The sequence below is a fragment of the Hordeum vulgare genome, chromosome 2H (genome assembly GCF_904849725.1).
Source record: "Hordeum vulgare subsp. vulgare chromosome 2H, MorexV3_pseudomolecules_assembly, whole genome shotgun sequence".
NCBI lineage: Eukaryota > Viridiplantae > Streptophyta > Magnoliopsida > Poales > Poaceae > Hordeum > Hordeum vulgare.
Window position 1 is genome coordinate 272,776,405 of NC_058519.1, and position 144,179 is coordinate 272,920,583.

Genomic DNA, 144,179 nt, shown 5'->3' on the forward strand with positions numbered 1-144,179 from the left:
TATACTTTAGACTCTTGTGGTTGATGTATATTTCACATCGCTTCCCCAGAAGGTAATGTCGTCATGTCTTCAGGGCATGCACTACGGCTGCCAACTCGAGATCATGTGCTGCGTAGTTTTCCTCATGCGGGCGCAGTTGCCGTGATAGGTAAGCCACGACCCTACCGTCTTGCATTAGGACTCCATCGAGCCCGGTTCTTGAGGTATCATAATATATCACAAACTCCTTGCTGATATCGGGTGTAGCCAATACTGGGGCGGTAGTCAATCTCTTCTTCAACTCCTAGAAGCTTTCTTCGAATTCCGGTGTCCATTCAAACTTCTTGCCTTTCTTGAAGAGCTGAGTCATTAGTCGAGCGATGTGGGAGAATCCTTCTACGAACTTGCGGTAGTATCCCGCGAGTCCGAGGAAGCTTCTAACTTCCTTCACATCGATTAGCGATTCCCAGTTGGTTACGGTGGTAATCTTGGAGGGATCGATCGCCAATCCAACTTCGTGCAGCCAGAATTTGCATTTGCTAAACTTGGCATAAAGCTAGTGCTCTCTAAGCTTTTCCAACACTAACCTCAAGTGTTGCTCATGCTCTTCTTCGGACTAGCTTTTCCAACTTAGTGATCAGCTAGTCTTCGACCGCTAGCATAGACCACCACATCAATAACTTGTTCTTCGTAATATAGCCACCATGAATGCTTAGGATGCTGCAACCTAAACAGTGAACCTTCCTCACCCAATAACTTGACTAGTTTCAGTACCGAGGTCATAGATTGCTGAGTCCATGTGGCTCACAGATTACTTCAACACCCCAACAGGTACAGGTATGCCCAACACAGGAGATCCAAATGGCATGCAGCTGGCGTGGCAGTACGATGAGGAGAACGACCGCCTGTACGTGAACTATCCAGAAGACTGAGGCTTGGTCGTGATCGTGGGCAAGCATGCGGGATAGCATAGCCTTTTCTTATGTTATGTAGTCTGTAGCGGAACTACCTTTTCTGAATAAATGTGTGGATGTAAACTCTGATATTATCTATGTGAGATGGCAAACGATTCCCTATTTGTCATTCTGTATTTATGAATGTGTTGTCTTTATCTTGCTTGCGAAACACATAGATGCACTTCTTTCCATTTTGGGGCATCGCCCCCTAAATCAGAAAGGACCGCATCTTAGTTGTTACACTACCCTAATCTCTCCTCGAATTCTATGCCCCTCCTAACCCTAGGCGCCACTACCCTCTCTCTCTCCAGCCCTAGCCACCAGGGCCTGCCCGAGCCCATCACGGGCCAGCCTGAGCCCGGATCCCGTTCGTCGCTACAGATCCAAGCAGGAGACCCTCCCATGACGCCCGAGGGGACCGAGCCCGTGTGCCGCTCCGTCTTGCGCGTCGCCCACGCTGCTCTCTGGCGCCGTCGCGCCTTCCCACGTCAATCACCGGAGCTTGCCCCCACCCTCGCTGCAGGGTCACTGGAGGCCGCCGCTGCCAGGTCCTCATCGCAGCCTCTAGAGCAGCCGTCGGCCCCGATCTGCGTCGCCGCCCTCCACCTCTTGCTGTCGTCGCCGTCCCGGTGCGCAAGCCTCCAGATCCGGTCGATCCGTGTCCGTTCCCAAGCGACCCCGCACTGGATCTTTGCTGCGCCCTCCCCATGGCGGCCAGCCTTGGCGTTGACCGCGCCATGGCTGTGGTTCGTTCGTCTCCACGAGGAGAACGAACCCTTCATTGGGCCAGCTCGCTAGCGCCTCGCCTAGGCCATGCCAGTCGGTCTCCAGCGCGCCCTGCGCAAGACAGGCCCAGCGCTGCACCGGCCCGTGCCGCCAGCCGGCCTCCTCCTCTTCCCCCATGGGCCGTGCCTCCCTATGGGCCCAGATCCCGAGTCGGCATGCCTCTCCAGCCGACCGAGCCGGCCCAAGGTGAGCCAACACCCGATCCCTCTATATTGCGTAGATGCGTTGCTATATTATCCTTCGCCCGTGCACTATTTAGGCCCGTTGCATTTCGGCCCATAGTATTTTAGGAATTTTTCTACGAATTAGTATTTTCACGATTATGCTATATTTTAAAACGCCCGTAGATATTAAAGCGTGTGTCGGATCGCGATGTATTATATATATAACTTGAGTAGTTTTTCGCGTAGAATCATATTTTGCAACTTGCATGGATTTTGACCTGCCATTTTCCTAAATTTGCGTGTTGTCCTAATATGTTAGATATCCCGCATTTATTTTTTGCGTGTGTCCGGTTTGTTCAAAGACCATAGATAAAATGTTCATGTTGTTCGGGACCCTTTGCCATGTATTTTAGAGTAGTTGTTTGCATTTGTGCATGTAGGTTCCGTCGCTTGTTTGTTATGTCGTGTTTAGGACATATTCTCGCATATATGTGTGGCGTTAGTTTTATTTTGCAACCCCACATATTATATATGTTTTTGGGATAGAAAAATCCATTGAATTTAACTGTGCATTTAGTTTTGCCGTCCGAGTAAGTTAGCGTGCATGATATTTCTGCCATGTTGCCCTCTTGTCTATTTTGTGGGATTTATTCCGTGCATGATATGAATTAGTTGTGAACTAGAGATATGCTCTTGGATATGTATGCTAGCCCCTGGTAATTCTGGTTGCACTAGAAACCTTGTTTAGGTGTGGTTTGCTTCTTGTCAACATGCTAGAAAATAGTGCTGATTTGGAGATGCCAAGTTTGAAATCTGTTATATTTTGTTGTTGTCTTGCAATGAGTTTTGCTAGTGATCTATAGCTCTTTTGACGTTCGTGCAATGGAGTTATTTGTAGTCCTTAAGATTATCTAGCATGTTGTGAACTTTCTAGTCATTTGGTGCCTTGTAGCATATAGTTTTTCTGCTGTCAATATGCCTTCGGATCGAAAACTGCACTGTCAAAAACTGATATTTTCACCAAGTGTGAAACTGTGTGTGAGATGCCATTTTGTGAGTTCTTTTCCTAGTGATCCATGATTCCGCTGCAGTTGTATTTAGTAGGGTGTTGTAGTGCATCTTGACTACTACTGCCTCATGCCTTGTTTGAGCATTTTGGATTTATGTAGCTTTTTGTTTTGGGGTGTAGAAAATGTCATGTTGCTGTTTTTGGCAGATTACGACTATTTATTGTGTAGCTTGTATTTGTTGAACCATTGCTCCATTTTGATTGTGTCATATATGAAACTTGCTTAGAATCTCATGTAGTTTCATATTATCTTGCAAATTGTGTGGTTTGGATGCGTGTGGTTGTGATTGCATACATATTACATTCATGCCATCATATCTTGCGGTGTTCATATATTTTGAACCGTAGCTCTGTTCGAGATTTTCTCTATGTGTAAATTGATTGGAATGACGCATAGAATCACGTGAACCTATTTACATTTCTTTTTAACAAATATTAAAAATGTGTTAGTTCATATCTGGACAGAATTATAAATTAACGTATGAGGTCAGTTCGGAGATGCCATAAGTCGTTTCTGGCCTCATTTAAAATGCCTAGGTAGGTAGATTAATTACGCTTCACCTCTTGCCATGTTTAACCACAATTAATATTGCTGTGTACCTAATCAGGATAGAACTAAATAATTCATATGTGGAGTTTCATCAATATGCAACTCGTTGCATATTGAACTTCACTTAATGTGTAGTTTTGATTGTTGTGAATTGACATGCCATGTCTTGCATATATTCAACTGATCATGCATCTTGTCGTGCATGTGCCGTGGTGAATATCTGTGTTGATGCTTGTTCCCAGTTTGCTTCGTCTCGATAGAGTTCCGCAAGCGTGTCGGAAAGTGAGGACCCGTTCGACTACATTGGTTCGTCTGCTTCACGGAGTCGTTCTTCTTCCAAGAGGGATCTCAGGCAAGATGATCATTTACCTAGATACCATTACTATCATTGCCATACCTCATTTATTTTGCTATGTCTCGTTGCCTACCACCTATTAAATATCAACCCTCTCAACGTTGCCATGAAAACCTTCAACATGTTCACAACCTAGCAAACCACTGATTGGCTATGTTACCGCTTGCTTAACCATGTGATACCATTGCTAGTTGCAGGTGCAGTTGCTTCCCCGTGATAACATGGGTTCCTTGTTATATCACCATATTAATGTTATTTAATTTAATGAACCTATATATTTGGTAAAAGGTGGAAGGCTTGGCCTTTCTATCCTGTTGTTTTGTTCCACCTTTGCCCCCTTAGTTTCGGCTACCACTGTTATATTCCATAATTAAGCACTCCTAACACGATCGGGGTTGTTATGGGGACCCCCTTGATAATTCGTCTTAGATTAAAATTGGTCTGGCAAGGCCCAACTTTGGTACTACATTTTCCTAATAACCTAATAAAAATCCATAGGGACCCGCCGGCACCCGCGGAGTAATTAATCAACCCCGGGGCCAGTGCTCCGCATGAGTGTTGGTCCAACCTGTCAACCGCCGGTCGCTACCAGGGGCAACTCTGTGTTTGGCCTACCGGAAGTTTGGACAATCCATCGTGTCCAGAGAACGAGATACGCGGCTCCTATCGGGATCGTCGACACATCGGGCGGCCTTGGTGGATTAGTTTTACCTTTGACGAATGTCTTGTGCATCGGGATTATGGTGATGCTTTGGGTAATCTCATAGTTGAGGTTTTCTACTAAGGAGTCTGACGAGATCACGAGTTTCGTGATCGAGGATCTCTATGCGGCTTGTGGTAATTTGTGATGGACTAGTTGGAGCACCCCTGTAGGGTTAAAGCTTTCGGAAAGTCGTGCCCGCGGTTATGTGGCAACGTGGAAACTTTGTTTAACATCCGGTTCTAGAAAACTTGAAGTTAACTTAATTAAAATATGCCAACTGAGTGTGTAACCGTGACGTTCTCTTTCGTGAGCTCCTTCTCCCATCGAGGACACAGTGGGGGTTATGTCTGACGTAAGTAGGTGTTCAGGATCATTCATTTGATCATTAATAGTTCACATCCGCTATGCGCAGACCTTCCCCCCCCCCTCCTCTTATTCTTGTACTCTTATGTTAGCCACCTCATATAAATGCTTAGTCGCGTGCTGCAGCCTCACGACTTCACGATACCTCACGTATTAAGCTTTGCTAGCCTTGATACCTTTGAAAATGAGATTGCTGAGTCCCTGTGGCTCACAGATTACTAGAACACCAGTTGCAGGTACAGGTAAAGTGAAATTATGACGTGAGCGCGATGATTGTGCTTTGGAGTTTCTTCTTCTTCATCATCATCGATCTAGGATGGGTTCCAGGGCGACAGCCTGTGATAGCAAGGATGGAACTCGTTCTTTTCTCGTTGTTTTCGTCCTTAGTGGGACCCTGCTCTTCTTCATGATATTTATGTATTGCACCGATGTAACTCTGATGTAGCTTGTGGCGAGTGTAAGCCAATTCCATATACTTTTCTCTTCAGTACATGTACTTGTAACGATATCCATTCTTGCGAAACGACAAGATGCGCTTCTATCCCTGTCGAGGCCCCCGCGCCAAAATAAGGATAGGGTCGCATCTTGGGCGTTACAAGTTGTTATCAGAGCAGTACCGACCTAGGAGCCCCCTTCATTGATCGAACTTGGCCGAGTCGAGTCTAGTGAAAAACTGCTTTGAGTCTAGTTATATATCAAAGAGTAGGATTCTTTTTTCTCCTCTTCTATGCTCTGGTGAGGAATCTTGACGTAATAATTTTAATTCTACTCCTCTTCTCACTAAAAAAAAATTTAGGATCACGCGGATATTTTTGGAATCTATATGATGCCGATGTGATGGAGTTCTGTCTTGGTGCCTCCTGTCTGACTTGATTTCTTCCGGGGAGTTGAGATCTAGGGGATTCTTGAGCACATCACTATCATTCAGATTTCTTAGTATCTCAGGACGAAGTATGTTCAAAATTGCTTCAATACTAGTAGAGGCGAGAGGAGTCCGGCTTCCCAGTACTGGTGCAAAGAGTTCCGGATGTATCGCCATACTTAGTATCGTTGTGATTACGAGGATATGACATAGATGAGTTTCCGAGATCTCTCGTTATGTGTTAACGGATGCGATACACTAGACGGGTTAGTATAGGAGTTGAGTGATATATTACTCCTTGTATTCGTGGACCATATTGCATGCCAGAAATTGAAGGAGTTCTTAGGTGGGAATTCAAGTAGTTACTGATAGAACAATCTTCCAACAAATGCATGATGTTAGGTTGGGGTTCGACATCTAGTAGATTCGTTTGTTCATGGTTGTTTTACAGTGGTTCTCGTTGTGTTGTAAAAAGAGCCTTGTAGCTTGCTACTACTCAAGGGCGCTTCGTATGTCGTGTGCACTGCCTTGCACATGATGGCTACTGTAGGATAGAGCCCGTGCGAGCCTCATCCACGAAAATATCGAGCGGAATCTCTCTCATGAGTTTGTTCTGGCTTGTTTTTTAAGCCGCATCCTTAGTTTTGTTAGAATATGGTAATTCGAGTTGCTTCAATGTCAAGCGGTGATTTCAGATTTTTCCTAAGGACTGTTCTCATATTCACATGAGAGTGCTAATCCTTTTGCTTAATAAATTCTCTTGTCAATTCTTGTCAACCGGAGTTGTCATGTCAATTCTTTTCAACCAGTGCGCTTCTCTGCAAGTAAATTCAATCCTCTCCAATTTTGCAAGTTCAATCTCTCATTTCTTTCCGGAGTTCATCTCATCTGTCCCAAGTTGTCTTTGTTTTTCCCCGCCCTCCCACCCTTTTTTCTCCAATGATTTAATTATCACCCAAGTGCCTTTCTTTCCATCAATGCTTCCGCTCTCTTATCTTTCGTATCGTATCCGCTGATTCATTGTGAAGATTCTCAGGAGCTTCGTGTTCATCTTTATTCTTTCTTGTTTTGTTTTCCGGTGAATTCAATTCAGTTATCCGTGTTCATCATATCCTTTTTATCCTTTAAATTCTTTCCCATGTTGGAAATTCTTATTCAAGCTTCTCTTGTTATTGTTCCATCTCTGTTCTATCCGGAGTGTTGAAGTTATCTCAGAAGTTTGTTGTTTTCAATTCTTTAATTATTTCGAGGTTCTCAACCTCATCTAGTTTTCATTTGTACCGGTACAGTCTCTCTCTATCTGAGCAATCTTTTCAATGGTATGTTCTTTTGAGTGGGCCCATAACCCACAGGTTTTTCCCAGGATCTTATGTGGCTCTTGTAATCTTTTCCGGAGATCTCTAATTCTTTTCAAATATGACATAAGAATGATTTCCATTAGTCATATCCCTTCTCCAAGATTTATTTGAATGTATTCTCATTCTTAATTATTCTAGAGTGTCTCAGTAATTCTTGGTGGTGTTCTCCTCATCATTTTCAACTTGGAAGACCGAAGGAGTGTTTCTCTCAAATCTTGGTCCATTCTCTTGAAGATTCATCATTTAAGCTTTGTGCCATCATCTTGAATTGTTCCCAATCATGAGAATCCCTTTCTTGCTATCCGGTGCATTTCTGAGTTGTTTTCATTCTTGATCCTCCGAAGGCCATCATTTCAGAAGATTTCTTCGTTCTCAGCTTTCAGCTTTCATTCTCAAATTCTTCTCAATTGTTGTCTGTTCGTTTGTCTCTCAATTATTCCGGTGCCTTGTTCAGTTTTCTGTTAGGCAGCTCAAGATCTGTTCATTTTCAAGGTGTTCTTCAAGATTCTTGTGGTAGTACTTCTCGTTTTCTTCTTCGTTCTTTTCTTGCCAAGATCTAGTTTCTATTCTTTCTAAGGGAGGCTTTGCGATGTTGCTCTCTCCAATATATCATTTTGTCTTTTCAAGATCTTATTGTTCCCTTGCTCAATTTAGTTTGTTTGTTGTGAATATTTTCAAGATCTTTCCATTGTATAAAATGTTGTCCCCTTTTCCTACCGAAGTGCTACCGAAATTTTGTGTGAATTCTTGCTTGTTTCTCTTATCATTCTTCACCTCTTTGCAACCTTCAAGGATTGTTGGTCTCACTCATTTGTCAAAGAAGCAACTAAGTTTTAGCTCTTGTTTTTCTCTTCCTCTTCCCCTTCCATTCTTGGATCTCGGGTTGAGATCCTCTTGTAGTGTAGGAGAGTTGTGATAGCCCGAAACCGACGCTCCAGAAGATTCCCCTTTTATTCCGTTGCTGGCGTGTGGTTATTTTTTTTACCGCATCGTCATCGCATCATGCGCATCATCCGCATTGCATCGGCACTCCGTTGGCGCCAGTTTTCAAACTTGCATCCGTTAGTAGTTGCCGGTTCTCTCCGTGTTCGTCGTTGACCGTTTTGAGCCCGACCACACACGCACGCGCCCGCGGCATCGGTTAAATCTTGCTTTCAAAAGTGTGTTTAAAATATTCTCGGATTGGGTTGAAACTTGGTGTGCGGTCTTATTTAGATGTAGGTAGGCCGCATGCCCATTTTCGTCGCAATCGGAGTTCGTTTGGTACCCGAACGGTCGACCGTAGCGGCACCGTCTTCGGTTACTTGTCGGCCATTTTTTCGGTGTTTGTACATCACGTTGCCGGGTGCCCGTTTTCCCTCTCGTCTCCATCTAGCCACTCTACACAGCCCCACCTAGCCATTCCCGCGTCCGTGGCTGTCCGACCGCGATCCCGTGGTCGAAAACGGAGCCGGATTCGGATAACCCTAGCCCCTATGTCTATAAATAGGCAGCTTCCCTAATCTCTCCTTGAATTCCGCACCCCTCCTAACCCTAGCCGCCACTGCCCTCTCTCTCTCCAGCCCTAGCCGCCAAGGCCCGCCCGAGCCCATCACCGGCTCGCCTGAGCCCGGATCCCGTTCGTCGCTGCAGCTCCAAGCAGGAGATCCTCCCATGACACCCGAGGGGACCGAGCCCGTGTGCCTCTCCGTCCTGTGCGTCGCCCGTGCTGCTATCTAGCGCCGTCGCGCCTTCCCACATCGGTCGCCGGAGCTTGCCCCCACCCTCGCTGCTGGGTCACTGAAGGCCGCCGCTGCCAGGTCCTCAACGCAGCCTCTGGAGCAGCCGCCGGCCCCGATCTGCGTCGCCGCCCTCCACCTCTTGCTGTCGTCGCCATCTCTGTGCGCCAGCCTCCAGATCAGGCCGATCCGGGTCCATTCCCAAACATCCCCATGCTGGATCTTTGATGCGCCCTCCACATGACGGACAACCTTGGCGTTGACCGCATCATGGTTGTGGTTCGTGCACGTGAAAGAGGAGGACGAACCCTTCATCGGTCCAGCTCGCTAGCGCCTCGCGTGGGCCACGCCAGTCGGCCTCCACCGCGTCCCAGCGCACCCCGAGCGAGACCGGCCCAGCACTGCACCGGCCCGTGCCGCCAGCCGGCCTCCTCCTCTTCCCTTATGGACCGCGCCTCCCTATGGCCCAGATCCCAAGTCGGCCTGCCTCTCCACATGACCGGGTCGGCACAAGGTGAGCCCACACCCGACCCCTCTATATTGCGTAGATGCGTGGTTATATTATCATGCGCTCGTGCACTATTTAGGCCCGTTGCATTTCGGCCCGTAGTATTTTAGGAATTTTTCTGCAAATTAGTATTTTTAGGATTATGCTAGATTTTAAAACGCACGTAGCTATTAAACCGTGTGTCGGATCGCGACGTATTATATATGTAACTTGAGTAGTTTTTCGCGTAGAATCATATTTTGCAACTTGCATGCATGTTTGGAGTGGTTTGACCTGCCATTTGCCTAGATTTGCGTGTTGTCCTAATATGTTAGATATCCCGCATTTATTTTTTGCGCGTGTTCGGTTTGTTCAAAGACCATAGATAAAATGTTCATGTTGTTCGAGACCCTTTGCCATGTATTTTAGAGTAGTTATTTTCATTTGTGCATGTAGGTTCCGTCGCTTGTTTGATATGTCGTGTTTAGGACATATTCTCGCATATTTGTGTGGCGTTATCTTTATTTTGCAACCACACATATTATATATGTTTTCGGGGTAGAAAAATCCATAGAATATAATTGTGCATTTAGTTTTGCCGTCCAAGTAAGTTAGCGTGCATGAAATTTCGGCCATGTTGCCCTCTTGTCTATTTTGTGGGATTTATTCCGTGCATGATATGAATTAGTTGGGAACTAGACATATTCTCTTGGATATGCATGCTAGCCCCTGGTAATTTTGGTTGCAATAGAAATCCATGTTTAGGTGTTGTTTTCTTGTTATCAACATGCTAGAAAATAGTGCTGGTTTGGAGATGCTGAAATATTTCCAAGTCTGAAATCTGTTATATTTTGTTGTTGTCTTGCCATGAGTTTCGCTAGTGATCTATAGCTTTTTTGAGGTTCGTGAAATGGAGTTATTTGTAGTCCTTAAGATTCTCGAGAATGCTGTGAGTTTTCAAGTCATTTGGTGTCTTGTAGCATATAGTTTTGCTGCTATCAATATGCCTTCAGATCGAAAACTGCACTGTCAAAAACTATTTTCACCAAGTCGGAAACTGTGTGTGAGATGCCATTTTGTGAGTTCTTTTCCTAGTGATCCATGCTTCCGTTGCGGTTGTATTTAGTAGGGTGTTGTAGTGCATCTTGACTACTACTACCTCATGCCTTGTTTGAGCATTTTGGATTTATGTAGCTTGTTGGTTTGGGGTGTAGAAAATGCCATGTTGTTTTTGGCAGATTACGACTATTTCTTGCATAGCTTGTATTTGTTGAACCATTGCTCCATTTTGATCGTGTGATATATGAAACTTGCTTAGAATCTCGTGTAGTTTCATATTATCTTGCTACTTGTGTGGTTTGGATGCGTGTGGTTGTCATTGCAGACATATTACATTCATGCCATCATATCTTGCGGTGATAATATCTTTTGAACCGTAGCTCCGTTGGACATGTTCTCTATGTGTAAATTGATTGGAACGACCCGTAGAATCACCTGAACCTATTTATTTTGCTGTTTAACAAAGATTAAAAAATGTCAGCTCAGATCTGGACAGAATTATAAATTAACGTACGAGGTCAGTTCGGAGATGCTATAAGTCGTTTCCACACTCATTTCAAATGCCTAGATAGGTAGATTAATTATGCTTCACCTCTTGCCATGTTTAACCACAATTAATATTGTCGTGTTCCTAATCGGTATAGAACTAAATAATTCGTATGTGGAGTTTCGTCAATATGCAACTCGTTGCATATTGAACTTCACATAATGTGTAGTGTTTGATTGTTGTGAATTGACATGCCATGTCTTGAATATATTCAACTGATCATGCATCTTTTCATGCATGTGCCGTGGTGAATATCTGTGTTGATGCTTGTTCCCGGTTTTCTTCGTCTCGATAGAGTTCCGCAAGCGTGTCAGAAAGTGAGGACTCGTTCGACTACATCGGTTCGTCTGCTTCACGGAGTCGTTCTTCGTCCAAGAGGGATCTCAGGCAAGATGACCATTTCCCTAGATACCATTACTATCATTGCCATGCTAGTTTTATCGTTTCTTTCGCTATGTCTCGTTGCCTACCACCTGTTAAATATCAACCTCTCAACATTGCCATGAAAACCTTCAACCTGTTCACAACCTAGCAAACCACTGATTGGCTATGTTACCGCTTGCTTAACCATGTGATAGCGTTGCTAGTTGCAGGTGCAGTTGCTTCCGTATGATAACATGGGTTCCTTGTTATATCACCCTAATAATGCTATTTAATTTAATGCACCTATATACTTGGTAAAAGGTGGAAGGCTCGACCTTTCTAGCCTGGTGTTTTGTTCCACCTTTGCCCCCTTAGTTTCGGCTACCGGTGTTATATTCCATAATTGAGCGCTTCGAACATGATCGGGGTTGTTGTGGGGACCCCCTTGATAATTCGTCTTAGATTAAAACTGGTCTGGCAAGGCCCAACTTTGGTACTACATTTTCCTAATAAGCTAATAAAAATACATAGGGCCCCGCCGGCACCCGCGAAGTAACTAATCAACCCCTGGGCCAGTGCTCCGCATGAGTGTTGGTCGAACCTGTCAACCGCCGGTGGCTACCAGGGGCAACTCTATGCTTGGCCTACCGGAAGTTTGGACAATACGTCGTGTCCTGAGAACGAGATACGCAGCTCCTATTGGGATCGTCGACACGTCGGGCGGCCTTGCTAGATTAGTTTTACCTTTAACGAATATCTTGTGCATCGGGAGTCCTTGATTCTTTGGGTAATCTCAGAGTTGAGGTTTTCCACAAAGGAGTCCGAGGAGATCGCGAGTTTCATGATCGACGATTTCTATGCGGCTTGTGGTAATTTGTGATGGACTAGTTGGAGCACCCCTGCAGGGTTAAATCTTTCGGAAAGCCTTACCCGTGGCAACGTGGAAACTTTGTTTAACATCCGGTTCTAGAAAACTTGAAGTTAACTTAATTAAAATATGCCAACTGAGTGCGTAACCGTAACTGTCTCTTTCGTGAGCTCCTTCTGTGATCGAGGATACGATGGGGGTTATGTCTGACGTAAGTAGGTGTTCAGGATCATTCTTTTTATCATTAGTAGTTCACGTGCGCTATGCGTAGACCTTCCCCCCCCCCCTCTTATTCTTGTACTCGTATGTTAGCCACCTCATATAAATGCTTAGTCGCGTGTTGTAGCCTCACCACTTCACTATACCTCACCTATTAAGCTTTGCTAGTCTTGATACCTTTCGAAATGAGATTGCTGAGTCCCCTTTGGTCACAGATTACTAAAACACCAGCTGCAGGTACAGGTAAAGTGATATTATGACGTGAGCGCGATGATTGTGCTTTGGAGTTTCTTCTTCTTCTTCTTCTTCGATCTAGGATGGGTTCAAGGCTGGTGGCATGGGATAGCAAGGATGGACGTCGTTCTTTTCTCGTTTGTTTTCGTTCATAGTCGGACCCTGCTCTTTTTCGTGATATTTATGTATTGCACCGATGTGACTCTGATGTAGCTCGTGGCCAGTGTAAGCCAATTCCATATACTATTCTCTTCCATACATGTACTTGTAACGATATCCATTCTTGCGAAACGACGAGATGTGATTCTATCCCTGTCGACGCTCTCGCGCCAAAATAAGGATAGGGTCACATCTTGGGTGTTACACAAACCCTTTGATATGCTACACTCTATCACACATAAGCCACCCTATATATTCCTCAAAACAGCCACCATACCTACCTATCATGTCATGTCCATAGCCATTCTGAGATATATCGTCATGCAACTTCCACCGTTTTCTCTCATGACTTGTGTCACTAGTTCAGAAAAGCCTAGCTATGGCGTGGCAAAAATGGCCTTGCTAGCGTAGACACCCGACGCCACCAATATGGCGACAACGTTAGAATTTTGTGGTGGCATTGGAGACGACACCAATACTATTTTGAATACCTATGGCATTGGATAGGATTGCACGATGGCACTGTCATATTTAGCTAATAAGAAAATACGCCAACTTCACAAACTAAACATGTCAGTAATTCAAAAAAGATGTTACGAGCTTCACAAACTAAACATGTCAGCAATTCACAAAAGATAGTGCCGACTTCACAAACTGAACATAGTATACCAAATTCATAAAAGAGAAGTAGCAACTTCACATGTATCGATCTGCCTCTCTCGACAACCACCTAGTTTTGTCTAAGGACTAACTTAAGCTCACACAGCTTATTCCTATTCATCTGCCCCTCCATGGGGTAATGGGATTTCTCCGTCTTCAGTTGAGTATTCATAGTCTTCAAGACTTGTATTTCCTTCTTGATCTCACTTATATCGAGCTTCAGCAACTTGACCCGACTTTTGAAATAAAAAATCTTATGGTAGACAATTGCATTGCCATCGATAATCTTATCCTTCTCCTTCTTCAAGGAGTCATTCAACTCCTCCCGGGCCTTGATGGTAGACTGTTGTGATGCGATCATCTCATGATTGAGAACGTCCATGTCACGTGTCTGCTACACAAGTGGTGCTAGAGAAGGCGAACCTAGTACGTTTGCCTCGCAAGGATTTCAAATCATCAATAATTAATTAATGGTTAGATATATGGATGTTTGCAATGCTCATGCATGTTTTTCATAATCGTAGTTACCTGGTTGGTGTTCATATCACCTTGATCTTTGGCATACCCCGACTAGTGCTGAGAGGAGCCTATCTAGATGCTAGAGTCCGCCATGCTGTAGCATCAAACAGAAAACAAGCAATTTGGTTTAATTAAGTTACTACAAAAAGAACTAAGTTACTACAAAAAAGAACTATGTTAGTACAAAAAAGAACTTAGTTTGTGTAGCTATTACTTGTAAAGCTATTGGGGTACAATTACATATTACTTGTAAAACTATAGTTGGAAACATCTTAGAAAGTCACACTTGCCAAATAAGATAGTCCAAAGCCAAACTAGAGCCACTCATTACATACACACCTAAGGTTACGCAAATTTGACTACTTAGATGGGTGTTTGGTTCAAGCCACACATTTGGCAAGCCATACTAGGGCCACACATTACATACGGACAAAAAGTGTGGCAACATTCCCTTAGGCATGCCAAGTTGTGGCTCTCATTTTGTTGAACTACCTTAAGCAAAGTAGCAAAAAAGTTGTGGATAACACGGGCTGTTTGGTTCTACTATGGCAAATGCTCCTTGGTTTTATTGTTCCCCTTCATTTCAAGCATCATCCTTGATTATACATGTGTGCAAGTTGTACGTGCTTTGTGCTTCTTTGTACCTACCATGGTTCTAATTAACATGGTCATTTTTAACAATAAGGATGAATATTTTTGTTTAGAAAACACGATTTTGAAACACATAGTTTTGTTTCTCTCATGGTAGTTAGAGTTTCACTATCTTATGCTCAAGACAGCACGTCACTTGGAGTTAGCATCATATTTTTTTAAGAAAACACAGTTTCTCCCTTAAGGACTTCTTCTAGCTCTGTTCATGTACTGTGTTATTGGTATGAATCTTGTCCGGACTCCGATGAAACTTAACTATTACTAGAATTCATATCTGAGTTTCATTCTCCTAATTTTGAAACAAAATGAGTAGCTGTAAAAGGCAAATATCTATTTGTAGGTACTCCCATACAATTTTATTTTGAAGCAAATGAGATGCATGGATTTCCATACCTCTTTGGATATGACATGGTGTCGGCCGGGCGGCGTTGGGTGGAGACCAGATGCGTGAGTTAGTGGCGGCAGCGGGTATCGAGAGGAGCAATGGCCGATGGAGTTCGGGATCGAGAGTAACGAAAGATAACTTGTTTTTACTATGTCGGCCTGTTAAAACCGACTAGTGATAGCGTGGGGAACTAATGGGCCTAATGTGCAACGTTGGGCCTAATTTGCAATGCAAGCACGAAGAAAATAATTATGGCATTCGAATATGTCCAACACCATCTCTATTTGAAAAATTAGTGTTGGCGTCACGTCAAATTTGCGCGCCACAAACTTAAGTTGTGGCTAGCCATTTCACCACTAGTGTGTGTTCATCGTTATATTGCATTGCATGATCATCTAGCTGACATAGTATTTGTGGCCAAGCCACCATTGATCATTACCTACATGTTACCACTACTAGTGAAAACACTACCAGTAGCATTGGGTTCTGAGCTACCAATAGCGCTGGTAGGCACGCTCCTACTATGATGCTACAACTAATTTTTAGCAGTAGCACACTTCTAAACCGATGCTACTAGTAAAATCACATATCAGTAGCGCTCCTTGGACAAGCGCTACTGCTAATTATCTGCAGTGTGTGTATAAGAACAACAATATTGTTAAACACGAGCTGCTGGTAATCCTCGGCCCCGTGCCACTACTAATGTTTTTTTTGTTTCTTTGTTATTTCACTGTATTTAAACAGATACAACTTATATACAATAACAACATGCATGTTCATTGAAAAAGATGTGAGACAAAAATGTCTAATCATCGGAATGGATGAACAAAAGTAAGTCTCTCATCTCATATCATCATCATCACCCATGGTCGAACACATGTCTCAAAGTAGTAATAAAGGTTATTACAAGTCTCGAATACATGCACCTACATGACACACTCATGTTTCATCATCCATGTAAAATAATATATGATCGCATAGAAGAGAAGGGAAATCACGATGAGCAAAAGCGATATTATGTACTCCCTCCTTCCTGAATTACTTGTCACACAAATGAATAAAAGTGGACGTATCTAGAATTAAAATACATCTAGATACATCCATTCATATGACAAGTATTTCCGGACAGAGGGAGTAGTAGTTCTTGAGGCGCCCATTCATCTAGATACATCCATTCATATGACAAGTATTTCCGGACAGAGGGAGTAATAGTTCTTGAGGCGCCCGTTCAAATTCATCTCTCGCGTCAGAGTGAACCTCAAGTAACTAGCTTTCGTCTCGATTCTTCTAGAAATCCCTTTCTCACCGCCGCTCCGGAAGCGATACAGTTGGGCCTAACACTATGGCCACCCCCCGTACACTCCGAGAACCCTCCCTATGTATATGGAAAACCACGTCCTCACCATTGATGATCTATATACCTGTCATAGATGCATATATCATCAAGTGAATTCAACGATAATATGGAATATAATATACATTGTCCTACGGAGAGGAAGAGTTAGCAAATAGAAGCAACATATATCAAACACAATTAACTAACTAACTAACAAGAGCACGATATTGAAAGCACATATGCTCCCTCGAATGTTTTTATAATTCATGACAGCATACATTATCTCTTGGACTAATAGTTCTACCTAGTTTATTTCAGATTGAGTCCAAAGATTGCAGTGGCTAGGAATTGTGAGGAGGATCCCCAAAAAGGAAAGGAATAGGATTGGCAAAGCTTCAAGCTTCAAGACTCTACATTTTATATTTATGTGAGAAATCACATTTGAGTCCTTAGGAAAGCCGATACTATTAAAAAGGTATGAGGTATTTATGATGACCTGGTTACTCCTAGTGCTTAGAGACAAGCCACCAAAATCCTCAACATTTCTCCCACAAAATATTATGTCCAAAGCCCTAAAGTCAAAATCGGTACCACCAACTTTCCACAACCGAGTTTTCCTTAGACGGAACCGAGAGCCAATCCCTAGCAAATTGGTGCAACCAAGATTCACTTCGGTACAGCCGAAAAGCAGTAACCACCTTGATGGTATCCATTTGACAAAAATTGAAATTTGTGAGTTTTTCATATCAGTGCCACAGAGTCAATGGAACTACCTAGGTCAACCAAGTCGGTCTCACCGAGATGCTGTATATTGGTCTCATCGAAAAGACAAAAGTTGGGACATTTTGCACTAGTAGGTGCAACCGAGTTTGTACTTTAGTTCTACCGAGTTGGGCAATAATGTTGTAATGATTGGATTTTTGGAGATGGCTATATATACCCCTCGGCCTCCCTCCCATTCATAGAGAGAGCACTCAGAACAAGAAAAACTTTCCACCATTCATTTTCAGAGAGAGAACCACCTACTCATGTGTTGAGATCAAGATCTTCCACTCCAACAATATGAATCTTATTTCTATCCTCTCCAGGTTGCATTCCACCAAATTGACTCGTTGCTAATTTGCGTTGGTTTCCCTCCAAGCTTAAAGGGTGATGTAGCAGAGCGACGTCAAGTATTTCCCTTAGTTATGAAACCAAGGTATCAATCCAGTAGGAAGATCCACAAGACTGTGTAAGTAGTACCTGCACACAAATAACAAATCCTTTCAACCCAACGCGTTTAAGGGTTGTCAATTCCTCGTGGGTAAAGTAAAAGATAGATTGATGGATGCAAATAAAGTGATGGGTCGGGGGCCGTAGGTTTCACTAGTGGCTTCCCTCGAGAATATAGCAAATAGTGGGTACACAAATTACTGTTGGATAATTGATAGAACAACGAATAATTGTTATGATATTCAAGACAGTGGTCATGTATATAGGCATCACGCCCAAGATAAGTAGACCGACTTATGCCTGCAAGTACTTCTATTACTCCACACATTGAACGCTAGCCAGCATGCATCTAGTGTATTGAGTTCATGGAGAAACATAGTAATGCCTTAAGAACGATGACATGATGTAGACAAGATCTATTCATGTAGGAATAGATCCCATCGTTTTATCCTTGATAGCAATGATACATGCGTGCCATGCCTCTTTCTCTCACTAATGTTGAGCACCGCAAAATAAAACCCATCAGAAAGCACCTATTCCCATTGGAAGATAAAAAGATCAAGCTCGCCAGACAAAAACAAAATATGAGAGAAGAAATATGAGGCTATAATAATCAAGCATGAATATAATTTCATAGATCTGATCATAAACTCATAGTTCATTGAATCCCAACAAACAAACCGCAAAAGAAAGAGTTACATCAAATAGATCTCCAAGAGAACATTATATTGAGAAGCAAAACGAGAGAGAGGGCCATCTAGCTACTGCCTACAGACCCATAAGTCTGATATGAACTACTCACACATCACCCGAGGAGCATCAATCAGGACGATGAACCCCGATCGTGTTGCTCTCCGGAACGGGCTCTAGATTGGATTTCATGGCTTCTGGAACCTAGAGCGGCTGAAACAATTTTTTGTCAAATCCTCTAGGGCTTGTGTAATATTGTGGTATTTATAGAGCTCAGAGTCAGTGGAGGAGGCGCGCGAGGCCCCAACTAGACACCAGGCCGCGCCAGGGGCCATGGGCGCGCCCTGGTACTTAGTGGGCTGCCTGGGCCTCCTCTGGTGATCATACTTGGCTCCCAAGTTTCCTTCTTATCCAAAAAATCTCCGTAAAGTTTTGTGGCATTTGGACTTCATCTGATATTGACTTTTGGTGAAGGCAAAAACAGCAAAAAATAGCAAGTGGCATTAAGCACTATGTCAATAGGTTAGTCCCAAAAAATGATATAAAGTTGCTATAAAATGATCATAAAACATCCAAGAATGATAATATAACAACATGGAACAATCAAAAATTATAGATACGTTGGATACATATTAGCATCCCCAAGCTTAATTCCTGCTTGTGCTCGAGTAGGTAAATGATAAAAACAGAATTTTTGATGTGGAATGCTGCCTAACATGTTGATCATATTCTTTTTCTTTTTAGCATGGACATATAGACTTGTAGATAATTAAAAACAACAGTCTATAGCTTTACATGAAAATTTCAATACTCAAGCATATCAACAAGCAAACAAGTCTTTCAACATATCGACGCTAAAGAACGTTATTGCTAGTCCATCATGATCCATCATTTATCCATTCATGCAATACACCCAAATATTAACTACATCCAATGCTCAAGTATGATAATGGTGTTCCTTAGTTGGTGCTTGATAAGAGAAGATGGAGAGTCAATTTCAAAATAAAAATTGCATAAAGTGGATAGATAGGCCCTTCGCAGAGGGAAGCAGGGATTTGTAGAGGTGCCAGAGCTCCAAGTGAACAATTTAGAGCTAAATTTATTTGGGTGGTATGTTTTTCCTGTCAACGAAAACGACTAAGAGTTTCCAATATCTCCCATGCTAAACAAATTATATGTGGTTCCCAAACTAAAAATAAAGTTTATTCCTTTTTCCACCATTCTTTCAGATTCCATGGCTATCCATATCCACGGGTATCGTCCATACCAACACTTTCCTAGGAATTTATTATTTGACAACATAAAATAAGTTTATTTGCATTTTGGGACTCGGAATCCCTATTACCGCCATACTTTCGTGTAATGACAAGTGAATAAACTTTCATCTTGAGAATAACCTATTTAACATGGAAGACACTGGCCACCCCTCGCAGCTTCATGAGCAGCACGGGCACACAAAACATAAATTTATTTTGAACATTAGAGTTGGCACTTTCAAATTTAATTAGAACGGCATTGAAATACGACATATAGGTAGGTATGGTAGAACTTTGGGTTTAGGATTTGGATGCACACGCAATATTCCTGCTTTGTACAAGTGAAGGCTCGCAAATAGATTGAGAAGCGCCCATCCAAGGAACAAAAATTATCATAAATGAAAATTAAGGATGACTAACACCGAATAATGCAACACAAGTAGGATCTAATCTAATAGCATAATTATTTACTTCATGTACATGCATATGGAATCACAAACCTTAACACCAATATTCTTACTAAGTCATAATTGCTCATCAACATACTCACGTATCGCTATCTTCATAACACAAAACTATTGCAAAGAATCAAGTTTAATATCCAATGATTTTCACGAATTTTTCATTATATCCTTCCTGGATATCTATCATTTTGGGACTAATTTCATTTAAAGCAAATTGCCATTGCAAATAACAAGCTCTCAAACAAATATAAGTGAAGACCAGGAGCACAAGTTTCTGTAAAATTTTGAACTCTCAAAATAATATAAGTGAAGCAAGAGAGGATTTCTCAAAATTTCTAATAATCTCAGAATATTCCAAGTGAAGCATGATAGCAATTTTCTTCAAAATAAGAGCACCACCGTGATCAAAAAGATATAAGTGAAGCACTTGAGAAATTCCATGGCTCAAAAAATTTAAGTGAAGCATAAAGAGCGATTTTAGAATAATTTAGCTCTCTCAAAGAGGTGTTTCCAGCAAGGTTCATTATGAAAAATTAACCAGCAAGGCAAGCAAAGACACAAATGATACAAGATTCTCCAAGAAATACTCATGATACGTAACGAATGAAAATATAGCTCCAAGTAAAATTACCGATGTTTGTTAGAAGAAAGAGGGGATGCGTTCCGGGGCATCCCCAAGCTTAGTTGCTTGGTACTCCTCGGATATTACTTTGGGATGCCATGGGGCATCCCCAAGATTAGGCTTTTATCACTACGTATTCCTTAATCCATCGTGATCTCAATCAAAACTTGAAAACTTCAATCACACAAAACTCAAAAAAAAATATCCATTAGTATAAGAAATCCAAACTTTAGTTTAGGTACTATTGAAAACCTTTTCCAATTTTGTTTTTGCATTATACTAGTGTATTTTAACTTTACCATGGCTTATACCCCCCGATACGAACCATGTAATCATCGAAACAAGCACATAACACAAAGAAAACAGAATCTATCAAAAACATAACAACATGTAAAGTCTCGAATTTTACTCATACTTATGTTACCCCAAAAATTATCAATGTAAAGTCTCGAATTTTACTCATACTTATGTTATCCCAAAAATTATTAATAATTACGACCACATAGGAAATTTGTATATCAATCTTATGTAAAAATTGAAGACACTTCTCACAGTTACGTGATTTTTAGTATTGTTTCTACTGGACGCAAAAGTTCCTATTTTTCAACAAGATAAAAGCAACTAACACCCCACATGATCCCAAAGGCTTTACTTGGCACAAACACTAAATAAAACATAAAAACACAATCTTAACGGTAGCATAATCGTGCAAACACTCAAGAACAGAAAGGAAAATTAAAAAATAAATTTTATTCATTAGGTTGCTTTCCAACAAGCGCTATCGTTTTACGCCCCTAGCTAGGCATATAGCATAGATTCAAGCATTATCATCTTTAGTGATTGATCCATATGTTTCGCTTATGATTGATTAATATGGTAAATTAATCTTAGTTATTGGGAAGTGTTCCATGCCTTTTCTTAGTGGAAACTGAAATTTAATATTCCCTTCTTTCATATCAATCACGACCCTATAGTACGCAGGAACAGTCTACCAAGAATTATTGGACAAGACGGATTGCAATCAATATCAAAACAATAAAATCTATGGGCACATAATTCCTATTTGCAAGAATAAGAACATTCATTAATTCTTTCCATAGGCTTTTTGATAGTGGAATCCACCAAGTACAAAGTGAAAGAACATTCTTCAATACTGGTAAGACCAAGCACATCACAAAAAGATTTAGTGTAACACCCAACATGTGATCGTATCCTTATTTTTGGCACAAGGACCTCGACAAGGGTAGAAGCGCATCTCGTTGTTTCGTAAAAATTTATATCGTTACAAGTACATATACAGAAGACATGAGTATATGGAATTGACTTACACTCGCAACAAGCTACAACAATATCACATCAATACAACAACATAATCAATCACCATCTACAAGAGCAGGGTCCGACTACGGACAAAAAAAAATGATAAAAGAACGACGTACATCCTTGTTATCCCAGGCTGCCGGTCTGAAACCCATCCTAAATTGACAAAGAAGAAGAAACTCCAAATAGAACAATCACCTCCCTCGCGTCAAAGTAACTCTTTACGTGTACCTCCAACTATTGTTGTAGTAATATGTGAGCCACACGGACTCATATCTCATTTCAAAGGGTATCAAGACTAGCAATGCTTAATGCGTTAGGTATGGTTAAGTGGTGAGGTTGCAGCAAGCAACTAAGCATTAGTTTAAGTGGCTAACTTACGAGTACAAAAATAAAAGGGGGGTGAACTATGCATAACGGACATGAACTAATGATGACCAAATGAATGATCCTAAACACCTACTTACGTCAAACATAACCCCACTGTGTCCTGAGTCAGAGAAGGAGCTCACGAGAGAGACTGTCACGATTACGCACACATTTGGCAAGTTTTTTAATTAAGTTACTTCAAGTTATCTAGAACCGAATGTTAATCAAAGTTTTCAACTAATCCATCAAAAATTACCACGAGCCAGATAGAAAGCTTCGATCACGAAACTCGTGATCCCCTCGGATTCCCTAGTGGAAAACCTCAACTCTAGGATAGCCCAAAGCATCATCGGAATCCCGATGCACAAGATATTTCGTAAAAGGTAAAACTAATCTAGCAAGGCCGCCCGACGTGTCGACAATCCCAATAGGATCCATGTATCTCGTTCTCAGGACACGACAGATAAGCGAAGTGTACGATGGCCTGATAGACATCTCCAGAGTTGTCCTAGGTTGTCCCCGCACAGTGCTCTGGTTTGGACCAACACTCATCTGGAGCACTGGCCCGGGTTGTTGATCAAGTTTCCTCGAGTTAATTACTCCCTATGCGGTTCATTAGTTATTAGACAAATGGTTACCAAAGTTGGCCCTTTCGAGACTTTTAAAGTAAAACAAATTATCAAGCGGGTCCCCATATCAACACTGAGCGTGTTAGGATTGCTCAATTATGAAATATAACACCGTTTACGAAGTATATAGGTGCATTAAATTAAATAGCAATTATATGGTGATATGACAAGAAACACATGTTTTCACATGGAAGCAACTGCACGTGCAACTAGCAATGATATAAAAAGACGGAGCAAGCGGTAACATAGCCATACAAGGTTTGCTGGGTAGTGAAAAGGTCAAGAGGTTTTCATCGCAATGTTGGGAGACTGACATTTAACACGTAGTAGGCAGAAGGACATAGCGAAAGAAACGAGACAACTAGCATGACAATGATAGTAATGGTATCTAAGAAAATGATCATCTTGTCTGAGATCCTGCTTGGAAGAAGAACAAATCTGTGAAGCAGACGAATCCGACGTAGTCAAACGGATCCACACATTCTGACACGCTTGCGGGACTCTATCGAGAAGAAGTAAAGCGGAAAAAGAATCTACACACGATATTCACAACGATACATGCACGATATGATGCACAACCAAATATAATAATTGATCGGTTTAATTATGCAAGGGATGGCATGTCAATTCAGAACATTCAAAAAACTACACATTAAGTGAAGTTCAATAAGCAATGAGTTGCATATTGATGAAACTCCACATATAAATTATTTAGTTCACTCCCGTTTAGATACACGATAATATTAAATGTTGTTTAAACATGGCAAAGGATGAAGCATGTGATTCTACACACCATTCTAGTCGGTTTACACAAATAGAACTTTTGAACGAAGCTACGGTTAAAAGATACGTGCAACACAAGATATTATGTCATGAATGCAACATGCATGCAATTGATGGCCACAACAACATTCTGGTTCCTATAACTCGACGAGATACTGGTGCCAATGAATCGGGAGAGTGTGCGTGTCATGTCAAAGAATGATGGGGTGATCCCGGTTATCTGGTTCCCATGCGCCGAAGGCATGAATATGCGGTATGTACAACTAACAAAATTACTACGAGGTGCAAAAGAATAATAAAAAATAAAAACAAAGACAAAATAATTCAGTCTCTATGGGATTTCACCCCAGGACCTCTCGCATGGAACTTGTGGCGCGAGCCATCAAGCTAGGAAAATAGCTTGTGACCAAATGGCCTCGTCCATTTATAACACAACAAGAGTTGATCCTCCGGCTGAGGCGAAAAAGTGCAAAATAATACCAGATGCTGGGATTCAAACCGCAGACGTCATGGTGGAAACGAATGTAGTGACCAGCTGAGCCACGAGTACACATTGATTCACAATGGGCTTTGCTCAATACGAATCAGATTAACCAACCATTCTGAACCAAAGCAAAAGAAAACAGGGGCGCCTGGGAGTCGAACCCCAGACAATAAGAGCTGATCCTCCGGGTGAGGCGAAAAAGTGCAAAATAATACGCAGATTCAAACCGCAGACATCATGGTGGAAACGAATCCAGTGACCAGCTGAGCCACGAGTAGACAGTGATTCACAATGGGGTTTACTCAATACGAATCAGATTAACCAACCATTCTGAACCAAAAGCAAAAGAAAACAAGGGCGCCTTGGAGTCGAACCCCAGACCCATTGCTTGCAAGTTCACTGCGCTAGCGAACTCGGCCACTCATGTGCTGTGAATAAAATTAGAGCCAGAGCTAATTAAGCTCAACGTGTCAGAACGGATCTAGGTGAGAAATATAAACTTTCAGCTACAAGGCTCATAGCGGGGAAACGGAGACACGCGCTCAGGATTGCAGCCCTGCGACGGGAATCTACACGGTCGGGATCGGGGACGGGCGCCAGGGCCGGGTCTGGGCGGCAGGGACTGATTCCCGGAGTCAGACGACCGCCTTGGATCTTAGGCGGCGACCCGCGAGCTCAAGCGGCATGCGTCCATGGTAGGGGAGTTCGTGCATAACCACCAGAGAGGGAAAGAGAGACAGCATGACAGGGAGAGCAGGTGACAGATGGAAGAGAAGGAGGCAACGGGCCTTGCGGCGCTAGGATGGCCGGCGATGGCCACTCGAGAAGGTCGGGCGGAGAAGCTCGGGAGTCTTGTCACCGGGCACCTGGCTGCGAGCGTGTGGGTGTTGCGGGGCGCGAGGCTCCTGGGCCCTGGTTGGTGTTGCTGGCGGTGCGCGACGGCTTATGGGTGAGCGGCGGCGGGTGGCGACGGCGTGCACTACGCGGGGAGCAGGCGGCTGCTGGCGAGCGGTGCTGGCTCGGGCTCTACAGTGATGTTGCTGCTACAAGACAGAGAGAGAGAGAGGAGACGAGGGAGACGAGGGAGAGAAGGAGCAGGGGCATGGTGCTCGAGGCTCTCGCGACCTGGTGGTAGTGCTCGATAGCCCTGCTCCGACCCATCCTAGATCAAGGCCGGAGAAGAGGGGAACGAGAGGCTCGCCTTGCTAGGCTGTTGCTTGGGGGCGGCGGCACTGCTGGATGGATGGATGGAAGGTGGCTGAGGATTGGGCAATCGTTGGCTCGATGTAGAAATCGAGGGGAAGGTGGATGCTTCGGGTTAGGCAATGGGGATCTGGGAGGATCCCGATGGAGCGAGAATAGTGGTGGTGGCGGCTGGGAGGAATTTTTGGATCGGTAAAGGGTTTGTCTAAAATGGACTAGGGGTAGACTATATGTAAAAAACGGATTTGCTTTAGGGCATCTCGACCCTCCGATTAAATCGGATGGCTAAGCATAACTAATTAAGAGAGTTCAAATGACAAACCGATAATGGTATGGGGTACAACGGTGTTGACCCGGATGCAACGGTCATGACCGCTAGGTTCGGGTCCAAGGGAAGTTTCCGCACAAGGTTGAGGGCAGGTTGGTGCATGCTACGTCGACAGAAACCTTCTGTCGTCTCTTGAGCTTGCGTTGGTTTTCCCTTAAAAAGGAAAGGGTGATGCAGCACAGGAGCAATAAGTATTTCCCTCAGTTTGGGAACCAAGTTATCAATCCAGTAGGAGAATCTCGTCAAGTCCAGATTACCTGCACAAACACAAAGAGCTTGCAGCTAACGCTATAAAGGGGTTGTCAATCCCTTCAAGATTGATTGCAAAGTGAGATCTGAAGGAGGAAAGTGCAACGAAGAAAAAATGTAAGGCTGAAAATATGGTGTGGAGTAGATCCGGAGGCCATAGTGTTCACTAGAGGCTTCTCTCAAAATAGCAAATATTACGGTGGGTGAACAAATTACTGTCGAGCAATTGATAGAACCGCGCAAAGTCATGACGATATCTTAGGCAATGGTCATACATATAGGCATCACGTTCGAGACAAGTAGACCGATACTTTCTGCATCTACTACTATTACTCCACACATCGACCGTTATCCAGCATGCATCTAGTGTATTGAGTTCATGGCGAACAGAGTAACGCCTTAAGCAAGATGACATGATGTAGAGGGCTAATCTCAAACCAATGATGAAAACCCCATCTTTTTACCCTTGATGGCAACAACACGATGCGTGCCTCGCTACCCCTTCTGTCACTGGGTGAGGTCATCGCACGGTATGAACCCAAAACCAAGCAATTCTCCCATTGCAAGAGAATTACAAGGATCTAGTTGGCCAAACAAAACCCACAACTCGAAGAGAATTACAAGGATATGAAATCATGCATAAGAGAGATCAGAAGAAACTCAAATAAGATTTATAGATAATCTGATCATAAATCCATAATTCATCGGATCTCGACAAACACACCGCAAAACAAGATTACATCAGATAGATCTCCATGAAGATCATGGAGAACTTTGTATTGAGGATCCAAGAGAGAGAAGAAGTCATCTAGCTACTAGCTATAGACCTGTAGGTTTATGGTGAACTACTCACGCATCATCGGAGAGGTCATGGTGTTGATGAAGAAGCCCTCCGTATCTGAATCCCCCCTCCGGCAGGGCACCAGAACGTGTCCCAGATGGGATCTTGCGGAGACAGAAACTTGCGACGGTGGAAAAGTACTTTCGATGATCTCCTTATTTTTTCTGGGATTTTAGGGAATTTATAGGCGAAAGTCCTAGGGCAGAGGTGGCCCAGGGAGCCCACAAGCCTGGGAGGCGCAGGCCCCCTGGCCGCGGCTAGGGGGCTTGTGGGGTCCCTGCAGGCCCCCTGCCCTGATTCTTAGGCTTCCCGATATTTTCTGTTTCGGAAAAAATCTTTTTGGCAGTTTCGTTTCGTTTAGACTCCGTTTAAAATCCTCCTCTGAAAGGGGTTGAAAAGGACGTGGATGTGCCTAGAGGGGGGGGGGTGAATAGGCGCTTTAAAATAGTTAAGGTTTAGGCTAGAACAAATGCGGAATAAAACTAACGTTTAATATGTCAAGCACAAAACCTACGAACAACTAGGCTCACCTATGTGCACCAACAACTTATGCTAAGCAAGATAAACAACTAAGTGATAGCAAGATATATTACAATAAACAATATGTCTATCACAAAGTAAAGTGCATAAGTAAAGGGTTCGGGTAAGAGATAACCGAGGCACGGGGAGACGATGATGTATTCCGAACTTCACACCCTTGCGGATGCTAATCTCCGTTAGAGCGGTGTGGAGGCACAATGCTCCCCAAGATGCCACTAAGGCCACCGTAATCTCCTCACGCCCTCGAACAATGCAAGATGCCGTGATTCCACTAAGGGACCCTTGAGGGCGGTCACCGAACCCGTACAAATGGCAACCCTTGGGGGCGGTCACCGAACCCGTACACGTGGCAACCCTTGGGGGCGGTTACCGGTACCCGTACAAATTGCTCGGGGCAATCTCCACAACCTAATTGGAGACCCCGACGCTTCCCGGAGCTTCACACCACAATGATTGAGCTCCGAGACACCACCAAGCTTCTAGGACGCCAAAGCATCCACGAAGAACAATATCAAGGGTACTAAGTACCAAAGTTAGTAAGCTTCTCAACTTCTCACTTCCACGTATCACCGTGGAGAACTCAAACCGATGCAACTAATGCAATGGCAAGAACACACGAAGTGGTCACGTCCCTCACACTCAAATCCCTCCACAACAACAAAAGCTATGGAGAAATATGAGAGGAAGAACAAGGAGCTCACAAAGAACTCCAAGATCAAGATCCAAGGGGTTCCCCTCACATAGAGGAGAAAGTGATTGGTGGACATGTGGATCTAGATCTCCTCTCTCTTTTCCCTCAAGAACAAGCAAGAATCATTGGAGGGATTGAGAGTAAGCAAGCTCTAAGAATGTCAACAATGGAGGTAGAACAAGAGCTCAACAGATGGATAAGACCAAGGGGGAAGAAGACCCCCTTTATATAGTGGGGGAAGGAATCAGACCGTTACCCCCACTTTCTGCCCGAGCTCCAGCGGTACTACCGCTGGCTGTAGCGGTACTACCGCTGGTACTCTAGCGGTACTACCGCCAGCTAGCGGTACTACCGCTGGCTGCAGCGGTACTACCGCTGGCACTCCAGCGGTACTACCGCTAGCCCCAGCGGTACTACCGCTGGGCCCCTGGTAGTGCAACGGCACTACCACCGCCAAGAAAGTCTTCGCAAAAAGGTCCGTCCACGAACAACCGCTAGGCAGGCGGTACTAAGCTCCTGGAGCGGTACTACCGCTGACCAGGGGCGGTACTACCGCCAGCCAGCGGTACTACCGCTTGGGCCAGCGGTACTACCGCCAACTCTAGCGGTACTACCGCTAGGTCCAGCGGTACTACCGCTCGCCACTGAAACAGCCATAACTTTCGCATACGAGCTCCGAATCGAGCAAACCCAAGCTTGTTGGAAATCTTAAGACCATGCGGTTATGGAAATGCCATTGATATAAAGATGTGAGTCCTCTAAGAATGAAGAACCGGCAAAAACTCCAACATCGAAAACATCATAGTAGTTGCATATGGACTCCGTTTTCGATGAACTCGAGCTTGTCATGAAGATGACCATAAGCTCTAGAACTCACAAAGAGAAACACCAAATAAGAACCAAGAAGTATGATGCAAGGATGCAAATGGTTTGAGCTCTCAACGAACGATACGATCAAGCTACTCACTTGAGAGCCCCCCTTGATAGAACAACAATCTATCCTAACCAGAAAACCTATCAAGGGCAAACCTATACCTTGCACCTCATCCTCTTGAGCTAGATGATGATGATCTTGGCTTCCTCAAGATGGACCACCTTTCTTGATTGTGTTGGCTTGATGAAGACTAGTTGATTGCTCCCCCATACTCACTATGGGTGAGCCACTCTTCAGCATATCTTCACAAGTCCATTGCCACCATAATGGACGGCAAGCTTCAAGCATGCTATCTTCGTGCTGATCCACTTGAACTTGCACACCGCAATCTTGATGACGATCACAACTTGACGTCATACTCCATGGGTTGTATGAGATCTTCCCTTTGACGCAAGCCCATGGAAACACACCTAACCCCCACATAGAACTCTCACGAAGACCATGGGTTAGTACACAAACACGTAATGGACAATGCTTACCATACCATGGGATCACTTGATCCCTCTCGGTACATCTTGTACGCTTTGTGTGTTGATCATCTTGATTTACTCTTTGTCTGAGATCTTGATCAACCATGTGTCTCTATGACCATTCTTTGGATAATACCTTGAATACCATCTTGGTCATCATATAAACTCCTTGAACCCAACTGGTGGACTTCAAGAAGTGCCTATGGACAAATCCATACCATGGGATCACTTGATCCCTCTCGGTACATCTTGTACGCTTTGTGTGTTGATCATCTTGATTTACTCTTTGTCTGAGATCTTGATCAACCATGTGTCTCTATGACCATTCTTTGGATAATACCTTGAATACCATCTTGGTCATCATATAAACTCCTTGAACCCAACAGATGGACTTCAAGAAGTGCCTATGGACAAATCCTATAAATGTAACTTAAGGCAACCATTAGTCCATAGGAATTGTCATCAAGTACCAAAACCACATATGAAGATATATGCTCCAACAAGTGTTACTTGATACTTTCTGCAAAACAAGTAGACCGATACTTTCTGCATCTACTACTATTACTCCACACGTCGACCGCTATCCAGCATGCATCTAGTGTATTAAGTCCAAAAGAACAGAGTAACGCCTTAAGCAAGATGACTTGATGTAGAGGTTTAATCTCAAACCAATGATGAAAACCCCATCTTTTCTACCCTTGATGGCAACTACTTAATGTATGCCTTGCTACCCCTACTGTCACTGGGAAAGGTCACCACATGGTAGAACCCAAAACCAAGCACTTCTCCCATTGCAAGAATCATAGATCTAGTTGGCCAAACAAAACCCAAGACTCGGAGAGACTTACAAGGATATCAAATCATGCATATAAGAAATCAGCAAAGACTCAAATATATATCATAGATAATCTGATCACAAATCCACAATTCATCGGATCTCGACAAACACACCGCCAAAGTAGATTACATCGGATATACGAGAGGTATACGAAATATACAAATTGCTACAGACTGGTCTGCTGTTAACAAATTCTTTGGCGGAAGACCTAAGGCAATTTTGAGGAAGCCTATCATTGGAATATACAAGCCAAGTTGTATAATGAAAATTTCCCACTAGCTATATGGTGGTGACAAAATGAGAGACTCTCAATCATGAAGATCATGGGACTTAATATGCACAAGTGTGGAAAAGTGGTAGCATTGTCCCTTCTCTCTTTTTCTCTCATTTTTTTTATTGGTAGGCTCTTTGGCCTCTTTTTTTTGGTGGGCTTCTTTGGCCTCTTTTATTTCCTCACATGGGACAATGCTCCATTAATGATGATCATCACACTTTCAACTCAAAACTTAGAGCAACACTGACTCTATATGGAATGCCTTCGGTACTGTACCGTGGCAATGGTCTAGCATGGCATAGACATCAATGGAAACATCATGCTAGCTATCTTACGATCATGCAATGGCAATGTAGACGTGGTGGCACATGTCATGGTGGTAGTTGCATGGCAATATATCTCGGAATGACTTTGAAAAAGTCATAGCATGTAGGTATTGTGGCTGTTTTGAGGGAGGCTAATGGTGGGTTTTGTGCACCGGCGAAAGTTGCACGACACTAAGAAGATAGTGATGGTGGAAGGTGAAAGTGCATCTAAACCATTAGTCATGAAGAATTCATATACTTGTTGCAAAAGTTTTATTAGTAATCGAAACAAAGCATTCAACGCATACTCCTAAGGGAAGGGTTGGTAGGTATAAACCATCGCGCGATCCCGACTGCCACGCAAAGGATGACAATCAATATACTAATCATGCTCAGATTTCATCACACAGTGGTTCACCATATGTGCAGGCTACAGGAATCACTAAGTTCAACACTAGTATTTCTAGCTCCACAACACCTTACTAGCATGACTTCAAAATTACCATAACCACAACTCAAAACTAATTGAGATGAATCAAACTTCTCTAACTATTCAATGCACATGAAGGTGTAAGTTTTCGTTTCCCTTTGGATAACTACCCCTTTTGAGACTACTTTCAAATCATAGATCAACTACCAAGCCACACACCGTTGTGCTCTAAAAGATATAAGTGAAGCGCATAGAGAAAAAGTATCTAGCTCAAAAGATATAAGTGAAAGACATGTGAGCTGATTTGTCTACCTAAAGATATAAGTGAAGCTTGACAAAATCATGGTGAGTGCATGTCTCTCTCTCTAGGTGTGCAGCAAGGATGATTGTGACACAACAAAAATAAAAGACTCCTACGATACAAGACGCTCCAAACACATAACATGTGGTGAATAAAAATATAGCCCCAAGTAACATTACCGATGGATTGAAGACGAGAGAGGGGATGCCTTCCCGAGGCATCCCCAAGCTTAGGCTTTTACGGCATCCTTGAATCTCTTGGGGTGCCTTGGCCACCCCCAAGCTTGAGCTCTTGCCACTCTTTATCTCTTTGTCCATAAGAACTTCACCCAAAACTTGAAAACTTCACAACACGAAACTTAAACAGAAACTCGTGATAACATTAGTACAAGAAAGCAAACCACCACTTCCTTAGGTACTGTAGCAACCTTAAATTCTACTTGTGCTGATGTTGGGTTACTATACTTTAAATCTTCCATGGATAATACCCCCCGATACTATCCATAGTTTCATCAAAATAAGCAACCAACACAACAAAAACAGAATCTGTTAGCAGCAGACCAGTCTGTAGCAATCTTTATATTTTGCATACCTCTGGTATATCCGATGTAATCTTCTTTGGCGGTGTGTTTGTCGAGATCCGATGAATTATAAATTTGTGATCAGATTATCTATGATATATATTTGAGTCTTTGCTGATTTCTTATGTGCATTATTTGATATCCTTGTAAGTCTCTCCGAGTCTTGGGTTTTGTTTGGCCAACTAGATCTATGATTCTTGCAATGGGAGAAGTGCTTGGTTTTGGGTTCTCCCATGTGGTGACCTTTCCTAGTGACAGTAGGGGCAGCAAGGCACACATCAAGTAGTTGCCATCAAGGGTAAAAAGATGGGGTTTTTATCATTGGTTTGAGATTATCCCTCTACATCATGTCATCTTGCTTAAGACGTTACTCTCTTCTTATGGACTTAATACACTAGATGCATGCTGGATAGCGGTCGACGTGTGGAGTAATAGTAGTAGATGCAGAAAGTATCGGTCTACTTGTTTTGGACGTGATGCCTATAGATATAATCATTGACCTAGATATCGTCAGGACTTTGCGCGGTTCTATCAATTGCTCGACAATAATTTGTTCACCCACCGTCTACTTGCTTTCATGAGAGAAGCCACTAGTAAATACTATGGCCCCCGGGTCTATTCACATCCATCGTTTACACCTCCGCTTTCACTTTGCTTTGTTAATTTTTTGCTTTCAGTTCTCACTTGGCAAACAATCTATAAGGGATTGACAACCCCTTCATAGCGTTGGGAGCAAGCTTTTGTGTTTGTGCAGGATCTTGTGATACTTCTCCACTGGATCGATACCTTGGTACTCAAACTGAGGGAAATACTTACCACCGCTGTGCTACATCACCCTTTCCGCTTCGAGGGAACACCAACGCAAGGCTCCAAGGCCACGGGGGAAATCCTTTGCATACTTGCCTAGGAAGTCCTCTAAGGCGTAGCCGTAGCTGAAGGATTCTTGGTGCCGTCAACACGACTATTCTTCGCGCCATTGCAAGGGAAGCACAGCTGACATCACATCTCCTTGAAGATCATGGAGAACTTTGTATTGAAGATCCAAGAGAGAGAAGAAGCCATCTAGGTACTAACTACGGACCCGTAGGTCTGAAGTGAACTACTCATGAGTCATTGGAGGGGCGATGATGATGATGAAGAAGCCCTCCAACTCCAAAGTCCCCTCCGGCAGGGCGCCGGGAAGGGTCTCCAGATGAGATCTTGCGGAAACGGAAGCTTGCGGCGGTGGAAAAGTATTTTCGAGGCTCCCATGATTTTCTGCTAAATTTTTGGGAATATATAGGCCAAGGATCTAGGTCAGGGGCGGCCAGGGAGGCCACAAGCCCTGCCACCCCCGCCTCCCCTGGTGATGGAGTGGGAGCTTGTGGGCTCCCTGGAGCCCACCTGGCTTGGCCAGAGGCCACCTGATCTTCTTCCGTTCGGGAAAAAATCATTTCGGGGTTTTTATTCCGTTTGGACTCCGTTCCAAAATCAGATCTGAAAAGAGCCAAAAACACAGAAAAAATAGGAACTGGCACTTGGCACTGAATTAATAAGTTAGTCCCAAAAAAGATATAAAAGGTACATAAAACATCCAAAGATGACAAGATAACAGGATGAAACCATCAAAAATTATAGATACGTTTGAGACGTATCGGGCACCGATTGGGAGGTAACTCACACTACTCTAAACACCTTATGCTTATGGTGTAGCCATATATAACAAATTTTGCACAAGGAGATCACATATCTAGATTCACATGCATTTGTTACCACACGCATAATAGGAAACCTTGGTATGTATGATGGAGACCTTGGAACATAAGGTGGATAAATACAGTAGGGTATGGACATATGGCAATCAGTTCATCACATTGATTTCTCTCAATGGATTCATTTTAAGGCCCGGGTTTATCTGAATGCCCAACATATTATGTGGCTGCAACTGTACGTCAGGGAGTTACAGTTATCTCAAAGCTAATGGAAGGCCAACTTTTTTTGAGTGTTTGCATCTCAAAGGATGAATACATTTGTCATGACCTCCAGATTATGAGTAAGCATGGTTCTACCGTGAGCGAGTTCTACGACTGGTTTTACGTGTACGGTGTACCTGACATTGCTTGGACAGCCGCAAGATCTCATATTGATGCAACTTGATGGTTTGCTTCTGTATGAACTAGCAATATTCTGTTTCTTACATGTACAAACTTGTATCTCAGAAATTTGATGAAATTTGTCATTTGGTCGACTTATACATGGATTTCCATTGGAGTGTGGACGTACTGAACCCATGGGCATATGAACCCATTTTCTAAAAATGCATTTTAAACGTGTTTTGAAATGTAAAAAAATTGAAACAAAATTCCACAGATACATCTTCACAACCTGTGTGCGTGGCACAAAGTTTTATGGAAGAATGTTTTTTTATTGTGCCTTCGTAAAAAAGACAAATTTCAAGGATGCTAAATATCGTTTCATTACATATTTTTTCTTTTTTGCACAGGCCAAAAAAAAGTTGTTTTCCCACAAAATTTCATGTGCACGCATAAAATGTGAAGATGTATGCATGAAACATTTTTCAGAATTTTTAGGCAATTAAAAATGAATTTTCCAAAATGGGTTCATATGCCCATGGATTCATGCATGACTTTTCCTTTCCATGGCCTCTATACACACACACTTGCATATCTTTCTTTCCCGGTGCTTATTGGCAATGGCCATTCGTAGGTTCCAACTAGAAGAAAATAAGATTAAAGATATATTTAGTTCAGTGTGGATACAATGATGACTAAGTTCTGAATAATAGGTGAAGTACGTAAGTTATATTATTTAAGAGGTCATTTCTGCGATATACGACAAATACTTATGTCTGCGATACAGGACAAAGACCTATATTTTACTAAATTTTTTAACATAAATACAATCAAAATCGCTCATATACACGTATATACACACATTCCTATGAACGCACGCACACACACCTTATTCGTATGAGCATCTTCGAGAGACTGAGCCGGCAAGGTGTTGCGATGGTGTTGGTTGACGAGATACACAATCCAGGGGATTTTTAGTGGATTGATATTCTATCAGTTAGTTAATTATCTTTGTTAGTTTCTTAGCAATGGGCGTGGTCATGTTGATTTATAAAGCACAATATTTTTAGTCATTTGTATGACTTTCGAATTAAGAATCAGATGTTGTTTGTATGAGATTTAAGTTTTTCAAGTAGATTTATGTTATATAAGAGTCATCACCATTATATTGTAGAAGAGTATCTTGGTTTAGTATGATAGAACATATTTCAGTTGAGACATGTGAGTTGCACGTGCATGCTTACTAGTTTTAGACAAACCCTAGACCTAATCCTAAAAATCCTCCGAGCTGCCGCCACCACCATTCTCGCTCCATCACGATGCTCCCAGATCCCCATCACCCAACCCAAAGCATCCACCTTTCCTTGATTCCTACATCGAGCAAACCATCGACCAATCCTCAGCCTCCTTCCATCCATCCATCCAGCAGCGCCGCCGTCCCCAAGAAACAGCCCTGCAAGGCGAGGCTCTCGTTCCCCTCTTCTCCGGCCTCGATATTGGATGGGCGGAGCAGTGCCGATGAGCACCACCACCAGGAAGCAACAACCTTGAGCACCATGCCCCTGCTCCTTCTCTCCCTCATCTCCCTCGTCTCATCTCTCTCTGTGTCTTGCAGCAGCAGCATCCCGAGAGAGCCCGAGCGAGCGTGCTCGCCAGCAGTCGCCTCCTCCCTGCATAGCGCACGCTGTCGCCGTGCGCCGCCACTTGCCCGCAAGCCGTCGCGTGCAGCCAGTAGCAGCAGCCGGGGCCCGGGAGCCTCGTGCCTTGCATCACCCACATGCTGATAGCTAATAATCTAGCGTGATAGATCGCCGGGGCTGTTAGTATCTGAATGTTACTACAGCTGCAGGTGTAGTGTTTAGGTTCATCAGTTTCGTTAGTTAGAGTTTTCTCGCGTTTCTGTTAGACAGCGCCTGAGGATGCGGCATGTGCGATCCCGAGGCCTTAGTTCGCGGCACGAGCACGCCCATGATCGTGGGATGGCACGATCCGGTAGTGGGGGTTGTTCTTGATCCATTTTTCCCGTTCAACAAGTGAATAAGAAGTAAGAAGCAGAAAAGTAGCAGGCATTCCGTTGCACAAAAATACCCATCGTCCACCTCGAGCTTCTGTCGCCATAGCCGGTAGTTCTTCGGCTCGAGGAGGCATAAGTGCTAACAATTGGCATCAGAGCGAGGCTTAAATCTTGGGAATGGCAGGCCCAGACGATTCAGGTAGCATTTCGCCGGCCACTCCGCGGGCACGGGTCTCCGACGATAACGAGCTTGGTGTGGCAGAGAGGTCTACGGCGCGGATGGCTTGGGACACCGGCAGTGCGGCGTGGCCGCAGCTGACCCGGACCAACTACACCGACTGGGCCGTCCTCATGCAAGTCATGATGGAGGGGCGACACCTATGGGACGCTGTGCAAACAGGCATGGCAGAGCGGAGCGATGATTGGCTCGTGCTCGAGGCGATCCTGCGCGGGGTGCCACTAGAGATGGCACCCACTCTCGCCGGCAAGGACACGGCAAAGGAGGCGTGGGATGCACTGAAGACGATGCGTCTAGGAGTGGCGCGCGTCCGCGAGGCGAAGCTCACGAGCATCACCAAGCAGTACAACGACATTCGTTTCGCCGATTTTGCCATGCGGATCACAAACATGGTGGCTCAGATGGCGCAGCTCGGGGAAACCGTTTAGGAGAAACGCATCATTCGGAAGTTCCTCTCCGTCGTCACGAAGAGGTACTCAGAAATCGCAATGTCAATCGAAACCCTTGTTGATCTGGACATGCTGTCCGTGGAAGAGCTCACTGGGCAGCTGAGGGCTGCCAAGGAGAGGTACGACATCGACCAGGTGGAGACAGGTGTTGGGCGTCTCCTACTCACGGCGGAGGAGTGGAACACACGCCAGCACCAAAACGAGAACGACGGATCCGGGGGGAGCGGCTCCGGGTCAGGGCGCGGCGGTGGACGCCGTGGGCGAGGCTGCGAACGAGGTGGCGGTCACGGCTCCAACAGCCGCGCAAAGCCCACAAACCAGTGCCGTCACTGCAAGAAGTACGGGCACTGGGCACGCGAGTGCAGGACGCGCATTCGCGATGAGCGCGCGCAGGCGAACCTCCTCGAACAAGGTGGGCACACCGCAGGCGGGCACGACAACGACCTGACGCTTCCGATGGCGTTGATCGCCGCGCCCCCGACAAAGATCACGGGGGAGCGTGTCATGCTCACTGACGAGCGTGCAGAGGCGAACCTGGGCGCCGAGGAGGCACCGTGCGATGGTCGCTGGTTCTTGGACACCGGCGCGTCCAACCACATGACCGGCAATCGATCGGCGTTCATGGGGCTGGACGAGGGCGTCATGGGCAGCGTCAAGTTCGAGGACGGCTCCAGCGTGGCTATTCGGGGCCGTGGCACGGTCACGTTAACCGTGCGCAGCGGTGACCACTGTGCCCTCACCGACGTCTACTACATCCCGCGTCTCAAGACAAGCATGATCAGTATCGGACAACTAGACGAGCATGGGTGCACCACCAAGATCCACAACGGCGTCCTGACGCTCTACGATCACCGTCAGAACGAGTTGGCTCAGGTATGCCGAAATGGCAGACGCCTGTACGTTGTGCGCCTGGACATTGCGCACCCTGTTTGTCTGGCAGCACACGGCGGCAACGAGGCGTGGAAGTGGCATGCCAGGTTTGGTCACCTCCATTTCGACGCGCTCCAGCGCATGAGGTGTGCTGACATGGTGCACGGGATGCCGCTGGTGGAGCATGCTGAGCAGATCTACGATGCGTGCTTGGTGGGGAAGCAACGGCGTGCTCCATTCCCCTCTCAGGCACGATACCGGGCGACTAGGCCACTCGAGTTGGTTCACGCTTATCTCTGCGGGCCCATCGCTACGGCCACTCCCGGCGGCAAGCACTATTTCATGCTCATAGTTGACAACCACAGCCGCTACATGTGGGCTAGGATGCTGCCGGCAAAGGACGGTGCCGCGGCTAGCATCAAACACTTCGTCGCCGCGGCTGAGGCAGAGCAGGGGGCAGGACTGCGCGTGTTCCGAATGGATCGGGGGAGTGAGTTCACATCCAGTGCGCTGGGAGAGTACTTCGCAAACCAAGGCACGAAGAGGCATCTAACGGCGCCCTACTTGCCGCAGCAAAACGACGTGGTCGAACGGTGCAACCAGACCGTCATCGGCATGGCGAGGAGCATGCTCAAGGCGAAGAACATGTCGAGCTGCTTCTGAGGGGAGGCCGTGGCGACTTCGGTGTTCATCCTAAACAGATCTTACACCCGCACCGTCGATGGCAAAACCCCGTACGAGGCTTGGTACGGCAAGAAACCCGCCGTCCACTTCCTGCGTGTACTCAGCTGCATCGCCTACGCCAAGAACACGCGGCCTGGGCTGAAAGAGCTCGACGACCGCAGCACGAAGATGGTCTTCATCAGCTATGAGGCGGGCTCAAAGGCGTACAGGGTGTACGACCCGCTCACCAAGCGCGTGTACGCCTCACGAGACGTGGTGTTCGACGAGGGCGCGAGCTGGGACTGGAGCACCACTGGAGAGCACATGGTGGAGCCGCTCGTCGTCCACCACGAGCTCCCGCCCACTTCTGGAGGGCGGAGCGTGCACACCGCAGCAGACAAGCCGAGCAGGGACCAAGGAGGTGATCATGACACCGCGTTGGATTCACTAGCCACGCCCAATAGCGGGACCGTGGCTGCTTCTCCCGCCACGCCCCAGAGCGTGGCTACATCCAGCTCTCTAGCAACACAGCGGACCAGCGTGTCTACGGACCGGCCGGGCGAAAGGACGCCTCGGAGGAGGCTCCAGAGGTTGTGGAGTTTGTCACACCACCCGTGATGCAACATGATTCATACGACGCCGCTGACGATCCGTTCGCGGGGTATCGCTTCCACTGCCTTGCGGACGTGTACGACGGCCCAGCCAAGTCGACTGTGCCGACAGAGCGTCTCCTACTGGGTGAAGAGGAGCCGGCAACCTTTGGCAAAGCTGTGTCCCAGGAGAGCTGGCGGAGCGCAATGCTGGAGGAGCTGGCATCCATCAAAGAGAATGGCACCTGGACCCTCACCGATCTGCCTACAGGTCATACCGTCATCGGAATCAAATGGGTATTTAAGCTGCAGAAGGACGCCTCTTGCGCCATGGTCAAGCACAAAGCAAGTCTTGTGGCAAGGGGATTCGTACAAAAGGAAGGCGTGGACTACGACGACGCGTTCGGGCCCGTGGAGAGACTTGATTCAGTGCGCGTCATGGTGGGCACGGCAGCAGAACGCGGCTGGCAGCTGCACCACCTCGACGTCAAGTCGGCGTTCCTCAACAACAATCTCAAGGAAGAAGTCTACGTCACCCAGCCACCAGGCTTCGCGCAGAGAGGCGAGGAGCACAAGGTGTTCCGCCTTCACAAGCTTGACTGTACCATGCAACAACTTGGGTCCGCAAGCTTCTCCGTCAGAGCATGCCATGTATGCGCGAGGAAAGGGGCAAGCACGGCTCCTGGTTGGTGTCTACATCGACGATCTCGTCGTCACCGGAGCCGACGCCAAGGAGATCCGAAACTTCAAGAAGGAGATGATGGCCAGGTTTCGCATGAGTGACCTCGGTCTACTTAGCTTTTACCTGGGCCTAGAAGGGAAGCAGGGAGCTGGAGACATCACTTTGTCACACGGGGCGTACGCTGGAGAGCTGTTGGAACGAGCGGGCATGGCGGACTGCAACCCGACGAGCGTGCCCATGGAGCCACGTCTCAAACTAATCAAGGAGGGGCCAGAACCATGTGTGGATGCTACGGACTACAGAAGCATCATCGGGGGACTCCGCTACCTCACCCACACGCGGCCAGATATCACCTTCGTGGTAGGTTATCTGAGCCGGTTCATGGAGGCGCCAAACACGGCGAATCTGGCCGCCGTCAAGCACCTCCTTCGCTAGATCGCCGACACTCGCAGGTATGGGTGTAAGTACATCAAGGGAGGAAATGGAGGCCTAGTTGGGTACAGCGACTCGGACATGGCCGGTGACATTGATGATCGCAAGAGCACATCCAACAACATCTTCTTCCTCGGAGGAGCGTCGATCACCTGGCAATCGCAGAACCATAAGATCGTCACACTGTCCTCGTGCAAAGCCGAGTACGTGGTTGCAACGACTACGGCATGACAGGGCGTCTGGTTGAGCAGGCTCTTGGGAGACCTGCTTGTGGAGGAGGCCGGTACCATCACCATTTTCATCGACAACAAGTCGGCCATCCAGCTGTGCAAGAACCCCGTCTTCCACGACCAAAGCAAGCACATTGATGTGCGATACCACTTCATTCGAAGGTGCATGGAGGAGGGAAGAATCAAAGTCGGACACATCGCTACCGGCGATCAGCTCGCAGACATCTTCACAAAGTCACTTGGGCGCACAAGGTTCCTGGAGCTGCGCTCACGCATCGGCATGGTTGAGGTTTAGGTAGTTTGTCACGACTAGCTTAGGGGGAGATTGATAGCTAATAATCTAGCGTGACAGATTGCCATTGCTGTTAGTATCTGAATGTTACTACAACTGCAGGTGTAGTGTTTAGGTTCGTCAGTTTCGTCAGTTAGAAAGTGCCTGAGGACGCGGCATGTGCGATCCCGACGCCTTAGTTTGCGACACGAGCACGCCCATGAACGTGGGATGGCACGATCCGGTAGTGGGGGCTGTTCTTGATCTTTTTCCCGTTCAACAAGTGAATAAGAAGTAAGAAGCGGAAAAGCAGCAGGCATTGTGCTGCATAAAAATACCCATCGTCCACCTCGAGCTTCTGTCGCCATAGCCGGTAGTTCTTCGGCTCGAGGGGGCATAATTGCTAACACATGCACGCAGCCAGGTGCTCGGCGACAAGCCTCCCGAGCTGCTCCACCCGACCTGCTCAAGTTGTCATCGTCGTCAATCCAGCGCCGCAAGGAGCGTTTCCTCCTTCTATTCCCTCTCTCACCTGCTCTCCCTCTCATGCTCTCTCTTTCTCTCTCTGTTGATTGTACAGGAACTCCCCCGGCATGGACTCGTCCCGCTTGAGCTCGCATGTCGCCGTCGAAGCTCCAAGGCAGTCGTCTGGCTCTGGGAATCAGTCCCTGCCACCCAGATCTGGCCCTGGCGCCAGTCCCCGACCCCGACCGTGTGGATTTCCATCGCGGGGCTGCAACCCCGAGCGCGTGTCTCTGGTTCCCTGTTGTGAGCCCCGTAGCTGAAACTTTGTGTTTCTCACCTACATCCATTCTGACGTGTTGAGTTTATTTAGCTCTAGCTCTGATTTGATTCACGAACACGTGAGTGGTCGAGTTGGCTAGCGCAGTAAACTTGAAACCAAGGGTTCCGGGGTTCAAATGCCAGGCGCCCCTGTTTTCTTATGCTTTTGTGTTTGGTTTTTGGTTCGGACAGGTTGGTTAGTCTGATTCGTATTGAGCAAACCCCGTGAATAATTGTCTACTCGTAGCTCAGCTGGTCAGTGCGTTAGTTTCCACCATGATGTATGTGGTTCGAATCCCCGCATCTGCTGCTCAGTTGGTCAGTGCATTAGTTCCCACCATGAGGTATGTGGTTCGAATCCCCGCATCTGCAGCTCAGCTGGTCAGTGCGTTAGTTTCCACCATGATGTATGTGGTTCTAATCCCCGCATCTACAGCTCAGCTGGTCAGTGCGTTAGTTTCCACCATGAGGTATGTGGTTCGAATCCCCGCATCTGCATATTATTTTTAACTTTTTTGCCTCAGCCGGAGGATCATCTCTTGTTGTGTTATAAAAGGAGGAGGCCATTAGGTCACAAACGCTCTTCCTAGCTTGATGGCTGGAGTCACCAGTTCCACCCAAGAGGTCCTGAGGTCAAATCCCATAGAGACTGAATAGTTTTATCTTTGTTTTTATTATTTTTGTTTTTATTTGCATCTTATAGTATTTTGTTAGTTGCACGTACTCGATATTCATGCCTTCAACACATGGGAACCCGGTTATCGAGATCACCCAATCATTCTTTAGCATGACACGCACACGCTCCCAATTTGTTGGCACCGGTATCTCGCCGGGTTATCAGAACCGGAACATTGTTGTGGCCGTCAATTGCATGCATGTTGCATTCATGGCATAATATCTTGTGTTGCACGTATCTTTTAACCATAGCTCCGTTCGAATGTTCTATTTGTGTAAACCGACTAGAATGATGTGTATAATCACATGCTTCACGTCTTGCGATGTTTAAAAAACATTTAATATTGTCGTGTAAACGGGAGTGAACTAAATAATTCGTATGTGGAGTTTCGTCAATATGCAACTCGTTGCATATTGAGCTTCACTTAATGTGTAGTGTTTGATTGTTGTGGATTGCCACGCCATGCCTTGCATAATTAAACGGATCATGCATCATATTTGGTTGTGCATCATATCGTGCATGTGCCATGGTGAATATCGTGTGGTGATTATTTTTCCGCTTTGCTTCTTCTCGAAAGAGTTCCTCAAGTGTGTCAGGATGTGAGGATCCGTTCGACTACGTCAGATTTGTCTTGTTTACGGATTCGTTCTTCTTCCAAGCGGGAGCTGAGGCAAGATGACCATTTCCCTAGATACCATTACTATCATTGTCATGCTAGTTGTCTCATTTCTTTCGCTATGTCTCACTGCCTACCACCTGTTAAATATCCGCCTCCCAACATTGCCATGAAAACCTGTAACCTTTCCACTACCCAGCAAACCTTGTTTGGCTATGTTACCGCTTGCTCAACCTTCTTATAGCATTTTTAGTTGCACGTGTTGTTGCTTCCATGTGAAAACATGGGTTCCTTGTCATATCACGATATAATTGATATTTAATTTAATGCATCTATATACTTGGTAAAAGGTGGAAGGCCTGGCCTTCTAACCTGGTGTTTTGTTCCATCTTTGCCGCCCTAGTTTCGGCTACCGGTGTTATATTCCATAATTGAGTGCTCCTAACACGCTCAAGGTTGTTATGGGGACACCCTTGACAATTCATTTTAGTTTAAAACTGGTCTGGCGAGGCCCAACTTTGGTACAACATTTGTCTAATAACTAATGAACCGCATAGGGAGTAATTAACCCGAGGAAACTTAATCAACAACCCGGGCCAGTGCTCCTCATGAGTGTTGGTCCAAACTCTAGCATCGTGCGGGGCGAACCCGGGGAAACTCGGTAGATGTCTACCAGGCCAGCGTACGCTTCGCTTATCCATCATGTCCTTAGAATGAGATACGTGGCTCCTATCGGGATCGTCGACACGTCGGGCAGCCTTGCTAGATTAGTTTTACCTTTTACGAAATATCTTGTGCATCGGGATTCCGGTGATGCATTGGGCTATCTTAGAGTTGGGGTTTTACACTAAGTAATCCGAGGAGATCACGAGTTTCGTGATCGAGGCTTTCCATGTGGCTTGTGGTAATTTTTGATGGACTAGTTGGAACTCCCCTGTTGGGTTAAATCTTTCGGAAAGCCGTGCCTGCGGTTATGTGGCAAACTTGGAAACTTTGTTTAACATCCAGTTCTAGATAACTTGAAGTAACTTAATTAAAAACTTGCCAACTGTGTGCGTAACCGTGACCGTTTCTCTCGTGAGCTCCTTCTTCGACTGAGGACACGGTGGGGTTATGTCTGACGTAAGTAGGTGTTCAAGATCGTTCATTTGATCATCATTAGTTCACGTTTGTTATGCATAGTTCATCACCCCCCTTTTATTCATGTACTCGTAAGTTAGCCACTCAAACAAATGCTTATTCGCTTGCTGCAGCCTCATCACTTAACCATACCTCACCCATTAAGATTTGCTAATCTGGATACCTTTGGAAATGAGATTGCTAAGTCCATGTGGCTCACAGATTACTACAACAACAATTGCAAGTACAGGTAAAGAGTTACTTTGGTGTGAGCGTGATGATTGTTCTATTTGGAGTTTCTTCTTCTTTGTCAATCTAGGATGGGTTCGAGGCCGACAACCCATGATATCAAGGATGGATGTCGTTCTTTTATCGTTTGTTTTCATCCGTACATGGTGATTGAATATGTTGTTGTATTTATGTGATATTATTGTAGCTTGTGGCGAGTGTAAGCCAATTCCATATACTCACCTCTTTTGTATATGTACTTGTAATGATATCCATTCTTGCGAAACGACGAGATGTGCTTCTATCCCAGTCGAGGCCCACGTGCCAAAAATAAGGATAGGGTCGCATCTTGGGCATTACAAGTTGGTATGAGAGCAGTACCGACCTAGGAGCCCCCTTGATTGATCGAACTTGGATGAGTCGAGTCTAGTGAAAAACTACTTTGAGTCCAGTTATATATCGGAGAGTAGGACTCTTTTTGTTCCTCTTCTATGCTCTCGTGAGGAATCTTGACGTAAGAAATTTAATTCTACTCCTCTTCTCACTCAATTTTTTAGGATCACGCAGGTATTTTGGAATCTATATGATGTTGATGTGACAAAGTTCTGTCTTGGTGCCTCCTATCTAACTTTATTTCTTATGGGGAGTTGAGCTCCAGGGGATTCTTGACCACATCGTTATCATTCATATTTCTTAGTATCTCAGGACGGAGCATGTCTGAAATTGCTTCAATACTAGTAGTGGCGAGATAAGCCCGACATCGTTTGGCGGTACTGCCATACTTAGTATTGTTGGTTTTAGAGGGTCCGAGATAGATGAACTTGTGGATCTTCTCGCTTGTGTTTTGAGAAGTTAGGAGAAAGGTGTAGCTAATTACAGTGAGTACGTTCCTGGACCCGCAAACGGATTGCACAATCGAGAAAGCTTTCGCGAGTTCTTAAGTGGGAATTCAAGTAGTTACCTATAGGGCAATCTTCCATCAGATTCATGATGTAAGGTTGGGGTTCGACATCTAGTGGATTCATTTGTTCAGGGTCGTTTTTACAAAGGACAACCTCGATATATGTCATCAGTATGCTTCGCCAAGACTTGTAGCTCACTACGCCTAGGGATCATACTCGAGCGTCATTTCAATATGACAATCCAATGTATGATCGAGCCAGTGCGTACCTTACCACGAAAATATCGGATGAAATCTCTGTCATGAATTTGTTTTGGCCTGTTTTGTAAGCCTCGTCCTTTGTTTTGTTGGAGTATGGTAATTCGAGTTGCTTTGATGTCAAGTGGTGATTTCATATCTTTCTAAGTGGTGTTCTCATATTTCTATGAGGGTGCAAATCCATTTGCTCAATCAATTTTCATGTCAATTCTTTTCCACCCGGTGTGCTTCTCTTGAGTTAATTCAATCCTCTCCCATTTTGCAAGCTCAATATCTCATTTCTTTACGGAGTTCATCTCATCTGCCCCAGGTTGTCTTTGTATTTCCCTACCCTCCTGCCCTTTTTCTTCAATGATTAAATTATCATCCTAGTGCCTTTATTCTCATTGATGCTTCCTCTATATTTTATTTTGTTCTGTATCCGATTATTCATTGTGAAGATGCTCAATGTTAAGTCCATCATTTTTCCGTCTCCGTGTTCTTCTCTGGTGGATTCAGTTAAGGATTTCGGTGTTCATCATATCCTTTTCATCAGAATTTCATGTTTTCTTTCAATCCTTTCAATTATTTCGAGGTTCTCACCTCATCAAGTTTTCATTTGTACCGGTCCAATCAATCTTCCTTAGCATTCCATTCAATGGTGTTTTTCTTTTAGTGGCCCCATAACCCACAGGTTCTTTTCCAGGATCTTACCTGGCTCTTGAATCTTTTTCGGAGATCTCTAATTCTTTTCAAGTGTCACGTCAGAACGGTTTTCATCAGTCATATTCCTTCTCCAAGATCTATTCAAATCAATTTATTTGTTGGCTGAACCTTTCTTTCTTCATTATCCCGGAGTGTCTCAATAATTCTTGTTGGTGTCTCTTGCCATCATTCTCAACTTGAAGACCCAAGAAGTGTTTCTCTTAAATCTTATCCGCTCTTTTGAAGATTGTCATCTTAGCTTCATGCTTTCTTCTCAATTGTTGTCAATCATGAGTAATTCCTTCCATATCTATCCGGTGCATTTCATAGTTTTTTTTCATTCTCGATCCTCCGAAGGCCATCATTTCAGAAGATCTCTTCGTTCTCAGCTTTCTTCTTTCGTTCTCAAATTCTTCTCAACTATTGTCTCTTCGTTTGTCTCTCAATTATTTCGGTGCTTCTTCAAGTTTTCTCTCAGGTGGATCATGATCTTTTCTCTCTCTTGTATCTCCATTCATTCTTGGTATCCACATTCACTTGTAAATTCTTATCGGTGGCTTGTTCAAGCATTCTCTAATTGAATCATGCTCTGCTTGTCCTCATGTAGTCCAGTTCATTTGTATTATCCTTTTTCATTCCAGATTCTTACCGGTGTTTCTTCCAAGAATTATTTAAGTGTGCCTTATCTATTGGTCTTTTGTCTTTTTAAGAAGAATAAGTGGTATGGTAAATCCGTTACTTGTCATCAATTTAACTTGATGAAGGATGAGCATAACATAATTCTTATTCTTGTTTCATCAAGTGATTTCAATTATTTCTTCCGTAGTGGCTCATGATATCAAATTCTTTATCTCAAGTGCTTCATCTTTCTTTCCGGAGGTGAAGTTTTTCTCAAGTTTCTCTTCGCAAAGTTACATCTAATTATTTGCATGGCCATAATCTTATTCTTTCAACCTTCATTATTTTCATCATCCTTTCATTCGGGTGTTCTTCAAGTGGTTCTTCATGGTGGTTCATCAAGGTTTCAATTTTTCCTCTAAGTGTTCATCAACATTCTTGTTGAAGAGGCTCAAATATCCTGTATTTTGCATTCCAAGTGCAATTCTTCCTCCATTATCCTTTCAGGTGATATTATAGCATTCTTGTTAGTGGAGGAGTCTCGAAGAGAATCTTCTTCAAGAATGGGATAATTAAACCCACCATTTCTTTGATCGTGAGAATTTTTCAACTCATGAATTCTTCATTGAAGTATCTTGGATTGGATTTTTCCTAAATCTTTTCCTAAGGATTGTTGCTATTATGGTGATTATCATTGATCCAAATTCTCAATGTATCCTCTTGGTGAAGGAAGTTTGCATCTCTTGTTGCTCCCAAGCAATCATTTGTTTCTGTTAGTGGTTGGTTGTGACCTCATTATTTGAGATGGTTTCCATAAGCCCATAAGAAGCTTGTCCTTTTCACTGTTGGTTTTGCAACAACTCCGTTCAATTCTTCCTGCAAGGATGCTTGCCAAATTCAATTGTGGTGGAAATTTTCTTTTTCTTCTCCATTCTTCCTTTCTAATGATATAGTTTCTATACTTTTGTTCCGTAGGGGCATTGTGATGTTGCTCTCTTTTACCCATTATCTAGTTTTGTTAAGATCGTGTTCTTTCCTTTCTTATTCATTCAATCGGAGTGTTGTGCCTTCTTTCATGTTCTTTCCTTGCTTATCATTTTAGTTGTTGTGAATCTCGTCAAGATCTTTCCGTCTTATCAAATTTTTCCTCAATTTCCTATGGAAGTGATGCCGAAATTTTGTTTGAATTCTTGCTTGTTCCTCATGTCATTCTTCATCTCTTTGCAACATCTAAGTTTCATTGGTTTCACTCATTTGTCAAAGAAGCGACTAAGTTTTACCTATTGCTCTTGCTCTTTCTCTTTCCCTTTTCACTCTTAGATCGTAGGGCGAGATCTCTTGTTAATGTAGGAGAGTTGTAACAGCCCAAGACCGACGCTCGAGAAGATTCCCCTTTTATTTCATTGCCGTGTTTGTCGCATTCATCATTGCATCATCTGCATTCATCGGCACTCTATTGCCGTCTGTTTTCAAAACTTGCATTCGTTATTAGGTGCCGATGTGGGGACCCCGACTTAATAGTCGAGATCACCGATTGAACGTGCTCAGTAATCCCAGAGATCAATGCTCACCGAACACACAGATACTGAATATTAAGAGTCATACATCCAAATACCGAATTATTACATCACGTGACCAAGTGGTCATGTTCACAAGGTAGAGCGTATAAGGTCAAATCACATGGATACAATAGTAGCAGAAATCTTAGGGCTAAGCGGGTGCCCATGCCATCAGCCTACACCAACATGCATTCTGACTGGGAATCGTCCTAGTTCGCACGGGCGTCTCCGAAGACGTACTCTTCTCTAAACTACGGTCCTTCCATGTCTAGTCAATAATATAACCAGTGGCAAGCCAATGAGTACTTTTGAATGTACTCACAAACAGCCCATGATATGAACAATGCAAGTGAAGGATAACAATAATATGCCTCGTTGATGTATAACAACTTGGTTGTAAATAAACATGGTTCATGGTATGCGACTTTAAGCTAAATGTTGATTTGAAGAATAGGTTACAGATACCAATATATCTGTCGAGGGTTGAACACTCCGGGTTCACCCGATATGCCAAGTCACCAAACTTGGTCATATCAACACTTCCATACTAACTTCATTTACCACAAACTCACACACACTTGGTTTATGCGAAAACTACTGGACGTAGTTTAATCAACACCACCCAAGCATCCTTGACCGTGGACACGACTATTCGAATAGTTTTACACTCTGCAGAGGTAGTACGCTGGACCCATGACATCCGGGAAACTTCCGTGTCATCCACGACTCGCGGTATATAACATACCCCCGATCAATTCCTTTCCCTTGACGATACTAGACAAAGAGGTCCACTCGATTGGTACCCAGCCCCCATGTTGTACGTCTTACGAGCACCGACTCTGGACAGTATCAACCATGCACGGACCAACGGTGTGCCTGGAACACGTAAAAACGGCATAGTCGCCCTACCTGGCACGATCACATCACGAGAATGGCCACACATCCCTCCTGCCACTAGTAATGTGGCTCTTTGCTAGCACCGACCAGAGTAATCAACACATCCACGTCCCATAAAGGGGTAACTTGGTCGTACATGTATGGTTGGGACGGTCGACACATCATAAATCTATTCCCATTTCCGAAACCATACTCACTCAAAATACCCGATGCACCACTTCACCAAAAGTGGCCACCTAACTCATCATCACCCTCGGGCATTAGTGGCACCCGACGGGGTTTTCATAAACCTTCAATTTATGTCATCCTCACACTCATGCTATTACTATTCTAACTTTACTAGTCAACATGGTATTAGCATGACCCTCATAGGTGGTAGGATCAAGATCAACGCATGTGCTCCGGAGGAGCCATCGGTTACATCACTTCAATGATTTACCGGTACTTATGATCATATGCAAGGAAATATTTGCTACACTAGCATGCATCATAACATATGCCCAGTCATGGTCAAAGGGCTGCTTACCTTGGTCAGCTAGGTATTCAGGGTCGTCCTCTGTGACACCTTCGTCACACCAGTTTTCTATCGTCGTATAAAGACAAAAATAATAAGTACCTCACTCCAAAACAGATCACAAAGTCATTTTAAAAATGTTGGTTATTTCCGATAAATCCAGGTTGTTGTTTTAAAAATATTTGCTTCTGTTTTTAGTGAAGGAATATTATTAAAATCAACTTAACAGAAGCAAAACTATTCCAATTTAATCATTTTTATTATTGTAAAACAGAACAGTTGCTGCAAAAATTCAAACAATGGTTCTGTTAAATACTACACATTTTTAGAAGAATAACAGTGTAAAAATTATATTTTTACACTGGTTATATGTTTTTATAAAAATCATTTAAACTCAGGTTTCAAATCAAAAAGAAAAAGGCTACACACACTGGCTTGGCTTGGCCTGGGACTGGGCCGACCCAATGGCCATCCAATCAGCCTGCCCAGGCGCGCGTGCCGTGAGGTTTGAACCTCACGCGTGGGCCCTTGTGGTCAGTGGCTACGGGTAGCGAGGGAGAGAGAGATGGGCCACCGACAGGTGGGGCACACCTCTCGGGGTTGTCTCCTACCTCTAGCCACAGAGGAGGAGGAGCACGCCGCGCGTGGATACCGATGTCCTCGGGCCCTAACGACGACGGGAATGGGTCCGACTCGTCGTCGCCTACCTGATGGTTGTCGAGACAACGTCGAAGGGGCTCAGGTTCACCGGCGACGAGGTAGCCGTGGCGGAGGGGCTTCGGGCGAAGGTGGATGTGGTAGCTAGGGGCACAGATTTGCTTGGGGAAGAGAGGGGAAAGCTTCCTGGGGTCACGGGAAGTGGTTTGGTGGGCAGAGGAATGCGGGAGCCGACGTGTAGCCGGAGATCGTCTGGAGCTCCGAGGCGGAGGGGCCTCGGTGGATCTCGTGCACCGGGGCTCTACTGGCTTACTGGGGTGGCTAGGGAGGTGATTGAGGTTGCTGCGATGAGGAATGAGGGGTGTTGGAGCGAGGGGAGACGCTATATATAGGCCCGCGACGGTGAGCCGACTCAGGAGCGCTGGTGATTCACCGTGGCACGCATGGGGGTGCAGAGAGAAGTTGGGGTCGAAACGACGGTCTCAGGACGTGGTTTTGGACCTCTAGAACTCAATGCAAGAGAGAGGGAGAGGAAAGAGGAGAGCTACCGTGGCCACACATCTCTGGCCGGTTCTGGTGCGCGCGGGCACACGTCGCACCAGCTCATAGCACGGGAGAGAAGGGGCCCTGATGGTCGCCTGATGTAGAGGGGTTCTCGGGGAAGAGGTTAGACACTTCGGGAGAGGCTGGAACTGGCCGAGAGCGTTGCCCCCACCTTGGTGGCTCCCTGTACCGCGCCCAGAGCACAGCTTTGGCATGCCACGGCATGCTGGCGCGGCCTGGGGTGCCTTGGACGTGTCTAGCATGTCCTGGGCACTGGTTGAGAGATGCCTAGCCATTGGGGACCCGTGGTAGATTTGACTGGTCAAGGGGGACAAGGAAAACAGGTGTTGTCAGCCTTGAGTTGAGGCTTAGATTGGGGTTTTTGGCATTTCTACTTTGAACTGGAGAGGGGCCAGTTGACTGGGGCTTATTATTGATGCTAGCCACCTAATATGAGAGTTTGGGAGAAAGGGTTGGGATTTAGCTAAGGTTAGGAGGGGTTTTACCCATCTGTCTGAAGGTGTTCGACAGTGGTTTGGGGTGGTTGCACCCCACCACTGGCTCTGCAACTTAACAGGATTGGGTTTGGTGCTAAAACAAGGGGTTTCACCTAGTTTGAACTCCACTAGACAAGTTTAGCTTTGTAAACTTGAAAACATCACCAAATGACCAGATATGTTACTTCCAAAGAGAGTGTGGGCAATTTAAGTCCCACAAACTCCTTTTTTGGCATGGAGCCCTCATTTGAGGTATTAGGCACTCATGCAAAGTTGCAACTCCATTGGACAAACTTTGCTATGTAGAGTTGCTCTAACTTCATTCTGGACAGAAGGGGTTTTGCAACTATTTGGTGTCCTTAATCACCTTGGACCATGGTGAAATTTTATAGCGACACCAAATATGGCTTAGGGATACCACTGGAATTTTCTAGGAATTTATTGAGAATATTTCCTTTGGAAATATTTCAAAAGGTCAAAATAGACAGAAAGGGTTTTCAGGGTTTTACTCAAATAATAATAATATAAATAGGGGTTGAAAATGTTATGTATGGAAAATATATGTCCTTCTGATCATCTCCAATTTTTCTCAGATTTTTCTAAGGCAGAAAAATATTTTTCCACATAGCAATACCATTTACGGCCAAAGAAATGGGCATGTAAATAAGTTAGGAAAACAATTCATAAAATAATTATTTTATGGTTTTGGTGCTCTAAAATGGTGCTATAACGAGATCACCAACTTTGGGTAAGAACACTCCTTGCCATCAAGGGCTTGTAGTGCAACCCAAAGCAGGGTTTTACTTTAACCAGAAATAAGAAAATGGGTTTTGAAAATAATTAAGTCATGAGAAATGTGGTTGGTGATATCACATGATCAAGCATACAAGCATACAATGACAATCATGGCACTCACAACATTAGTTTTGAAAAAGTTTTAATAAACTCAGATTCTTGAATTACAAAAGAAGTGATAGTGAAAATAGGGTGTGACAGACCTATGCCCCTTACAAGAATCTCGTCCCCGAGATTCCTAAGCTAGGTGCTAAAAAGATACGGAAACTCAGATCAGAGATAGTCTTCACGCTCCCATGTTGCTTCTGCTTCGGTGTGGTTGCTCCACTGAACCTTGAAATACTTGATGGTGCAGCTTTTGGTGCAACACTCTGCTTCATCCAGGATATGGATCATCTTCTCGCGGTAAGTGAGATTTGGGTGAAGCTCGATGCCTGATGGTCAATGTCCCTGTAAAGATTGGGACGGTTTGGCGCTTGAAGACACTTCCGAAGTTGTGACACGTGGAAGACGTTGTGCACACCCAAAAGTTCCGGAGGTAGCTCCAACTGGTAAGCAACTTCCTCCACAGCGTTTCGTGTTCCTAAAAGGTCCAATGAACCTTGGAGCAAGTTTCCCCTTGACGTGGAAACGCTTGGTTCCTTTTAGAGGTGTGACGCGGAGGTACACTTGGTCTTCGGGAACGAACTCCACGTCTGTGCTGAGAATCCGCATAGCTCTTCTGTCGCGACTTGGTTGCCTTTAGGTTTTCTCGAACAAGCTGCACCTTATCTTCTGCTTCTTGCAGAACTTCTGGCCCAAAAATCAACCCTTCACCGGTTTCGGACCAGTTGAGCGGGGTGCGGCACTTCTATCCGTACAATACTTCAAATGGGGCCATCTAGAGACTGGACTGGTAGCTGTTGTTGTATGAGAACTCAGCGAACGGCAGACAGTCTTCCCATTTGGCACCATTTGCCAAGACACAAGCGCGGAGCATATCTTCGAGTATCTGGTTTACTCTCTCCGTCCGTACGCCCATTTGTGGGTGGAAAGCGGTGCTGAAAGAGAGTTTGGTTCTGAGGGCTTCTTCAAACTTCTTCCAGAATCTTGAGGTGAACTGCGTGCCTCGGTCAGATACAATCTCCTTGGGAACTCCGTGGAGACTCACTATATGATCAATGTACAGACTAGACAATTGGCTTCCATCATAAGTGGTGTTCACTGGAATGAAATGGGCCACCTTGGTCAGATGGTCGACAATAACCCATATGGAGTTATGCCCCTTGCTTGACCTAGGCAATCCAGTGATGAAGTCCATGCCGACCTTGTCCCACTTCCACTCTGGCACTTGAATTGGTTGTAGCAGTCCAACAGGTTGCTGATGCTCAGCCTTGATTCGCTGGCACACGTCGCACTTGGCAACAGAAGAAGCTATTTCCCTCTTCATGCCATGCCATGAGAATTTTTGTCAGAGATCTTGATACATCTTGGTACCACCGGGGTGAATAGAGTAGGGTGTATCATGTGCTTCCTGCAGGATCAAATCCATAAGTTCTGCCTTGTTGGGTACACATAAACGTTTCCCAAACCACACTACTCCTGGTTCTTCCACTGAGAATTCTGGGGCCTTGCCTTCTTGGATCTTCTTCTTGATGCCTTCAATGTTGTTGTACCCCTTCTGGGCCTCCTTGATATCGTCAGCCAGCGTTGGTTTGACTTCGAGGTTAGCCAAGAATCTTGATTCCACTAGCTCCAACCCGAAATTCTCCATTTCTACATATAAGGCGGGTAGCCTTTCCTTGAGCATAACATTCGAGGTGCTGGTCTTCCTGCTTAAGGCATCAACCACTACATTGGCCTTACCGGGGTGATATTGAATGCTGAGGTCGTAGTCTTTTATTAACTCCAACCATCTTCGTTGCCTCATATTCAATTCCCTTTGTGTGAAGATATACATCAGACTTTTGGGGTCGGTGTATATTTCACATTGCTTCCCCACAAGGTAACGTCGCCACGTCTTTAGAGCATGCCCTACTGCTGCCAACTCGAGATCATGGGTGGCATAATTCTCCTCACGCGGGCGCAGTTGCCGTGACAGATACGCCACGACCCTGTCGTCTTGCATTAGGACTCCACCGAGCCTAGTTCTGGAGGCATCACCATATATCACAAACTCCTTGTATATATCTGGTGTAGCCAATACTGGGGCGGTAGTCAATCTCTTCTTCAACTCCTAGAAACTTGCTTCACACTCCGGCGTCCATTTGAACTTCTTGCCTTTCTTGAAGAGCTGAGTCATGGGTCGAGCGATGCGGGAGAATCCTTCTACGAACTTGCGGTAGTATCCCGCGAGCCCGAGGAAGCTCCTGACTTCCTTCACATCGATTGGCGACTCCCAGTTGGTTACCGTAGTAATCTTAGAGGGATCGACTGCCAATCCACTTGCTGCCATGGTATGACCCAAGAATCCAACTTCGTTCAGCCAGAATTGGCATTTGCTGAATTTGGCATAAAGTTGGTGCTCTCGAAGATTCTCCTACACTAACCTCAAGTGTTGCTCATGCTCTTCTTCGGACTTGGAGAAGATTAATATGTCATCAATAAATACGACGAAAAACTTATCCAGGTATGCCATGAAAACCTTGTTCATGAGGTACATGAAGTAAGCTGGTGCATTAGTCAACCCGAAAGACATGACAGTGCACTCTTATAGACTGTACCGGGTCATGAACGCAGTCTTGGGTATGTCTTCAGGTCGGATTTTCAGTTTGTAATATCCAGATCGGAGATCGATCTTGGAGAATACCTGAGCTCCATTTAACTGGTCAAACAAGTCTTCAGTCTTGGGGAGTGGATACTTGTTCTTGATCGTGACGTCATTGAGAGAACGGTAATCGATGCAGAGTCTGATAGTTCCATCCTTCTTAGACACAAACAGAACAGGTGATCCCCAATGTGATGCACTCGGACGTATGAACCCTTTCCTGAGTTGCTCATCGAGCTGCTTCTTCAGCTTCGCCAGCTCTTCGGATCCCATCTTGTAAGGCTTCTTATAGATAGGCCTTGATCCGGGCATGAGCTCAATGATGAACTCGATGTCACGGTCGGGAGGCATCCCTGGTAGCTCATCGGGAAAGACGTCCGGGTACTCACAGACTATCGACACTTGGTCCAACTCTTCTCCTTATAGGCTGTTAACCTGCGATACACGAGTGGTTACTGGCTCAGAGACATACTTGACCTTGACCCCTTGGTTGCTTGTCATGGTAATAGCCCTGTTGGCACAGTCCAAGATGCTCTGGTGTTTGGCCAACCAATCCATGCCGAGAATTACTTCTAGGCCTTGCGTCTTAATGACGATGAGATCTGCTGACAAGCTTATCCCATTGATAACAATCCCGACTTTCCTACACCCTAGGTTGGTCTTTAACACTGCTCCCGGGATTTTTATTTCCATTTGTCCGTTAAGCAGAGTAGGCTTCAAACCACATTTTTCCGCAAATATTTGTGTAACAAAAGAATGCGAAGCACCACAATCAAACAATATTGTTGCTGGGGTGGAGTTGATGAGGAACGTACCCAGAATGCAGTCCGGGTCTTCCTGTGCCTCTTCTGCGGAGATGTGATTAATCCGCCCCCTGCTGTGATACTGCTCGTTGCGGGGAGCTTGGTTCCTGCCTGGTGCTCCTTGGCCTTGGTTTGGCGCATTGGGGCGCGGTGCGTCGGGCTTCTTGTTGGGACACTGCCTGGACTAGTGCCCAGTCTGTCCACATCCAAAACATGTAACTTGTGCTAGAAGGTTGGTCTTGACTCCACTGTTGTTCGGTGGGTTGAATGCTAGCTTGGTGTTGACTTGCTGCCGAGGCCGGTAGTTCTGGCGAAATTTTGGAGACTTGTACTGCTACTGTTGTTAACTGGGTCTTGCTGGAGCTGACTGCCATGGGCGTGCCTTCGGATTACTAGGTCCTACACTACCCATCAGCTTGCGCTTGCGGGTGTCGTCCATTGCACGACGCTTATCCTCCAACATCAGGGCCTTATTAACCATATCGATGAAGGTCTGGCATTCACAAACAACCAGTTGATACCGGAGTGACTGCTGCAATCCTTCCATAAAGCATTCGACTTTAGCGGCCTCACTATTGACATCCTCTGGTGCATATCTTGATAGGAGGATGAATTTCTACAAATACTCCTTGACGGATCCACTACCTTGCCTTAAAGCTCGGAATTCATGCTTCTTAATGGTCATCATTCCGGGAGGAATGTGAGCAGCGCGGAATCCCTCTTTGAACATAGCCCAAGTGATGACCTTCTGGGTTCGCATGATGTGGAATCCATCCCACCAAGCTCTGGTTGTGCCTCCGCGATAGTGAGAAGCATAGAGGACTTTCTCACGATCATTAGTGCATTTGACCAGCGCGAGGAGGTCTTCGATAGTACGGATCCAGTCATCGGCATACAATGGTTCAGTCGTCTCCGTGAATATGGATGGCGTAGTCCAAATGAACTCAGAGAGAGTAGAGCGACCATTGCCATTCCCGTTCTGCGGCGGGTTGTTCACCAAGACTTGAGCCAGCTGCTGAATAGCGGCATTAATGGCTTGACGTTCCTCGCGGAGGGCTTGAAGGAACTGAGCCATAGTCAAGCTTTCAGGAGGAGGTAGTGGCGGTGGAACATCGTCTTGCTGGTGCTCATGGTGATCTCCAGCTTGAGCGTCCCCTCCGGTTCCCTGCTGCTGACCTGAAGAGGCAGAGCCGGGGTTGCCGAAGGTCCTGGTGCAAGTTGCAATCACCATCATGTCAGGGGAGTAGATAGGTCAATTTGCTGAACTGGCTGGAATCATAAGGGATGATGCTCTAGTAAAAGGGGGTCTCGTGCTGTGCTAGTGTGAGATTTTTAAGCGAAAGATTTTTGGAAAAGCTAATGCGTTAGATTAAAACAAGTGATGTAGTCGCTTACAAGCTGCCTAAGGCAGAAATGCTGCTTGCATCAAACATGCTTAGACAACACCCATGGTTCGCATGAACCGATACATGAATTCCCTACGCTTGGGGGAAACTCCTAATTGCCTACGTCGTAATCCTAAGCGGCGGACTGCTCGGTCTCATAGGTGGGTTCTGCATGGTCTTCATCTTCATCTTCATCTGTGCTTCCCTCCTTCAGGGGAGTAGGAGAAGGAAGCGGTCCATCACGGCGTCTCTTGGTTGGCGAGGCAGCGAAGAGCTCAGTGTACTCTTCCGCGGTCAGGAGGTGACTCTGAATAGGAGTGGCCAGCAACGGTGGTACTCCTTCTTGGAAAGCAACGCCTGATCGTCCTTCGGGTGCTCCTTCCTTCTTCACCTTGTGGGTCTTCATCTTCTCCTTGCGGAGCAGATCCTTGACTTGATGCAGTTCCTGGCGAATCTTTGTTGATTCCTTGATCAAAAGGTGCGTCAAAGTGTCGAAGGAGATGCTGAAGTAGGTCTGAAACATTAGTGGCGTCCCGTCCTCTGAAGATGGGTTTAGTGTCCAACTCCCGTCTATCCCATCCTTAATAAAAGGTAGGTGACGAGTAGGTGGCTCATTAGCCATCTTGGGAAGGATATCACGGAGACGCACGAGCGCCTCTCGTGCGGCTGTCTCCACTGCCTGCATCAGATCCTCCATTTGTGGTCCTTCGAAGGACCAGCTAGTCGGGGAGTCATTAACCTTCACTATCACATCCATATGATATTCCTTGGTGTCGGCGTTGACCTAGTGCTCGTGGTAGAGGAAGATAGGCGTGAGGCGTACTTGGCACTTCTCGAGGCTATCACCGAAAAGTAGGGGAATCCCGTTTCTAAAAGCATCTCAGGTACGACGGCCATCTACAAGATGTAGGTGACAGGGTTAGAAAGTTCTTAGTGGGTGCAGAATCTCAGGTTAAGGTCTAAGTGCACTAATAGTCTTGGCTATCGTCCATGCTACCTAAGGCTTCCTATAGTCAGGATGGCTCTGATACCAGCTCTGTGGGGACCCCGACTTACTAGTCGAAATCGCCGATTGAACGTTCTCAGTGATCCCAGAGATCAATGCTCACCTAACACACATATACTGAATATTAAGAGTCTTACATCCAAATACCGAATTATTACATCACGTGACCAAATGGTCATGTTCACAAGGTAGAGCCTATAAGGCCAAATCACACGGATACATCTAGTTGCGGAAATCTTAGGGCTAAGCGGGTGCCCATGCCATCAGCCTACACCAACAGGCATTCAGACTGGGAAGCGTCCTAGTTCGCAGGGGCGTCTCCGAAGACGTACTCTTCTCCAAACTCCGATCCTTCCATGTCTGGTCAATAATATAACCAGTGGCAATCCAATGAGTACTTTTTAATGTACTCGCAAACAGCCTATGATATGAACAATACAAGTGAAGGATAACAATAATATGCATCTTTGATGGATAACAACTTGGTTGTAAATATACATGGTTCATGGTATGCAACAGAAGCTAAATGTTGATTTGAAGAACAGGTTACAGATACCAATATATCTGTCGAGGGTTGAACACTCCGGGGTCACCCTATATGCCAAGTCACCAAACTTGATCATATCAACTCTTTCATATTAAATTCATTTACCACACACTCACACACACTTGGTTTATGCGGAAACGACTGGACGTAGTTTAAGGAGGACCACCCAATTGTCCTTGACCGTGGACACGACTATTCGAATAGTTTTACACTCTGCAGAGGTAGTACGCTGGACCCACGACATCCGGGAAACTTCCGTGTCATCCTCGACTGGCGGTATATAACATACCTGAGGTAGTACCCGATCAATGCCTTTCCCCTGACGATACTAGACAATGAGGTCCACTCGATTGGTACCCAGCCCACATGTTGTACGTCTTGCGAGCATCGACTTTGGATTGTATCAACCATGCAGGGACCAACGGTGTGCCTGGAACACGTAAAAATGGCATAATCGCCCTACCTGGCTCGACCTCATCACGAGAGAGACCACACATCACTCCCGCCACTAGTAATGTGGCTCTTTGCTATCATCGACCAGAGTAATCAACATAGCCCCGTCCCATAAAGGGGTAACATGGTCGTACATGTAAGGTTGGGACGATCGACACAGCATAAATCTAATCCCATTTCCGAAACCACACTCACTCAAAATACCAGTGCACCACTTCACCAAAAGTGGCCACCTAACTCATCATCACGCTCGGGCATTAGTGGCACCCAACGGGGTTTTCATAAACCTTCAATTTACGTCATACTCATGCTCAATCTATTACTCCCTCCGTAAAGAAATATAAGAGCGTTTAGGGCACTAAAGTAGTGATCTAAACGCTCTTATATTTCTTTACAGAGGAAGTACTATTCTAACTTTACTAGTCAACATGGTATTAGCATGACCCTCATAGGTGGTAGGATCAAGCTCAATGCATGTGCTCTGGATGAGCCATCGATAACACCACTTCAATGATTTACCAGTACTTACGATCATATGCAACAGAAATATTTGCTACACTAGCATGCATCATAACATATGCTCAGTCATGGTCAAAGGCCTACTTGCCTTGGTCAGCTAGGTATCCGGGGTCTTCGAGGTCTTCCGCTCCGACTCCTTCGTCACACGGGTTTTCTATCGTCGTATAAAGATGAAAATAATAAGTAGCTCACTCTCAAACAGATCACAAAGTCATTTTAAAAATGTTGGTTATTTCTGATAAATCCAGGTTGTTATTTTAAAAATATTTGCTTCTGTTTTTAGTGAAGGAATATTTTTAAAATCAACTTAATAGAAGCAAAACTATTCCAATTTAATCATTTTTATTATAGTAAAACCGAACAGTTGCTGCAAAAATTCAAACAATGGTTCTGTTAAATACTACACATTCTTAGAAGAATAAAAGTGGAAAAATTATATTTTTACACTAGTTAAATCTTTTTATAAAAATCATTTAAACTCAGGTTTTAAATCCAAAATAAAAGGCTACAGTCCCTGGCCTGGCTTGGCCTGGGAATGGGCCGGCCCAATGGCCAGCCAACCAGCGTGCCCAGGCGCGCGTGCTGTCAGGTTTGAACCTGACACACGGGCCCCTGCGGTCAGTGGCTGCGGGCAGCAAGGGAGAGAGATGGGCCACCGACAGGTGGGGCACACCTGTCGGGGTCGTCTCCTACATCTGGCCAGAGAGGAGGAGGAGCACGTCGGTGTGGCTACCAACGATCTCGGGCCCTAACGACGACGGGAATGGGTCCGGCTCGTCGGCGCCTATCTGATGGTGGTCGAGACAACGTCGAAGGGGCTAAGGTTCACCGACGACGAGGTAGCCGCGACGGAGGGGTTTCGGGCGAAGGTGGAGGTGGTAGCTATGGGCACGGATTTGCTCGGGGAAGAGAGGGGAAAGCTTCCTAAGGTCACGGGGAGTGGTTTGGTGGGCATAGGAACATGGTAGCCAATGTGTAGCCGGAGATCGACCGGAGCTCCGAGGCGAAGGGGCCTCGGTCAATCTCGTGCACTGGGGCTCTACTGGCTTACTGGGTGGCTAGGGAGGTGACTGAGGTTGATGCGATGAGGAATGAGGGGTGTTGGAGCGAGGGGAGAGGCTATATATAGGCTCGCGTCAGTGAGCCGACTCGGGAGCGCCGGTGATTCACAGTTGCACACATCGGGGGGCACAGAGATCATGGGGTCGAAACCACGGTCTCAGGACGTGGTTTTCGACCTCCAAAACTCAATGGGAGAGAGAGGGAGAGGGAAGAGGTGAGCTACCGAGGCCACGCATCTCTGGCGGTTTCTGGTGTGTGCGGGCACGCATTGCACCAGCTCTTAGCGAGGGAGAGAAGGGGCCCTGATGGCCTCCTGATGGAGAGGGGTTGTCGGGGAAGAGGTTAGACACTTCGGGGGAGGCCGAAACTGGCCGAGAGCGTTGTCCCCACCTTGGTGGCTCCATGTAGCATGCCCAGAGCGCAGCTTTGGCATGCCACGGCTTGCTGGCGCGCCCTGGGGTGCCTTGGACGTGTCTAGCGTGTCCCAGGCACTGGCTGGGAGATGCCTAGCCGTTGGGGACCTGTGGGAGCTTCGGCTGGTCAAGGGTGTCGGTGAATACGCACAGCATATGCCATAGGTAGGCTAAAGTCGGTGAGAACCGAAGGGGCAAAGGAGGGCGTTGGGAACGAGGTTCGTACAAGCATGAAAGGCACGATGTACCCAGGTTCAGGGCTCTCCGTAGAGATAAGACCCCTAGTCCTGCCGTATTGTTTGATGTGTATGAATGGATTACAATGTCGCTCTTGGAGCTGTGTTGGGAGGAGGAAGAGGGGGGAAGCCGGGTCATCTCTGCCTCTCTCTATGTGGTTGGTGGGTGTGAAGTGTTGTTCGACCGACCCTCTGCATGGAGGGTGACCGGGGGGTTTTATAGACGAACCCACCGGCCTACAATATGGATAAAGGGTACAAGAGTGGGACCCGGCTGGCAGTCTCGCCGACTGACCAGGGGCCCACGAGAGTCTTGTCTTGTCGCTTGAGGGGCCCGCCGGCTACATGGTCTCGATTGGCAGTGGGACCCGCCGACTGGCCAATGAAGCTCTCGCGTAAGGTTGACGCCGAGCACGCGTTGTACGTCGAGCGTCATCCAGCGAGATTCGTCATGGGCAGGTAGTACGACCGCCTCCACTGTTCTCCACGCCGAGTGCAGTAATGGAGTGGGAGTGCGATGGTCCGACACTCTGCTAGGTGATGGATCAGAGCCGGGGTAGGTCAGCGGCGTGGCCGCCAACGCTCGTACCTGTCGGACGCCCCGATCCAGTACCTTTGCTGACGCGTAGCTACCTTTAATCGTAAGGTCTCATCCTGACCTACGATCTGATGTGACTTGTGATGCCCGGCCGGCTAGCCTGTTTGGCCAGCCGGCTTGGCCATGGCCACCTCGTTCCTAGCCGGCTGGCTGGACCAGGCCGGCCCGGAAGAGGTAACCGCCTCGACTCTAGCTGGCAGGGGTTGCCTGGCCGGCCAAAGAGATGGCCGCCTCGTCCCCCAGCCGGTAGATGCAGCCTAGCCGGCCAGAAGACTTGGGCCTTAGGAAACTGTATTTGTTCATGTCCTTTGAGCCGGAAATGAAGGAGCAGGCTTGATGAGCCTACCCCGGGGTTATCCCCTTGACAAAGGGGGAAAAGGAAAACAGGTGCTATGAACCTTGGGCTGAAGCTTAGGTTGGGTTTTTGGGCATTCTACTTTGAACCAAAGAGGGGCCAGTTGACTGGGGCTTGGCACTGATGCTAGCCACCTAATCTAAGAGTTTGGGAGAAAGGTTTGGGGTTTAGGTAAGGTCAGAAGGTGCTCGACAGTGGATTGGGGTGGTTGCACCCCACCACTGGCTCTGCAACTTAACATGATTGGGTTTGGTGCTAAAACAAGGGGTTTCACCAAGTTTGAGCTCCATTGGACAAGTTTAGCTTTGTAAACTTGAAAACATCACCTAACGACCAGATATGTTACTTCCAAAGAGAGTGTGGGAAATTGAAGTCCCACAAATCCCATTTTTTGCATGGAGCCTTCATTTGAGGTATTAGGCACTCATCCAAAGTTTTAACTCCATTGGACAAATATTGCTATGTAGAGTTGCTCTAACTTCATTCTGGACAGAAGGGTTTTTGCAACTATTTGGTGTCCCTAATCACCTTGGATCATGGTGAAATTTTATAGGGACACCAAATGTGGCTTGGGGATACCAATGGAATTTTCTAGGAACTTATTGAGAATATTTCCTTTGGAAATATTTCAAAAGGTCAAAAGAGACAGAAGGGGTTTTCAGGGTTTTACTCAAATAATAACAATATAAATAGGGGTTGAAAATCTTATGTATGGAAAATATATGTCCTTCTGATCATCTCCAATTTTTCTCAGATTTTTCTAAGGCACAAAAGTATTTTTCCACATAGGAATACCATTTCTAGCCTCAGAAATGGACATGCAAATAAATTAGGAAAACTATTCATAAAATAATTATTTTATGGTTTTGGTGCCCTAAAATGGTGCTAGAACCAGATCACCAACTTTGGGTAAGAAGAGTCCTTGCCATCAAGGGATTGTAGTGCAACCAAAGCAGGGTTTTACTTTAACCAGAAATAACAAAAAGGGTTTTGAAAATAATTAAGTCATGAGAAATGTCATTTGTAATATCACATGATCAAGCATACAAGCATACAATGACAATCATGGCACTCACAACATTAGTTTTGAAAAAGTTTTAATAAACTTATATTTTTGAATTACATAAGAGGTGGTAGTGAAAACATGGTGTGACAGCCGATCTCTCCGTTTTTGTCATTGACCGTTACTAGATCAACCACAAACGCACGGGCCCGCGGCATTGATAAAATATTGTTTTCAAATGTGTGTATAAAATTTTGTCGGATTGGGTTGGAACTTGGCGCGCGGTGTTATTTCAATGTATGTAGGACGCCTCCCAAATTTCGTCGCAATTAGAGTTTGTTTGAAACTCGAACTGTTAGACCTACAGCGGCACTATAGCCGGTCAATTGTCGGAGATTTTGGTATTTTCAACTCTGTCTCCGGGTTGCCCGTTTTCCCTCTCTTCTACGTCTAGCCCCTCTGCACAGTGCACTGATACGACTCCAACGTATCTGTAATTTTTGATGGTTTCATGCTATTATCTTGTCAAACTTTGGAAGTTTTGTATGCCTTTTATATCTTTTTTGAGACTAACTTATTAACTCAACGCTAAGTGCCAGTTCTTTTTTTTCCATGTTTTTGACCCCTGTTGGAGCATATATCTCCATATGTGGTTTTGGTACTTGATGACAATTCCTATGGACTAATGGTTGCCTTAAGTTACATTTATAGGATTTGAACATAGGCACTTCTTGAAGTCCATCTGTTGGGTTCAAGGAGTTTATATGATGACCAAGATGGTATTCAAGGTATTATCCAAAGAATGGTCATAGAGACACATGGTTGATCAAGATCTCAGACAAAGAGTAAATCAAGATGATCAACACACAAAGCGTACAAGATGTACCGAGAGGGATCAAGTGATCCCATGGTATGGATTTGTCCATAGGCACTTCTTGAAGTCCATCAGTTGGGTTCAAGGACTTTATATGATGACCAAGATGGTATTCAAGGTATTATCCAAAGAATGGTCATAGAGACACATGGTTGATCAAGATCTCAGACAAAGAGTAAATCAAGATGATCAACACACAAAGCGTACAAGATGTACCGAGAGGGATCAAGTGATCCCATGGTATGGTAAGCATTGTCCATTACGTGTTTGTGTACTAACCCATGGTCTTCGTGAGAGTTCTATGTGGGGGTTAGGTGTGTTTCCATGGGCTTGCGTCAAAGGGAAGATCTCATACAACCCATGGAGTATGACGTCAAGTTGTGATCGTCATCAAGATTGCGGTGTGCAAGTTCAAGTGGATCAGCACGAAGATAGCATGCTTGAAGCTTGCCGTCCATTATGGTGGCAATGGACTTGTGAAGATATGCTGAAGAGTGGCTCACCCATAGTGAGTATGGGGGAGCAATCAACTAGTCTTCATCAAGCCAACACAATCAAGAAAGGTGGTCCATCTTGAGGAAGCCAAGATCATCATCATCTAGCTCAAGAGGATGAGGTGCAAGGTATAGGTTTTCTGGTTAGGATAGATTGTTGTTCTATCAAGGGGGGCTCTCAAGTGAGTAGCTTGATCGTATCGTTTGTTGAGAGCTCAAACCATTTGCATCCTTGCATCATACTTCTTGGTTCTTATTTGGTGTTTCTCTTTGTGAGTTCTAGAGCTTATGGTCATCTTCATGACAAGCTCGAGTTCATCGAAAACGGAGTCCATATGCAACTACTATGATGTTTTCGATGTTGGAGTTTTTGCCGGTTCTTCATTCTTAGAGGACTCACATCTTTATATCAATGGCATTTCCATAACCGCATGGTCTTAAGATTTCCAACAAGCTTGGGTTTGCTCGATTCGGAGCTCGTATGCGAAAGTTATGGCTGTTTCAGTGGCGAGCGGTAGTACCGCTGGACCTAGCGGTAGTACCGCTGGACCTAGCGGTAGTACTGCTAGAGTTGGTGGTAGTACCGCTGGCTGGCGGTAGTACCGCCCCTGGTCAGCGGTAGTACCGCTCCAGGAGCTTAGTACCGCCTGCCTAGCGGTTGTTCGTGGACGGACCTTTTTGCGAAGACTTTCTTGGCGGTGGTAGTGCCGTTGCACTACCAGGGGCCCAGCGGTAGTACCGCTGGGGCTAGCGGTAGTACCGCTGGAGTGCCAGCGGTAGTACCGCTAGTACCGCTGGAGTCCCAGCGGTAGTACCGCTGTAGCCAGCGGTAGTACCGCTGGAGCTCGGGCAGAAAGTGGGGGTAACGGTCTGATTCCTTCCCCCACTATATAAAGGGGGTCTTCTTCCCCCTTGGTCTTATCCATCTGTTGAGCTCTTATTCTACCTCCATTGTTGACATTCTTAGAGCTTGCTTACTCTCAATCCCTCCAATGATTCTTGCTTGTTCTTGAGGGAAAAGAGAGAGGAGATCTAGATCCACATCTCCACCAATCACTTTCTCTTCTATGTGAGGGGAACCCCTTGGATCTTGATCTTGGAGTTCTTTGTGAGCTCCTTGTTCTTCCTCTCATATTTCTCCATAGCTTTTGTTGTTGTGGAGGGATTTGAGTGTGAGGGACGTGACCACTTCGTGTGTTCTTGCCATTGCATTAGTTGCATCGGTTTGAGTTCTCCACGGTGATACGTGGAAGTGAGAAGTTGAGAAGCTTACTACCTTTGGTACTTAGTACCCTTGATATTGTTCTTCGTGGATGCTTTGGCATCCTAGAAGCTTGGTGGTGTCTCGGAGCTCAATCATTGTGGTGTGAAGCTCCGGGAAGCGTCGGGGTCTCCAATTAGGTTGTGGAGATTACCCCGAGCAATTTGTACGGGTACCGGTAACCGCCCCCAAGGGTTGCCACGTGTACGGGTTCGGTGACCGCCCCCAAGGGTTGCCATTTGTACGGGTTCGGTGACCGCCCTCAAGGGTCCCTTAGTGGAATCACGGCATCTTGCATTGTGCGAGGGCGTGAGGAGATTACGGTGGCCTTAGTGGCATCTTGGGGAGCATTGTGCCTCCACACCTCTCTAACGGAGATTAGCATCCGCAAGGGTGTGAACTTCGGAATACATCATCGTCTCCCCGTGCCTCGGTTATCTCTTACCCGAACCCTTTACTTATGCACTTTACTTTGTGATAGACATATTGTTTATTGTAATATATCTTGCTATCACTTAGTTGTTTATCTTGCTTAGCATAAGTTGTTGGTGCACATAGGTGAGCCTAGTTGTTCGTAGGTTTTGTGCTTGACATATTAAACGTTAGTTTTATTCCGCATTTGTTCTAGCCTAAACCTTAACTATTTTAAAGCGCCTATTCACCCCCCCTCTAGGCGACATCCACGTCCTTTTCAACACTCCTATTTCTGGCGCCGTTGGAAGGTCTTTTGTTGCAATAACAGAAGTATTTCAGGCGCCGTTGCCGGGGAGGAGCAATCAACATCTATCCAAGTAGGTCTCACAAACTCTTCTCTTGCATTTAATTTTGTTGCCAGTTGCCTCTCGTTTTCCTCTCCCCCACTTCACATTTGTCGTTTTCATTTGCCTTTTCCGTTTGCCTTTCCTTTGCTTGTGTGCTATGTGCCTTCAATATGCTTGCATCTTCGCTTGCTGAAAATCTATTGATATGTATCCTCATCCACTAGGTAATCTCATTAAGAGACCCACTTATGTGGAACGAATTGCTAGTGACTTGAGTGCAATTGACTATCTTTATGGAGTTTTGCTTGAGATGCGTGAAACTAAAAATTGTGAGGAAGAAATTTATGAAGTGATTCACGAGGTCTCCTTGGATGAAAAGCATGATTGCAATGGTTTCACTATAAATTCTATTAGTGATAATCATGCTAAAATTATGCAAAACCCTAAGCTTGGGGATGCTAGTTTTGCCATGTCCACTACTTGTGGCAATAATCATGATTGGGGTGATGATCTTTCTTATGATCTTGAAAATTTGTTCAAACCTCATGATGAATATGATATTTGCAAGAATATTGAAAGTGGGATTGGAGAAGTCATGACTTTAGTTGATGATAATCCCACCATTTTTGAAGAGCGTCAACTTTGCATGCATGTGGATCATGAAAAGAATATCCTATGGAATATCTATATTGTTGAATTTGAATATGATCCCACATGTAATTGCTATGAGAGAGGAAAATATTGTGGTAGAAACCTTCATGTTACCAAATCACCTCTCGTGATGTTGAGATTGCTCTTGTCTTTTTCTTCTTCCTTGCATATAGCAGCTATTGGTTGTCTTGACAATTTTTTTTCCTCTAAAATGCCTATGCATAGGAAGTATGTTAGACTTAGATGTGATTTTCACATGCTTTAGGATGCTCTAGTTGTGCTTCAATTATTGTCTTTTGTGAGAGCATCATTGAATGCCTAGCTAAGGGCGTTAAACAAAAGCGCCTGTTGGGAGGCAGCCCAACGAATCTATCGTTTTTATTTTTGTTTTGTGTTTTCCACACTTTCATAATTCTATTATGATTGTGTTTTATATATTTCGTTTTGCGTTTGTGCCAAGCAAAACCATTATGATCAGTCTTGGGGATGATCGTTTGGTCATGCTGGAAAAGACAGAAACTTTCTGCTCACGAAAAGAATTTTCATTTTCTTTCTATTACAGATTTTGAGTTGATTCTTTTTGCTGCTGATTGCTACGCAAATTCTTGAGACTACCGTAATTTTTCAGAATTTGTGAAGTACCAGAAGAATACGAAATATACAGATTGCTACAGACTGGTTTGCTGTTAACAGATTCTGTTTTTGTTGTGTTGGTTGCTTGTTTTGATGAAATTATGGATAGTATCGGGGGGGTATTAGCCATGGAATATTGAAAATACAGTAACCCAACATCAGCACAAGTATAATTTAAGTTTGCTATAGTACCTAAGGAAGTGGTGGTTTGCTTTCTCATACTAATGTTATCCCGAGTTTCTGTTTAAGTTTCGTGTTGTGAAGTTTTCATGTTTTGGGTGAAGTTCTTATGGACAAAAAGATAAAGAGTGGCAAGAGCTCAAGCTTGGGGATGCCCAAGGCACCCCAAGAGATTCAAGGATGCCGTAAAAGCCTAAGCTTGGGGATGCCCCGGGAAGGCATCCCCTCTCTCGTCTTCAATCCATCGGCAACGTTACTTGGGGCTATATTTTTATTCACCACATGTTATGTGTTTTTGCTTGGAGCGTCTTGTATCTTAGGAGTCTTTTATTTTTTTGTGTCGCAATCATCCTTGCTGCACACCTAGAGAGAGATAGACATGCACTCACCGTGATTTTGTCGAGCTTCACTTATATCTTGAGCTAGACACTTTTGCTCTATGTGCTTCACTTATATCTTTTAGAGCACAGTGGTGCGTGGCTTGGTAGTTGATCTATGCTTTGAAAGTAATCTCAAAAGGGGTAGTTATCCAAAGGGATACGAAAACTTCCACCTCATGTGCATTGAATAGTTAGAGAAGTTTGATTCATCTCAATTAGTTTTGAGTTGTGGTTATGGTAATATTGAAGTCATGCTAGTAAGGTGTTGTGGATCTAGAAATACTTGTGTTGAAGTTAGTGATTCCCGTAGCATGCACGTATGGTGAACTGCTATGTGATGAAATCTGAGCATGATTAGTATATTTATTGTCATCCTTTGCGTGGCGGTCGGGATCGCGTGGTGGTTTATACCTACCAACCCTTCCCCTAGGAGTATGCATTCAATGCTTTGTTTCGATTACTAATAAAACTTTTGCAACAAGTATATGAGTTCTTCATGACTAATGTTGAGTCCATGGATTAGATGCACTTTCACCTGCCACCATCACTATCTTCCTAGTGCCGTGCAACTTTCGTCGGTGCACAAAACCCACCATTAGCCTCCCTCAAAACAGCCAGTATACCTACCTACTATGGCTTTTTCAAAGTCATTCTGAGATATATTGCCATGCAACTACCACCATGACATGTGCCACCATGTCTACATTTCCATTACATGATCGTAAGATAGCTAGCATGATGTTTCCATTAATGTCTATGCTATGCTAGATCATTGCCACGGTACACTACCGAAGCCATTCCATATAGAGTCATCGTTGCTCTAAGTTTTGAGTTGAAAGTGTTATGATCATCATTAATCGAGCATTGTTCCATGTGAGGAAATAAAAGAGGCCAAAGAATCCCACCAAAAAAGGCCAAAGACCCCACCAAAAAAATGAGAGAAAAAGAGAGAAGGGAAAATGCTACCACTTTTTCCACACTTGTGCATATTAAGCACCATGATCTTCATGATTGAGAGTCTCTCGTTTTGTCACCTTCATATAGCTAGTGTGAAATTTTCATTATATAACTTGGCTTGTATATTCCAATGATAGGCTTCCTCAAAATTGCCTTAGGTCTTCGTGAGCAAGCAAGTTGGATGCACACCCACTAGTTTTCTTTAAGAGCTTTCACTTACTCATAGCTCTAGTGCATCATTTGTATGGCAATCCTTACTCATTCACATTGATATCTATTGATGAGCATCTCCACAGCTCATTGATATGCCTAGTTAATGTGACTATCTTCTCCTTTTTTGTCTTGCAACCTCCTCCACATTCCACACCATGTATTGTGCTATAACAGTGGCTCACGCTCATGTATTGCGTGGGAGTTGAAAAGGTTTGAGAAAGTAAAGGTGTGAAACAATTACTTGGCCAATACCGGGGTTGTGAATGATTTAAATTCGTTGTGCAATGATGATAGAGCATATCCAGACTATATGCTTTTGTAGGGATAACTTTCTTTTGGCCTTGTTATTTTGAAAGTTCATGATTACCTTGCTAGTTTGCTTGAATGATTATTGTTTCCACGTCAATAGCAAACTATTGTTTTGAATCTAATGGATATGAACATTCACGTCACATAAGAGGAATTACAAAGGACACCTATGCTAGGTAGCATGAAAGCATCAAAAATTCATTCTTTATCACTTCCCTACTCGAGGATGAGCAGGAGTTAAGCTTGGGGATGCTTGATACCTCTCAAACGTATCTATAATTTTTGATGGTTTCATGCGGTTATCTTGTCATCTTTGGATGTTTTATGTACCTTTCATATCTTTTTTGGGACAAACTTATTAATTCAGTGCCAAGTGCCAGTTCCTGTTTTTTCTCTGTTTTTGGCTCTTTTCAGATGTGATTTTGGAACGGAGTCGAAACGGAATAAAAACCCCGAAATGACTTTTCCCGAATGCAAGAAGATCAGGGGGCCTGTGGGCCAAGCCAGGTGGGCTCGAGGGAGCCCACAAGCTCCCACTCCGCCACCAGGGGGATGCGGCGGTGGCAGGGCTTGTGGCCTCCCTGGCCGCCCCCTGACCTAGATCCTTGGCATATATATTCCCAAAAATTCAGCAAAAAATCAGGCGAGCCTCGAAAATACTTTTCCGCCGCCGCAAGCTTCCGTTTCCGCGAGATCTCATCTGGAGACCCTTCTCGGCGCCCTGCCGGAGGGGACTTTGGAGTTGGAGGGCTTCTTCATCATCATCATCGCCCCTCCAATGACTCGTGAGTAGTTCACTTCAGACCTACGGGTCCGTAGTTAATAGCTAGATGGCTTCTTCTCTCTATTGGATCTTCAATACAAAGTTTCCATGATCTTCATGGAGATCTATCCGATGTAATCTTATTTGGCGGTGTCTTTGTCGAGATCCGATGAATTGTGGATTTGTGATCAGATTATCTATGACATATATTTGAGTCTTTGTTGATTTCTTATATGCATGATTTGATATCCTTGTAAGTCTCTCCGAGTCTTGGGTTTTGTTTGGCCAACTAGATCTATGATTCTTGCAATGGGAGGAGTGCTTGGTTTTGGGTTCTACCATGTGGTGACCTTTCCCAGTGACAGTAGGGGCAGCAAGGCACACATTAAGTAGTTGCCATCAAGGGTAAAAATATGGGGTTTTCATCATTGGTTTGAGATCATCCCTCTACATCATGTCATCTTGCTTAAGGCATTACTCTGTTCTTTTGGACTTAATACACTAGATGCATGTTGGATAGCGGTCTACGTGTGGAGTATTAGTAGTATATGCAGAAAGTATCGGTCTACTTGTTTTGGACGTGATGCCTATAGATATAATCATTGCCATAGATATCGTTACGACTTTGCGCGGTTCTATCAATTGCTCGACAGTAATTTGTTCACCCGCTGTCTACTTGCTTTTATGAGAGAAGACACTAGTAAACACTACGACTCCCGGGTCTATTCACATCCATCGTTTACACCTCCGCTTTTACTTTGCTTGTTACTTTGTTGCTTTCAGTTCTCACTTGGCGAACAATCTATAAGGGATTGACAACCCCTTCATAGCGTTGGGAGCAAGCTTTTGTGTTTGTGCAGGATCTTGAGATACTCCTCCGCTGGATTGATACCTTGGTTCTCAAACTGAGGGAAATACTTATCACCGTTGTGCTACATCACCCTTTCTGCTTCGAGGGAACACCAACGCAAGGCTCCAAGGCCATGGGGGAAATCCTTTGCATACTTGCCTAGGAAGTCCCTTAAGGCGTAGCCGCAGCTGAAGGATTCCTGGTGCCGTTGCTGAGGAGTATCAAGTAACACTCCTATTTCTGGCGCCGTTGGAAGGTCTTTTGTTGCAGTAGCAGAAGTACTTCTGGCACCGTTGCCGGGGAGGAGAAATCAAGATCTATCCAAGTAGGTCTCACAAACTCTTCTCTTGCATTTAATTTTGTTGCCAGTTGCCTCTCGTTTTCCTCTCCCCCACTTCACATTTGCCTTTTCCATTTTCCTTTTCTTTTCTTGTGTGCCATGTGCCTTCAATATGCTTCCATCTTCGCTTGCTGAAAATCTATTGATATGGATCCTCATCCACTAGCTAATCTCTTTAAGAGACCCACTTATGTGGAACAAATTGCTAGTGAGTTGAGTGCACTTGACTATCTTTATGGAGTTTTGCTTGAGATGCGTGAATATCAAAATTGTGAGGAAGAAATTTATGAAGTGATTCTCCTTGGATGAAAAGCATGATTGCAATGGTTTCACTATAAATTCTATTAGTGATAATCATGCTAAAATTATGCAAAATCCTAAGCTTGGGGATGCTAGTTTTGCTATGTCCACTACTTGTGGCAATAATCATGATTGGGGTGATGATCTTTCTTATGATATTGAAAATTTGTTCAAACCTCATGATGAATATGATATTTGCAACAATATTGAAAGTGGTATTGGAGATGTCATGCCTTTAGTTGATGATAATCCCACCATTTTTGAAGAGCGTCAACTTTGCATGCATGTGGATCATTAAAAGAATATCCTATGGGATAGCTATATTGTTGAATTTGAATATGATCCCACATGTAATTGCTATGAGAGAGGAAAATATTGGGGTAGAAACCTTCATGTTACCAAATCACCTCTCGTGATGTTGAGATTGCTCTTGTCTTTTTCTTCTTCCTTGCATATGGCAGCTATTGGTTGTCTTGACAGTTTTTTTCCTATAAAATGCCTATGCATAGGAAGTATGTTAGACTTAGATGTGATTTTCACATGCTTTAGGATGCTCTTGTTGTGCTTCAATTCTTGTCTTTTGTGAGAGCATCATTGAATGCCTAGCTAAGGGCGTTAAACAAAAGCGTTTGTTGGGAGGCAACCCAACGAATCTATCCTTTTTCTTTCTATTTTGTGTTTTCCACACTTTCATAATTCTATTATGATTGTGTTTTTTTGTGTTTCTTTTTGCGTTTGTGCCAAGAAAAACCATTATGATTAGTCTTGGGGATGATCGTTTGGTCATGCTGGAAAAGACAGAAACTTTCTGCTCAGGAAAAGAATTTTCATTTTTTTTCTATAAGAGCTTTTGAGTTGATTCTTTTTGCTGCTGATTGCTATGGAAATTCTTCAGACTTTCGTAATTGTTCCTAATTTTTGAAGTACCGGCAGTATACGAAATATACAGATTGCTACAGACTGGTCTGTTGTTAACATATTCTGGTTTTGTTGTGTTGGTTGCTTATTTTGATGAAACTATCTATAGTATCGGGGGCTATTAGCCATGGAAGATTGAAAATACAGAAACCCAACATCAGCACAAGTAGAAATTAAGTTTGCTACAGTACCTAAGGAAGTGGTGGTTTGCTTTCTCATACTAATGTTATCACGAGTTTCTGTTTAAGTTTCGTGTTGTGAAGTTTTCAAGTTTTGGGTGAAGTTCTTATGGACAAAAAGATAAAGAGTGGCAAGAGCTCAAGCTTGGGGATGCCCAAGGCACCCCAAGATATTCAAGGATGCCGTAAAAGCCTAAGCTTGGGGATGCCCCGGGAAGGCATCCCCTCTCTCGTCTTCAATCCATCGGTAACGTTACTTGGGGCTATATTTTTATTCACCACATGTTATGTGTTTTTGCTTGGAGCATCTTGTATCGTAGGAGTCTTTTATTTTTGTTGTGTCACAATCATCCTTGCTGCACACCTAGAGAGAGAGTGACATGCACTCACCGTGATTTTGTCGAGCTTCACTTATATCTTGAGCTAGACACTTTTGCTCTATGTGCTTCACTTATATCTTTTAGAGCACAGTGGTGCGTGGCTTGGTAGTTGATCTATGTTTTTAAAGTAGTCTCAAAAGGGGTAGTTATCCAAAGGGATATGAAAACTTCCACCTTCATGTGCATTGAATAGTTAGAGAAGTTTGATTCATCTCAATTAGTTTTGAGTTGTGGTTATGGTAATATTGAAGTCATGCTAGTAAGGTGTTGTGGATCTAGAAATACTTGTGTTGAAGTTAGTGATTCCCGTAGCATGCACGTATGGTGAACCGCTATGTGATGAAATCTGAGCATGATTAGTATATTTATTGTCATCCTTCCCGTAGCATGCACGTATTGGCCACTTAATCAACATGGAGAGCTGATGGGCTCGGGGCGATGAAAATATTTGGAGCTGATACAAACATCCGCCAACGCGTTGGTCAAGGCCAAAAATTTGGTTGGGCAACCCTTGGCTCTTGTCCAAACAGCCCCATAATCCTCTAATAATTAGTACTGTACAAAAGCATTGCCTGTGTACTTTCAAACGCAGCAATGGATCGGCTTGGCCCATTGCCCATCATGGGAAGAAAGAGTTTCTAGATCTGCACATATCGCAGTCTTCCAATCATTAGAACCCCTTGGTAAAAATATAGACATATTCTGCATCAACTAATGTGAGAACTTTCATACAGACACAAATATTAATATGAACTCTTGCCAAATGAGTCGCACAAACACAACACTATATTTCATATAAGATTGCTCTCTCAGGAATAAAATATACTTTCCTTTGCACCCTCTCTCAGATTGTTTTGAAGAAAAGAGCTAGAGAGCAACCACGTGTTCATCCTCTATCGTAGTCGCTCCCCCATTATTTGTGATGTAGGTTCATGTGTTGGTCCTAACCATATATGATTGTTCTCAAGAAAATTGTTTTGGGTGTGTAACAGAAGAACAAAAAGGACGAAGAAGTGACTGCCTCGCGGTGGATCTCAGGCTGGTCACGCAGTCCTGGCTGGAGAGGACCTCCGCGCTGTTAAGCTCTTCCTTGGCTGGTGCTTCTAGTTCGCCACGATCAAAGACCTTATCTAGAAGCCTGCAAAGCGCGTAGGCAGGGCAAGTGGAGGCGTACCTAGGTCGCCGCCACACCTCACGGAGGAGCAGCGGAGAGGTCGAGGAAGGAGGAGCTGCCGTTGAGGATCTGATTGCGGAGCTCGACAAGGCGCGCAGCTACATCGATGTCCTTGGTGGCAGAGAAGACCTGGCCCTTGGGCTTCTCTCAGTCCTAGGATGCCTCGCGCCGCTCCTCCTCGTGCTTGATCTGGATGTAGGAAGCGCGCCCCATCTCCTTCCCCGCCGCCGAAGTCGGGATCAGGTTGAGGTGATGGACGTGTCAATATGTGCGAATACCCGATTAGTTTCCTAATAAGACGTCATCGTGATTATATTTTCCTAATTAATCAGGTGTGGAGTTTCATATTTTTCTCCGCGGTGGAGCACGGTCAGTCAATGCAAATTGTTAAGTGCACACAGAGAATGGATTAGGTTAAGGCTAGCGTTATAGATTGAATTTAGTGGGCCTAATCATGCGGTGATAATAGATTCGCGTATGTTTTATTGGGTGTACATTAAAAAGGTCTTGTTTTGTTGTTTATTAGTAGTATAGATGGACTAGGGGTGGACTATATGTTGAAAATGGGTTACCTTTAGGGTCATCTCGACCCTCCGATTAAATCGGATGGCTGAGCATAACTAGGTAAGGGAGTCCAAATGACAAACCGATGATGCTTTGGGTTAAAACAATATTTTATCAATGTCGTGGGCGCGTGCATGTGTGATTGGTCTTGAAACGGTCAGCGTTAAAAACGGATAGAACCGACAACTAATAACGGATGTATGTTTTGAAAAGATACGACAACGGAGTGCCGATGCAATGCGGATGATGCGCACGATGAATGCGACAAACAAATAATCACAGGACGGCAACGGAATAAAAGGGGAATCTTCTGGAGCGTCGGTCTTGGGCTGTTACATTTCGGAATTGTGGAAACACTAGCACCCAAATCACATAAAGCATAGCACTAAAAATTCTTAATCTTTATCTTAATGGTGGGTTCCCATTCATCATATAATTTTCTAGGAATTGAAATCTCTAATGCTAACTTTTCTTCCAAAGATTTTATTACGGCATCCAAAAAATGTTTAGTAAAATCTTTATTTTGTTCATAGACATTGGGTGAATTTAACATAGATTGCAACATAGAAATACAGTCAATCAAAGAGAAACTATCAAAATTGAAGTTTTGCAATCCAAAATAGTGGGTGCATCACTAGCTAATATTTTGACCTCTTCAATCCCATTTTTATCAAATGTTTTAATAATATTTTCACCCTCCAAATCATGGGAATGCCCTCTACCTAAAGTTGACTCTTCTTCAGTTCCCTCATCATTAATTTTAACTTTACTAAACAAGGTATCAATAGAATAAACACCAATCATTTGAATTTCTTCATCATTATTTGAAAGCAATCGGGAAACGCTCTTTCTAGAAATTCAATTTTAGCTCTAAGCAAAGATGTTATTTTCTTACTTTAATCCATGGAAACATATAAATCTTTAATTGGTTCATTAATATCAACCTTAGGAAAAAATTATTCTTGAGATTTTCTACATCATGCGAAATTCTATCAATGCTTCTAGACATATCATAGTATTGAAAGGTTTTTGTGCATTGATAAATTCCTTAATATTACTCTCAAGATCACAGGATATCCTAGCTTTATTATTATAAGAATTACCATAGGAATTACAATAATTATTTCAAGAACTTCTGGGATACGGCCTAGGATTAAAATAGTTCCTATAAGCATTATTATTAAAGTTGTTTCGCGAGACAAAATTCACAACTATGGGATCATTATTTTGCTCAATCAAAGTAGACAAAGGCATATAATTAGGATCAATAGTAGCATGTTTACTAGCAACTAATTTCATAAGAGCATCAACTTTATCACTTAAAGCATCAATTTCTTCAACCGAATTAACTTTTTTACTAGTAGGAGCTCTTTGAGTATGCCATCGTGAATATTAGACATAATATTATCAAGAAATTCAGTAGAATCACCCAAAGTAATTTCCATAAAGGTACCTCCCGCGGTGGAATCGAAAAGATTTCTAGAAACAAAATTCAATCATGGATAAAAAAATTGTATGATCATCCACAAATTCAAACCATGCGTTGGGAAATTTCTTATCATCAATTCACCCTTTCCCTAGATTGGGAAATATGCTCATACTCAAGTTGCTTAAAATTAATAATATGATGTCTAAGAGAAATAATTTTCATGGTAGGGAAATACTTTGTGATAAAAGCATCTTTACACTTGTTCCAAGAATCGATACTATTTTGTGGCAAAGAAGAAAACTAAATTTTAGCATGATCACACAAAGAGAATGGAAATAATTTCACATTGACAATATCATTGTACACATATTTCTTCTTTTGCATATCACGCAATTTTATGGAAGAGTTTAGATGGGATCCAACATCCTCATTAGGAGTACGAGAAAGTTGTTGATTCATAACAAGATTCAACAAAGCGGCATTAATATCATAAGACTCCCCACTAGTGGCGGGAGAAGCAATCGAAGTGCTAATAAAATCATTGTTATTGGTATTGGGAAAATCACACAACTTAGTGTTTTCTTGAGTCGTCATGACTACACAAACAAGAATACAAACAAACAAGAGATCCGGCAAGAAAACGGCAAACCGAATAAACGCAAATTTTGTGAAGTGGGGGAGAGGAAAACGAGAGGCAAATGGAAAATAATGTAATTGGAACGAGATAAGAGTTTGTGTATAAGAACCTGATAGAACTTGACTTGATCTTCCCCGGCAACGGCGCCAGAAATCTTGACTCCCTGCTGATTTGCGTTGGTTTCCATCCAAGCTTAAAGGGTGGTGTAGCACAGCGATGGCAAGTATTTTCCTCAGTTACGAAACCAAGGTATCAGTTCAGAAGGAAGATCCACAAGACTATGTAAGCGGTACCTGCACACAAATAACAAATCCTTGCAACCCAACTCATGTAGGGGTTGTGAATCCCTCGTGTGTAAACTAATAGATAGATTGATAGATGCAAATAAAGTGATGGAAAATAAAACGTAGCAAGGTATTTTTGGGTTTTTTGATCACATAGATTTGAAAATAAAAGAGCAAACACAATAGAAATGGGAATGTCAAAGTAGAAGTTGCAAAAAGAAATTAGCAAACGATGGTAGACAAATTACTGTTGGGCAATTGATAGAATAACGGATAATTATGACGATATTCAAGACAATGATCATGTATATAGGCATCATGTCCAAGACAAGTAGACCGACTTGTGCCTGCAAGTAGTTACATTACTCCACACATCAATCGCTATCCAGCATACATCTAGTGTATTGAGTTCATGGAGAAACAGAGTAATGCCTTAAGATAGTGACATGATGTAGACATGATCTATTCATGTAGGAATAAACCCCATCATTTTATCCTTGATAGCAATAATACATGTGTGTCATGTCTCTTTCTATCACCAATATTGAGCACCGCAAGATCGAACCCATCACAAAGCACCACTTCACATTGCAAGATAAAAGATCAAGTTGGCTAGACAAAAAAACAAATATCAGAGAAGAAATACGAGGCTATAATAATCAAGCATGAATATAATTTCATAGATGTGATCATAAAGTCACAATTCATCGAATCCCAACTAGCACACTGCAAAATAAATTATTACATCAAATAGATATCCAAGAGACCATTGTATTGAGATGCAAATTGAGAGAGAGAGAGAGAGAGAGAGAGAGAGCCATCTAGCTACTGCCTATGGAACCATAGGTCTGATATGAACTACTCATACATCATCGGAGGAGTACTGATACGTCTCCATCGTATCTAATTTTCCAAACTCTTTTGCCCTTGTTTTGGACTCTAATTTGCATTATTTGAATGGAACTAACCCGGACTAACGTTGTTTTCAGCAGAATTGCCATGGTGTTGTTTTTGCGCAGAAATAAAAGTTCTCGGAATGACCTGAAAATTTACGGAGGATTTTTGTGGAATATATAAAAAATACTGGCATAAGAATCAACGGAGGAAGTGGAGCATGGAGCCCACAAGCCCACCAGGCGCGGGCCCCCTGGCCGCGCCTGGCAAGCTTGTGGGGCCCACAAAGCTCCACCGCCTCCAAATACAGCTCTATTTAGTCCGTTTCGTTCGGAAAAAATCAAGGAGAAAAGTTCATCGCGTTTTACGATACGGAGGCGCCGCCACCTCCTGTTCTTCCTGTGGAGGGCAGATCCGGAGTCCGTTGTGGGCTTGGGAGAGGGGAGATCGTCGCCATCGTCATCATCAACCTTCCTTCATCGCCAATTTCATGATGCTCTTCACCGTTCGTGAGTAATCTCATCGTAGGCTTGCTGGACGGTGATGGGGCGGATGAGATTTATCATGTAATCGAGTTAGTTTTGACGGGGATTGATCCCTAGTATCCACTATGTTCTGAGATTGATGTTGCTACTACTTTGCCATGCTTAATGCTTGCCACTAGGGCCCGAGTGCCATGATTTCAGAACTGAACCTATTATGTTCTCGTCAATATATGTGTGTTCTTGATCCTATCTTGCAAGTTGTACTCACCTACTATGTGTTATGACCCGGCAACCACGGAGTGACAATAGCCGGAACCACTCCCGGAGATGACCATAGTATGAGGACTTCATGTTTTCACCAAGTGTTAATGCGTTGGTCCAGTTCTTTATTAAAAGGAGAATCTTAATATCCCATAGTTTCCATTAGGACCCCGCGGCCACGGGAGGGATGGACAATAGATGTCATGCAAGTTCTTTTCCCTAAGCACGTATGACTACATACGGAATACATCCCTACATTACATTGACGAACTGGAGCTAGTTACATATCTCTCTGTGTTATAACTGTTGCATGATGAATAACATCCGGCATAATCATCCATCACCAATCCAATGCCTATGAGTTTTTCCTACTGGTCCTTGCTATGTTACTTTGCTGCTACTCTTGTCACTGCTGCTACTTTTACTCTGCTGCTGCTACTGTTACTCTGCTACTACTGTTGTCACTTTGCTGCTACTGGTTAGTGTTTCTACTGGTGCTATCATACTACTTTGCTACTGATACTTTGCTGCAGATACTAAATCTTTCAGGCGTGGTTGAATTGACAACTAAACTTCTAATACTTGAGAATATTCTTTGGCTTCCCCTTGAGTCGAATCAGTAAATTTGGGTTGAATACTCTACCCTCGAAAACTGTTGTGATCCCCTATACTTGTGGGTTATCAAGACTATTTTCTGGCGCCGTTGCCGGGGAAGCACAGCTATATTCTCTGAGTCACTTGGGTTTATGTCTGCTGATCGCTATGAGGAATCCGATAGATCCAAGAACTGAAGTCTTGCCCTCAACTACGAGGACAGGTAAGGAACTGCCATCTAGCTCTGCACTTGATTCACCTTCAGTTATGAGTAAGTTTGCGACACCACCTCCTGCTAGAAATCTTGATATGTTGCATGTGCTTGATGATGCTACTTCTGCTGCCCATGATGCTTATGATGATGCTATGCTTGATACTGCTTTGCCACTAGGTGCCCTTGATGTACAAATCGCTAGAGTTGCTGCTAGATGTGATGATACTTTAGAAACTGCCGATACTATTGAAGTAGAACCTGCTATTTTGCCTGTTAGGACTAGCTCTCCTAGATATGAATTACCTGATATGCCTGAGGGTTATGTTATGGAGGGAGAGATAGCTGAGGACTTTCTTGCTTGTAAGGATAGCTATGATGTTGAGAAATTACACCTCAAGTGGAAAGAAAAATCTTTGAACGCTAGGATGAAATACGTCTCAAATTTTGCTACTTCGCCTATCTTTGTGACCGAGAAGGATTATGAATTCTCTGTCGACCCTGAGATAATCACTCTGGTCGAATCTGATCCTTTTCATGGTTACAAGTCTGAAACGGTTGTAGCCCATCTTACCAAACTGCACGATATAGCCACCCTATTCACGAGTGAGGAAAATATCCGCCACTACTATATCCTCAAGCTGTTTCCTTTCTCGCTAAAAGATGATGCTAAGACTTGGTTCACTTCTCTTGCTCCTGGTTGTGTGCGTAGCCCCCAGGATATGGTCTACTACTTCTCTGAAAAATATTTCCCTGCGCATAAGAAGCAAGCTGCCTTGCAGGAAATATACAACTTTGTGCAAGTTGAAGAAGAGAGTCTCCCACAAGCTTGGGGGAGGCTCGTCCAGCTACTGAATTCTTTTCCTAATCACCCTCTTGAGAAGAATGAAATACTTGATATCTTCTATAATGGACTTAACGATCATTCTAGAGACCACCTAGATAGTTGTGCTGGTTGTGTTTTTAGGGAACGGACTGTAGAACAAGCTGAGATCCTATTGAATAATATCTTGTGCAATGAGAATGCTTGGACTATTCCCGAACCACCTCCTAAGCCAACTCCAAAGAAAATCGGTATTCTATTCTTCAGTCCTGAAGATATGCAAGAAGCTAAGAAATCTATGAAAGAGAAAGGCATTAAATCTGAAGATGTCAAAAATCTACCACCTATCGAAGAGATCCATGGTCTTGATAACCCGATACAGGTAGTAGAAGTAAATTCTCTGCGTAGGTTTGATGAGATTGATATTCCTTTTAATAAACCTGCTAGCATATGCCTGGATGAATTTGATAACTTTGTTTCCAAACAACAAAGTTTCAATGATTATGTTAGTAGACAAATGGAATAGAATGCTCGTATGCTTTGTCATTTAAGTGCTTGTGTGGACAGAAATGTCAATGATCTTAAGCTCCTGAGTAAACATGCCTCTATGGTTACTACTCAGGTAGAACAAGTACTTAAGGCTCAAAATGACTTGCTCAATGAGTTGAATGACAATTCTGTTTGAGTCGTCACTAGAGGCGATAGAATGACCCAGGAACCTTTGTATCCTGAGGGTCATCCTAAGAGAATTGAACAAGATTCTCAAGTAGTTAGCACTGATGCACCTAGTCATCCTAGAAAGAAGAAGAAATATGATAGGAACTTGCACGCTAGCAACCCAGATGTCGTTACACCTGAGAATCCAAACGATGTCTCTGCTTCTGATGCCGAGACACAATCTGGTGATGAACATGAGCCTAATGATAATATCAATCGTGATGTTCATGTTGATGCTCAACCTAGCAATGATAAGGATGTGGAGATTGAACCTGTTGATCTGGATAACCCACAACCTAAGGATAAGAGATACGATAAGAATGACTTCACTGCTACGAAGCATGGTAAAGAAAGGGAACCATGTGTTCAGAAACCCATGCCCTTTCCTCCCAAACTATCCAAGAAAAAGGATGATGAGGAATTTGAACAATTTGTTGAAATGATTAGACCTGTCTTTCTGCAAATGCGTTTGACAGATATGCTCAAAATTTCTCCGTAGGCTATGTACATGAAGCGTATTGTGACTAATAAGAGGAGGATACCTGAGGTTGAGATTTCCACCATGCTCGCTAATTATACCTTCAAGGGTGGAACTCCTAAGAAACTAGGTGATCCCGGAGTGCCCACTATACCTTGCTCCATTAAAGGTAACTACGTTAAAACTGTTTTATGCGACCTTGGAGCCGGTGTTAGTGTTAGGCCTCTCTCTCTTTATCGTATACTTGAGCTGGATAAGTTGACACCCACTGAAATCTCTCTGCAAATGGCCGACAAATCAACTGCTTTCCCTATCGGCATTTGCGAGGATGTACCTGTTGTGGTTGCTAAAGTTACTATCTTGACGGACTTTGTTATCCTGGATATTCCCGAGGATGATGCCATGACGGTCATCCTTGGAAGACCCTTTTCAAACACTGCAGGGGCTGTTATAGATTGCAACAAAGGCAATGTCACTTTCCATGTCAACGGTAATGAGAATACGGTGCCCTTTCCGAAGAAACAACATCGAGTACTTTGCATCAATGCTATCGAAAAACTTCATCGATTCTTATTGGGAGATTTGAATGCCCTATACCTCCTGTCAAGATGAAATGTGATTTTCTTGTTGGGGAGATACACATCCCCATTGATGTAACCTAGTGGCTATTCGAAAATTCTTTGTTCCGTTTTGCGATTCGAAAAGTTTGTCAAGGAGACTTGATCAACCTCATTAATGGATTTCTTTCGATGACCATGAGATGGATGAATCGAGGAGTCACAAACCTCTGTTCCAAGCTTTCACCTTCGGTTGCTTAGAATAAAAATGATAGGTTTAGTTTAGTTTTCCCTGTTTTCTGTTTTAGCGTCCCGTAGAAAAGTACCCCAAAAATAAAAGTTCTCCGAATGTGCTGAAAATCAAGTATGCTTTTTTCTGGATTTTTTGAAAAATACTGAGACGAAGAGCTAGTCTGGGAGCTGCACCAGTGGGCTACAAGCCCTGCAGGCGTGGGCACCCCCCTGGTTGCGCCTCCCAGGCTTGTGGGGCTCATGTGCACCCGCTCCACTCATTCTATCTCCCATCTGCTTCTCCTACCTCCAGAAAAAATCGTTTCGCAGCTCAAACCCGTGTTCTTGCTCTTCTTGCTGGGATTTTTGATCTCCTTGAGCAAAGCACCATTCACCGAACTGTTTTGGGGAAATTATTCCTTGGTAAGTGACTCCTCCATTGGTCCAATTAGTTTTTGCTCTACTTCCTTATACTTCGCGTATTTTTGCTGCCTTGGTGACCATGTTCTTGAGCTTTGCATGCTAATTTTAGCTGGTCCCAAGAGGTTTGGATGCGTAATATGGCCTCTAGGCACTAGTGAGAGTAGTTGCTACGAGTTTCGCTAGGCCTTGTTCACTTTTCCTTAGAGTCACTGAAATTTCAGAGATTTTCGGAGATAGAAAAGGGAAAATATGAGGAGGTTCTTAAGAGGCTCTTCAAGCCGTGACCCCAAGGATGATGGAAGTGAGAAGAAGAAACCCAAGTATCCGGTCCCTCGAGTTGCAGAAGTTCGAGCGTGCGAGTGGCCAAGCGATGTGTTCTTACGTGCCGCCGGACTTTATGAGGACTTTTATTACTTGGTGGAGAACGCAGGCCTTACGGCCTTCGTTGAAGATAAGTGTCTGCAATACCTCCTCCTCACTAATATTTTCGTGCAAAGCTTGAACTTCTATCCAAGGAAGAATCCTCCTATGGTTGAGTTAAAGTTATATGATATCCCCCAGCGCATGTCACTCCAGGATTTTTGCAATGTTTGCAAATTACCTTATGTGGGGATATTCATGAACCTCGTCCATGGGACTTGGAGGCTTTCATACATACTATTGCTGTAGGAGAGGAGAGAGGAGTGTCTTGCGCTAGAGCTGCTAGCATACATTTCCCCGTGCTTCGGTACTTATCATTATTTGTGGGAAAATGTTTGATTGGCCGTGGGAAAGCTGGGTCCCTTAGCTTCCCAGATCTTGCAGTCTTGCGCGAAGCCCTTTATAATGATAAAACTTATAGCTTGGGCGCTATAGTAGCTCAACGATTGAACACGAACCATTCTAAATGTGTTGTCTATGGAGGTATCTATGCTACTCGTCTTGCTAGACATTTTGAGATACCTATTAGACTGGACGAGGAAGAAGAGATTCTTCTTCCCGAAAGATATCTAGATTATGATAGCATGGTTCGCCATGACTTTCTTTATAGAGATATAAATAGAAGGATGATTTATAACCTGGTATTTAGTCAGGGTACTCGTGAGACTATTACTTTGCCTGCTGCTTCTTTGTTCAATCTTCATGCAGGCAGGTACATTATTATGCCCTCGGACATCTATGCATACTGGGGCATAGCCCAACCACAGGTGCCCGTTCCCGAGCCACCAGTCGAGTACCAGACGCCAGTTTATCAGTGGGAGCCAGAGGAGCTCACACAACCATGGCATCCTCAGTCCACTCCGGAGTACCCCGGAGCTGGTTATTTCCCTCCTTGGGAGTAGACCAACTTAGGCCAAAAGCCTGAGCTTGGGGGAGTACGTGTTTCTCACCGACTTGATATTCTTGCTTATGCTTTCACTTTGTTAGTCGGTGTTCACACTTTGCCACTGTATCATCCATGCTAGTTTATTTCTTTTTGTCGTTTTCTTTTCGTGTGTCTGTCTAGTTTGAGAAAACCCAAAAATATTTTCTTGTTCTTCTTTTGCTTGTTGGGAGCTTTCCCATGTAAATAGTTTTCTTTTTCTTTGGGTCAAGGTAGAAGACCATGGTTACAATGTTTAGTGGCTCTCGCATGCATATTTGTTTATCTGTCAAAGAGTCATATTACTTTGTCTTCTTCTTTGTGTTTGCTTGCAGATTCCAGCTTAGTCCAATGCACGAGCACTCTTATTATTATTCACATCGTTCGGTCGTGCAAGTGAAAGGCAATAATGACGATATATGATGAAGTGACTGAGCCTGGAAAAGCTGGTATGAACTCGATCTATTTTGTTTTTGTAAATATGACTAGCTCATTGTACCTGATTCAGCTTTTTCATGAGAGAAACATGTTTGCACTGACAATTTAGAGATCATACTTTCTGATGCCATGCTTAATTAGCTAGGAGCTTATAATGGTTTGTCTTGGATGCCAACATGAATTTTGAGATAACTATGATGCAGTATGATAGGATGGTATCCTCCTTTGACTGATTCAAGTTGCTTGACTTGGCGCATGTTTACGCATGTAGTTGAAACAAAATCAACATAGCCTCTATGATGTTTAGGTTCATGGTGATTCATGTGCTACTCATGCTTGCACTCAATGTTAGTTAATCTCAATGCATTTTGATGACTGTTGTCGCTCTCTAGTTGTTCGCTTCCCAGTCTTTTGCTAGCCTTCACTTGTACTAAGAGGGAATACTGCTTGTGCATCCACCTACATAAACCCAAAGTGGTTCCATATGAGTCCACCATACCTACCTATATGCGGTATCTACGTGCCGTTCCAAGTAAATTTGCATGTGCCACTCTCTAAATCTTCAAGAAATAATCTGTTTTGCATGCCCGAACCGCTCATGTGGTGACAGGGGGCTATCAATATCTTCCATGCTAGGCGTGTTATCCTCGATATGTGTTTATTCACTATCATTCACGAGAAAGGGGCCGATAATTGGAATGCCCAGTTCCATGCTCAAATCGAAAAGATAATTGCAAACAAAACTCCCCCTGGATTGTTGTTGGTATGGACGACACCCGAGTATTCGGCAAGTCGTGGAGTGTGATTCATCGGTGGTGGGGGAGTCAAAACTTTACTTTTCTGTTTGGGAACTGCATATAGCATGTGTAGCATGGAAGATGGTGAGAACTCTTGGACATTGCGTTGACAATGAAAGCATGCCACCCAAAATTATTATCTCTGTTTTAAAAGCTTGAGCTCTGGCACCTCTACAAATCAATTCTTCCCTCTGCGAAGGGCCTGTCTATTTATGTTCCTATTGAGTCATCCTCTTCTTATAAAAGCACCAATTAGAGAGCACCTCTGTCATTTTTATGCTTTGCTTTTAACTGTGATTGAGTATGAGTGTGACTGGATCTTCTTTGCCATGAATTACAATGTTTAGTCAGCCCTTGGTGTTTGAAGGTGCTCTGCATTTATGTTTGGCGGTCTCAGAAAGAGCTAGCGAGATACCATCTGTTCATACTGCTTCATGATTGTTTTGATTGAAGTGTTGACGTTTGAGGCTTATTATTATTTGCTCGCTAGTGGATTATGCCATTGATATGAGTTTACCGTGAGACCTAGCTGTCATTTGCTTATGTGGTTAGCTTGTGATCTTGCTGAAATTCTGGTTATGAGTTAGACATAGTTGCAACAACAAGATCAAACAGAGTTCGTAAAAGTTTTTCTTTTGTCTCTTTCAGTTTGTCAACTGAATTGCTTGAGGACAAGCAAGGTTTTAAGCTTGGGGGAGTTGATACGTCTCTATCGTATCTTCTTTTCCAAACTCTTTTGCCCTTGTTTTGGACTCTAATTTGCATGATTTGAATGGAACTAACCCGGACTAACGCTGTTTTCAGCAGAATTGCCATGATGTTGTTTTTGCGTAGAAATAAAAGTTCTCGGAATGACCTTAAAATTTACAGAGGATTTTTGTGGTATATATAAAAAATACTGGCGCAAGAATCAACGGAGGAAGTCGAGCGTGGAGCCCACAAGCCCACCAGGCGCAGGCCCCCCTGGCCACGCCTGGTAGGCTTGTGGGGCCCACAAAGCTCCACCGCCTACTAATCCAGCTTTACTTAGTCCGTTTCGTCCGGAAAAAAAATCAAGGAGAAGAGTTCATCGCGTTTTACGATACGGAGGCGTCGCCACCTCCTGTTCTTCCTCTGGAGGGCAGATCTGGAGTCCGTTCTGGGCTCCGGAGAGGGGAGATCGTCGCCATCGTCATCATCAACCTTCCTTCATCGCCAATTTCATGATGCTCTAGACCGTTCGTGAGTAATCTCATCGTAGGCTTGCTGGACGGTGATGGGTTGGATGAGATCTATCATGTAATCGAGTTAGTTTTGACGGGGATCGATCCCAAGTATCCACTATGTTCTGAGATTGATGTTGCTACTACTTTGCCATGCTTAATACTTCTCACTAGGGCCCGAGTGCCATGATTTCAGAGCTGAACCTATTATGTTCTCGTCAATATATGTGTGTTCTTGATTCTATCTTGCAAGTTGTAGTCACCTACTATGTGTTATGACCCGGCAACCCCAGAGTGACAATAGCCGGAACCACTCCCGGAGATGACCATAGTATGAGGAGTTCATGTATTCACCAAGTGTTAATGCGTTGGTCCGGTTATTTATTAAAAGGAGAACTTTAATATCTCGGAGTTTCCATTAGGACCCCGCTGCCATGGGAGAGATGGACAATAGATGTCATGCAAGTTCTTTTCCCTAAGCACGTATGACTACATACGGAATACTTGGCTACATTACATTGACGAACTTGAGCTAGTTACATATCTCTCTGTGTTATAACTGTTGCATGATGAATAACATCCAGCATAATCATCCATCACCGATCCAATGCCTACGAATTTTTCCTACTGGTCCTTGCTACGTTACTTTGCTGCTACTGCTGTCACTGCTGCTATTGTTACTCTGCTGCTGCTACTGTTACTCTCTTGCTACTGCTGTCACTTTGCTGCTACTGGTTACTATTGCTACTGCTGCTATCATACTACTTTGCTACTGATACTTTGTTGCAGATACTAAATCTTTCAGTTGTGGTTGAATTGACAACTCAACTGCTATTACTTGAGAATATTCTTTGGCTTCCCTTTGAGTCGAATCAATAAATTTGGGTTGAATACTCTACCCTCGAAAACTGTTGCGATCCCCTATACTTGTGGGTTATCAATTACGAGTGAGGATGATGAACCCATCCGTGATTGTGCTCCTCTCTGGAATGGGTTATAGATTGGATTTGATGGCTTCTAGAACTTGCGGCGGCTGAAACGATTTTTTGTCAACTCCTCTAGGGTTTCTCGAATATTGGGGTATTTATAGAGCTCACAGGCGGTGGAGGAGGTGCCTTGTGCCCCTACTAGATACCGGGACATCCCAGGGGCCCTGGGGGCGTCCTCATGCCTAGTGGTCTACCTGGGCCTCCTCTGGTAATCATGGTTTGCTCCAAAGTTTCCTTCTCGTCGAAAAAAATCTCTGTAAATTTTTGTGGCATTTGGACTTCATCTGAATTGTTTTTTTGCGAAAGAAAAACAACGACTTGCACTAGGCACTATGTCAATTGGTAAGTCCCAAAAATGGATATGAAGTTGCTATAAATTGATCATAAAACATCCAAGAATGATAATATAACAGCATGGAACAATCAAAAATGATAGATACGTTGGAGACATATAACAAATCAGTCTTTTCTACCAAGACAAATTGAGGAGACTATCTTTTGAAGCACTAGAGAAAGGAGTTCATAATCCATATGTAAAATCCCTATGTTCTCTTGTGCTTTGTGCCTAGCTAGAGTGTGCATCATGTTAAAATTTTCAAACTTGAAATGGGGATTAATAAACCCTAGCACCTCACCCAAATAAAACAATTCAAAAAGTGTGATTTTCAATGAACCCAAATGGCGTGAAAAACGTTCATCCTTTCTGATAAATATTGGCAACAATATTTCAGGGACGCATTTCAATTTACAAATGGATTTTGGCATTTACTTTAATCCAACAAAGCCCCTCAAAATATCACTTAATGCTCTATAAATATTTAGATGCTCCAAAATTGTTGAAACTTTTGTGGCAGTTTGAAAATATTCAAACTACATGTTATAAAATGTTGGAGCTACTTTTGAGATAAGGGTTTTCGTCAAATAAAATTAATAATAGAAGTCAGAATTTGATAACAGAACAAAAATAAAAAATAAGGCAGAAGCCTTACTTGTCGCTGTGTGGCCGAGCCCACTGAGCCTCCCCTGTCGTCTTCCTCCTCCTGACTCGCACACGAGGAGCTGGTTGCCGCCTGCTGTGCCTCCGACACGCAGCTGCGTGCTTGTTCATCAAGGTGGCGAGGGGGATAAGCCTCCTCGGCGTTGACCCAATCCATTCCAGCCCCCGTTCACCCCTCTGCTGCTCGTCTCCTCTCTGCTCCGCCATGGCCGTTGCCCCCAAAGGTCATCGTCGTCGCTAGGCCAGTTCAGCCACCCCCTAACCTCCGTCAATCCCAAAAGCTCCGCCGTATTCTGTTGCTACTCCTCGCGAAGCCACGCCGGGCAAGAGGCCTCCAGACGACGACCCCGACCTCATCTTCACCTCCTGGCAGCCGCAACCGCCGCCGATAATTCACCGTCTCTGGGGCCTCCTCGAGCTAGATTCTGACGCCTTCGCCCTCATAGTGAGCCCATGGACCAATTCCCTTTTTTATCGTCGTCGATCTCGAGCTGTAGGCTCAGATTGCTCCGAGCAAGAGGAGCTCCGTTGTGCGGACCATGATGCCGACGATGTTCTGGTGGTTCTTAGGTCAAGTCAATGCCTCCGTGCGTTCGCATGATGGCGTAGATGCCGTAGGTGTCTTGCCCTGGCTCGATTGAGCCCTGCTTCCTACGTCCCGACGAATTTCAAACACCAGCGTCCGCCGAGATTGTTGCCGGCGATGTTCTGAGCCATCTCAACCCCTGGAGTTGCCTCCTTTGGATTCGCGTGAGAGAGGTCGTTTGATAGAAGCCAACCACCATCCTTTTGGTTGCCGGAGGGCGACTTCCGACCCCCTCCGCCGTCTCTGGTGCTGCCAGCGGCTCAATGCCCGTGAACACCACCCTGCTGACCACCAGGGTTAACACCCTCGTTCACTGGGAGCTGGGTGCAGCTCCTGACTAATTCAAGATTAGGTTAAATAAATTATTTTACTGAATTAAACACTAAACACTTACTAATGAGTGGGCCTAGCCCCATTAATTAGGATTACAGTTCAATTATATTTCTGTTTAGTGCTTGTGTCACTCACAAGTGACCCTAGTGGTCAGGTTTGACCTGCAACGGTCAGATTGACTAGCTGATTCAATTGTGATGCAATAAAGGCATTTTTGTTTTAAATAAAATCCAGAAATACTTAAAACTTCTAAAATTCATTGAAATTAATGTGTAAACCAGATTAAAATAATTTATATATGAAACTTTATCACAAAAATCCAAGAAATTCATTGGTGCTATTATCATGCATGATAGAACAAGATATGCCTGAGCATCAGATCAAATCAATTAAAGGTACTTTGAAAATACCTTATGTGAAGTGGAATTTGAATCTTATTTTCAAACAAGCTTCAACCAATCTATTAGTCGGTGCATTAGCTCATCCAACATATCTTTATCATGCCATGATCATGCATCATATTGTTTCACTTGCCGTGTATTGATTGTTATCTATTTGAATTGTGGTAGGCTTCATTTCGGAGGATACTCAAGAGTATCTAATAGATGGAGTGTATCCCTCCGTTGATCCACAAGGCAATCACCCCTTTTGAGCATTCTGATAAAATCCCATGTTCTTGCCCCTGCTCTCATTTATTGCATTAGGACACATCGTTTGAAATGCTTATGCTTCGGTAGTCGAACCCATTCTCTCCATGACTTCTCATGGTCAAAGTAAATAGCTAAACCATGCAACCTAGCATATGTGGTAGATGCTTGAGCCATGATGCGCCTTACCTTGCTATGCTTGCTAAGCTTAGAGTTGTGTTAGGCCTGTTTCATCTGGATGATGAAACAGAGTGAATGAATGTGTTCTGGTGTTAAGATTTCAGTACTAAACCTGTTTGGGTAAAGGTACCGATGAGAAGCTTTGCAGGAGTACATGGCGGGTTGTCTCATTGGAACCGTCCTTAGGAACAAAGTTCCGTGTATGTGATCCAAGACCAGATGCTACCACACGTTGGGATACTTAATTGACCCTCTCGAGTTATTAATCGCCTAGTACTCGGACCAGGAGTTGCAATTAGTTTCTGGTGTTTGTAGCATATGCTGGAGGCCGTGCATAGCGCTCACCCTAGAGGTGGGCTATGATGCGGTAGGAAGTGGCACGGTGTACCAAGTGGCACGTGGATGGTGGGCTTGGGAACCCTGCGCACATCGTTTGAGGCCGTAGCGAAAACTTCGGTCGGGCTTCCGTGTAAGTTAAGTCTCAAATTGGCGATAAACCTGGACAAGGTAATAGCATGGTTAACGGTTGTGGCCTACTCCCTTGCTAGGCTTCTGCTTGAAGGTTGCCGAGGTGCGTAAAGTTCACATGTCGATAAGCGGTGAGAGCGTGTGTTAAGTAAACCCCTGTAGGGTTATGATCTATTCTAATAGCCTCGTCCTCGGATATGGACCGCTTGGAAACATATGTTGCCACTATAAGAATACCCTCCCTAAAGCAACATAAATTATACAACATTTCAACAATGTGTTGCAAAATTTACAATAGATACGCATATAAGCGGTGCGGCATATGCGTTGTAGATTTACACCTGATGGCCCTATCATTGTAGAGATTAAAAAAGAAAAAAGAACAGAGGGTAGAAAAAACGAGAAAAGGGTAGAGAGAAGCGCAAGAAGCAGCCCCCGATTCCCCACGTCTCTCCCAAATTTCTGTCACCGACCGCCTCGTCTCCCTCCTCCAACCCACCTCGCCGCCGACCCCCTCCTCACACCTCGCAACTCTAGTGGTTGCCAGATCTTCCGCATCCTCCACCCACCCATACCTCTCGCGTCCCACATCTGCCTCTTCAAGAAGCTCCTCGTTGTGCCACCAGCGGCGAAAGATTCAGGTGACGCCCAACAAATCCCACCACCGCAAAGCACTGCCCGAGGCCCCCTCGCACCACGACGCCCTCCCATCCGGCTTGATCCCGCACTCGACGCAACCAAAGCCCACCGCAGCCCTCCTTCCATGGATAGGGTTTCAGGCGTTGGGTCCGGCGCAGGTAGCCATGTCGTCCTCCTCGAAGGAACGACTAGTAGAGGGTTTGAGGTGTTCGGTCCAGCGCTGGTAGCCATGTCGTCCTCCTCGAAGGAACGAGTAGTGGACAACCTTGCTGTTGTTCGAGACGAAGCAAACATGTAACTTCCTCCTCCACTAGGTTAAGGTGTGCTGGTTCACTCTTCCAGTTAATCAATAATTTACCTTTGCTACGGCAACAAAAGACCTTCCAACGGCGCCAAAATAGTGCTGACGGGAGACTGTTCTTTACTCCTCAGCAACGGCACCAGGTATCCTTCTGCTACGGCTACGCCTTTAGGGACTTCCTAGGCAAATATGCAAAGGATTTCCCCACGGCCTTGGAGACTTGTTTTGGTGTTCCCTCGAAGTGGAAAGGGTGATGTAGCGCAGCGGTGGTAAGTATTTCCCTCAGTTTTGAGAACCAAGGTATCGATCCAGCGAAGGAGTATCACAAGTGCCTGCACAAACACAAAGAGCTTGCTCCCAACGCTATGAAGGGGTTGTCAATCCCTTATAGATTGTTTGCTAAGTGAGAACTGAAAGCAACAAAGTAACAAAGCAATGTAAAAGCGAAAGTGGAAACGATAGGTGTGAATAGACCCGGGGGGCGTAGTGTTCACAAGTGGCTTCTCTCATGAAAGCAAGTAGATGGTGGGTGAACGAATTACTGTCGAGCAATTGATAGAACCGCGCAAAGTCGTGACGATATCTATGGCAATGATTATATCTATAGGCATCACGTCCAAAACAAGTAGACCGATACTTTCTGCATCTACTACTATTACTCCACACGTCGACCGCTATCCAGCATGCATCTAGTGTATTAAGTCCAAAAGAACAGAGTAACGCCTTAAGCAAGATGACATGATGTAGATGGACAATCTCATATCTACGACAAAGCCCATATTGTTACCCTTGATGGCAACTACATGATGTGTGCCTTGCTGCCCCTACTGTCACTGGGAAAGGTCACCACACGGTAAGAACCCAAAACCAAGCACTTCTCCCATTGCAAGAATCATAGATCTAGTTGGCCAAACAAAACCCAAGACTCGGAGAGACTTACAAGGATATCAAATCATGCATATAAGAAATCAACAAAGACTCAAATATATATCATAGATAATCTGATCACAAATCCACAATTCATCGGATCTCGACAAACACACCGCCAAAGAGGATTACATCGGATAGATCTCCATGAAGATCATGGAGAACTTTGTATTGAACATCCAAGAGAGAGAAGAAGCCATCTAGCTACTAACTACGGACCCGTAGGTCTGAAGTGAACTACTCACGAGTCATTGGAGGGGCGATGATGTTGATGAAGAAGCCCTCCAACTCCAAAGTCCCCTCCGGCAGGGCACCGGGAAGGGTCTCCATATGAGATCTCGCGGAAACAGAAGCTTGCGGCGGCGGAAAAGTGTTTTCATGGACGCCCTGATTTTTTCTGGATTTTTAGGGAATATATAGGCCAAAGACCTAGGGCAGGGGGGCCACAGGGAGGCCACAAGCTTGGTTGCCGCGGCCTCCCCATGGCCACGGCAACAGGGCTTGTGGGCTCCCTGTGGGCCCACTTGCTTGGCCCTCAAGCCTCCCGATTTTCTTCCGTTCTGGAAAAAATCATTTTGGGGATTTTATTCCGTTTGGACTACGTTCCAAAATCAGATCTGAAAAGAGTCAAAAACACAGAAAAAACAGGAACTGGCACTTGGCACTGAGTTAATAAGTTAGTCCCAAAAAAGATATAAAAGGTAAACAAAACATCAAAGTCGACAAGATAACAGCGTGAAACCATCAAAAATTATAGATACGTTTGAGACGTATCAAGCATCCCCAAGCTTAACTCCTACTCGTCCTCGAGTAGGGAAGTGATAAAGAATGATTTTTTGATGCTTTAATGTACCTAGGATAAATGTGCTTTGCAACTCCTTTATGTGACGTGAATGTTCAGATCCATTAGATTCAAAACAATAGCTTGCTATTGATGTGAAGACAATAATAATTCAAGCAAACTAGCAAGGTAATCATGAACTTTCAAAATAACAAGGCCAAAAGAAAGTTATCCCTACAAAATCATATAGTCTGGCTATGCTCTATCATCATTGCACAACGAATTTAAATCATGCACAACCCCGGTATTGGCCAAGTAATTGTTTTCACACCTTTACTTTCTCAAACTTTTTCAACTCTCACGCAATACATGAGCGTGAGCCATGGTTTTAGCACTATAAGTGGTGTGGAGTGTGGTGGAGGTTGCAAGAAAAACAAGGAGAAGATCGTCACATTAATTAGGCATATCAATGAGCTGTGGAGATGGTCATCAATAGATATCAATGTGAATGAGTAGGGATTGCCATACAAATGATGCACTAGAGCTAAGAGTAAGTGAAATCTCTTAAAGAAAACTAGTGGGTGTGCATCCAACTTGCTTGCTCACGAAGACCTAAGGCAAATTTGAGGAAGCCTATCATTGGAATATACAAGCCAAGTTATATAATGAAAATTTCCCACTAGCTATATGGTGGTGACAAAACAAGATACTCTCAATCACGAAGATCATGGTGCTTAATATGGACAAGTGTGGAAAAGTGGTAGCATTGTCCCTTCTCTGTTTTTCTCTCATTTCATTTTTTTTGAATGGGCTCTTTGGCCTCTTTTTTTTTGGTGGGCATCTTTTGCCTCTTTTATTTCCTCACATGGGACAATGCTCCATCAATGATGATCATCACACTTACAACTCAAAACTTAGAGCAACGATGACTCTATATGGAATGCCTTCGGTAGTGTACCGTGACAATGATCTAGCATGGCATGGACATTAATGGAAACATCATGCTAGCTATCTTACGATCATGCAATGGCAATATAGACGTGGTGGCACATGTCATGGTGGTAGTTGCATGGCAATATATCTCGGAATGACTTTGAAAAAGCCATAGTAGGTAGGTATGGTGGCTGTTTTGAGGGAGGCTAATGGTGGGTTTTGTGCACCGGCGAAAGTTGCAGGGCACTAAAGAAGATAATGATGATGGAAGGTGAAAGTGCATCTAAACCATGGACTCAACATTAGTCATGAAGAACTCATATACTTGTTGCAAAAGTTTTATTAGTAATCGAAACAAAGCATTCAACGCATACTCCTAGGGGAAGGGTTGGTAGGTATAAACCATCGCGCGATCCCGGCCGCCACACAAAGGATGCCAATCAATAGACTAATCATACTCAGACTTCATGACATAGCGGTTAACCATACGTGCACGCTACGGGAATCACTAAATTCAACACAAGTATTTCTAGATCCACAACACCTTACTAGCATAACTTCAATATTACCATAACCACAACTCAAAACTAGTTGAGATGAATCAAACTTCTCTAACTATTCAATGCACATGAAGGTGGAAGTTTTCGTATCCCTTTGGATAACTACCACTTTTGAGACTACTTTCAAAGCATAGATCAACTACCAAGCCACACACCACCGTGCTCTAAAATATATAAGTGAAGCACACAGAGCAAAATCAACTACCTCAAAAGATATAAGTGAAGCATATGTGATCTGAATTGTCTAACCAAAGGATATAAGTGAAGCTCGACAAAATCACGGTGAGTGCATGTCTCTCTCTCTAGGTGTGCATCAAGGATGATTGTGACACAACAAAAATAAAAGACTCCTACGATACAAGACGCTCCAAGCAAAACACATAACATGTGGTGAATAAAAATATAGCCCCAAGTAACATTACCGATGGATTGAAGACGACAAAGGGGATGCCTTCCCGGGGCTTCCCCAAGCTTAGGCTTATACGGCATCCTTGAATCATCTTGGGGTTCCTTGGGCATCCCCAAGCTTGAGCTCTTGCCACTCTTTATCTTTTTATCCATAAGAACTTCACCCAAAACTTGAAAACTTCACAACACAAAACATAAACAAAAACTCGTGATAACATTAGTATAAGAAAGCAAACCACTGCTTCCTTAGGTACTGTAGCAAACTTGAATTCTACTTATGTTGATGTTGGGTTACTGTATTTTCAATCTTCCATGGCTAATACCCCCCGATACTATCCATAGTTTCATCAAAATAAGCAACCAACACAACAAAAACAGAATCTGTTAATAGCAGACCAGTCTGTAGCAATCTGTATACTTCGTATAGTTATGGTACTTCAAAAATTCTGAAAACTTACGACAGTCTGAAGAATTTGCGTAGGAATCAGCAGCAAAAAGAATCAACTCAAAAGCTCTTACAGAAAAAAATTGAATTCTTTTCGTGAGCAGAAAGTTTCTGGCTTTTCCAGCATGACCAAACGATCATCCCCAAGACAAATCATAACGGTTTTGCTTGGCACAAACGCAAAAAGAAACACAAAAAACACAATCATAACAGAATTATGAAAGTGTGGAGAACACAAAATAGAAAGAAAAAGGATAGATTCGTTGGGTTGCCTCCCAACAAGCGCTATTGTTTAACGCCCTTAGCTAGGCATAAGGTGATGGAATCACGTATAGTCATCTTTGGTGCTCAACCCATAAGTAGCCCTCATCATAGATTCATAAGGCAATCTTATTTTCTTTCTAGGAAAGTGCTCCATGCCCTTCTTTTGGGAAAATTGAAGTCTAATATTCCCTTCCTTCATATCGATGATAGCACCAATAGTCCTTAGGAAAGGTCTACCAAGAATAATGGGACATGAATGATTACAATCTACGTCATGTACAATGAAATCCACGGGTACATAGTTCTTATTTGCAACAATAAGAACATCATCGATCCTTCCCATGGTTTTCTTGACAGTAGAATCCGCAAGATGCAAATTAAGAGAACACTCTTCAATCTCATGAAAACCAAGAATATCACATAAAGACTTTGGAATCGCGGAAACACTAGAACCCAAATCACACAAAGCATTGCACTCATAGTTTTTGATCTTGATTTTGACAGTAGGTTCCCACTCATCATGAAGTTTTCTAGGTATAGAGACTTCTAGTTCGAGCTTCTCTTCTAGAGATTTCATCATAGCGTCTACGATATGCGCGGTAAAGGCTTTGCTTTGACTATAAGCATGTGGAGAGTTTGCAATGGATTGCATCAAAGAGATGCATTCAAAGAAGGAGCAATTATCATAATTGAATTCCTTGAAATCCAAAGTGGGAGTTTCATTACTACCCAAAATTTTGATTTCTTCTACTCCACTCTCCACACCTTTATCATCAAGATAGGTGAACTCCGAATCATTGGGGCGTTTTTCAACCACAATGGATTCATATCCAGCCCCTTCATCAATAGGTTTGACATGGGAAAACAAAGATTCAAGAGGAGACACACCAATCACTTTAAGATCTTCGTGATTTGCATCACTAGAATGCACCCTTTTAAACCATTCATGCCTAGCGCGAATTTGGGCGGTTCTTTCTTTGCTCTCATTCATGGAGATACTCATAGCTTTCAAAGTTTCATCCAAGTTGACCTTGGGAGGAGCACATCTAACTTTCAAAGCATCAATATCACAAGACATCCGATCAACACTCTTAGCCAAATCGTCAATTTTGAGTAGTTTTTCCTCTATGGACGCTGATGGGGTTATAGTCCTAGGGTAGGGTCATAGGTCTGCCCTATAGGTCCTACCCAAGGACTACCCTTCATAGAAGACAGGGCCCTTAGATAGTTCCGACTAAACTGAGGACGCTCCCATCATCCAGTCGGCGACGATCCACTCGGAGCATATATAGCGTACCGACTGGAATCCACTGTGTACATCGTAACCTCCCAGGAGGGCAACGGTCATACGTTTTCATACACCATTATTAGCATTTAAAGCTTACGTTACCTGTAACGTAGGCATTTATTCGCCACTATTCCACCCTTGTCCACCGGGCCATTATGAAGGGCAGTACACTCTATATAAGCCGCCCTTCCCCACTGGTGCAAGGGTTGGCACTTGCTGTAATCCTATAATCCACTCGACACAAAGCTCCCAAGAGCACTGAGACGTAGGGCTTTTACCTCCACCGTAGAGGGGCCTGAACTCATACATCCTCGCCGTAGCTAAGGCTCTGCCCATCCTTTCGTACCCCATACTTCTACTGTCAGACTTATACCCACGATAGTTGGCGCCCACCGTGGGGCAGGCGTCTAAGCGACTTCCGGCGAGTTTGTGATTTCATCTTTACGTCATGTCGTCTGGCGGAGATCTGTGCATGGGTCATGAGATCCTCTTCGGTGCCCTCTCCTTCATCGCTGACGATTCGGCATTGCTTCGAGATGTGCCCCACGACGTCGAGGCACTTCCCAGTCGCGGGGCTATGCACTTTCGTGCCAGTTCCGGCGGTGTTCTTCTTCTCCAGCCATCGACCCCGGCGTCGATCTTTGGCCCCGTCACGCGCCGCAACAAGCGATCTCGTCGTCCGCAGCTCCAGCGTTGGGTGCGACACGCCCAGGCGCGACAGAGCGCATCCTCCTCTCAAGTGGCGGTGCTCGAGTCAGTTGTGGTCCCGTCGCCACCCCAGTGCTTGGAGTCAGTTCCGACTGAGCTACCTTCCGAGTATCCGGGTCGCGGGCCTGCAGCCGAAGTTCTCATGGCTAATTCCCATGAAAGTCCCCTCGGGACTGGTCGGAACGAGCGTGAGTTCGGAGAATCATCCGGCGTTCGTCGTCGGCACCATCGTTCCTGCAGTCGACACACTCGTGAGAGCAATGTCGAGGTGTTCCGCACACCCATCCTCAACTTGGCTGCAGCCGCCAGGATTGCCGATTCTCTCCAGCCGACTGATTCAGAGGCTGGTAGAGGAATCGAGCAAATCCGTGCCCTGTTGCATACGGTGCAGCAGCAAAATTTGGCGGTCTCCCAGTCGCACAACAGGATCCACAACAGTTCTGTTCACGCGAACACGCATCGGTCGGTTTTCAGTCCCGACTCTCATCAGCGACGCACAGGGGGCAGCCGTTCCAGGGACCCGAGTCGGAATCCTCTTCCCATTCGGTCTCATCCTGAAGATCGTCACCGTTCGCGTACCCCTCCGCGGGGTGGGCCTTACGGGCCCTGACATCATGATGATCGTCGTTCGAGCGGTGACGCGCATGATCAAAGGCCTGATGCAAGAGGGTACATCGCCCAGAAGAAGGTCGACAGAAGTCGAGCTCATCGTGATGGTCACGATAGAGACCGTCCGAGTAGAAGCAGAACCGTTGTTTCTGGCCCCGAGTGCTTCAGTCGGGCAATCCGCTCAGCTGATATCCCTCCCAACTTCCGATTGGCGACGGGAATCAGCAAGTTCATAGGAGAGTCCAAACCAGAAACTTGGTTGGACGACTACAGAGTGGCGGTCTAGATCAGTGGCGGAGATGACCATGTCGCCATGAAACATCTCCCACTGATGATCAACGGTTCGGCGCGAGCGTGGCTGAACCAGTTAGCTCCGTCAAGCATCTACAGTTGGGCAGATTTGGCCCGAGTCTTCATTAGGACCTTCGAGGGTACGTGCAAACGCCCTGCTGGTCTCGTAGAGCTCCAGCACTGTGTCCAGAAGCAGAACGAGCCCTTGCGCTATTTCATCCAGCGCTGGACGACCCTCTACCACACGGTGGAGAACGTCACAGAGCACCAAGCAGTCTGCGCCTTCAAGGCAGGCGTGCGGTACAGAGATCTGTACCGGAAGTTTGGTCGGACAGGCGACATCTCCATGGGCAAGATGATGGAGATAGTCACGCGCTATGCAAATGGCGAAGAGGAGGACCGCATACGTAGAGGCAAGCATAAGTCAGTCGCCGATGGAGATGGGAACAACAATCGGAAGCAGAAGCAGAAAACTCAATCCACTCCACAGGCAGAGGCAGCAGCCATTACAAATTCCAAGTTCAAAGGCAAGAGGAAAGTATAGTACACCCCCAAGAAGAGGCAGTCAGGAAATTCCATCCTGGATCAACCGTGTCCAATCCACACGATGATGGATGAAGAAGGCAAAGCCATATTGCCGAAGCATACCACTCGGCAGTGTCGCCTCCTGATCCAAGGATTCGGCGAAGGACAGCCAAGTGAGAAGGACAACGAGCAGGATGATGAGGAAAAGGGGGATCCGTTCCCCCAAGTCCATGCAACGTTGATGATTTTTGCTGATGTGGAAAGCAAAAGTCGACTGAAGCTGGTTAACATGGAGGTAAACATGGCAACCCCATCCACTCCCACGTTCCTCAAGTGGTCATAGACTGTGATCACCTTTGATCAGTCAGACCATCCAGTACACGTACCCACCCCAGGGAGGCAAGCTCTGGTCGTGGACCCGGCGGTGGAAGGAGTCAGGCTGCGCAAAGTCCTCATGGACGGCGGCAGCGGCTTGAACATCATGTACGCCGACACTCTCAAGGGAATGGGCATTCCGATGTCCAAACTTAGCGAGAGCAGTATGCAGTTCCACGGAGTCGTCCCAGGAAGAAAGGACAAATCACTCAGCCAGATTGCGTTGGATGTCGTCTTCGGCTCTAACAAGAACTTCCGCAAGGAGAAGCTGACATTCGAGGTGGTCGACTTCCAGAGTGCATACCATGCGATTCTGGGCCGTCCGGCATATGCGCGTTTCATGGCCCGTCCATGTTACGTCTATTTGAAGCTGAAGATGCCAGGTCCCAAAGGCGTGATTACGGTCACAGGCAATCGGCAGCGGGCCGGGGAGTGTCTGCAGCAGGGGTCGAGGATTGCTGATCAGCAGATGGCTATTCTCGAGCTAGATGAGTACAAGAAGACCGCCGACCCTGCTGACCTGATGCGTTCAAAGAAGCCAGCTTCCGAGTCCGCATTCCAGTCGGCGGGAGACACGAAGAAAGTCAACATCCATCCGACGGACGACACCGCCGCCCCGACAAACATCTCCACCACCCTTGATCCAAAATAGGAAGTCGAGCTCACCCAATTCCTCCGTGAGAACTGGGACATTTTTGCATGGAAGCCTGCTGACATGCCACGTGTACCCAGGGAGTTGGCTGAGCACCGACTGCATGTGGATCCTGCTGCTCGGCCCGTCCGAGAACGCCTGCGCCGGTCCGCCGCGCACAAGAGGAAGGCAATCAGAGAGGAGTTGGCTAAACTTTTGGCAGCCAACTTCATTCGCGAGGTTCACCACTCCGAGTGGCTCGCTAATGTTGTCATGGTGCCCAAGAAGGACAAGTCTCTCCGTATGTGCATCGATTTCAAGCATCTCAATAAGGTCTGTCCGAAAGATCACTTCCCACTCCCCCGCATTGATCAAATTTTTGATTCGACTACGGGTTGCGAGCGCTTATCCTTCCTTGATGCCTATTCGGGCTATCATCAGATCCGTCTGTATGGTCCAGATGAATTAAAAACAGCCTTCATCACCCCATTCGGGTGTTTCAGTTACATCACTATGCCATTTGGTTTGAAGAATGCAGGAGCAACTTTTATGCGCATAATCCAAAAATGCCTCCTAGACCAGATCAGTCGAAATGTGGAGGCATATATGGATGATATCGTTGTCAAGTCACGCAAAGGTTCCGACCAGCTGACTGACTTGGCAGAAACATTCGCCAACCTACGTAGGTACAATATCAAGCTCAACCCAGCCAAGTGTTCATTCGGTGTTCCCAGCGGGAAGTTACTCGGTTTCTTCGTTTCCGAACGAGGGATCGATGTCAACCCCGAAAAGATCGGGACCATTGTCCGAATGGAGCGGCCGGTAAGAGTGCATGATGTTCAAAGGCTCACAGGTTGCCTAGCGGCATTGAGCAGGTTTATCGCTCGACTCGGCGAGAAGGCGTTACCTCTGTACCGACTCATGAAGAAATCAGATACCTTCGAGTGGACAGACGAAGCCCAAATTGCATTCGACGATCTCAAAGCCCTGCTTTCCACCCAGCCGGTTCTTACTGCCCCGCTCAGTAAAGAACCCCTTCTTTTGTACGTCGCGGCTACAAATCAAGTCGTCAGCACCGTTCTGACAGTCGAACGCGAAGAAGGCAAGGCGTACAAGGTTCTGTGGCCAGTATATTATGTTTCCAAAGTCCTGACTCCTTCCAAGCAGAGGTATCCCCATTATCAGAAGCTTATTTATGGGATCTACATGACTGCAAAGACGGTGGCTCATTATTTCCAAGACCACTTGGTGTCTGTCATATCTGATGCTCCGTTGTCGGAAATTCTCCACAATTGGGACGCATCAGGCCGAGTGGCAAAGTGGGCAATGGAGATGCTATACTGTGATATCATGTTCGAAGCCAAGAAAGCTATAAAGTCTCAAGCTCTTGCTGACTTCATAGCAGAATGGGTAGAACAACAGCAACCGACTCACATCTACTCGGCTCATTCGACCATGTTCTTCGATGGGTCCAAGATGTTGAATGGCTCCGGCGCCGGCGTAGTGCTCATATCCTCAAAAGGTGATAACCTCAAGTATGTGTTGTAGATCCATTTTGATTCTTCCAAAAATGAAGCAGAGTACGAAGCTCTCCTTTACGGGTTGCGCATGGCCATCTCACTCGGCGTCCGTCGCCTCATGGTCTATGGCGACTCAGATCTAGTGGTTAATCAAGTAATGAAGGAGTGGGATGTAAGGAACCCCACCATGACTGCATACTGCAACGCAATAAGGAAGCTCGAGAAGAAGTTCGAAGGTCTGGAACTTCACCATGTTCCCCGACTGAAAAACCAAGCAGCAGATGAATTGGCAAACCTTGGATCCACTGAGAGACCGGTCCTGAGTGATGTCTGCCTCGAGCACCTACACCTCCCCTCGGTGAAAGAAGATCCTTTTACAGAGGAACCAGTACAACCGAAGAGCTCAACAAATCCGACTGAAGTCGAGGTCCCCGCTGTGGTTGATTTGATCATGGAGATTCTAGTTGTCATTCCCGAATGGACTATGTCGTTAATTGCGTACATCTTGAGGCAAGAGTTACTGGAAGACGAAGTCCAAGCTAGGCAGATCGTTCGCAGGTCGAAGTCCTTCACCGTCATTGATGACGAGTTGTACAGAGAAAGTGTGTGAGGCGTCCTTCGGCGGTGTATCTCTCCTGAGGAGGGGCAGTTAATCTTGGAAGAAATCCACTCGAGAACCTGCGGCCATCATGCCTCCTCAAGGGCAATCGTCGCCAAAGCATTCAGAGCTGGTTTCTTCTAGTTGCAGGCCAATGAAATGGCAAAAGATATGGTCAACCGTTGCGAAGGTTTTCAGTTCTATTCGAACAAGTCCCACAAGCCAACGTCTGCGCTGAAGACAATTCCTCTTGCTTGGCCATTCGCCGTGTGGGGGTTAGATACAGTCGGACCATTCAGAACAGGCCAAGGAGGATTCACTCATCTGCTGGTAGCAGTCGACAAGTTTACCAAGTGGATTGAAGCCAAGCCCATCAAGAAGCTTGATGCCCTTACGGCCATCAAATATATCACAGACATCATCGCCAGATACGGGGTTCCGCACAGCATAATCACCGACAATGGCACAAACTTTGACTCGGACATGTTCAAAGGTTTTTGCACAGGCCAAGGTATCCAAGTGGATTTTGCATCCGTGGCGCACCCCCAAACAAACGGGCAAGCAGAGCGGGCGAATGGACTTATTCTTCAAGGGTTGAAGCCTCGGCTCCTGCGAGAAGTTGGACATGCCGCCATCGCATGGGTCACCGAGCTGCCTTCGGTGCTGTGGGGCCTCCGCACAACTCCGAATAGATCGACAGGGCGATCCCCGTTTTTCCTTGTTTATGGAGCAGAGGCAGTCCTTCCGAGTGACTTGCTTCACAACTCTCCATGAGTCGAACTCTTCACCGAAGTCGGAGCAGAGCAAGCCAGGCAAGATGGAGTTGACCTTTCAGAACAGGAGCGCGAGATGGCACTAATCCGTTCAACAATTTATCAACAAGATCTGCAGCGATTTCGTGCGCGGAACGTCAGGAGCCGCATGTTCCAATCAGGCGACCTGGTGCTCCGAGTGGATCAACACAGACCACACAAGTTGGCTCCTGCCTGGGAAGGACCGTTCATCATCTCTAAGGTGCTGAACAACGGAGCATATCGATTCTACAATCTCGACAGGGAAACGGACGAGCCACGAACATGGAATGGAGATCTACTGAAGCGCTTCTACACATAACCGCCGACGGAGACAATGTAAAGAACAAGTATCATTGAAGTAATACAAAGCAGATTGATTTCTTGCCGATTCAAAATTCTTCTGCGTTTGCAGACCTTGGTCTAAAAAACTAACTCCGAGTGTGCACTAAAAGTCACACTCGGGGACTTAGCTGCGACCTAGAGTCGCCTAAGTTCAAACTCACTCCGAGTATGCATTAAAAGTCACACTCGGAGACTTAGCTGTGACCGAGAGTCGCCTAAGTACAAACTTACTCCGAGTATGCACTAAAAGTCACACTCGGGGACTTAGCTGCGACCCAGAGTCGCCTAAGTACAAACTCGCTCCGAGTGTGCACTAAAATTTACACTCGGAAACTTAGCTGCGAGCCAGAGTCACCTAAGTACAAACTCGCTCCGAGTGTGCACTAAAAGTCACACTTGGAGACTTAGCTGCGACCCAGAGTCGCCTACGTACAAACTCGCTCCGAGTGTGCACTAAAAGTCACACTCCCAGACTTAGATGCGACCCAGAGTCGCCTAAGTACAAACTCGCTCCGAGTGTGCACTAAAAGTCACACTCGCAGACTTAGCTGCGACCCAGAGTCGCCTAAGTACAAACTCGCTCCGAGTGTGCACTAAAAGTCACACTCGGAGACTTAGCTGCGACCCAGAGTCGCCTAAGTACAAACTCGCTCCGAGTGTGCACTAAAAGTCACACTTGGAGACTTAGCTGCGAACCAGAGTCGCCTAAGTACAAACTCGCTCCGAGTGTGCACTAAAAGTCACACTCGGAGACTTAGCTGCGAACCAGAGTCGCCTAAGTACAAACTCGCTCTGAGTGTGCACTAAAAGTCACACTCGGAGACTTAGCTGCAACCCAGAGTTGCCTAAGTACAAACTCGCTGCGAGTGTGCACTAAAAGTCACACTCGGAGACTTAGCTGCGAACCAGAGTCGCCTAAGTACAAACTCGCTCCGAGTGTGCACTAAAAGTCACACTCGGAGACTTAGCTGCAACCCAGAGTCGCCTAAGTACAAAATCGCTCCGAGTGTGCACTAAAAGTCACAGTCGGAGACTTAGCTGCGACCCAGAGTCGCCTAATTAAACAACTCACTCCGAGTGTGCGCGAAAAGTCACACTCGGGGACTTAGCCGTGACTCAGAGTCGCCTAAGTAAGAAAGCTTCCTCCGAGTGTATACTCGAGACACACTCGGAGGCTTAGCAGACCCTCATCGAGGCTCATGTGGATGTGAAGACAACTGACAACTACATGAGCAACAACTCGCTCCGAGTGCGCACTAACAGTCACACTCGGGAACTTTGCTGCGACCCAGAGTCGCCTAAGTAAAAACTCGCTCTGTGTGTGCACCAAAAGTCACACTCAGAGACTTAGCTGCGACCCAGAGTTTCCTAAGTACAAACTCACTCCGAGTGTGCACGAAAAGTCACACTCGGGGACTTAGCTGCGACTCAGAGTCGCCTAAGTAAAAAGCTTCCTCCGAGTGTATACTCGAGATACACGAGGAGGCTTAGCAGACCCTCATTAAGGCTCATGTGGATGTGAAGACAACTGAGAACTACATGAGTAACAACTCGCTCCGAGTGTGCACCAAAAGTCACACTCGGAGACTTGGCTGCAAACCAGAGTCGCCTAAGTAAAAACTCGCTCCGAGTGTGCACCAAAAGTCACACTCGGAGACTTAGCTGCGAACCAGAGTCGCCTAAGTAAAAAGCTTCCTCCGAATGGGCACTCGAGATACACTCGGAGGCTTAGAAGACCCTCATTGAGGCTCAAGTGGATGTGAAGACAACTGACAACTACATGCTCCGCATGTTTGCCATTGGCTTCACCAAGAGATGCCAAAGAAAAATCACGAGCCAAAATCGTGTCAAAAAAAAACTCAGCGAGAGAAGAGAAAAAGATCCGATTCGAATTCAAGTTGGATCTACGATCAGTCGGCTCGGTGTGAATCAAGTTTATCCGCACCGAGCCCCGAATGTAACGGCCAACACCAGTGGTCAAAGTTTAACACAGATTCCACTGGGCATACCGAGGTAAATGTGCGTTCAGCATAAAGTTTATCAAGCGTCGCCGGGACTGGCGGGCTCCACAAAGGTGTCGAGGTCGATTCCATCTGCAATCTGAGTGGCTGTGTCGAGGAAGGTCTCCATGAAATCTTAAAATCGAAGCTTCTTGGTGTTGGCGACCTGCAACGTCTTCAGTTTTTCTTCACGGGCTTCCTTGCAGTTCACTCGGACCAGAGACAGCGCCACGTCCGCACCACACCGAGCGGCAGACTTCTTCCATGCCTGCACTCTGCTTGGAACGTCGTCCAGTCGAGTCATCAACCCATCTATTTCGTTCCGAGAGTCGTCTTCAGGCCACAGCTCCTTGTCGATCAGGCGACCAATGAAAGGGCCCACCCTGTTAAGGCGAGAATGCGCTCGGAGCATGTCCCGGTTAGCCTCATCGCCGAGTGGAACATTCGGAACAAGCGACCGTTCAATTTCGGCCACTTCAGCCTCAACGTCCCGACAGAAATGTGCAAAAAAAAGACAAGCAGAAAATAAGCGCGGAGTGAACTCCAAAGGCAAAAAGCACTCGACAAGAACTTACCACCAAGCAGTGCGACCATCTTCCTTGCCCAGTCGCTGACGTAGATCTCCTCCGCTCTACACCAAGTGTTCATCACCTTCAGCTGGGCCATCCAGTCAGATCTCTCCTTCTTCATCTTTTCTACCTCGGCCACGAGTGCCTTTTTGTCTCCAGGGATTCCTCCAAAGATTTCTCTCGGTCAGCAAGAGCATTCTTCACGCCAGCCTGGTCATTCACAGCCACCTCCAAGTCCGCAGCAAGTGGGGTCTTCTCGGCATTCAAAGCATTGTAGGCCGATCCCATTTCACAAGTCTTCTGCCAAACAGACACAAAGGGAGGATCAGACACATTCAACAAGGAAAAAGTCTAGACAAATATGACAAAACAATCAAAGCTCAAAATCCTTCAGACCCCTGCCGATGCAAGCAATCGACAGCGGTCTCGGGGACTACACCTAGTGGGTTCACTAAGAGTGACCCCACTGGCATGAAGCTCGAACAGGTCGGCCCTATTGAGCTCCATAGCAAACCAACAACACTATGAGATTACTATTACTCGACCCGAGTAACATTACTCTCGGGGACTACACCAAGTGGGTGCACTCGGAGTGCCCCCACTGGTACCATTCGGGCAGATCAACTCTGACCTGTTCAGATTACGGAAAATACATATAAAGACAACTGCCGGTGCAAGCACTCGGCAGTCTTGGGGACTACACCCACTGGGTTCACTCGGAGTGAACCCACTGCAAAAGAAACCTATTGCATCTGAGTACCTCGCTGTAACACCCAGTGGGTCCCAAGAGGAATGTAAACACTTACTAGCGCACTTACTCGGATGTCGTCCCGAAGCTCCAAGCTCTTCTTGTACAGGGACGCGATGGAGTCATACGCTCCCTTGGCGTCGCCCACCATCAGCTCCACCTGCACCATGGCGTCCTTGGCGGCTCCTACTCGATCCTCCGGGAGGCGTCGGGCATCATATTGAACAGCCGACGGACCCGGCGTGGTAGAAGGCTCCCTGGGCATACCGAGCTCGGCTCTAGTCGGTTCCGCCGTGAGGGGCACCGTCTCAGTCGGCGGCACCGTCTCAGTAGGCGGCACGTTCATGGTGGGATTGGCAACAGATGGGATAACCCCAGGGACAGGCGCCAAAGCTGGCTCCGACCTCCTTTGGTCGTCGTCGTCCAGATGGATCACCTCCGGAGGAAGCCCGACTGAACAAAATAAAATTACAGAAAAAGGTCAAGATCAAAGACAGCACTCGCGAAATAGTAATACAGCTCTCGGAGTCGTGACAACGTACCTTGCTAAGACGTGGCGGCGTTGTCCGTGTCCATGGGATCATCGTCCTGGCGAGGCAGAGAGGTGGCGGAGGTAGCAACTCTGTTGAGTGAAATCCACTCGACGGATAAACATGAGTTCCAAAAAGAGGAGTTCAATCGGATACTGAAGGAAGATGAAAGAGTAAAGATACTTACGCTGAGGCGACCGGAACAGCGATCCTCATCCGGGGCAAGGCTTTCCGAGGTTTAGGGCCACTAGGTTTGGCCAACTTGGACGGCTGGTTCACGGGCTCGGCAGAGGCACCTCTGGTTCTCTTCACGCTCCGAGCACTCGGAGCCACGGGAGGAGATGGCGGAGCACTCGGGGCCACGGGAGGAGCCGACGGAGTAGCGGGGTCATGACGGCGCTTGGTTTGATACTCTGGTGATGACGGTGGCGAGCTCTCCTCTCCACTGTCCTCCTCCTCCTCTTCCGTCTCCTCCTCCGTCTCCCCACTGTCGGAGACGTACTGGGCGCTATCCACAATGCCCTCCTGGCTGCTCTCCTCTTCCTCGGCTGGATTCCCGTTCGAGACTGCGGAATGCCAGTTTGTCCACTCCTGCACAAAACACAATCGGCAACGTCAGTCAGCTGGACAAGAAAAGCAATAAAGCTGAGAAGATTAAAAGCACTCGACAACATGTACTCACCTCATTCGGAGGAGGATTTTCGGCGCGGAAGGGCTTCACCCGCCGGGCTCCCACGGGGTTATCACACGCGCTTGTGATGCTGCGGACCCACGCACTCACAGTCTCCCCGCTCACGTCCTCTAGATGAGACCGAGTGAAATCCGAAGGCCCCGCGTAGTGCCACATGGCGTGGTCTCGGGCTTGCAGCGGCTGGATGCGCTGACCCGGAAAAGTCTCCAGCAGGTCTGTGCCGGTGACTCCCTTACGGACGACGGCTATCAGCGCGTCGACCAAAGGCTGGATCTGGGTTCTTTCTCCCTGAGAGAGCGCAAGCTTCCTGGGAGGGCCCGGACGGTCTAAACTGAAAGGTGGTAACCCGCTCGAAGCATTCGGATAAGCAATGTCCTGGCAATAGAACCAGGACGATTGCCAGTTCCTAACTGACTCGGATAGCTGGAGAGAGGGATAGCTACTCTTTGTTTTCTTCTGGAAGCCTAAACCCCCGCAGAGCTGGAGGATGTGCGTCTTATCATCCGACTGGCTAAGCTTTTTAACAGTTTGGGATCTAGCGGAGAAGACATACTTAAAGAGCCCCCAGTGGGGAGGACATCCAATGAAGCACTCGTAGAGGGTGATGAATGCAGCAAGGTGAGCTATTGCGTTCGGAGGAAAGTGATGGAGCTGCGCCCCGAAGTAAGTCATGATACCTCGGAAGAAAGGATGGGGAGGCAAAGAGAAGCCTCTGGCCACTTGGCTGAGCAGCAGAACGCGCTCCCCCTCCTTCGGCGCCGGCTCCGTCTCGCCTTCTGGCAGCCTCCAGGACTTGTTGACGACCATGCCATGCTCCACCAGCTCCAGCACGTCGTTCTCCGTCATCGAGGAGGGGAGGAAGTCCCCCTGGATCCAGCCCGCCGGCAGCGCCCGCTGCCGCTGCTGAGTGGAGGCTCCCCCTTCTTCTTCTTCTTCTGCGCCTCGAGCTTGCTAGTCTGCCCCTTCGTCATGGCGAAGGCGATGGATCCGCAGGGGAGGAGGGGAAGGAGGTGGCTTGAGGTGTGCAGAGAGCTGCGGGAGGAGCGAGATTAATGGGGGGAGGATGAGGAGCGCAACAGGAAATCCCGCCGGGGGAGCTTTAATAGGCTTCCGACTGGGTCACTTGCAGGTGGGCCCAAGATCTTATCCCCCCAACCGGCCGCTACAAGTTTAGTGGAGAAGATAACGGCACAGTAATCGAGGATGCAAAACCTACTCGATGGCGATGTCGTCATCCCTGCTGAACGCGCGGCAACCGAAATTTTAGGACCCCGGAAAGTCCGGCGGTGTCAGTTTGACTTGTCACGTCGAAAGATTCCGCGAAAGCACTCGGTCCCTGACGGTTCGTTTCACTGGCATATTCACTCGGATCACTGGCTGAAAAGGTAAAATGGATCGAGGCAAACAACGCTAAAGTCACCTCAATACCAGTCGGTTCCGAACTCCAGACATCACTTCATCGTTCCAACCCCGATCCATTCGGGGACTAATGATGGGGTTATAGTCCTAGGGTAGGGTCATAGGTCTGCCCTATAGGTCCTACCGAAGGACTACCCTTCATAGAAGACAGGGCCCTTAGACAGTTCCGACTGAACGGAGGACACCCCATCATCCAGTCGGCGATGATCCACTCGGAGCATATATGGCGTACCGACTGGAATCCATTTTGTACATCGTAACCTCCCAGGAGGGCAACGGTCATACGTTTTCATACACCATTATTACCATTTAAAGCTTACGTTACCTGTAACGTAGGCATTTATTCGCCACTATTCCACCCTTGTCCACCGGGCCATTATGAAGGGCAGCGCACTCTATATAAGCCGCCCTTCCCCACTGGTGCAAGGGTTGGCACTTGCTGTAATCCTATAATCCACTCGACACAAAGCTCCCAAGAGCACTGAGACGTATGGATTTTACCTCCATCGTAGAGGGGCCTGAACTCATACATCCTCGCCGTAGCTAAGGCTCTGCCCATCCTTTCGTACCCCATACTTCTACTGTCAGACTTATACCCACGACAGACGCATTGAAAATCTTTTGAGAGTTGATGAACTCTTTGATATTACTCTCTAAATCAGAGGGTAATTTGTTGTGATTTCCATAAGTGTTGTTGTAGGAATTGCCATAATTGTTAGAGGAGTTACTAGGAAAAGGCCAAGGAACATAGTTTCCTCTAAAAGCATTGTTGTTGCCAAAGTTGTTCCTACCAACAAAGTTAACGTCCAAACTAGCGTTGCTACTCTCAATCAAAGAAGATAGTGGCATGCCATTAGGATCTAAAGGAGCATTTCTACTAGCAACCAAATTCATCAACTCATCCATCTTAGCACTAAGCGAGTTAATTTCTTCTATAGCGTGTACCTTTTTGCTAGCAGGTGACCTTTCAGTATGCCACTGAGAGTAGTTGGTCATGATATTGTCTAAGAGTTTTGTAGCGTCTCGTAACGTGATTTCCATGAACATTCCACCTGAGGCGGAGTCCAAGATATTGCGAGAGGCAAAATTTAAACCAGCGTAAAAGATTTGTATAATCATCCACAAACTCAAGCCATGAGCGGGACAATTTCTAATCATAAGCCTCATCCTCTCCCAAGATTGTGCAACGTGTTCATGATCAAGTTGCTTGAAATTCATGATATCGTTATGTAAGGAGATAATCTTAGCCGGTGGAAAACAGTTGGATATGTAAGCATCTTTGCACTTATCCCAAGAATCGATACTATTTTTAGGGAAAGAAGAAAACCAAGTTTTTGCGCGATCTCGCAACGAGAAAGGAAAAAGCTTCAACTTAATCACGTCATTATTCACACCTCTTTTCTTTTGCATATCGCAAAGCTCAATGAAGGTATTGAGATGGGATGCGGCATCTTCACTAGGAAGGCCAGAGAATTGCTCTTTCATAACAAGATTCAGCAAAGCTGCGTTGATTTCATACGATTCCACACTAGTGGCGGGAGCAATCGGAGTACTAATAAAATCATTATTATTGGTACTCGAGAAGTCGCAAAGTTTGGTGTTTTCAGCCATGATGACTTCAACAAACAAACAAGCACACAAGCAAGCAAGAAAACCGGCAAAGGAAAACATCAAAAAGGCAAAAGAAAAAGGCAAAGGAGAAAGTCAAATGAAAACGGCAAATGTGAAGTGGGGGAGAGGAAAACGAGAGGCAACTGGCAAAAAAAAAGTAAATGCAAGAGAGGAGTTTGTGAGACCTACTTGGATAGATCTCTCCTTCCCCGGCAACGGCGCCAGAAATTCTTCTTGCTACGACAACAAAAGACCTTCCAGCAGCGCGAGAAACAGTGCTTACATGAGACTGTTCTTTATTCCTCACCAACGGCACCAGGAATCCTTCTGCTACGGCTACGCCTTTAGGGACTTCCTACGCAAATATGCAAATGATTTCCCCGTGTCCTTGGAGCCTTGCGTTGGTGTTCGCTCGAAGCGGAAAGGGTGATGTAGTGCAGCGGTGGTAAGTATTTCCCTCAGTTTTGAGAACCAAGGTATCGATCCAGCGAAGGAGTATCACAAGTGCCTGCACAAACACAAAGAGCTTGCTCCCAACGCTATGAAGGGGTTGTCAATCCCTTATAGATTGTTTGCCAAGTGAGAACCGAAAGCAACAAAGTAACAAAGCAAAGTAAAAGCAAAAGTGGAAACGATAGGTTGAATAGACCCGGGGGTCGTAGTGTTCACTAGTGGCTTCTCTCATGAAAGCAAGTAGACGGTGGGTGAACGAATTACTGTCGAGAAATTGATAAAACCACGCAAAGTCGTGACGATATCTATGGCAATGATTATATCTATAGGCATCACGTCCAAAACAAGTAGACCGATACTTTCTGCATCTACTACTATTACTCCACACGCCAACCGCTATCCAGCATGCATCTTGTTACCCTTGATGGTAACTACACGATGTGTGCCTTGCTGCCCCAACTGTCACTGGGAAAGGTCACCACACGGTAAGAACCCAAAACCAAGCATTTCTCCCATTGCAAGAATCATAGATCTAGTTGGCCAAACAAAACCCAAGACTCGGAGAGACTTACAAGGATATCAAATCATGCATATAAGAATCAGCAAAGACTCGAATATATATCATAGATAATCTGATCACAAATCCACAATTCATCGGATCTCGACAAACACACCGCCAAAGAGGATTACATCGGATAGATCTCCATGAAGATCATGGAGAACTTTGTATTGAAGATCCAAGAGAGAGAAGAAGCCATCTAGCTACTAACTATGGACCCGTAGGTCTGAAGTGAACTACTCACGAGTCATTGGAGGGGCGATGATGTTGATGAAGAAGCCTCCAACTCCAAAGTCCCCTCCGGCAGGGCACCGGGAAGGGTCTCCAGATAAGATCTCGCGGAAACGGAAGCTTGCGGCGGCGGAAAAGTGTTTTCGTGGATGTCCTGATTGTTTCTGGATTTTTAGGGAATATATAGGCCAAAGACCTAGGGCAGTGGGCCACAAGGAGGCCACAAGCTTGGTTGCCACGGCCTCCCCCGTGGCCGCGACAACAGGGCTTGTGGGCTCCCTGTGGGCCCACTTGCTTGGCCCTCAAGCCTCCCGATCTTCTTCCGTTCTGGAAAAAATCATTTTGGGGATTTTATTCCGTTTGGACTCCGTTCCAAAATCAGATCTGAAAAGAGTCAAAAACACGGAAAAAACAGGAACTCGCACTTGGCACTGAGTTAATAAGTTAGTCCCAAAAAAGTTATAAAAGGTAAACAAAACATCCAAAGTTGACAAGATAACAGCGTGAAACAATAAAAAATTATAGATACGTTTGAGACGTATCAACCTCCAAAGTAGGATTTGGGTATAAATCTATCTGTCATATGTAGGATTCCCCAAGCAGTGTTGCATGCGCACCAGGGCCAGGACAAAGCAAATTAGTTAACGTGAGCACATTAGGATTTTCCCACTAGTGTTGTATGCGCACCATAGGCCAAGCCAGTGTTCCTCATCGCTCAGTAAAGAGGAACGAGCACCCAGAAAATATTGATGTTGAGCTAGATTCATAATATGTTGAGCTCTATGCGGCCATGTTTCAGTGGCTTCTTTGAACAAATCCCTGTTTTTACCCATTGCTTCTGTTTTAAGTCTCTTTCTATGTGTACATAGCCATTGGAATTTATGAGACATGGTTTTTCTTTTGTGAGTTCATATTTGTGTTATCACGAGATTCATGTTAGGAGATCAAGTATGTGTTTGATACGTTGGTAAAGCTACTGAGTGAGGAAGTCTTGCAAGAGTTTGGATGATCAAACATTGGTAGTACTTCAGAATATATGGATTGCTATACTTTTTAGTTGCCCGTGTGTCTGTGATTATCATATAAGTTGAGGGATTTTCATGTTCATTTAGGCTTGTATTGAATATGTTCATTATAACTAGTATGGAAATAATATGTCACACCCTGTTTTTGCTATCACTTGTCTGCATTGTGAAATTCTGAGCTTGTTAAAACTTTTTCAAAAACTAATGTTGTGAATGCCATGATTGACGTTGTATGCTTGTATGCTTGATCATGTGAGGAAAAAACCCTAAATTCTTTTGGTATAGCACTGATTTCCAAAAACCTTTGCTTATTTCTAATCAAGGTAAAACCTACCTTAAGTTGCACTACATGTCCTTGATAGCAAGCAGTGCTTCTATTCATATTTGGTAATCTGATTTTAACCTATCTTTTTATTTCAAAACAACAAAAATAATTATTTTTGTGATTATTTTCCTAATTAAATAACATGTCCATTTTTGAAGCCAGAATTGGTATTCCAACATGGAAAAATACTTTTCTGCCTTAGAAAAATCTGATTAAATTTGGAGATGATCAGAAGGACATATATTTTCCATACATAGGATTTAAAACCCCATTTTATATTATATTTATTGAATAAAACTATGAAAGCTATTTCTGTCTGTTTTGGCATTTTGAAATACTTCCAAAGGAAATATTCCCAATAAATTCCTAGAAAATTCCAGTGATATCCCTAAGCCCTGTTTGGTGTCCACATAAAGTTTCACCTTGATCAAAGGTGAATAAGGACCCCAAATAACCCAAAAACCCTGTCTGTCCAGAATCAAGTTAGAGCATCTCTACATAGCAAAGTTTGTCCAATGATGCTCAAACTTTGGAGGAGTGCCTAATACCTCAAATGAGGGTTCCACACCAAAAATGAGATTTGTGGGACTTAGTTTGCCAACACTCCCTTTGGAAAGGACATATCTGGTCATATTGGAGTATTTTCAAGTTTACAAACCTAAACTTGTCCTTTGGAGCTCAAATTTGGTGAAACCCCATGGTTTACCACCAAATCCAAAGCTGTTAAGTTGCAACACCAGTGGTGGGGTGCAACCCCCTTAAGCCAGTGTCGAGCACCTTTTGACAGTTAGGAAAAAGCCACCTTAGCCACAGCTAAACCAAACCCCTTTGCTTCAAACTCATAGATTAAGTGGCCGGCACCTGTGTCTAACCCCAGTCAACTGGCCCCTCACTGGTTCAAAGTGGAAAGGCCAAAAACCCCAATTTAGATCTCAGTTCATGACTGACAGCACCAGTATTTCTTGCCTCCCTTGACCAGACGAAGCTCCCACATGAATCAAACGGCTAGCCACACCCCCAGCTAGTGCCAGGACATGCTAGACATGTCCAAAGTGCCTCCGAGCGCGCCAGCATGCCATGGCATGCCAAAACTATGCTCTGGGCGCGCTACAGGGAGTCACCAAGGTGGGGCGACGCCCTCGGCCAGTTCCAGCCTCCCCCGAGATGTCCAACCTCTCCCCCCGACAACCCTTCTGCGTCGAGCAAGCCTCAGGGCCCCTCCTCTCCCGCGCTAGATCTCGCGCGGCGCGTGCCCGCACGCACCAGAACCGGCCAAGGTTGCGCGGCCACGAATGCTTGGCTTCCCTCTCTCTCCCTTTGCTGCAGATGGTTCGGGCAGTCCAAAATCACGTCCCGAGACCGTGGTTTCGACCCCAGCTACTCTCTGCACACCCATGCGCGCCACAGTGAGTCACTGGCGCTCCCGAATCTGCTCACCTTCGTGGGCCTATAAATAGCCCTCCCCCTCACTCCAGCACCCCTCAGATAGCTTCACCACGATCACTAGTACCTCCCTAGCCACCCCAGCAACCCAGCAGAGCCCCGATGCTCGAGATAGATCGAGACCCCTCCGCCTCGGAGCTCTGGTTGATCTCCAGCTACACGATGGCTCCTGCGCCCCTCGAGCCACCAAACTAACCCTCTCGTTCCCAGGAAGCTTTCCCCCAACTTGCCCGAGCATTTCCGTGCCTCTAGCCACCCCCTCGACCACTTCCCGAAACTCCTCCGCCATGGCCTCCTCGTCGCCGGCGAACCCCTACCTCCCCGTGGTTGTTCCGACCACCAGCGGGTAGGCGACAGTAAGGCGAACCCATTCCAGTGCTCGTTGGGGGCATGAGAGCGTCGGCAACCTCACTGGCATCCTCCTCCTCCTCTCTGACAAGAGGTAGGAGACGAACCCGACAGGTGTGCCCCAACTGTCGGAGGCCCAGCCTCCTCCCCCGCGCTGACCTCGGCCGCTGACCGTAGGGCCCCGCGCATCAGGTTCAAACCTGACGGTGCGCGCGCCTGGGCAGGCTGTCGGCTGGCCATGGGCCAACCCAGCTCTGGGCCGAGCCAGGCCGGAAGTTTAGCCGGTTTTCTTTTATTTTTAAAACCCTGATTTCTAAGATTCTTATAAAAACATTTAACCAGTGTAGAAATATAATTCTTCCACTCTTATTCTTCTAAAAATGTGTAGTATTTAATAATTTGTTTGGATGAATTTTCCAACAACTATTCTATTTTACATTAATAAGAAGGACTAAATTGAAATAGTTTTGCTTCTGTTTGGTTGATTTCAAAAATATTACTTCAAGGAAAATTAAGGAAAACATTTTTAAATGATACCTTAGATTTATCAGTAATAAAGAACATTTTTAAAATGACTCTGTGGTTTGTTTCTGTGTGAGCTATTTCTTATTTATGGTTTTATCGATGATGGAAAATCTGTGTGACGAGGGAATCGGAGCGGAAGACCTCGAAGACCCCGGATACTTAGCTGACCAAGGCAAGCAACCCTTTGACCATTACTGAGCATATGTTACTTTGCATGTTAAAATAGCAAGTATTCCCGTTGCATATGATCATAAGTGCCGGTAATCATTTGATATGATTTTACCGAAGGCTCCCCCGGAGCATATGCATTGTGCTTGACCCTACCCTTGAGGGTCCTGTTAATACCATGTTCACAAGTAAAGATAGAATTAGTATTATCATGAGCATGTTGTTGACATAAAGCAAGAGTTTACTAAAACCCCGTCGGGTGCCACTAATGCCCGAGGGTGATGATGAGTTAGGTGGTCACTTTCGGTGAAGTGATGCACCCATTATTTGTGTGAGTATGGTTTCGGAAATGGGATTAGATTTATGATGTGTTGACTGTCCCAACCTTACCAAGTACGACCACGTTACCCATCGTGGGACAGGGCTATGTTAAATACTCTGGTCGGTGCTAGCAAACAGCCACATTATTAGTGGCGGGAGTAATGTGTGGTCACTCTCGTGATGGGGTCGTGCCAGGTAGGACGACTATGCCATTTTTATGAGTTCCAGTCACACCGTTGGTCCCCGCACGGTTGGTACTGTCCAGAGTTGCTGCTCGTAAGACGTACAACATGTGGGTTGGGTACCAATCGAGTGGACCTCTTTGTCTACTATCGTTAGGAGAAAGGCATTGATCGGGTACTTACCTCGGGTATGTGCTATATCGCGAGCCGTGGATGACATGGAAGTTTCCCGGAACTCGTGGGTTCAGCGTACTACTTTTGCAGAGTGTAAACCATTCGAATAGTCATGTCCACGGTCAAGGACAGTTGGATAATCCTGCCTAAACTACGTCCAGTTATTTCCGCATAAACCAAGTGTGAGTTTGTGTGTGGTGTTGAAATGTGTAGCTATGATAAGAAATTATATGACCAAGTTCGGTGACTTGGCATATAGGGTGAACCCAGATGGTTCAGCCCTCAACAGATATATTGATATATGTAACCTGTTCTTCAAGAGTAATTCTTTAACTTGATTCATAATCATGATCATTCCACCAAGATGAGTCACACTAAAGATGCATGCTATTGTTATTCTTCACTTTCATTGTTCATATCATGGGCTGTTTGCGTGTACATTCAAAGTACTCATTGGCTTGCCACTGGTTATGTTATTGACCAGACATGGAAGGACCGGAGTTTGGAGATGAGTACGTCTTCGGAGACGCCCGTGCGAACTAGGACGCCTCCGAGTCAGAATGCCTCTCGGTGTAGGCTTGATGGCATGGGCACCCGCTTAGCCCTATGTTTTCCGCTACTAGTGTATCTGAGTGATTTGGCCTTAGGCCCTGTCTTGTGAACTTGACCCTTCGGTCATGTGTTGTAATAATCAGTACTTGGATGTAAGACTCTTTTAATCGGTATCTGTGTTCGGTGAGCATTGATCTCTGGGATCACTGAGCACGGCTATATCGACGAGTAAGTCGGGGTCCCCACTGAGCTGGTATCAGAGCCATCCTGACTATAGGAAGCCTTAGGTAGCATGGACGATAGCCGAAACGATTAGTGCACATAAGATTGACCCGAGAACCGCACCAACTGAATATTTCTAACCCTCTCCTCTACACCTTTTAGATGGCCGCCGTACCTGAGATGCTTCTGGAAACGGGCTTTCCTCTGCTTTTGAGCGATAGCCTCGAGAAGTGTCAAGTACGTCGCATGCCCATCTTCCTCTACCACGAACACTGGGTCAACACCGACACCAAGGAGTATCACGTCGATGTGATTGTGAAGGCTAACGACTCCCCAACTAGCTGGTTCTTTGAAGGGCCACAGATGGAGGATGTGATGTTGGCCGTGGAGACTGCAGCACGAGAGGCACTCGTGCGACTCCGCGACATCCTTCCTGAGATGGCTGACGAGCCAGCTACTCGTCACCTACCTTTTGTTAATGATAAGGTAGACGGGAGTTGGACACGCAACCCCTCATCTGAGGACGGGACACCATTGAGGTTTCAGACCTACTTCAATCTCTCCTCAGACACCTTGCCGCATCTTTTGATCAAGGAGTCGACTAGGAACCGCCAAGAGCTGCACCAAGTCAAGGACCTACTTCCTATGGAGAAGATGAAGAACCGCAAGGTGAAGAAAGAAGGAGCACCCATAATATCACCTGGCTTTGCTTTCCGAGGAGGAATACCCCTGCTTCAGGCCGTTCCTCTTCAGAGTCGTCGCTTAACCGCAGAGGAGTACACCGAACTCTTCGCTACCTCGCCAACCAAGAGACGTTGAAATGGCCCGCTTCCTTCCCCTACTCCCTCAATGAAGGGTAGCACTAATGAAGTTGAAGATAGAGAGGAAGATGAAGACGAAGATCCCATAGAGCCGGCTTATGAGACAGCGCAGTCGATCGCTTAGCAACGTAGGGTGTACCGAGCGTAGGAGTTCTTGTATTAGGATTTTATGACCCCGGATGTTGTGTAAATGTGTTGGATGCAAGTAGCATTCTGCCTTAGGCAGCTTGTGAGCGACTACATCACTTGTTTTTAATTTAATGCAGTAGTTCTTTTTAAAACCATTTTCATAAAATCTTGCACACTAGCACAACACCAGACCCCCTCTTTACTAGAACGTCATCCCTTTCGAGTACAACCAGTTCGGCAAAATTGACCTGTCTGCTCCCGTGACAGGATGGTGAATGCAACTCGCAACAGCACCTTCGGCAACCCCGGCTCTGCCTCTTCAGGACAACAGCAGGGAACCGGAGGGGAAGCTCAAGCTGGAGATCACCACGCGCAGCAAGACGATGTTCCAAAGCCACCGCCTCCTCCTGAAAGCATGACCATGGCTCAGTTCCTTCAAGCTCTTCGAGAGGAGCGTCAAGCCAAGAATGCCGCTATCCGGCAGCTGGCTCAAACCCTAGTGAACCACCCACCACAGAACGGGAATGCCAACGGTCGCTCAACTCTCTCTGAGTTTATGCGAACAACGCCACCCATATTCACGGAGACGATTGAACCCTTGGATGCCGATGACTGGATCCGCACTATTGTAGACATTCTCGCGCTGGTCAAGTGCACTGATGACCACGAGAAAGTCCTCTATGCAACTCACTATCTCGGAGGCACAACCAGAGCCTGGTGGGATGGATTTCAGATCATGCGAGCCGGGCAAGTCATCACTTGGGTTGTGTTCAATGATGGATTCCACACTGCTCACATTCCTCCGGGAATGATGACCATTAAGAAGCGAGAATTACGAGCCTGAAGGCAAGGCAGTGGATCTGTCAAGGAGTATTTGCAGAAGTTCAACCTCCTATCAAGATACGCACCTGAAGACGTCAGCACTGAGGCTGCCAAAGTGGAACGCTTTATGGAAGGACTGCAACAGTCACTCTACTATCAGCTGGTTGTTTGTGAATGTCGGACCTTCGGTGACCTGGTTAATAAGGCTCTTATGTTGAAAGACAAGCGTCGTGCAATGGACGACACCCGTAAGCGCAAGATAATGGGTAGTGGAGGACCGATTAGCTCAAAATCACGACCATGGCAGTTAGCCCCGGCAAGACCCAACTATCAGCAGCAACAATACAAGCATCCGACATTTCGCCAGAATTACCAGCCTCATCAACAAGTCAAAGCCAAGCCAGCAAGCACTCCGCCAAACAACGGTGGCGGTAAGACCAACCTTCTAGCGCAAGTTACCTGTTTCGGGTGTGGACAAACATGGCACTATTCCAGGCAGTGCCCCAACAAGAAACCCGATGCTCCGTGCCCCAATGCGCCAAATCCAGGCCAAGGAGCACCAGGCAGGAACCAGGCTCCCCGCAATCAGTAGTATCACAGCAAGGGGCGGATTTATCACATTTCCGCAGAAGAGGCCCAGGAAGACCCGGACTACATTCTGGGTACGTTCCTCGTCAATTCTACCCCAGCAACAGTATTGTTTGATTGTGGTGCTTCACATTCTTTTGTTACGCAAAAGTTTGCGGAAAAGTGTGGTCTAGAACCTACCTTGCTTCATGGGCATATGGCAATTCAAACCCCGGGAGCAGTTCTCAGGACCAACCTAGGGTGTAGGAAGGTCGGGATAGTTATCAATGGGACGAGCTTCTCAGCGGATCTCATTGTGCTTAAGTCGCAAGGCCTAGAAGTAATTCTCGGCATGGACCGGTTGGCCATGCATCAAAGCATCTTGGACTGTGCCAATAGGGCCATTACCATGACAAGTGACCAAGGGGTGAAAGTCAAGTATGTCTCTGAGCCAGTACCCACTCGAGTACCACGAGTTAACAGCCTGTGAGAGGAAGGACTCGACCGAGTGCCAATAGTCTGTGAATACCCGGACGTCTTTCCCGATGAGCTACCAGGGATGCCTCCTGACCGAGACATCGAGTTCATCATCGAACTCATGCCCGGATCAAGGCCTGTCTATAAGAAGCCTTACAGGATGTGATCCGAAGAGCTAGCGGAGTTAAAGAAGCAACTAGATGGAAGGGTTTATTCGTCTGAGTGCGTCACCATGGGGATCACCTGTTCTCTTCGTGTCTAAGAAGGATGGGACAACTAGACTTTGCGTCGATTACCGTTCTCTCAATGAGGTCACGATCAAGAACAAGTACCCACTCCCCAAGATCGAAGACTAGTTCGACCAGCTAAATGGAGCTAAGGTATTCTCCAAGATCGACCTCCGATCTGGATATTACCAACTAAAGATTCGACCCGAAGACATACCGAAGACAACATTTGTGACCCGGTACGGTCTGTCCGAATGCACTGTCATGTCTTTTGGATTGACTAATGCCCCAGCTTACTTCATCTACCTCATGAATAAGGTCTTCATGGAATACCTAGACAAGTTTGTCGTCGTATTCATTGATGACATATTAATCTTTTCCAAGGCTGAAGAAAAGCATGAGCAACACTTGAGGTTAGTATCGGAGAAGCTTCGAGAGCACCAACTATATGCCAAGTTCAGCAAATGCCAGTTTTGGCTGAACGAAGTTGGATTCCTGGGTCATACCATGACAGCAAATGGATTGGCGGTTGATCCCTCTAAGATTACCACGGTAGCCAACTGGGAGTCGCCAATCGACGTGAAGGAAGTCAGGAGCTTCCTCGGACTCGCGGGAAATTACCGCAAGTTCGTAGAAGGATTCTCCCGCATCGCGCGACCCATGACTCAGCTCTTGAAGAAAGGCAAGAAGTTTGAATGGATGCCGGAATGTGAAGCAAGCTTCCAAGAGTTGAAGAAGAGGCTAACCACCGCCCTGTTATTGGCCACTCCAGATATCAGCAAGGAGTTCATGATATATTGCGATGCCTCAAGGACCGGGCTAGGTGGGGTTCTAATGCAGGATGGGAGAGTCGTGGCATACTTGTCAAGGAAACTGCACCCGCATGAGGAGAACTATGCCACCCATGATCTCGAGTTGGCAGAAGTAGTGCATGCTCTGAAGACATGGCGACATTACCTTCTGGGGTAGCGATGTGAAATATACACTGACCACAAGAGTCTAAAGTATATCTTCACCCAAAGGGAATTGAATATGAGGCAACGGAGATGGTTAGAGTTAATCAAGGGCTACGACCTCAGCATTCGATATCTCCCCGGTAAGGCTAACGTAGTGGCTGATGCCTTGAGCCGGATGACCAGCACCTTAAATGTCATGCTTAAGGAAAGGCAGCCTGCCTTATATGAAGAATTGGAGAACTTCGGGTTGGAACTAGTGGAATCTGGATTCCTAGATAACCTCGAAGTCAAACCAACACCGGAAGACGACATCAAGGGAGCCCAGAAGGGTCACAAGAGCATATAAGCTATCAAGAAGAAGATTCAAGAAGGCAAGGCCCCGGGATTCTTGGAGAATGATCATGGAGTGGTGTGGTTTGGGAAACGTTTATGCGTACCCAACAAGGCTGAACTCAAGGATTTAATCCTACGAGAAGCACATGATACACCCTACTCCATTCACCCCGGTTTTACCAAGATGTATCAAGATCTCCGAGGAAGATTCTGGAGGCACGGCATGAAGAGGGAAATCACGACGTATGTGGCCAAGTGCGTTGTCTGCCAGCAAGTTAAGGCTGAGCATCAGTGACCCGCAGGGCTGCTACAACCTCTCAAGGTGCCGGAATGGAAGTGGGACAAGGTAGGGATGGATTTTATTACCGGCTTACCAAGGTCTAGCAGAGGCCATAACTCGATATGGGTTGTTGTCGACCATTTAAGGAAAGTGGCCTATTTCATCCCTATCAACACCACTTATGATGGGAACAAGTGGGCTAGTCTCTATATTGAGCGTATAGTAAGCCTTCATGGAGTTCCCAAGGAGATTGTATCTGATCGAGGCACGCAGTTCACCTCAAGGTTTTGGAGGAAACTACAAGAGGCCCTCGGTACCAAACTCTCTTTTAGCACCGCCTTCCACCCACAAACGGGAGGACAAACGGAAAGGGTGAATCAGATACTCGAAGATATGCTCCGCGCATGCGTCCTAGCACACGGAGCCAAATGGGAAGACTGTCTGCCATTCGCTGAGTTTTCATACAACAACAGCCACTAGTCCAGTCTCCAGATGGCCCCGTTCGAAGTACTGTACGGACGGAAATGCCGCACCCTGCTCAACTGGTTTGAAACCGGAGACGGGCTGATTTTGAGACGAGAAGTTTTGCACTGGGCAGAAGAGAAGGTACAACTAGTCCAAGAAAATCTGAAAGCAGCCAAGTCACGACAAAAGAGTTATGCGGACTCTCACCGCATGAATGTGGAGTTCAATCCCGGAGACCTAGTGTACCTCCGTGTCACACCTCTCAAGGGAACCAAGCGTTTCCACGTTAAGGGGAAACTCACTCCAAGGTTCATTGGGCCATTTAAGATCATGGTAAGGCGTGGAGAGGTCGCTTATCAGTTGGAGTTACCTCCGAAACTTTCGGGTGTGCACAACATCTTCCACGTGTCACAATTTCGGAAGTGTCTCCAAGCGCCAAGTCGTTCCGATCCTTACAAGGGCATTGATCACCAGGCCATTGACCTTCAGTGTGATCTCACCTACCGCGAGAGGCCAATCCGCATTCTGGACGAAGCAGAGCGATGCACCAGAAGCCGCACTATCAAGTATTGCAAGGTTCAATGGAGCAACAACACCGAAGCCGAAGCTAAATGGGAGCGTGAAGACTATCTCCGATTTGAGTTTCCACACCTGTTTAGCACCTAGCTTAGGAATCTCGGGGAAGAGATTCTTGTAAGGGGGATACGTCTGTCAGACCCTCTTTTTGCTATCACTTGTTTGTATTGTCAAATTCTGAGCTTGTTAAAACTTTTTCAAAAACTAATGTTGTGAATGCCATGATTGACATTGTATGCTTGTATGCTTGATCATGTGAGGAAGAAACCCAAAATTCTTTTGGTACAACACTCATTTCCAAAAACCTTTGCTTATTTCTGATCAAGGTAAAACCTACCTTAAGTTGCACTACATGTCCTTGATAGAAAGCAGTGCTTCTACTGATATTTGGTAATCTGATTTTAACCTATCTTTTTATTTCAAAACCACAAAAATAATTATTTTTGTGATTATTTTCCTAATGAAATAACATGTCCATTTGTGAAGCCAGAATTGGTATTCCAACATGGAAAAATACTTTTCTAACTTAGAAAAATCTGATTACATTTGGAGATGATCAGAAGGACATATATTTTCCATACATAGGATTTTAAACCCCATTTTATATTATATATATTGAATAAAACTAGGAAAGCTATTTCTGTCTGTTTTGGCATTTTGAAATATTCCAAAGGAAATATTCTCAATAAATTCCTCGAAAATTCCAGTGATATCCCTAAGCCCTGTTTGGTGTCCACATAAAGTTTCACCTTGATCAAAGGTGAATAAGGACCCCAAATAACCCAAAAACCATGTCTGTCCAGAAGCAAGTTATAGCAACTCTACATAGAAAAGTTTGTCCAATGATGCTAAAACTTTGCAGGAGTGCCTAATACCTCAAATGAGGGTTCTACAACAAAAATAGGATTTGTGGGACTTAGTTTGCCCACACTCCCTTTGGAAGGGACAGATCTGGTCATATTGGAGTATTTTCATGTTTACAAAGCTAAACTTGTCATTTGGAGCTCAAATTTGGTGAAACCCCATGGTTTTCCACCAAACCCAAAGCTGTTAAGTTGCAGAACCAGTGGTGGGGTGCAACCCCCTTAAGCCACTGTCAAACACCTTTTGACAGTTAGGAAAAAGCCACCTTAGCCACAGTTAAACCAAACCCCTTTGCTTCAAAATCATAGATTAAGTGGTCAGCACCTATTTCTAACCCCAGTCAACTGGCCTCTCACTGGTTCAAAGTGGAAAGGCCAAAAACCCCAATTTAGACCTCAGTTCATGACTGACAGCACCAGTATTTCTTGCCTCCCTTGAAAGCCGAAGCTCCCAGATGAACCAAACAGCTAGCTATACCCCCAGACAGTGCCAGGACATGATAGACACGTCCAAAGTGCCTCAGAGTGCACCAGCATGTCGTGGCATGCCAAAACTACGCTCTGGGTGCGCTACAGGGAGTCACCAAGGTGGGGGCGACGCCCTCTTCGAGTTACAGCCTCCCTCGAGATGTCCAACCTCTCCCCCGACAACCCTTCTACGTCGAGCAAGCCTCAGGGCCCCTCCTTTCCCGCGCTAGAGCTCGAGCGACGCGTGCCTGCGCGCACCAGAACCGGCCAAGGTTGCGCGGCCACGAATGCTCGGCTTCCCTCTCTCTCCCTCTGCTGCAGATAGTTCGGGCAGTCCTAAACCACGTCCTGAGACCGTGGTTTCTACCCTAGCCTCTCTCTGCACCCCCATGCGCGCCACGGTGAGTCACCGGCGCTCCCGAATCTGCTCATCGTCGCGGGCCTATAAGTAGTCGTCCCCCTCGCTCCAGCACCCCTCAGATAGCTTCACCACGATCACTAGTACCTCCCTAGCCACCCCAGCAACCTAGCAGAGCCCCGGTGCTCGAGATCGACCGAGGCCCCTCCGCCTCAGAGCTCCGGTCGATCTCCGACTACCCGACGGCTCCTACGCCCCTCGACCCACCAAACTAACCCTCTCGATCCCAGGAAGCTTTCTCCCAACTCGCTGGAGCATTTCCGTGCCTCTAGCCAACCCCTCGACCACCTCCCAAAACTCCTCCGCCACGGCCTCCTCGTCGCCGGCGAACCCCTGCCTCCCCGTCGTTGTTCCGACCACCAGTAGGTAGGCGACAGTAAGGAGAACCCATTCCAGTGCTAGTTGGGGCATGAGAGCATCGGCAACCTCGCCGAAGTCCTCCTCCTCCTCTCTGGCCAAAGGTAGGAGACGACCCCGACAGGTGTGCCCCACCTGTCGGTGGCCCAGCCTCCTTCCCCGCTGACCTTGGCCGCTGACCGCAGGGCCCCGCGCGTCAGGTTCAAACCTAACGGCGCGCGCGCCTGGGAAGGCTCTCGGTTGGCCAAGGGCCAGCCCATCTCTGGGCCGAGCCAGTCTGGGAGTTTAGCCGGTTTTCTTTTATTTTTAAAATCCTGGTTTCTAAGATTTTCATTAAAACATTTAACCAGTGTAAAAATATAATTGTTCCACTGTTATTCTTCTAAAAATGTGTAGGATTTAATAATATGTTTGGATGAATTTTCCAACAACTATTCTATTTTACATTAATAAGAAGGACTAAGTTGAAATAGTTTTGCTTCTGTTTGGTTGATTTCAAAAATATTCCTTCAAGGAAAATTAAGGCAAACATTTTTTGAAATGATACCTTTGATTTATCAGTAATAAAGAACATTTTTAAAATGACTTTGTGGTCTGTTTCCGCGGGAGCTATTTCTTATTTATTGTTTTATCGACGATAGAAAATCCGTGTGATGAGGGAAACGGAGCGGAAGACCTCGAAGACCCCGGATACTTAGCTGACCATGACTGAGAATATGTTACTTTGCATGTTAAAATAGAAAGTATTCCCATTGCATATGATCAAAAGTGTCGGCAATCATTTGAAATGATTTTACCGAAGGCTCCCCCGGAACATATGAATTGAGCTTGACCCTACCCTTGAGGGTCCTTCTAATACCATGTTGAGAAGTAAAGATAGAAGTAGTATTATCATGAGCATGTTGTTGACATAAAGCAAGAGTTTACTAAAACCCCGTCGGGTGCCACTAACGACCGAGGGTGATGACGAGTTAGGTGGTCACTTTCGGTGAAGTGATGCACCCAGTGTTTGTGTGAGTATGGTCTTGGAAATGGGATTAGATTTATGATGTGTCGACTGTCCCAACCTTACCAAGTACGACCATGTTACCCCTCGTGGGACGGGGCTATGTTAATTACTCAGGTCGGTGCTAGCAAAGAGCCACATTACTAGTGGCGGGAGTGATGTGTGGTCACTCTTGTGATGGGGTCATGCCAGGTAGGACGACTATGCCATTTTTATGAGTTCCAGTCACACCGTTGGTCCCCGGATGGTTGGTACTGTCCAGAGTTGGTGCTCGTAAGACCTACAACATGTGGGCTGGGTACCAATCGAGTGGACCTGTTTGTCTAGTATCGTCAGGGGAAAGGCATTGATCGGGTACTTACCTCGGGTATGTGATATACCACGAGTCGTGGATGACAAGAAAGTTTCCCGGATCTCATGGGTCCAGCGTACTACCTCTACAGAGTGTAAACTATTCGAGTAGCCGTGTCTACGGTGAAGGACAGTTGGGTAATCCTGCTTAAACTACGTCTAGTTATTTCCGCATAAACCAAGTGTGAGTGTGTGTGTGGTGTTGAAAGATGTTGCTATGATAAGTAATGATATGACCAAGTTCGGTGACTTTGCATAGAGGGTGAACCCGGATGGTTCAGCCCTCGACAGATATATTGATATCTGTAACCTGTTCTTCAAGAGTAATTCTTTAACTTGATGCATAATCATGATCATTCCACCAAGATGAGTCACACTAAAGATGCATGATATTGTTATTCTTCACTTTCATTGTTCATATCATGGGCTGTTTGCGAGTACATTCAAAGTACTCATTGGCTTGCCACTGGTTATGTTATTGACCAGACATGGAAGGACCGGAGTTTGGAGATTAGTAAGTCTTCGGAGACGCCCCTGCGTATTAGGACGCTGCCGAGTCAGAATGCTTGTCGGTGTAGGCTTGATGGCGTGGGCACCCGCTTAGCCCTATGTTTTCCGCTACTAGTGTATGTGAGTGATTTGGCCTTAGGCCCTGTCTTGTGAACTTGACCCTTTGGTCATGTGTTGTAATAACCGGTACTTGGATGTAAGATTATTTTAATCGGTATCTTTGTTCGATGAGCATTGATCTATGGGATCACTGAGCACGGCGATCTCGACGAGTAAGTCGGGGTCCCCACATAATATGATCTCCATCATATCTCTAACGGTCTTGGATCTTTATGTTGGACTTGAAGGAGAAATCAGAATTGTCGTCAAAGTTGCAACTATGAAAGGTATCATATGCAATTGTGGTTGTTTTCTTCAAACAAGGCTTGGCTGATATTTTTTTCCTTGCTCGGATTCTATTTTGCAAATACATCTTTTTCTAAATACAAAGATAAAAAAGTGAGCATGGACATCGTTAGATCTGCACTTGTAGTAAGAAGGCACCTACTGGATCTGAGTTGAGTGGCGACTCGTGTGGAGTATGCAAGTGAAACCTCTGACCTTCTTTCTCTCTGTAGCTCCTTGTACTACCAAACCTGTGGATTATTTGCAGCTGCAAGTGCGGGTCGGCAGCACCTTGCAGGGCACAGTCTCTCCTGGGAAAGATTTAGTGCACACTCGCCATTTCAAGCCCTTCAACAGATAAGCACACTTCAAAAATATTTTGGTTTGTTTAAGGACTGCTCTCTATAAGAGTTGCTATTGCAAATCTAGTTCAAATGATAGTTGAAAAATATTAAATTGGAAAACATTGCATTGTGCCGTAGCTGAAATGATAATTAAATTTGTTCTCATTTGACAAATTATTTTGTCTTTTTTATAGTGGTTCCTTAGCAAAGCATGTGCATTATGGTGTATGGAAGGTTAATCATGATGATTGCGTACAAAATACTTATGTCCCCGTTGCGAAGCATGGGTAATTACCTAGTATATTCTTCAAAATAGAAATGTACAATCTGATGATGGTAGGCTTGTTTTTTTTTGCTGAAACTTGTTAAATTATTTAGCATTTTAGTGATCTAGTCAACCTTTTTTTTCTCTTATTCACATGTGTCAATCTTTCATTGTTTCTAGTCGTGTGTACATGCATATGCTGCCTAATTATTTTGTCAGTAGATAAGCTAGTATGCATGTACCACGTTCATGTAAATAGTGCCTAGTTTGGTGTCTCTTTGGATCCATATTTTTTATTTAAAGCAAGGAAAATATGTCTTAATCAATGTCGTGACATAAGGATGATATCACATGCATGCAATTAATGTACGGCTTGGCCAGATTGGCCTACATTACCTTGTTTGTCTCGGACACGAACATAGGTGTATGCATGTATATATTTGAATTAACAGACCTCCTTTTTCCTTTTTCTTGAGAATCTCACTCATGGAGGTTTGGTATTATCATTTATGTAAGATTGTGGTAGACTTATACACACATATGATTTATTATACGCACATGTTCCTGATAGTTGGCAGCCGTACTATGGAATAGCAATGTACGTTTGCATATGATTGTCTTGGACATATCCTTTTTTTTATAGAAAAGGCATATGAGACTTGATGAAAGATGTGTATGTGACACGCCAAACTGCTTGTACGTCACTTTATTTGTACGTAACACTACATCTTGTTTACCTTAACCGTTAATATCTAAAATTGGAGATCCACATAATTCAATTTATGTGGACAAGCATGATTTATTGTTTGTCTCTTGTATAAATAATATAATAGATGAAACTTGATGAAGGTTTACTTGTGTTGTACTGTTCTGGAGGTGCATGAGACATCTCTAAACTTTTTCCCTTGGTTTTGAACCTGCATGCGCCAAGTCGATGTAGGGGGCGCCATCGAGCAAGTCGAGTTCGTGGAGCAAGTCATGGACGATGCCATGGAAGGTATACTCTCTCCCTCTCCCTTCCATCTTAGTGCATCACTCGGCAATGCAGAAACAACAAAGATTCAATGACCTTCAACCTTTGTACGTGTCTAATATCTTACCTCTGTCACTATTTGCATTATGTCAATGCAATGTGTATTAACAGTTTATTTTCCTATTTTATTTATAGATTCAGAAGATATGTCGATGATTGTATGGGTGTGTGGCAAGTATACTGCAACGATGATGATGATGTTCCGACTAATGATGATGATGGATCAATCAGTTTTAGTTAAGTTGTCAGGATGTTTTCGTGTTGTATGATGTTCCTAGGTTAAGTTTTTGTTAAGTTGTACAAATATCTGTGGATGCTTTCTATTTAAATTTTGCTGCAATAAATAATTTTTTTATTATGCATCACATTTGGATGATGTTCCTCTTGTAATATCCACTATTGTAATCCAACATTTTTATTCAATATATGATTTCGTCGTTTTGTGATTATATTCTCTTATTTTTTTGCTCACTTGATATACATAATTATTGTCATTGTGTAGAGCACTAAATTAATATTATTATTCACAATATAAATGTACCAACACTTGAAGCGTTGTAGATTATTTGTTGCCAAGCTATGAGATTTGGGTTCTTGAACCCTTAGCACCAACATATAAAAGTGTTGTAGAAGTCAATTTTTTGTGATGCTCTTTTGAAACAATCTCTTTTACCAACGGAATATAAGCGTTGCATTATGCTCCTAGCAACACTGGATAAGGCTACGCATCCCAAACCATTAGTAAAGACACTAGCAACGCATATACGGAGATTGAGATACGGAAAAAAGCGTTGCAATAGGTGGGGTCTTGTTGTAGTGTGTTCATAGATAACTGTAATGACAACTCATAAAAGTATCAAGACAAGTGTGAGTACCATGGATGGTAATCTCGTATGGAGATGAGAAAGGATCCATGGTGGTGTGTTGTTGTGGAGATAGTGGACTCGTTTACGATTCTCAAACTTGTCCAAAGTATTCGTAGTCGTAGTACATGTTAGCCAAGTGCCAAACTAGCTTGATGCATGAAACCCCACAACCCCCTTGTTGATACATGTGCATGAGTAGACAGATTTCATTTAAAGTCTAGTAGAGTAGTTTTCGTACTCATGTTTGCTTAATAACTATTGCAGAAGACATCCACGAACCATATGGTGGGTTCTACCTAGATGTCGACGATGATGAGTAGCTGGTGTCCCACCTACGACCTGGCCCCTTGGAAGGGAACTATAGATAGTCAGGCTTTATGGATTTTACCTTTCATCTGTCTATACTCAGATAACTTTAATGCTTCCGCATGGGTTGTATGACTTTGTGTGTATGACTTGAGTGTCGGGTCATGTGACCCCTATTTGTATGAACTTATTATTCGAGGCTCTTCTGAGTCTTCTACACGAATGTTGTCATGTTGTATGGTTATGTTGTGATGCTATTGTTGTATCTAGGCATATTAGGTATGTCACGCGTACGTGTGATGTGCTTTGATATGTATGGGGTTGAACACCTAGTTGTGTGCCTTTAGTAGTACTCCTTACAGGCAAATGCCCCTTTGTGATTCCACTGAGCCTTTGTAGCTTGCTACTGCTCCTAACACATTGGTTGACTGGCATGTATCCTTCTTTGTTGTTGTGTCTATCGCTTCAGGGAAATGTCTCGCCATGTGACGGAGTCCTTGTAGCTTGCTATGACTCATCTACACACGCTGATGACCGACACCTGCTTTGCTGGGTTATTTATGCATGTCCGTGTACGGATGTGCCACTTAGGTTTATAACTAGTTATGTCGACCTGGGTTATTTGACATTGTTATGCTAGCGACACAATTGCATACGTGAGTCAAAAGATGCAAACGGTCCCGGCTAAGGTAAGGTGGCATCCATGGGGTTAACCGTGTTTGATACCGGAAAGTGATGTGAGGTGTTAAAGGCTGGATTCCTATGGATTAGGATCAGGGTCCTGACAGCGTTGGTATGAGAGCCTGACTGACTGCAGGATTACCAAGCCAAATTAGTCGAAGTTGAATCTAGAACTGCTTTAGTTACATAAGGGAATTGATTGTGGAAGGAAACGTCATGCTCTTTGTTCTTCTCTTCTCAAGTCCTTCTATTCGGAGTCTCTCAACTTCTCTATGGGGGTTAAGAACCAGGCTTCTTATCTATCTCTCAGGATCACGTGTTACTACTCCGTAGACTTGTAGGGAAAATTGTTTGTGAGTCGACGCCAGTATCAAGTTTTTCCTTTGGGAGTAAAAAATGTTGACCATCGAATTCCGAGCTTGAAAGTTGAGTTGTTATGCTATCCAATCTTTTGCAGGATGTCTCAAAATTGTTTTTGAGCATTTTCAGCCATTGTGTTGCCTAATTTGGCAAGAGCTCTAATGCCTTGCATTATTCTCCATTTCAGATGCCTCCTCTTCCTTCTCGTCAGGTGGTCCGTTTGACGAGGTGCATCGATGTACCGGGTCACACGGCCATGCTGATCAGGGTGATGATAGTAGCCGGTTACCGCTGGTACCCAGAGTATACAGCGGAGGAGGAGTACTGGGACTTTAACTAGAACAAGTATATGTGTACTGTCAGGGTATATCCAGATTACACTGGAGCTATGGAGCCAATCCATTGGTCTTACAGATTGGGGGTTACCATTTATATGGCGCTCCAAGATGCCGCCTACTCAATGTTGACTATCATGAGAGAAAATCATGAACTATTGCATAATACAGAGTTTTGATATATCCCAGCTTCGTAGCCAAGAGAGAGAAGGTTATCTCAGCGGAGCTTACTATGATTCTACTTTGGATGACCCGTTGCTGCAGGTTATCACCCAGATGCTAGAGAATAGGGACCGAGATGTCTGTGCTCTTCGGATGGAACTTTATGCTACTTGTTCCCGTCTATGGATAGTTTAGACACAGCTAGCACATGTCATGCATACAAGCTATGGAGACATGGAGATGTTGAACCCAGTACAGACTCATTTGCCAGCCCACGTAGATTGGCGTGTTGTAGGAGGTCTCACCCCTCTTCGTGGACCTCTTTTGCCGCCAGTCAGGAGACCTAGGCCACATCAATGTCCTTATGGATCCCACGGATCTCAGGCTAGGGTCTTTCGTGACCCTCAGGTTTAGCTCCCACGTCACACAGGAAATTTGTACGAGATGTTCTATGCGGATGTCTGAGTTCGTGAGTGGTGTAGTAGTATTGTAGCAGTTGTATTTTCCATAGTCATGCGTGTCTTGTGGAATATGACGGAGGTGTGAGTTGAGTTCCGGAGGCTAGATAAGTAATTTATAGCATGCTTGGAATGCCTCTCATGAGTAGTATCATCTTTCCAGTAGTTTGCTCTTCAGTTAGGCTTGTACTGAACTATATTATGGTGTGTATGAACCATGGTGTATATATGGGAGTTTGCTTGTTACCATGACGTTTGGATGTCTTATTCCGCATTCCATATTGCTCAGTGCATTCCTTGTTAGGGTTGATCTCATTCTAGTCTAAGCTGTGAGTATTGTTTGTTAGGATGGTGTTCACTAGGCTCAACCGTGATCCTACTAAGGAGCAGGGTGAAAGCAGCCAAGCAGCTGAGGAGAACCTGGCTCACCAGCCATCTTTTGCAGAAGTCATGCTGGAGGCATAGGGGAACAAGAGAGAAACTAATCGGTTGTTGGAGCGAATCAAGCAGAATACGGCTCACCATTAGGGTAATGACTCAGTTACCCTCAATGATTTTGTGAAGCTCACTCCACCTAAGTTCCATCATTCCGTCGACCCCCTTGACGCTGATGATTGGCTGACGGGTATGACACGCAAGATACATGCGGCCAACGTTGCTGAGGCCGATAAAGTGACATTTGCAGCCTATTTTCTAGAAGGCCCCGCCAACCTATGGTGGGAAAATTATGAAGAATGCGCCCTATCGGTCCAGGAGTCACATGGGCTGATTTTAGTTTCGCCTTTCCTCTACACCACATTCCAGAAGGGCTAATGGATCACAAAAGAGAGGTGTTTTGTGCCTTTACTCAAGGAAAGCTGGCTGTGGATGCATATAGCCGAGAGTTTACCTCGATGATATCCTCATTTGCTCGAAGAACGAACAAGAACATGCTGAGCATCTAAGGCCAGTATTGATGAAACTTCGAGAGCATCGTCTTTATGCCAATTTCTCTAAATGTAAATTCTGGTTGCTAGAAGTGACCTATCAAGGTCACGTAATCTCTGGTAAAGGTATTCTTGTCAATCGTGAGAGAGTTCAAGCTGTCCTTGATTGGACTCAACCTGAATCGGTTAAGCAAGTTAGGAGTTTTCTTGGTCTAGCGATTTATTGTCACCGCTTTGTCGAGAACATCTCCAATGTTAGAAAACCTCTAACAGAACTCCTCAAGAAAGATAAAATGTTGGAGTGGACCCACAATACAAGCACACTTTTCAGGAGCTGAAAAGACGCCTGACTTCTGCACCCGTGTTGGTACCACCAGATTTTTCTAAGGACTTTATTATCTATTGGGACGCCTCGCGACAAGGATTAGGTTGCATTCTCATGCAGGATCGTCATGTGATTGCATACGAATCTCGACAGTTACGTCCACACAAGGATAATTACACAACACATGATCTAGAGCTTGCAACTGTTGTCCATGCCTTAAAAACCTCGCGACATTACCTTCTGGGTAATTGTTGCCAAATATACACTGATCATTAAAGTCTGAAATACATCTTCACCTAACCGGATTTGAATCTCAAGAAAATATGATGGGTCGAGTTGATCAGAGATTACGACTTAGGGATAACTCACACCCCGGGGAAAGCGAGAGACATGGACGATGCACCAAGTCGTAAGTATTATTGTAACAATATGATGTTACAACAAGGTCAACCACTTCTCCATGAGGAATTTTGGAAGCTAAACATTCACATTGTTCCTCAAGGATTCCTTTCCGCCTTGGTGGCAAAACCTACTCTTAGGGATCAAATCATAGCCGTGTAGAGTTATGATAAGGGTCTATCTCGAATCAAGGAGAACATTGCTAGTGTCTCTTCATGGTGTTCCTTCGGAGATTAACTGATACCGTGGAAGTATTTTTACTTCTCGTTTCTGGGAGAATTTTCAAAATGCCATGGGGACTCATCTCTCCTTTAGCACTGCTTTCCATCCTCAATCAAGTGGTCAAGTAGAACGAGTCAATCAAATCTTCGAAGATATGCTTAGAGCTTGTGTTATATCTTTCGGCATGAATTAGGAGAAATTCCTTACGTTTGCCAAATTTGCTTATAGGAATAGTTATCAATCAAGCTTGTGAAAAGCTCCTTTTGAAGTTCTCTATGGACGAAGGTGTCGAACACCTCTTAACTGGTCAGAAACCGGAGAGAGGCAACTCTTTGTTCTAGATATGATTCAAGAGGCAGAAGAGAAAGTGCGTATTATTCGTGAAAAGTTGAAAACAGCTCAATCTCGTCAAGAGAGCCAATATGACTGTCATCATAAGGCTGTGACCTTTGAAGTTGACGAGAAGGCTTACCTTCGGGTTACACCTCTGAAGGGTACCCATCGATTCGGTATCAAAGGAAAATTGGCTTCTCGTTACATTGACCCTTTTCACATTCTTGCCAAACGAGGAGAGATTGCTTACTAGTTGGAACTTTCTCCGAACCTTTCCAAGGTCCATGATGTTTTCCGTGTTTCGCAACTCAGGCTTTGCATATCGGATCCTATCCGTGAGGTGGACCACGAAATGCTTGATCTCCAGGATAACCTTTCATATCAGGAATACTTTGTTCGTACTCTTGATCAAGCTGAGCGTTCCACTCGACATCGAAACATCAAGTTTCTCAAAGTTCAATGGTCAAATCATTCTAAAAAAGAAGCAACCTCGGAAAGGGAGGGCCGTCTCCGACTAGAGTACCCCGCGCTCTTCCCGACGACTCCCAAATCTTGGGATGAGATTCTTCTGAGTGGTGGTGAGTTGTTACATCCTATGTTCTCTTGTGCTTCGTGCCTAGCTAGAGTGTGCATACTTTTTCAATTTTCAAACTGGAAATGGGTATTAATAAACTCTAGCACCTCACCCAAATAAAACAATTCAAAAAGGTGTGATTTTGAATGAACCCAAAATGGCCTTAAAAGATGTTCATCCTTTCTGATAAATATTGGCAACAATATTTGAGGGATGCATTTCAATTTGCAAATCCATTTCGGCATTTACTTTAATCCAAGAAAGCCGCTGGAAATATCACTTAATGCACTATAAATATTTAGATGCTCCAAAATTGTTGAAACTTTTGGGGCAGTATGAAAATATTCTAACTACATGTTATAAAACATTGCAGCTATTTTTGAGCTAAGGGTTTTCGTCAAATAAAATAAATAACAAAATTCAGAATTAGATAAGAGGACAAAAAATAAGGTAGAAGCCTTACATGTCGCTCAGTGGCCCGACCCACTAAACCTCCCCTATCGTCTTCCTCTTGCCGACTGGCACAGGCGGAGCTGGCCGCCGCCTGCTGTGCCTGTGACATGCAGCTGCATGCCTGCTCGTCAAGGTGGCGAGGGGGATAATCATCCTAGATATCGACCCAATCCATTCCAGTCCCCATTCGCCCGTCTGCTCCTCGTCTCCTCTCTTCTGTGCCATGGACGTCGCCCCCAAAGGTCGTCGCTATCACTAGGCCAGTTAAACCACACCCCCTAGCCTTCGCCTAGCCGAGAAGCTCCACCGTGTTCTGCTACTGCTCCTCGCCAAGCCAGACGGTGCAAGAGGGATCCAGACGACGACCCCGAGCTCATTTTGACCTCCGGTGGCTGCAACCGCCCGCTGTAGATTCGTCGTCTCCAGGGCCTCCCCGAGCAAGATTTCGAGGCCTTCGCCCTTGCAGTTAGCCCATGGACCCATTCCCTTTCTAATCACATTCGATTTAGAGCTATAGGCTCGGATTGCTCCGAGCCTGAGGAGCTCCACCGTGTGGACCATGACGTCGACAATGTTCCGCTCCTTCTTAGGTCAAGCCGGTTCTTCCGTTGTGTTCGTATGCTGGTGTGGATATCGTAGGTGTCCATCCCTAGCTTAATTGAGCCCTGCTTCATTAATCCCAATGACATCTGACCTTCGGCGTCCACCAAGGTCAATGTCGATGATGGTTTGGGCCATCTCAGACCCTCGAGTTGTGTCCTCTAGATTCGCGCGAGAGAGGTCATTCGATAGAAGCCAACCGTCGTCCTTTTGCTCACCGGAGGGCAATTTCCAAACCGCTCTGCCGGTTTGGTGCTGCTAGCGGCTCAATGCTGGTGAGCTCAACTGTGCTGATCACCAGGGTTGACCACCTGGGTCACTGAGAGGTGGGGCCAACCCCTGACTAATTGCAGATTAGGTTAAATAAATTAGTTTACTTAGTTAAACACTAAACACTCATTAACGAGTGGGCCCAGCCCCATTAATTAGGTTTAGAGTTTAATTATATTTCTGTTTAGTGCCTGTGTCATTGACTAGTGGACCCCACTGGTCACGTTTGGCCAGCAATGGTCAGATTAACCAGCTGATGCAATGTTGATGCAATAAAGGCATTTCTGGTTTAAATAAATTCCAAAAATACTTAAAAACTTCTAGAATTCATAGAAATTAATTTGTAACTAAGATTAAAATATTTTATATGTGAAAATTTATCACACAAATCAAAGGAATCCATTCGCGCTATTATCATGCATGATAGAACAAGCTATACGTGCACATTAGCTCAAATCAATTAAAGGTAATTTGAAAATACCTTATGTGAAGTGGAATTTGAATATTTGATTCAAACCAGCTTCAACCAATCTATTAGTAGATGCATTATCTCATCCAACATATCCTTATCAAGGCATGAAAATGCATCATATTGTTGCACTTGTCGTGTATTGATTTTTATCTATTTGAATTGCGGTAGGATTCGCTCCGCAGGATACTCAGGAGTATCCAACTGAAGGAGTGTATCCCTCCGTTGATCCACAAGGCAAACACCCCTTTTGAACATTCCGATAAAATCCCATGTTCTTGCTCCTGCTCTCATTGATTGGATTAGGACACATCGTTTCAAATGCTTTTGCTTCGGTAGCTCAACCCATTCCTCTCGATGACCTATCATTGTCATAGTAAATAGCTAAACCATGCATCCTAGCATAACTGGTAGATTCTTGAGCCATGATGTCCCTTACCTTGCTATGCTTAGAGTTGTGTCAAGCCTGTTTCATCTAGATGATGAACCGGAGTGAATGAATGTGTTCTGGTGTAAAGAGTAAAGTACTAAACCTGTTTTGGTAAAGGTATCGATGAGAGTCTTTGTAGGTGTACATGGCGGGTTGTCTCATTAGAACCATTCTTATGAACTGAGTTCCGTGTATGTGATCCAAGATCAGATGCTACCACACGTTGGGATACTTAATGGACCCTCTTGACTTATTAATCGCCTAGCACTCTGTCGAGGAGTTGCAATTAGTTTCTGGTGTTTGTAGCATATGCTGGATGTCGTGCATAGTGCTGACGTTGAGGTGGGCTACGACGCGGTAGGAAGTGACACGGTGTACCAAGTGGCACCCATATGGTGGGCTTGGGAACCCTACAGACATTAATTGAGGCCATGGAGGAAATTTCGGCCAGACTTATGTGCGTGTTCAGTCTCAAATATGCGATAATTCTGGACTAGGTATTAGCATGGTTAACAGTCGTGGCCGACTCCCTTGCTGGGCTTCCGCTTGAAGGTTGCCGAGGTACATAAAGTGCGCATGGCGATAACTACACCCTTGCAGGGTTATGATCTATTCGAATATCCGCGTCCTCGGATATGGACTGCTTGGGTACATATGTTGTTCATAGATAACTTTAATGACTACTCATAAAACTAGCAAGACAAGTGTGAGTACCATGGATGGCAATCTCGTAGGGAGACGAGAAAGGATCCATGGTGGTGTATTGTTGTGCAGATAGTGGACTCATGTACGATTTCTCAAACTTGTCCAAAAGTACTCATAGTCGTAGTACACGTTAGCCAAGATTAAAAGCTGGCTTGCTGCATGAAATCCCACAATCCCCTTGGTGATACATGTGCATGAGTAGATAGATCTGATTTAAAGTCTTGCTGAGTACTTTCGTACTCATGTTTGCTTAATAACTGTTGCAGAAGACAACCACAAACCATTTGGTGGGTTCTACCTAGATGTTGACGATGACGAGTAGCTGGTGTCCTAGCTACGACCTGGCCCCTTGAAAGGGAACTGTAGATAGTCAGGCTTTATGCCTTTTACCATTCATTTGTGTGTACTCAGACAACTTTAATGCTGCCGCATGGCTTGTATGAGTTTGTGTGTATGACTTGAGTGTCGTGTCATGTCACCCCTATCTGTATGAACTTATTATGCAAGGCTCTTGTGAGTCTTCTAAATAAATGTTATCATGTTGTATGGTTATGTTGTGATGCCATTGTTGTATCTATGCATATTAGGTACATCATGCATACGTGTGATGTGCTATGATATGTATGGAATTCGGCAGCTAATTGTGCGCCTTTAGTAGTACACTTTAAAGAGAAATGCCCCTTTTTGATTCCACTGAGCCTTGGTAGCATGCTACTTCTTCGGAAACATTGGTTGACCGACATGTATCCTTCTTTGCTGTTGTGTCTGTCCCTTCAGGGAAATGTCTCGCAGTGTAATGCAGTCCTTGTAGATTGCTACGACTCGTCTACACACGCTGATGACAGACACCTGCTTTTCTCGGTTATGTATGCCTGTCTCTGTACGAATGTGACCCTTGTGTTTATAACTAGTTATGTCGACCCGGGTTCTTTGACATTGGAACGCTAGCAACACAATTGCGTACATGCGTCAAAAGATGCAAATGGTCCTAGCTAAGGTAAGGTGGTAGCCGTGGGTTTAACCGTTCGTGAGACCTCAAAGTGATGTGATGTGTTACAAGCTGGATTACTATGGCTTAGGATCGGGGTCTCGACACCATACTTTTGGAAATATGCCCTAGAGGCAATAATGAATTAGTTATTATTATATTTCCTTGATCATATTAATCGTTTATTATCCATGCTAGAATTGTATTGATTGGAAACTCAAATACATGTGTGGATACATAGACAACACACTGTTCCTAGTGAGCCTCTAGTTGACAAGTTCGTTGATCAAAGATGGTCAAGGTTTCCTGGCCATAGGCAAGTGTTGTCACTTGATAACGGGATCACATCATTAGGAGAATCATATGATGGACAAGACCCAAACTATGAACGTAGCATATTGATCGTGTCGTTTTATTGCTATTGTTTTATGCGTGTCAAGTATTTGTTCCTATGACCATGAGATCACATAACTCACTGGCACCGAAGGAATACCTTGTGTGCATCAAACGTCGCAACGTAACTGGGTGACTATAAAGGTGCTCTACAGGTATCTCCGAAGGTGTCCGTTGAGTTAGTATGGATCAAGACTGGGATTTGTCACTCCGTGTGACGGAGAGGTATCTCGAGGCCCACTCGGTAATACAACATCACACACAAGCCTTGGAAGCAATGTGACTAAGTGTAAGTCATGGTATCTTGTATTACGGAATGAGTAAAGAGACTTGCCGTTAAACGAGATTGAAATAGGTATGCAGATACTGACGATCGAATCTCGGGCAAGTAACATACCGAAGGACAAAGGGAATAACATACGGGATTATATGAATCCTTGGCACTGAGGTTCAACTGATAAGATCTTCGGAGAGTATGTAGGATCCAATATGGGCATCCAGGTCCTGCTATTGGATATTGACCGAGGAGTGTCTCGGGTCATGTCTACATAGTTCTCGAACCCGCAGGGTCTGCACACTTAAGGTTTGGTGACGTTTCGGTATAGTTGAGTTATAGGTGTTGGTAACCCAAAGTTTTTAGGACTCCCGGATGAGATCTAGGAAGTCACGAGGAGTTCCGGAATGGTCCGGAGGTAAAGATTGATATATAGGAAGTCCTGTTTTGGTCACCAGAAAAGTTTTGGGCTTATCGGTAATGTACCGGGAGTGCCGGGGGGGTGCCGAGGACCATCGGGAGGGGTGTCACGCCCCAAGGTGTCTCATGGGCTATGGGAAGAGATAAAGCAGCCCCAAGTGGACTAGAATAAGTTCCCACTAAGGCCCATAAGGTTTGAGAAGGAAAAAACACAAGGTGGAAAGAGTTTCCAAGTGGGAAGGTCGAATCCTACTCCAAGTAGGATTGGAGTAGGAGTCCTCCACCTACAATTTCGGCCAAACCTTGAGGGTTTGAGGCTGCCTCCTCCCCTCCCTCCGTCCTATATATACTAGAGGTATTGAGGGTTTTTGAGACACAACTTTGCCACGTGCTGCTCGACCCTATACCACACAGTTTTTCCTCTAGATCGTATTTCTGCGGAGCTTAGGCGAAGCCCTGCCGGAGTAGATCATCACCACCACCGGCGCACCGTCACGCTGCCGGAGAACTCTTCTACCTCTCTGCCCCCTCTTGCTGGATCAAGAAGGTGGAGATCGTCATCGAGCTGTACCTGTGCTGAACGCGGAGGTGCCGTCCGTTCGGCACTAGATCGGGAAGGATCGTGATGAAGTTCGCGGGACTGATCGTGATGAAGTTCGCGGGACGGATCGTGATGAAGTTCGCGGAACAGATTGTGATGAGATAGTATGACTACGACAATCTGAATCGCGGAAACGTTCCACTACATCAACCGCGTTATATACGCTTCTGCTGTGCGATCTACATGGGTACGTAGATCCAAATCTCCTCTTGTAGATGGACATCACCATGATAGGTCTTCGTGCGCGTAGAATTTTTTTTGTTTCCCATGCGACGTTCCCCAACACATACCATATCTGTTACCTTTTGAAGAGTTGTGTCTCCCAGATTTGTTAGGTGTCGCTTGGGAGCCTCCAAATGGTGTGGGGTTGAACCAAAAAGTTTGTAAGGGCAAGGAGATCGCCTACTTCTTGAAGATCTACCCCGAGTGAGGCTAGTCCTTCGTGATTGTAAGCAATGGTGGAATAGACAAGGTAACTTCTTCATGGACCCCTTTTTGGTGGAGCCTTATGCGGACTCTCGCAGCCATTACCCTTCGTGGGTTGATGTCTCCATCAACATGGACGTACGATAGCACCACCTATTAGAACCATGCAAAAATCTCTATGTCTTCTTTGCATTTGATGTTCCTATATCCACTCCTTACTTACATGTGCATGTCTTTACTTTCCGCTGCTATGCTTGTAGACTTGCATGTGTAAGGTGTGTTGTACTTGCTAAAAATTGCTAAAGTTTGTCAACCATCAAAATTGGTAAAAGACTAGGTTCTTATTTGGTCAAGTAGTCTGTTCACCCCCTCTATACATACACTTCTCGATCCCACAAATGGTATCACAGGTTTTGTATTCATAACTTTGGTTTTATCAGCATTGGAGGAAGATGGATGTGCGTTCTTTGAGTTTGTTGTAGAGTTCCTATTCTCAATGGGCAGTACTATAGTCAATGGAAAGTCAAAATGCTTGATCTATTTGATGAATTCCATTTGAGGAAGTACGTTGATAGTCCCTAGGTGCCTCCCATTGATCCCTTACATCCTTCACACGAGGAAGAAATTGATATTCTTTGTACTCTTAGAATTGTGAATCTTAACATTAGATGATTACGTGTAATTGTTTTGGATCAAATGAAAACTTTGAATGTGCCTACACTTTGTGGAAAGATTTGGAGAAAACATATCCAAACTACACTTTGAAAAATCTTGATGTCATTCTCGATAAAATTATTACCTTTCGCAAACTAAAGCCTATTGATCCTAACTTCGATAAAAACTTGTTTGAGCTTCCTAACCTGATGCATGCTAAAGAAGATGGCATAACCATCTATTACATCATTGTTGAAGCCATTTGTATTCATAATCTTGAACATTGTCATGGTCACGATTCTAACAAGTCTCTTGATTTTAGTGAAGAGGATATTTCATTTGACAATGACAATGTGGAACGTGGCTACTATGATGAAGATGGGAAGTTTTACTTGAATGTGAGAAGACTATAAAAAATCTAAGTCTCATGGCAAACTTCAAATATTAGCTGTACATAGGAAAACAGTGCATTATCGATAGTGGATGCACCGATGACATGACCGGAGATAGAGACATGTTTCATGAGACCACTCCAAATGATGGGCCGCGCATGTATGTGACCTTGGGAAAAAACTCCAAGGGAATGGTACTTGGTCTTGGTAAGGTGACCATATTTCATGATAGCTCTATTCAAAATGTCATCCTTGTTGAATACCTTGGCTATAATCTTCTTTCCGTATATAGACTAGCTGATTTTGGTTTTGATGTGCTATTTACTAAAGTAGATTGCCAACTGTTTCGCCAAGACAATCATAAAATGGGTTTTACTGGTTTCCGTATAGGTGATCTTTGCATTTATGATTTCACTAAGGGAGCCCAACCTCTTATGCCAAGACAATCATAACATGGGCTTTACTTGTCTTATTGCAAAATGTTTTAAAGGTTGGCAATGACATAGAAGGCTATGACATGTTTGTATGCGTAATATAGACAAACTCATCAAAGGAGAACATATACTCAATGTTAAATTATGTTATCTTTGACAATGATAGAGTTCATAGTGCTTTCCAGGATGGAAAACAAGTTCACGGAAGTCATCCCGTTAAGAACATCATGACTATGAGGAGACTGCTCGACTTTCTTCATGGGGATCTACTTTGTCCCAATTACAAGAGCATGCATGGAAATTCTTTTGGTCTAGTTATAGTTGATGATTTTCCAGATTTACGTGGGTATTCTTTCTTGATGACAAGTGGTAGGTACAAAAGATCTTCGAAAACTTCACTTCGGCACTACTAGAAAAATGCCTATAGCTAATATGGCTACTAGTGGAGCACCGTGCATGTGGTGCTCCACTGCTATATAGTAGTGGCGCACGAGATAGTGGTGCTCCACTAGTAACAATATTACTAATGGTGCACCTACTCTCTGGCGCACCATTAGTAAGTTAGGCCTGGCCCCCCCCATCCCTTGCCAAATTTAGTAGTGGCGCACCACAGCAAAGTGCGCCATTACTAGTTTTAACTAGTAATGGTGCACCATACCCAAGGTGCGCCACTACTAATATTTTTTTATCCAAAACTATTAATGGCG